The sequence below is a fragment of the Petromyzon marinus genome, chromosome 15 (genome assembly GCF_048934315.1).
Source record: "Petromyzon marinus isolate PM22_M1 ecotype Great Lakes invasive population chromosome 15, UKy_Petmar_22M1.pri1.0, whole genome shotgun sequence".
In the NCBI taxonomy this organism is placed as follows: domain Eukaryota; kingdom Metazoa; phylum Chordata; class Hyperoartia; order Petromyzontiformes; family Petromyzontidae; genus Petromyzon; species Petromyzon marinus.
Window position 1 is genome coordinate 16000161 of NC_133681.1, and position 118484 is coordinate 16118644.

The 118484-nt window shown below is 45.2% G+C and overlaps 2 protein-coding genes across 3 annotated transcripts; both read right to left on the reverse strand.

Annotated features, from left to right (window-relative positions):
- Nucleotides 1-528: 528 nt before the first annotated feature.
- Nucleotides 529-37785, reverse strand: LOC116942726 (microtubule-actin cross-linking factor 1-like). The gene is made up of 22 exons (XM_076067330.1): nucleotides 37216-37785; nucleotides 36531-36636; nucleotides 34414-34565; nucleotides 32558-32924; nucleotides 31176-31304; nucleotides 29393-29470; nucleotides 25371-25532; nucleotides 24482-24583; nucleotides 23965-24060; nucleotides 23265-23390; nucleotides 22211-22363; nucleotides 21464-21618; nucleotides 19358-19484; nucleotides 14909-15167; nucleotides 13111-13271; nucleotides 9168-9271; nucleotides 8509-8647; nucleotides 6756-6949; nucleotides 5207-5369; nucleotides 4288-4371; nucleotides 4009-4113; nucleotides 529-2981 (listed from the first exon to the last, which is right to left on the reverse strand). The coding sequence occupies exons 1-22, from the start codon at nucleotides 37362-37364 to the stop codon at nucleotides 2772-2774; spliced, it is 3321 nt and encodes a 1106-aa protein (XP_075923445.1). The 5' UTR covers nucleotides 37365-37785; the 3' UTR covers nucleotides 529-2771.
- Nucleotides 37786-53512: 15727 nt separating this feature from the next.
- LOC116942727 (uncharacterized) lies at nucleotides 53513-100777 on the reverse strand. Of its 2 annotated transcripts, none has more exons than XM_032955014.2 (16): nucleotides 100221-100777; nucleotides 98315-98525; nucleotides 96083-96211; nucleotides 91773-91850; nucleotides 87379-87540; nucleotides 86321-86425; nucleotides 83631-83726; nucleotides 72471-72584; nucleotides 70123-70275; nucleotides 67846-68003; nucleotides 66848-66974; nucleotides 64512-64695; nucleotides 63518-63564; nucleotides 61502-62815; nucleotides 55875-58871; nucleotides 53513-55439 (listed from the first exon to the last, which is right to left on the reverse strand). In XM_032955014.2, exons 1-16 carry the CDS (start codon nucleotides 100376-100378, stop codon nucleotides 54606-54608), a joined length of 6867 nt encoding a protein of 2288 aa, XP_032810905.1. In that variant the 5' UTR covers nucleotides 100379-100777; the 3' UTR covers nucleotides 53513-54605. The 2 variants fall into 2 exon arrangements, with proteins under 2 accessions (XP_032810905.1, XP_032810904.1); XM_032955013.2 differs by having other exon boundaries at nucleotides 63419-63564.
- Between the last annotated feature and the right edge of the window lie 17707 nt (nucleotides 100778-118484).

A 118484-nucleotide genomic window follows, 5' to 3' on the forward strand; every position in this document is an offset into this window, starting at 1 on the left:
TATACCGTATATATAAAAAAAAAATCATTTAGACTAAGCCAGTACAAATGAGGATCACGGTGCAAATGTTTTAGCCCCCCCCCCAGTTTGTGTCCGCTCGTTCCTTGCCTAGGTTGTCCTTGTGCTGCAGTCGCCTCTGTACACTTTGGTTTAATCTCACTACGATTCTTCCGATGTCGTCTTCCCTCTGCTAATTTTGTATCGCTCTCAACCCACACGGTATACCCGTTTTCTTGTACAGGGAACATTCGTTTTTCAGGTCCATACGGCGTACAGCCGTTTTCATTGGGCACATTTTTGTGTGTCTATTTGTGTTTCTCCCTTGTGATGGGACTTTGTAGGATGAAAGTTGATATTTATAAGGGCACGGGGTGACTAATAAGGTTTGAATTGGTCTATGGTGAGGTAGTGCACTGGTAAGGAGTTGATAGGTATGATTGTGGGGTTCATAAATTCTGAAATTAGAAATGATACATTTATTCGCGAATAATTTTGCTGATTGTACTCTCCGTATGTAATAAAACGACGTTTTTAATTGTTGCATGACTTTATTCAAACATGTAACAATACACCATATTATCAAAACTGCATGCAATATTTCAAAGCTGCTCCCAATTCATGTGACTGATACAAAAAACAAGTTGAATTTCATGCATTACTAAAGATTACAAAATGATTTCTATAAGCAGATTGTGATAATAAAACAAACTTGTTCTCGAGTAAATGTGTATAAAACATTTTGACCACATGTTGATAATTATACATAAGTCCATGTAGTTTATATTGGAGATTAAAGCAATGAAACGCCTACAGTACATATATTTATCTTGGAAACAAATCTCTTTCGGGCAGTGCTATAGGATAATTGCTTTCGGAAACATTGTTAAAGTTCAATCTGCTTAAAAATCAAATAAAGTCACGTCTTTAACCATGACTTGAAATGGGTCAGTATTTTTTTTATATTTCCCTTATAGAGACGATAATATTGCCCATCATTACGTAATGATTTGTTGTGGTTAATAAAACATGTGCATTTATCGCCAACACCCATAACTTTGGTATATACAGCACAATACAAATTCTGCCAGGTCACGTGCAGTCCAGTTTCACTTGTTCGTTATGTAAAAATTTACAGCCCCGTGTCAGTCCACTGCTGGATCAAGCACATTTCAGCAAAGTTAGTCGGTGCAGATTAGTGAAAGCAGGGGCCCAGGAAAACTTCAGATATCACTGGCTGGTGATGTAAGCTGTGGCCTCGATTCACACTCAGGTATCTGTGTTCAAATAAGCGAACCACTATATCCAGCACGTTCCCAAATATATTTCGAATATAATTCCTTATTTTGTCAAGAAAAGCATCACTGAATACTAAGTGAAGGTGCTACTTGGAGTATCTGCCCTCTATTTTGCTTGAGAATTTTACAATGTTGGCTGCCAGCAGAAAATACATGCACAAAGGGATAAAACCACTGCTGACAGAAAGATCTCCACTAGACAGAGCTATAGAGACCCCTATATAGAGTATCTGACCTACTCTATCACGCTGGCCAGATGTATTTCAAGTAGGGAGTACCAACACTTCACCCCACCATACGCGACCGGCCGATCGTCACCCTGGTGAACCCATTCATGTTGCTGGGTGCACAGAGGCAAAACTTGCAAATAATTTTAACTGCCACACCTGGTGATAGAATCAAGCCGGTGACCTCTGGATTACAAATCCAGTGTGCTAACCATGACACCATGGTAGCATTCATTTTTATTTTATACTCACGTGACTTTACCGAATAAAACCAAAGAGTAAGCATTCAAAACGTAGAGCAACAACGTATTTAATATACTCCCCCCATACAGTATGTTCTATAGATGGCAAAATGTCAATAAAATAAACGCTCTCCGAGTCTGTTGCTAGAATGTAAATGAGCTCTGATAAAGCACCATAGCTCTGTGAAAAATGTACGCAAAACCTGTTTACCTCATAGAGCAAAAAATACAAAGTCACGAGCCACGCCAACAAACTGTTGCTTTAAGTAGACAGCAGATCGACTGAGGTCTGCATTTGTCTCCACTAACCTAGTTATCGTTGCCTTCAAAATAATAATGATACCAATCTCATTTCATCGTAAGTTGCCGTTTAAATTAGAAATGGAACTACATAGTGAGTACGTCTAAAATTTCTGGTCTTTAAAAGAATATGTATCATTAGAAATGCTGATATAAAACACAAATGTATATTTTTTTAACCTACATCCTTCCAGTGAGAATTCTGACAACTTAAATCTCCCTGACCAATTTTTGCCCAGTATTTCAGGTGCCCATCCAGTATTTCTAAAAAGCATAATCAGAAAAGCTATATCTTTTTTATTCATGTAATGCATGATGGCTCATTACAAAAATATTAGTCAGAGTAAAAAGTATATATTAGTTGTTATTGATTTCAGTCAGGAAAATGACCCCAAGAGATTTCACAAGTCTACACTTTGATATAACAAAAAAAACGTGATACTGTAATTCATTGGCAGTGGTGCATAAGCACAATTAACAACTCAACGCATTCATCAATAACACCACCCTAAAGATAAAACTACATATAATAGGTGATATCTCGGGCAATAGCCATTTCCCAATATGTCACCTATAATATATTTTTTGGCTTTTATGGTAGCATTCTTGACAAGTGTGTTGAGTTTTGTCACTTACACTTTGATAGGTCATTGCCCCTGCCTCTATTGAGTTTATAAATTGTGGCTTTTCTCTCTCTCTCCCTCTCTCTAATTATTGGACTTCGACTGCCAGTTCATGAGCTGGTCGTATTTCTCGCGCGTGATGAAGCCCTTGGCGTAGGCCTGGAACAGGGGCATCTCCTCGCCGTCCACCAGGATGCGCACGCGCCGCTCCGTGCGGTGCCACGACTCGATGCAGGCGATGTACTCGGTGATGCGGCGCATCAAGTTGTGCAGGCACGTCTGCATGTCGATTTGCTGCGGGCACAAAAGAGCGCGGGGAATTAGCTATTCGGGGGGGCGGCTCAATGGCTGGCATACGACGGCAGCCCGTGGCATGTATGTGTCTATGTATGTGGGGAGCGGTAGTGTTTCAGCTAGCGCGCCACGGTACTAATCTGGCGACAGAATTCGATTCCCGTTCACGGGCCAACACCATTGAGAATTATCTGAACCGGTCCTGGGCCTCCCCTAGGTCAACTCAGCTTCAAATTAGTACCTGGTGCGGTGTGTAAACATCGTCACTGGGGAGACAAAGGCAGTCGGGCATGGTACTGGCCACTCGCCCCCCACCCTCGTGTGCCGTGTTGGCCTTCATTGGCGCTACTCGCTAACAGCACTTGCCCCAACAGTCTGTTAAGGCGCCGAGACGCGTCAATCGAAAGGTTATGAGCCTGTGAATGATAACGCGAATACTAATATCAATTAGTTAAAAATATATATAAGGAAATCAATGCCTTCACAATCCACTGTATTTAAGAACTGAAGTTTGCGCGATTTGCCAAAATGATGCCGGACTATATTTATGATCCTTACGATCCAGTGTAAAATGCAAAAGGCTCGCACAGCCAAACTAAAGCGAGATGAGTGGCATAAATATCCCAAGCCTTCCTGCATTGTCACCTTTTTGTTAATAACATCTGGTATTGAAGCATGTCAAATATACGCATTGAGAACTGCACTGACACCAGAGATGGACTCACTGACACTATACCAAAGGTTTTTATGAATGAACAAGAAGATAAAGGTCCACTCAGGGCCAAGATGTGGCTTTTGATTTTGTTTTAGGAACAACAAATCACACAGCTGATACTTAATAGAATAACGGTACAGAAATGTTATCTTCATAAGGTTTAGTATTCTATGGTCTTGACACCTCCACCGTGGCAAACGCTGGCATCTTTTCTTGTCTCCGGCCGGCGTTTCCACCCTGCGGAGGCATCTTGCAGTGCTACTGTCGCCAAGTTCTCTGCTGCATCTTAAAAGTGTTTTCTCGAATACCCACCTCCTGACAGAAGTCGTCCAAGGCACCACGAATTTCATAGTCGGGGAGAACCGCGTGGAACTTCCTGATGAGATCTCTGTACTGCAGCAACAGCGGCTCGTAATGCTGAAGCACAGATAGAGAAGAGCGTGTGACGTTACCCCGCGGAGATGCAGTATATTTTTAAAAGGCATTTCCAATTAGTGGTGGCGATTAAAACTGTTGCGTGTGTACATATCAACAGCGAGTGACGATGCGGTTTCACTAACGTACATGGTCAATAATCGTGAAGTGTTATACCTTCATTGCATCAGTGAAATTGTCGCAGCACAACTTATAGTCCTTTACTTTCTGTTCATCTTTTCCGAGTTTATCTTGGAGTTTCTGCAAAAGTAATTAACAATTCATATGCACACCTGTTTCCAAAACTTTTAAACAACACAAATACAAAGATGCCTTTCAATACATACCTTCACATTAGTCATCAACATCATTAGCAGCAGCTGATGATGATGAGACATTTATGTAACTTACAGATGTTTGGATATTCTTCCCATTGATCATCTTTTTCTAACCATGGTTATTACTAAACTTAGTTTCATATTTTTTAACATAGTCTGAGACGTTTGTCTGTGAAGTTGTGAATTAACAATATTGGTGGACAGTATAAATGAATCCTATTTATTGCTTAATTTAGCTCCCTCATGTAGGAAATTACTGGTTAATAACAAACGAGAATAATGATGTTTGTAAACACTGTTGGGTAAGTCTCCACGCCAATACAGCCAGCGCATCTCAGGAACGTGAGGGATGCCACAAATGAGGGGGAGCCCTTCACCCAGCAATGGCTGCTGATGATGTTTATTAACTCTCTCCCATTCCGATGACGTACGTGTGCATGTAACATCATCGGAACGGAAGCGTAATAAAAAAAAAAAACTTTATCGGTACTGAGGCGCCCACAAGGCCATGCAGAAGGCCGCGTGGCACAGTTTGGCTGCAGTTACCATACAGTGCGGTCGCGTCGCTAGAGTTCTCTGCGGCGGGAACAATGTCTTTCAAAAAAACAACGGCGCTACGCCTCTCTAAATACAATGTAAGGCTGAACAGCTTGCGTGTTCCGAGACTCAGCGGTGAACGGGACACCCACCCTACAAACTTGCAGATGTCTCGGAACGGAAGAGGGTTAAACAGCCAGAGTTACAATGTGCTCCCTGACCTTGAGCTGTGCGATGATGGACTTAATCTCCTCGTGGTCGTCGCCCTTGATGGCCTGTGCCCTCTGCAGCTGGCGGGTAGCGTCTCCGTACCACTCGGTGAGAAAGCGATGCTGCACCTTGTAGTCCTCCAGAATTTTCTGCACGTTTCCCAGACTCTGCAGCCTGCCCATTGACATCCGCACATCATCAGCATTACATCGTTTTGCTGCACCACCGTCTGTACCCACCTGGGGAAAATCCACCCTGTCAAAATGTCAAATTCAGCAGCAAAGCTCAGAGCTTAGTTCTGCACACAAGTGGTTTAAGACTACAGTTTTGGGAAGAAAAATGATCAGCAGTTTAAGAAAAGGTTTTGCTTCGAATAAATTACAGCAGTGTCAAATTAGTTGGGAGTGGTCGCGCAGTGGCAATCCGAGTTTGAGTCCTGGCCACAGCTAATTTATATTTATAGAGCGCCTTCATTCAAGGCGTTCGACATTGCTTACAAAACTGTGACAGAATCGAATGTCAATGACAGGAGCGTACGGAAAGGATTGATGAATGGGTGACAGTGACAGAGGGTACTTAGGGATCACGAAAGGGTATGGGTGGGACGGGAAGGAGTAGAGGGGTGAGGAAAGAGGAAAGAGGAAGATCATGGACATGAGAGACGAGGTGAGGCTTTAAGAGAGGAAAGGAAGGTTAAGGAGGGGGACTGCTTAATGTACAGGGGACGAATGTATGTTGAACTTCTTTCGCACAGTACGTAGCCAACCATGCTAATTGAAGTGTGGGGAAAGAACACGTCTTTTTAAAACGTAGGCTTTCGCAACAAATATTATCCATAAGAGGTTTTTGAGTTAGATCACGTAAATATAAATGTGGATATCCATTGTAATTACTCTGGTTTGTATCCATTGTAATGTATATGGATACATTAACCCCGCCCCCTCCACTGTCTTTCACACCTGATTGGCTCACAAGTTACAACATCACATTTATCCCTATTATTAAGACCGAAACAGGAGGAATTTCTCCACAACTCTGGCTGTCGCCTGATGATGTGAGTGGTAATTCCTGGCAAAACGTCGTACATTAATTATAAATGATATCGGTGTACTGTCCAACACACCGGTGTGCTGTACAAGTAATTAACTCATGTGTTTTGTTTACATGACAAACCCACAGCTGTCAATCCATGCAGTTCACCCGTATTCTTGAACAGGGAAATTGAGTTTTAAAGTCCGTACGGGCTACAGCCGTTTCAATACGGGCAAAAAAAAGTATATTTGTTTGTGTTTCTCCCTTGTGATGTGACTTTGTAGGATGAACGTTGAGATAAGGGCACGGGGTGACCAATAATTCTTAATTGGTCTGTAATAAGGTAGGCACTGATAAGGGGTTGACAGGTATGCAAACCTTATTAAATAACTGTGTCAGGTGGTGACGGGTTTAAAGACACATTTATGTTTACGCAATCCAACCCCCAAAAAACCTCTGTTTATGGACAACAAATGTCGGAAGAAAACCTGGACACCTGTTCTGGACCGTCATCACGGGCCACGTTACCGAGTGTTGATGTGAGTCTGCATGTTCTTCCAGCGCTCGATGAGCCCCGTCCCCTTGTCGGTGTAGATGTCCACGTCAGGGTACTGCAGGTTGTATATCTTGTACAGCTCCGCGTTGGCCAGCTGGGCCTTTTGGACCTCGTCCTGCATCCTGAGCACCAGCCGCTGCTTCTGCTGGATCTCCAACAGCCATTGCTGGTCACGGCAGAGGACAGGCTCTGGCGTTAGGTTGCATCATCGAAACTACGCACACTCAGAACCTACGTGCATTAAAGGATTAGTGTTAATTGGGGCTCGAGAATATAGCAGCAGCGCTACTGTTTCGTGACCTACATTGCAGTGAGCTGGCCTTCTTACACACCCGTATTTATGTTCATCGGCCGTCGTCTGGTCACTGCTGGGTGAATGTGTCCCTGTGCTGTTGGGGTTCAAGTGTGTCTGTTTGGGCAGTTGTTTTGACTTATAATTCACTGCACGAGTTGTGGGTTGATGAGTGGAACAAATGTTATCTTAAATTTTGATTTAAAGCTTTCGTGACTGCAGTAATTCATATTCTTAGCTCTTTCGGTAAAGTCACGTTGAAGGGAAACAAAATAATAATATTTATAAAACAATAAAAATTCTCACGACGTTTCGACCATAACACAAACGGTCGTCATCAGGTGTGTCGGTTTGCATTAATTTATTTCCAAACGGTGTATTTATTTATTTAAAAAAAAACGTCAGCGCCACGCGCAGCGATTTGGCAGTTTATTTAGAAAGACGAGTCCATCTATGTATACAAGCACAGAGACAATTTCAACGGAGAAGATGGATTCTGGCTTAGCAATCATTGGAAAGATTTGATAAACCATTTCAGGTCTTAATTGATTGTTCACGCTTACAGTGGCTTTCAGACAGCATACATTAATTTTTCGTCTCCCCCCTCCTCTTTTCAGAACATAGATGGACTAGTTCTTCTAAATAAACTGCCAAATCGCTGCGCGTGGCGCTGACGTTTTTTTCATATAAATAAATGCACCGTTTGAAAATAAATAAATTAATGCAAACCGACACACCTGATGACGACCGTTTGTGTTATGGTCGAAACGTCGTCATAATTTTTATTGTTTTATATATATTTTATTATTTTATTGTTTCCCTTCAACGTGACTTTTACCGAAAGAGCTAAGAATATAAATGTTATCTTACAGAGTATCTGACTGATATGGGTACCCCTATCTCAGTGTTCTTCGGGGCTATGGGTGGGACCTGGTATTTACTACATTTAAGGTAGAAAAATCATAAAAATTTGCGTGAATATGTTAGTTAAAATCATAAAGGTGAAGGAATACCATGCAAATGTGACCTGAACTTTGATTATGTACAATGAGAATGGTGGATCTGTCATTCTGAAAAGTTGGCATTCACAGAATAAAACACTCAGAAAGAGTACTTATACTCTCAACAAACGATACAAAAAAAATTTCTGCTGAACTAGCCATGGGGTAGCACTCGCCCTGAGCCAATGGAGGAAATTCCACATTACTATGGCGAGTATTTACACAGGGAAAACACTGTTCGACTTCTGCCACAAAGTGGCACTAAATGTATCGAGCTTGTAGGGATGAAGGGACTGCATCAACCCTGACCTGGAATCGCAAGCAGCGCACTCTACCTCTGGTACTATTTATTCCGTATTCGGTCAGTTCCTCCGAACGTCAAAGCGTGCGGTGCGTGGCCGTACGAATGGCTAAGAGCAGTGGATCCCTTACCTTGAGCTGCATGATGTGAGCATTGACTCCCTCTGGGCTGCTAAGCACCAGGTCTCCCTTGGCCAGGTTCTGTTCATACACCTTAATGTTGGACTCAACCTCCAGGACCCCTCGCACCATCATGTCGATGACCTTGTAGCTGTGCGGGACAACACGCTGGGTTACGCAATGACAATATAGGAAAGAGTTCACTGTCGACAATGTAGTTTCAACCCGTAGACCCTGCAGGTATTGCAGGAGGTGGAATGTAGGTGGGGGAAGATATAACCAAATCACCATGAATTTGCCCGATCTCGTCAAACAGCTCGGAAGCTAAACAAAGTTGAGCTCGTACAGTGTTCGTTTGGAAGACTGCCTGGAAATGCCGGGTGTTTTAGGCTTGGGCTGTTAGGTGGCCAGTAGATGCCAGCACAGTACTTAAATTATTGAATCTACCTGTGTGGAGCCTCGATAGCAATCCAAGCGTATACTCCAGTTTCCTCGCACAAGCCAAATGCTAATTTAATGGGATTAGCCGAACGTCACTCTACGGGACGCTTTTGAAGACGTGCCCTGGGACTCGGTTAAGGCAGGTAAATAAGGACAACGCGAAGGAATTAAGGATGTCCAATACAGATGCACGTTGCTGGGAAACTGACACGTACAATGGTAACACTTACTGGTCCAGGCACTTGACAGAAAGACCCTGGAGAGTCTTGAGTTTCCCCGCAGTGTTAGGGGACAGTCCTTGGCTCGAGACTGATTCTAGCTTGTGTCTAACATTCTGCAGAGGCGTGTGGGCGCAAACAAAAAGAGCACATTTGTAAACGGTGAGTTTTTCTGTGCCAACCACAATACTCAAGATGACAATAGATTGTACACATTTGATATATAACACTACGAATGGTTTAATGGCATAGAATAAATGATACAGATATACACTATTTTATTTTACACTTGTGTCCCTCTTTACTGTTATTTGCATTTGGTTAGCATAATTGTGCACATATTTTCGTTTGTTGATTTTTATCTTTAAAAAAAATGTAATCCACCTTTTCTACCTTCAGTCAATCGTTCCTGTAGTTAATTCCCCTTGCTTGTATTGATGACTATGCTGTCAGCAAATGTATCACTTCATCTCCAATCTCATTTTAGAAAGAAAAAAATATTCCAATGTGGCTGTAATTAGCCTTGGTGAGAGTGTACCTCCTTGGCCGACTCCTGTTCTGATTTGCACTTTGTTCCTTTCTGCATGCAATCTCAGTGCAGCCATCCCATCCTTATGTACGTACGTTGAACTTCTTTAGCAACTTACGTAGCCAACCGTGCTAATCGGAGGCGCAGAGGAAGGACATAAAACTAAACACAAAAAGCAGTTCTCAATAAATTAGTTTTCAATTTTTTTATTAAAAGTGCGTGGCTTCCTAATAATGGTACTCATCCTTTCTATTCCGTTTTCATTATTATTATCATATACACATTTTATCATGGTCTTGGTATGTGAGAGCCTGGATGACTGCATCAGTTTAAAAAGGATATATATGACTATACAAAAAAGATGAGGTCATGTTGTGACTTTTGAATGAAGCACTGGATGTATTATTTCCCGATGCTAAATTTAGGAGAGCTCTGTGATGCGTCTTATTTTAACATTTGCGAGAAAAGCTCAAAGCATAATCCCCGCGCATGCCCATTTTTCCCATCGCGTGCGGTGGCCGTGCCTGCACACCTCGAGATACTGACAACACCCTGCTATTTCGTTTCAAGTGATCTCAGCAGGGTGAGCATTCACATACTAACCACACGTCCGAGCCAACCAATACCCATATAAGGACAATTCAAGGGCAGTTGCTCACGGCTGTTGTCCTTTTTAATTGATCCTGTAGTCGGAAAATGGATTGTCGGCTTATCAACTTAAACGTGTTGATATTTTCAGGCGAACAAACACTACCGCTGTGTCGTGCTGTACAGTGTAAATTGTATCCTGTATGTCGTGGTGTAAGTTTCCAAGGCTACAAAGAGTTAACCCAAGAGCAACACTTAATAACCGTATGTTTTTATCTATTTCTTATTGGTTGTAATATTGTATTCGTTATTGATACATTGAAGGAAACGTGGAGGTAAAAAAAACTATTTGGTAAAAGCGGAAAGATGCTGTCATTGTGTAACAGTTATCAAGCTGGACTTTCAGTCCCGATCCAGGTCACTTGCTTCAATCTCTCAGTGCGGCAGCTGAAACAACGTCTCAAGTTTTTCAGATACCCCACCCCTAACCACACGTAGCAGTATAACTGGGTTCACCGCAGTAAGTCAATCGTAAGGTTGTATTGTGGTAAAATATTGGGAACTCCCACAGCTTCCTAGACATCTGGCGAACATGGAAGAGTAGGCCATACATACCCTCTAGTGGGGCTCTCTAAAGCCCTTCCACCAGTAGTAGTGTGAAGAAATAATTTTATGACTGTACCTTTATCTCTTTTCGCTGTTTTTAAATAATCGAAATGTGTCCTTTAAAGCACTGTAAAGTTGAAGTGATAGTCATAGGCAAGGCGGCCTGGTGACTCATACTTTCAATTAATTACACGTTTGCCTCAGCACTGCAATGGCGTTATATGTTTTGCGACACTTTAACCAGTGGATATTGGCAGTGGTGAAAGTGGTGGATGCAGGTTGCTGATGGTAGTGATTGCTCCATCCGGGGACGGTATGTCTGATACATATCCTAGCCTGTGTATCTGAATTTTTACCTGAATGCTGCATCAAATTTTCTCGAAATTTAATTTTGCTCTGAATATGTTACAGGAAATGTTTTATTTTATTTTGGCTTCCTCTGCAGCACTTTTTTTAAATTTAAATTAACTCTTTCCATTTTGGTGACTGAAGTCACCCTTGAAAATGAGACCCATCCCGGTCTCTTAAGTTCTAACCCTAGTTCAACAAAATAAACTAAACTACTTTGCTCATGGTGAAGACTGAGTGATACACCGATGACGATTCGATTTTCAACCAAGTTGAGATCGCAAAGTGAGACACACACCACACAATATAGAAGCGTGAAAGATGGGCGACGTGGTGTGCCTTTCGCTTGGCGTGTGTGCAAGTACTGCCATAAAGACGCGCGTCATTCCTCCGTGGGTGTTGAGTTGCAAGTTACAAGACTGACTCACTAGGTGACTGGTCGTACTAGACGAGGCAGGTGAGTGACATTATACAGTTGCCTGGCGGTTGTAAAGGCACACCCATGCACACGCCACCGCCCTTTGAAATATGGCCTGCTTCCAATTCAAGTGAATTTAAAAGAGGCCCATATTGTATCAGCTGCACGCGTCAGTTTGTAAACAAAAAGAAAAACGCTTAAGTTTCGATCATCTAAATCAGCCTTCACAGATGTTTCACTTCAGGGAGCTCAATAGGCTCCGCATTATTAATTAAACAAAGGAAAAAAAGCCATACCCAGTCAGGCTTTGTCCACGACACATTATGTACAGTATGTGACACATTAGCATATGCGCAGTTGTCGAGAACAGGTAAAAATGCCTGGTGGTCGTGACTTTTCACTATGGTTACAATTATACTTTTACTCATATGGCTGCAGTTTAAAAAAAAAAAACTTTTGCCTGTCCTCTCCATCTTCAACAACACTCCCTCCAATTCCTGCACGAACATATTTAATGCAATTATTTACTTTGTCGTGAAATACGAATGCAGGCAAGGGTGAGACGGCATCCATCTGTGAAATAAAACCCGTTGGCACCACAAGGAGACATCAAGCAGTGAACAGAGAGCTGCTGCTGTCGCTGCAGGTGACGGTAACGTTGACAATGACGACGTCACATGCAGGCCAAAATTTGGTAACGATGAAGATGATGATTTACTCTGCAGGCAAACGCATATTGATGATGTATATCATGTCGGTGACATACTATTGCACTAAGATGCTTTATAATTGAGCCAAATGCCCGAAGAGAACCCATGAAGACGTTTAGCTTATTATGGCTCCCCTTAAGAAGTGTAAGGGTAACGCTCATCAAGGGGTGCCCAACATGGTCATCCAGAACAGACCATACAACACATAACGTCGCAATGCCCGATCCAAAAACACGAAGGAGACATCACTTCGATACACTCCGCTGCTCCTGACACGGTTATCTGGCTTGACCACCTGAGTGTGAAATTATAGTTGTTGCTCTGCATCTGCATCAGCCGTATGGAAGAAGGGTTCCCTGAATAACCATTTCTCTTAAGAAACCTTTTGTAGTGGCCCACCGGCGACTTATACAGCACTTGGCCTAGGCATGGCCTTTTAGTGGGCGCCACGGTGGCTAGATGTCGTGGGTTCAATCCCAACCCTGTACTCCAGGTGCTAGCGTGGATTTGTCTCCGGGTCCTCCGGTTTTTCCCTTCCACATTTAGAAACGTGTGCTTAGAATATTTGGCTGCTGTAAATTTCCACGTGATAAAGCCGCTTCATTGATCTATTATTTGTGGTCAGGTCGCTTATGAAGAATAGCTATACAGCTCAGTGGGCCTTACCTGGTAAAACAGAAATAGTTTTAGTTTAGTTCATCTCCTTGTGAAAGGCACGCTGCCGAGCAGCAGCTGTGGGGTGCTGCGTGGCCGCACCTTGACCCGGTCCAGCCGATCCTCGCTGTCCTCCAGGGGCTCGGGCTGCTTGAGTGGCGTGCGGATGATACGGACCAGGATGCTCTCAATCCCGTCCAGATGCGAGGTGACGCTCTGCTGCCCGTCGTTGCTGTCCAGGGTGCTGTTCGAGCCACTCTGACCTGTTTACGTAAAACATTAGCAAGCTGCAGCGTGTACACAATTCTCTGGCATGTGTCGTGACGGTTACTGCAAGATCCAACCATGTCCGTCCAGTGCTCGCCGAACTGCGTTGACTTCCTATTGCCGAACAAATACATTATAAGGTCACACTCATTACACACTAAATGTTTGCCACAAATTAACCACAATATCTCACTGATCTCGTCAAGGAGCATAAACCATCACGTGAACTCTGGTCAACCTCATAGCGGCTTTTGGCGAACCATCGAACAAACACGGTCACTGCATCATGCTCATTCAGTTGCGCTTCTACGGCTGTCTGGAATGCTCTTCCTTCCGATATTAGAAAGCCACCGGAGCGATGCATTTTTTAAATCTAGATTGAAGACTAATTTCGCAAGAAATGTTTTACGTCTTTAGTTTGTTGTCCTTCCCCCACACCTTCGATTAGCATGGTTGGCTACGCACAGCACGAAATAAGTTCAACAAACATACAGGGGACAGCACCCAAAGGGGTGGAAACATGGCCGCATGATGGAAACATGGAGCAAATTGGCGACGAGCCGGAAGAAAAAAAAACTCTTACATGCAGCAGCAGCAAGACCGCAAAGCGGAAAGACACCAAATACAACACTCATATCGCCACACCGTGCGTCGTCCATTCAAAATCACACGTCCCATCATATAGCTTGCTCGTCCCTTAAGGCAAGCGACCTCTGTGTTATAAGAGGCGTTAAGCTTAATTCTAGAGCACTGCACACAGTTTGCTGAAAGGTGTTACAGTCGCCACACTATGCCCCTGCAGCCAGTGAACTGCCTGTTGACTTACAAGCTGTGTACTCAATTTAGTCCGTGGTGGTCAAAGTCAATATTAGTGAGTAAACCTGCCTGAGGTGGTAAATGCCTTGACCAGAGATTAAATGCAGTGTCTTTGAATTATACATCTAATATTCTAGCGTGTATATATTTTTTGTAGTAGCCTGAACAAGTGTACATTCTAACGTAATTCGAGATGTAAATGGTACGTATACCTCCTTTTAACATAGAGGAGAGAAGTCTGATAGGAACAATTTATAGGATGTGAATTGGTATATTGTCAGACAGTAAGGCATGCTGAAGATACTCTACAAGGAGAGAGACCAAGAGGCATAATAAACTAAAATATTTAATTTTTATTTTACCAGGTAAGACCCACTGAGCTATATAACTCTTTTTCAGAACAAACCTGGCCACCAATGATAGCTCAACGAAGTGGCTTATCATCACGTGGACATGTTTTACAGCCAAATGCTCTAAACGAACATGCAAGCTCCACGTGCAAAGGCCTCAGGGTTGGGATCGAACCCACGACCTCCTGCATACCAGGCGAAGTAGTTAACATCTCGCCACCGTGGCGCTCTGATCACTTTGCCTCGACAACTGAGACACAACGATTAGAGAGGGTGAAAGGAAAACTTGAATTCAAGAGCCAGCCCTCAGGCAGAGAACGTTCATGGGACAATGAACGCCGATTAACATTCCACTGCATTTGACCAAGTGGTGAGCACGTGTGGAGAAGGAACGGACGGACATTCTATATCAAAACCGATCTGGTGTCGAGCCTCGCCGAGGGAGTGACAGAATTGCCGGGGCGCACCTGGCTGCGTGTTGGTCATGTTTGTCTCGGTCCTCTTGATGGTTCCGTCCACCACCGTGTCCTGACCGCTGCTTCCGCCGGCGCCGGCGCCGCCACCAGCACCTCCTTGCTGCACGATCTTGGCGCAGTTCGAGTACTCGCGCTTGAGCCTCGCCAGGTCGTCCACGCTGAACTGCTGCGAGTCCTCGCTCAGCTTGAGGAACTCGTCGTAGTTGATCTCGAGCGTGTGCAGCAGGCGCATGTACTCCTCGCGGGAGCCCTGCACGCGCGGTGCAAAGCGACGTGGCCGTGTGAGTTCCGGCCGCCCACGGGCGCGATCGTTCCTCGGTATGCATACCTGTCAACCCATACGGTTTATTTATATTCTTGTACAGGGGAATCGAGTTTTCAGGCCCATACGGCGTACAGCTGTTTCAATACGGACAAAAAAGAAAATGTCTTTCTTTGTGTTTTGCCCTTGTGATGGGACATTGTAGGATGAACGTTGAGCTCTATAAGGGCACGGGGTGACCAATAAGGTCTGAATTGGTCTGTAATAAGGTAGGCACTGAAAAGGGGTTGACAGGAATGGTATGTATCTGCTCGAGTGGTTTGTTCTGACTGGATGCAACGCACTGGTGGGTGTTCGCTTATAAAGATTAATTCCAGATGTTCGCAATCCACAAGTTCAACGAACGCACATACATACACATGTACGTACACAATTCCAGATTATTTGTAATCCTGAATGGATTCGCAATCCATAATTAATTGCGAAGTGGCTTATTGTCACGTGGAAATGTATTGCAGCCAAATATTCTGAACGCGTGATGTTGATTCTAAATACGGAGGGAAAAACCGAAGGACTCGGAGAAAAATGCACACGACCACGGGGAGAACATGCGAGCTCCCCATATCCAGGCATCAGGGTCGGTATCGGACCCACAACCTCCTACATATCAGGTGAGGAAGTTAACATCTCGCCACCGTGGCACTCTGATCGCTTTGTCTCAGTTGTCGAGACAAAACGATGAGAGGGTTGAAAGGAAACTTGAACTCACGATCCATAATGGATTGCGAATATTATGCTGTGTCAGTAATGGGGTTTTTTGACCATACTGCTCCACACCCTTCACGTCCCTTCTTTATGTCCCTATTAATCCAAAACACAGAGCATACCTTTGTGCCTGTACCTCACATTTTATGGCACCTCTTGCTCCCACATGTTTCCACTGTATTTGTCGATGTGTGTGTATTTACGTTACTGTTAAGACTAAATATAGAGCTTACTTTCACCTGTACTTAACCTTTTCACATTACATTTGCACCGTGTGTTTAACTTCCGACCTGTTAAATACCTCATTTTGTCAAGTTGTGCAATATTCCTCAAGCAGCCTGTACGCATTCTCTGCAATATTGTTTTTGCATTTTGTTGTTGTAGTTGTTGTTGCTGTGCTCATAGAGCATGGATCGCCCTTGCAAAAGAGCCAGACCGGTTTGAGAAATCACTCACCACTGATGTGAGCTATGGCTGGAAATCGACCTCAGGTGGCTGGGTTCACAGTGCAATGCGCTAACTCACTGTGCCACCGCTTCACCCGCGTGATTAAGACTGCTTTTTGTGAGAGCAGATAATATATGTCCCATCACGCCCGCTCCGGTCAAACGCTGCCCATCTTCTTGCTACCCCTCCTCCACCCTGCGCCAAATCTTGCTTTAGCTCCTTCTCTCTGCTTGCCACCTTACACTGGAACAAACTCCCTCGACACATCAGACTCTCCCCCCTCGCTTTCCTCCTTTCGCACTGCTCTCAGGTCGTCCCATCTCTTTTCTCTACTCGCCTTTTCCCTTCTTCTTCCGCCACCCCGACCAGCACCACCTAACGCACCAAACGCCTCCTGAGCCGCAGCCTCCACCAAGCTCCCTCCACCCTAGTCACTACCCCATCCCCTTATCTTTACATTGTGCCGTAGTCGATAAGCATTGTCAAGCGCCTTGGTGAAAGGAGCTTTATAAATAAATAAAAATAGAATAGAATAGAATCAGTTTATTCGGAATAATGTATGAGCATGTGATATGATCTGCTATCGGCTGCTTTTCCCAATTGTATCAAGGAAAAAATAGGTCTCTGCAATCCATATAACTCAAACAACAATTATTGCCGAACTGAAAAAAATTATAATACATTTTAATCCTTTAACCCAGAGTAAGGTAACAAAACAAAGTGGCAGCAAGTGGAACGGTCAGTGGCTGGAAGGGTAGCAAATGAAAGCGTTTACATTTTGAGGTGTAATTTCACAGTCCATGCAAAATCATCCCATCGCTCAACAGTGGACAATGTTCAGATCATCCACGCACAATTTATTATTAATGAAGGCCAGGCATCTGTGTAGCACAATAGTTCACCTGATTGCCATGGCCATTTGACGCCAATTATTTCATGTCTGCCCCAAGGCAGAGGCATTGTTTAATTGTTACTTGCAGCCCAAGGGATTAGGGATTTTTTCGTGTGCAAAATCCCCCATAATATGCCGACCCTAATCCATAAGTCCTACCTGTCATTTACAACACCATAGTACACATTCCATAACAACTAGCCTTGAATTTAGAAATATACCACTTGGTGTATACCATTCATATCTAGTAATATGTTAAATATATTTCCTTTTCAGACTTTAAACCTAAAATTACATTAATTAAACTGCACATGACAAAGTGCCACGTCTCATGTTAGCTTTGTCTTGTTTCAATGTCCGCACAATGCATGAAAGCATTGAACGTCATGACCTGACTTCCGTTTTCAGTCATATCGTTGCGTTGGCACTGAAAAGGATGTGATTAATTTGACCAAAGGAGTAATAAATATTCCATCATTGCAATTATCCTACATTTAACTGCAAGTAACTTTCTGGAGAATATATCAGGATAATTGACACTTTTGTCAAAACCACAGCTGGGACAAAGGACTTCCACCCCCCCCCCCCCCACCATGTCGTTTTCGGTCACGCAAGTCGTTTTTACCATACTTCACCGCACTGGTCATTGTGGGTTGGCAAGTGAACGGAGTGGGACAGGGCAAGCACCGTTTCAGATTAATCTCCCCACTGACGTCAGCCATAGCCAGGAATATAACTCAGGTCACCTGGTTTTGTAGCGCAGTCCGCCAAAACCTCAGCTGTAATACCAATCAATCAATATATTAATACATATTTATGACAAAAGGTAGTTGTTGGAGGGTTCATATGCAACTTAAAAGTATACGCTGGCAGGACTGCTTTACACACGCTCCTTTTCCACTCTCACTTCAAAAGTTTAATGCCAGCCCCGAGCAGTGACACGTTCCTGTGATGTGACTGCTGGTGGTGGTGGAGGTTAAAAACAAAAGAACGATGATAACACGACATGAAGCACGAGACACGCCGATCGAAGGCATTTCGAGAACCGTGCAATCACCGTCGAAGCTTGCCTCAACCCGAAAGCAACAGAACTTGGAAAGGCTTGTGCTGCATGTGCGTATGTATGAACTTCTTTCGCACCATACGTAGCCAACCGTGCTAATCGGAGGTGTGCGGGGAAGGACAACGGGATAGCCCTCCTCCTAGTGTTACTGAAGGACTGCTTATTAATCTCACAACCGGATGTGGACTGCCACGATGAGAATACATTTCGGGGACATTACATGTATTATTATCGCAGAGAACCCGTTGCTCTGTAATGGAAAATAAAGAGACAGCTGTCATTTTCATACTCTTCTCACGGTCCAGTACTCGGAGAGCTAAAAGTAATCTGATTTTTTTTATGTTTTAATAAAATGCCAAGATAATGTATTGTGACATTTTCTTATACTCCCTCGAATTTAAAGAATATTCCGGTGAAAAGAATTACATTAATCGGAGCACAAACTCAAAAGTTAGAGCAAATTAAATTAACTGTGTCAGTCTTCTGTGTTCGTTACTCCCTCTATCTATGTTGTGCCTTGCAAACATATTCCACCGTTTCAATTAAATTCAATGTTTAATTGTTACACGAAAAATGCCGTGTGTGTAGCCAGTTACCCAGCTAGTTTTGGTGGCAGTGGCCCACAGCGGCCACTAACAACAGAGTTACTGTCGGAGTGGAGAGGAGCCCAGCCAGCAGATGATAGGACAATCGTCTGAGTCCATAATTGGTAATAAGTAATGGCAAAGCAGTTATAAGTGACCCACAGAATTGTGCGCAGTTGCGTATACAAGGGATGATGCCTGGTGGTCAAGACTAACAATGGAGCGGCAGTCAGAGGAGAGAAACACGCCCAAGAGGACGACCACCATGGAGCGGGAGCGATGAAATCAGCCCATTGTATAATTGCTTAGTGGATTTCTGCATGGCGAGACTGTGAGAGATAGTGATGGCCTGGGGAGCACATTCATCCAGCAGTGGATTGAGAGCATCCTTGACGACAACTGTGATAACTCGAAGCCACATGTGTACCTTGTTTGCAGACCAAGTCCTCACTCGCTCCATGTCCCGAAGCAGGCACTGCCAGATGATCAAGCATTTCATGTTGGTGATGACGTGCTGCCACAGGGAGAAGTTGTCTTGATACACCTGGTCAATGCTGCATGGATGGAGAGACAAGATACCAATTTAATTTAAGATAAACCTTTGCTTAACTGGTCTGTAAAACAGAATCACAATTTAGATGTTTTTATATGCCTTGATATTACATGTACATTGCTAATAGGTACATACATTAAACTTATTTCGCACCATACATACAGTGAGGGAAAAAAGTATTTGATCCCCTGCTGATTTTGTACGTTTACCCACTGACAAAGATATGATCAGTGTATAATTTTAATGGTAGGTTTATTTGAACAGTGAGAGACAGAATAACAACAAAAAAATCCAGAAAAACGCATGTAAAAAATTTTAAAATTGATTTGCATTTTAATGAGGGAAATAAATATTTGACCCCCTCTCAATCAGAAAGATTTCTGGCCTCCAGGTGTCTTTATACAGGTAACGAGCTGAGATTAGGAGCACTCTTAAAGGGAGTGCTCCTAATCTGTTCAAATAAACCTACCATTAAAATTATAGACTGATAATTTCTTTGTCAGTGGGCAAACGTACAAAATCAGCAGGGGATCAAATACTTTTTTCCCTCACTGCAGCTAACCGTGCTAAGCGGAAGAGTCACCATATTAAAATACCTCCATTATACATTTACTACTTGAACTTAATATCATATTTTTAATACATTTGATTGTTAGCAAGTAGGTAAGAAAACAAAAACCAGCACGTTGAGTTTCAGTTTATTTCATTTGTTACACAGATCATCCCGTTAAGCCAGTTGCCCGGCTAAATTTCCAGCGAGATCCGTGGTGGTGCCGGTGCGCGAGCACAGCAACAACAAAAAGACTAAAAACGTTGACATCGCAGAGAAAGGCTACAGAAGGGTTCTGAAGGAATATTGCACAACTAACGAGAAATATTTTCGTGGCATCCTTATCAAAGTGAGTGGTGGGTGGTGTGGATGAAGCAGGTCCCACCAGTCCCAAAGAGAAAAGCTGCTCAACGCTGTGCGAGACGGAGCGATGGCATCAGCTGTGTGCAGGCGCTTGATCGATTGGCCTAGCGGTATAGCACGACCGCCGCTTGTTGCAGAGGGTCAGGGGTTCAAATCTAGCGGCCGCGCTGGTTAATGCCACTGCAGCAACCGTAAGACCTTCTACTTCTCATTGAACGTAAAAAAATCCCGCGACGTCCTTCGCAAGAGCAGGCTATTGTATGCCAGCCTCACTTGTCCAAATTCTAAAATATACCACAAATTTCTCAATGGAGATTATACATAGAAAGTGACACCCCCCCACCCCCAACACCTACTGGCAATTCAGAGCTGGCGATCATTGGCACCAGTTTCTGGCTGTCTCTCAGCTTGTCTGTGGTTTTCATCCTAAAGGGCTAGACCGACTGAATGGACCCCACTCGCAAAAAAACAACCCTTCTAAGGTTCTGATGTTATTTCGCATGACTGTGAGAGATGCCACGATGGACTTGGGAAGGCCTTGATCAAGCAGTGGATGGGTAATGGTTGACAAGGAAGATGATGATCCATAATACATGAGTTTGTTTGTTCGGTTAGATCGCGTAATATAAATGTCATTAAACTTGTGGCCACCCAACACAGCAAGGTTTATCACGTAAAGAAAAAGTGCCCAGTTAGTTACTGCTTCAGCACATTAGTGTGTTGGAGAGTAAACCCGCAGCATTTACAATTTGAGTACTGTTATGTTTCGCCAGTGATTACAACCAGATTCATCAGGCGATTAGGCAGAATTGTGAAGAAGTTCTCCTGTTTCGGTGTTAAATATCGCAATGGTGATGTTATCACTGTGAGCCTATCACAGTGACAAACGTTACTAATTAGCTGTGTCGGGTGGTGACGAATTTAACGACACATTCATATTTACGCGAATCTAATCCAAGAAACCTTTATTGTGGATAATATTGGTCACAAAAGCCTATGTGTTAAACTCAAGATGATGACAATAATACTGATGTGTCAAAGAGCGTGCAGGCTGTGCTCATGCTTGCCAGCCAGCGATGTCCATGGCCTCCTTGTTGAGCGGTGACACAAGCAGGCACACAGACGGAGCGGTGATCTCTCCACCGCCCGGAGCCACGACCCTCCAGCGTGTACGGTGGGAGTTGTTCTTCAAGAGGCACTGGTCGTTGGGATAGACCGTCACCTGTCCCAGGGCGAGGACAAGCCAAGTCACACCCTGCTGCTACTGCCAAGTGCGGTAAGTTGGCAATCATAGCGCCATACCTTGCCATTCAAGAGCCGGGATATTTAGTTGATTAAATTGATTGACGATTAATTGCAGTCAACTACTTTTCCTATAGTCGATAAAATGAGTCCCTTTGAAAAGTGTGGCCGCCTCCACATCCTGCCTCCCTTATGCAGGAAACCCCTTACAAGCCACGCACAGTGTGACATGGCTGACGATGATGCCGACGACATCACCATGCCTCGCAAATCACCTCCCGTCAAGCAGACTAAGCAGGCAACGAGTTGTGAACAAAAAAAGGAAAGGTAAGCAAAATCACTCAGAGTAAGTAAATAAATGCAAATGAAGTATATAAGTTCAAATTGCATTAGTACATCAATTTCCAAGCTTAGGGAAAGGCAGCAAAACAACAGCAAAAACAGTCCCAGGCCATACCAAGACAACACACAGTCCCTTGCTGGCTACGTGATACGCGTCCGGTGCGTGCTCGCACCCCAACGCTCTTAACAATCCAACCGTGCACGAGACCCTCCCCTCCCACCCCACTTGCCTGCTCGGTTTTGTACTCGCACAGGGCTGTGAGTGGAATGAGCGCCTGGACCGGATTCTGCGGGTCCCTGGGCTTCAACTGCACCACCGTCTTAGCTCGATTCATCAGGTTCATCACGGTCCTGTTGTAATCTGCCAATGCGTCTCTCTCGGCCTGTCATAGGGGCACAACGCACAAAGAGAGCCAAGTTCACGGAGGCATGCCTGGCAGCGTGAGTTAAAGGCGGAGGTGACATGTAATTTTTGGATCCTGTGTGGCTTTGGCGTGGAGACAAAGGGACAGGTAGTTTTTCTTTCTTTTTTCCAGTAGCACATTGCATCCAATTATAAAGACCAAGTGAGATCATAATAAGTATGGGTGTTCATACCATAACAAATGAACATCGTGTCCATGGGTATCACTTTACATGCCAGCATTCCAAGCGAATGATAAAGGCAGCATTATGCTACAAAATCCATTTTTGTTGTTGAATTTTTTTAATATGTAAATTAAAATCCTCATCTGAGCATTTAAGTTCGGTGCACAAGCTATGTTGTCTGTGGTGCTATAGAAATTGTATAATAAAATTGTATATTCCAAGTCTCTATCAATGGGATTCCAATAAGAATATAGAGACAAATACTTGGATTATTAAAATAAAAGTGTTCGTATAAGTTGAGTAAATTGCTTTGTTTTTAATAGGGAATTATTTACATTTAGCAGCCACTCCTGCCGTCATGTGATGTTTAAACGTCATTAACAATTTGTTTATGATTATAGCCCTCTATGATTGGACAGGATCTGTCACGTATAAGTTATTTCAAATTAAAACGTATCCACTGCATAAAAAATGTATTTAGATAGATAACTATATAGGGCTTAGATAATTTGATCCTGTTTGCGAGTAGGCTAGGTGTTTTTTTGGAACAACAAATACATTTTCATTCATCCTATTGACTTACCAAATGACTTTTACTTGAATAAAAAGTGAATTATAAGCCAGGTGTCTGAAGTAAACAAATAGGTCATTAATGTCTGCAAAGAGACATTACAATCTCTGTACAGCAATACTCACCATAGCAGACTTCAGAAGAATATCAAGTTTGTCCAGGTTTGTAGACTTGTCACACACATATTTCATTTTTATTGCTTCTTGCTGGCCCATCAAGTATTTATCAACCTCCTGGGCATCTTTAAAAAACTAAACAATAAAACACAAACACGCCAATTGAATTCCAACAAGACATACTTTGGCGTCTTGTATTCTGAAATGTTAAGCACATTGTCTACACTCGTGATGCATTGTTGTTGTCGAAGCATTATGGATAAAACATATATAACTAGAACTCTGATCTGTGTCTTGTCTTATAAATAAAGATATGTTTAGTCCATGGGCCTCTTGGCTTGCAAGAATAGGGCACCATAGTTAAAATGTAGTGCTCTTACCATTAACAATTGGTAAGCTGGCAGCATTTGTTTAACAAGCCTGACTGTTGACGAGACCCAGGCGGTTGAAACTGGTCCACAGTGTTTCCTTAATAAAACGCGTCTAAATAATATTGATCTGGAAATCAAATAGGCAATCGACTAAATGTATATTTACATGTATGTGAAGACAGAACAGAGGCCTGGTACAAGTTGCTTAAATAAACATGGCGTAGGCCCGTGTAAGGTGAGAGCAATTTCAATTTGTGGAATTTGTAGGAGTGGTTGCTCAAAGCTGTTTGTGACCATAAACAAACTCAAGTAAAGGTGTGGCTGATGTGGAAACATACCTGAAAGTAGTTTGTGTTTTCTCTCAGGTGTATATCAATGCAGCGGACAAGTTGTAACATCCAGCTCCACTGTGTCTGCAGCGTTTGCATGTACGCCTTTCAGATATACAAAATCAGCATGTTAGCATCGTTCCGCCAGGCAGTACGAATTGTCAATTAACGTGAGGGTGGTGTTACAACAAAATACGGGAGAATTCTTCTCATCCGCGACCCTATGACCCATGACTCCCATTCAGCGTTGAAGCAGCCGGGTCTGCGAAAGATCCTGTTACCCGTGACGATATTCTTCCTATTATCCGCAATTGGCTTCCAATTTAACTGAAAATATTTCACGACATAAGGAGTTCATCGGTAAATGTATCCTATCACCTACGATTGTACGCAATTTTTGCCCGCGGATGAACGGAGTAAATTTTTGCGCAGTAACACTGTGGATAATAGGATCCATTATGTTCCTTCCCACAAATCACCGCGGATAAGAGGATTATTTTTGTTGTTGTCAGTCCCCAGGGGTCACCTCGATGGTCTCGGCTGCCGGGTGGTCTTTCAGGAGTTGCTCGCCAAGTTTCTGGATGTGGTCAATATCGGCCTCCTTCCTCTCCAAGTCCTTTTGCAGCTCCTACAGGAGGGACACAACATCCTGATCAGCCAGCCTCATCCCACTGCTGGATGAGGGTCTCCCAATGGTGTGCGTCAGATGACCTGTTCCAAAATAATTGTGATGTCCACCAGTGATCCAGCAATTTTGAGCACAGATAATTGGATTGTGCTGAGATTATCGTGTGTGTGTGGGAGTGCGAGCATGTCACCACCACTTAGTGGCAAATGGCGGCTGTTGTTGTCGTGTTGCATACCCACCTGCAGGGCGATGAGGTGACCTACGCAGAGTGAGTCGCTGAGCTACAGTGCGTGTGTGAATGTGCGTGCCTTTCCCTTGCGGGGTGCGGTGTGATGCAGTGGTCAGCGCACCGCGCTACAAACTCGACGACCAGAGCTCGACTTCCGCTTACGTCAGTTGTGATTATCTGAACAAGTCTTGGGCCTCCCCTTGGCCGGCTCAGCCTTAACTAAGTACCCGGTGCAGTGTGTAAACATCACCACTGGGGGGAAGAGGCAGCTGGACGTCGTTCTCGCAGCACCACTCCCTCGTGCACCGTGCTGGCCTTCATAGGTTGCTTGAAAATCATGCTTGCCCCGACAGTCTGTGGCTATACCAGGCTATACGGGTGATCTTTGCCTTTGTCTTTTGATCCCATTGCAAGCGCCGGCTCTCTTTGGACCGCTCACATGTAAAACTACTCAATAACAGAGTCGGCCAAACATCTCAAATGCGAAAACGCTCCTGGAAAAAAAAAGTCCCGAGAATCTCCACTCTTTGCGTGAACCCCGACCCCAGGTTTGCTCACCGCGTGCGCGTCCCGTTTGGCCGACATGTTGGTGTTGCGGTCGCTCCAGTCGAAGACGAGCTCCTTCTCCTCACGCAGGTTCAGCCACTTGAGCTCCTCGGTAGCCTGCATCATGAAGCTGCGTAGATCCTTCATGTGCTGGATGTGTCTTCCAGAGGATTCCTGTTTCACACAATCATCATCATCCTCAAAGGCCCACTGAGCTATGTAGCTCTTTTTCTGAGGCGACCTCGCCATCATAAATGATGGCTCAAAGAAGCGGCTTTATCACACGGAAATTCATAGCAGCCAAATACTCTGAGTCATGTTGACTCTAAATGTGGAGGGGAAAACCGGAGGACCCTGATAAAAATATTTAAAAAACTCAAAATATACAGCAGACGTCAGGGTAGGGATCGAAACCACAACCTCCTGCATACCAGGCGAGGGAGTTAACATCTCCCCACCGCTGCGCCATCATAGGAAGTCCTTCATCCAGCAGTGGGTTGACAAATGGTAACACCTAATTTAATGATTATAAGATAATCCACTTTATATATACAGTATATGCAATGACCTGTGCACCACAGACATGCGCTATGAAAAATATAAAATCAAATAACATGTCCCCGTACATTTACAGTGAGGGAAAAACAGTATTTGATCCCCTGCTGATTTTGTACGTTTGCCCTCTGACAAAGAAATGATCAGTCTATAATTTTAATGGTAGGTTTATTTGAACAGTGAGAGACAGAATAACAACATAAATTCCAGAAAAACGCATGTCAAAAATGTTATAAATGGATTTGCATTTTAATGAGGGAAATAAGTATTTGATCCCTCTGCAAAACATGCCTTAGTACTTGGTGGCAAAACCCTTGTTGGCAATCACAGAGGTTAGACGTTTCTTGTAGTTGGCCACCAGGTTTGCACAAGTCACTATGGTTTCGAGGCTGACGTTTGGCAACTCGAATCTTCAGCTCCCTCCACAGATTTTCTATGGGATTAAGGTCTGGAGACTGGCTAGGCCACTCCAGGATCTTAATGTGCTTCTTCTTGAGCCACTCCTTTGTTGCCTTGGCCGTGTGTTTTGGGTCATTGTCATGCTGGAATACCCATCCACGACCCATTTTCAATGCCCTGGCTGAGGGAAGGAGGTTCTCACCCAAGATCTGACGGTACATGGCCCCGTCCATTGCCCCTTTGATGCGGTGGAGTTGTCCTGTCCCCTTAGCAGAAAAACACCCCCAAAGCATAATGTTTCCACCTCCGTGTTTGACGGTGGGGATGGTGTTCTTGGGGTCATAGGCAGCATTCCTCCTCCTCCAAACACGGCAAGTTGAGGTGATGCCAAAGAGCTCCATTTTGGTCTCATCTGACCTCAACACTTTCACCCAGTTGTCCTCTGAATCATTCAGATGTTTATTGGCAAACTTCAGACAGGTATGTATACGTGCTTTCTTGAGCAGGGGCATCTTGTGGGCGCTGCAGGATTTCAGTCCTTCACGGCGTAGTGTGTTACCAATTGTTTATTGGTGACTATGGTCCCAGCTGCCTTGAGACCATTGACAAGATCCTCCCGTGTAGTTCTGGGCTAATTCCTCACCGTTCTCATGATCATTGCAACTCCACGAGGTGAGATATTTCATGGAGCCCCAGGCCGAGGGAGATTGACAGTTCTTTTGTGTTTCTTCCGTTTGCAAATAATCGCACCAACTGTTGTCATCTTCTCACCAAGCTGCTTGGCAATGGTCTTGTAGCCCATTCCAGCCTTGTGTAGGTCTACAATCTTGTCCCTGACATCCTTGGAGAGCTCTTTGGTCTTGGCCATGGTGGAGAGTTTGGAATCTGATTGATTGATTGCTTCTGTGGACAGGTGTCTTTTATACAAGTAACAAGCTGAGATTAGAAGCACTCCCTTTAAGAGTGTGTTCCTAATCTCAGCTCGTTACCTGTATAAAAGACACCTGGGAGCAAGAAATCTTTCTGATTGAGAGGGGGTCAAATACTTATTTCCCTCATTAAAATGCAAATCAATTTATACAATTTTTGACATGCGTTTTTCTGGATTTTTCTTGTTGTTATTCTGTCTCTCACTGTTCAAAAAAACCTACCATTAAAATTATACACTGATCATTTCTTTGTCAGTGGGCAAACGTACAAAATCAGCAGGGGATCAAATACTTTTTTTCCCTCACTGTATGCGCTGTGCAGTACTAGGCTTTCGTCATTGTGATCATCAACCATGATCAATCCACTGCTAGGTGAAGGCCAACCCCCAAGCGATCTTCATCCATCGCGATCCTGCGATGGAACAATTTGTCGAGCAACCCACACATGACCTGGATTCAACGCTCCCTCTCCGTGGTTTTACATCCCCTTGGATGCGTTACCTCCCAAGAGGAAGGGGAGAGTAAAGTACAGCCAGCTGTCCTTTGCCATTGCTGAGAAACGTTTGCCGGTAGAGAAGGCTTGTTGTGTTTATTTGTTGAACGTGTTCATGGTTCAGGATTTAACGTACTCAACAACAGAACTGTAGAGAAATAATGTAAGTATGTACACATTTTTAGCAGATATTTTACCTGTAGTATTTAAAATTAGGACCAGATTGTAGTGTATTATTTTAATGGTATTTTATTTACTTTCCATTAAATAAAATAAAAATGTAAGCTGCATACCTATGAAAGCTGAATAACACTCTTTGTTTCTATCGGTAAAGTCACGTAGAAAGAAAATAAATTAAATAATAGAATACGACGTTTCGATTGCAACACAAGCAGTCGTCATCAGGTAGAACTTTGCTAAATTTGAGAGAGACAAAACACAGACACGGGGACACAAACAGACACACAAGCAGAAAGAGACAACACAGAGACACACAGAGAGACACACAACATGGACACACAGAGACCCAACGTCTCTGTGCCGAGGCCTTAAATAGAGATAGAGGGGGCGTGGGGCAGAGAGAGAGGTGGATCTGCTGGAGCAGATAAATTAGCATGTATTGCAATGAGAGAGCTGTGTGGAGGGCCGTGTGGACAGCCAGGGGAGAGAAAGACCCAGCATTTAATTTATTTTCTTTCTACGTGACCTTACCGAAAGAACCAAAGAGTTACTCCTGCAGTCACAAAAGCTTCAAATCAAGTCTAAATAACACTATTAACACTCATTATGTCTTATTATTGCTATTCCGTTGCAATAAGGGTTATTATACGCTAAAAATAGCATTCATTGGCTTTGTCAGACACTTAGGCACAATTTTGTTTAAATGTCCACTAAACTAAAACTTACTGCCAACACGAGCAGTTATAAATTACATCACTCTTTTAAGCTGACAATTACCAATAGTTTCCCACAATTATTGATCAACAAATCATCGGCCTTGGTCAACCCACTGCCGGATGAGGGCATCGCTAAGCCACCGCCATCTCTCAGGATCCTAGAATGTAACCATCCACCCGATACCTGACCTACACACGAGGCGACTCCGTCACTCCATCTCCTCGGAAGATGTCTTCTGGATGCATTCCATTTCATGGTTTACTGGACTTTCTTACCCACCCCTACTGAACATCTGTCAAAAAAGCTTTATAGCCCATCTGATTTATCCATGATAAATAAAGATTCCGATTCTGGCTGACATTCTGTCATTACTCTTGACCGTCTCACATCATCGCTTGCAGCGACTTTTCCTGACCAAGCCCACTTGCCTTCTTAACAGTTTGAACGTTTTCTAATCCATGCGTTCATCTTTCTGCCTCTTAAATTTCAATCACGATCTGCATCTCCCCATTCCTTGTTCATGCACTCTTCAGTTTTTGTTCCCATTGGCCATGTATTTTTGTTCGGCATATACATCATTCCTGTTATTAAAATAGTAACCTCCTGTTGTGTTATTTTAGGCATTGACAATGACTCAAAAGTAGCAGTTGCTTTAAATTGCATAACCACAAAAAATCAGCCCATAAAAAAGCAAGAACAGCATTAGCTCGCGAGACAATAAGTAAGTTGAGTACAAAGGGCAAGGTATAAATGTGACTTACCAGCAAGTTGTGGTATTTTGAGTTGAGCTTCAGCAAAAGGTCACAATATTCATCCCTCATTTCTGGTGGCATGTTAGACTGAAATAATAAATCAGACACAGAAATTAAAGGTTGTAAATCATTCCAGCAAAGGACTTCAAAGGGGGTGTTTGTTAATTTTAAAATGACCATTGTAAGGTTTTAGGCTGATTTTATGTATTATCTAGTTTGTAAAAACCGCAATAAAGTATTGATGTTACATAAGGAGTGATTTCATTTTGGATGATTCTTATAAATTGTATTAATGTAACAGCCGTTACAGACTGGAGGATGCCAGTCACATTTCTAGAACATGCTATGAACAACAATGTGTTCATTCTCTGCGGTTGCAATGCGTGCCAGCCCTAACAAAGTTGCGCTCGTGCATGCCCTGGGTTAGAATAGCCCTTGTTCTTGTAGCAATGCACAAATAATACCACGAACTAAAATGCACGTCAAAAAGAAGGAATTCATTGGGACAGGTGTTTGAAGCGCAATCGAGCTATTGTAGTGAAGAGAAGTAGGAGACTGGTTACGCACTTGTTTCTTCCTTAACCCACAGCCACACTCGTTCCTAAAACCAACCCCCGACACGCGTCTCACAGCCCCTTTTAAACGCTCCATCTCCGACCTCGTTCCCAATACACATCTCCGTCTGGCACGCCGAGTCCGTGTGACCCCCGTCTATTACCCGTGCGTGTGGTTGGTGTGTGCTATGCTGAGTGCGGACATTTCATGTCTGCGTGGTGTAAGTGCGTGAGGATGGCTCGCAGATCCCCTACATCAGTACTAAATACAAATGTAAGCATGGACATAGATGAAGGGTTTATAGTTTTATGTACATAATTATGTATGCCAAAAAAAATCATACGGCTTTGCAGTTTATTGTTAAAATATTTGGACTTTGGAGCATAAAGACCGCTGAGATGCAAACGCTGCAGACACAAGCATTTGTTTTCTGAATGCATTTTCAAAGTGTGAATTTCTGTCCACATCGGTAATGACATTGCACTGCGAGGTCAGCTCTGTGAATGGGCATGGAACTAAAGTAAATTTACAATGATGTGCATTACAAGAGTGGCATGAAAAATATCGTTGACTAGAATTCATAATGTATTACAGAGCGCCGCGCAACAATGTCAAGATTAGCTCTAGCGCGTTCTAGCTCTTCACTTGACTCTACGTATAATGGTGTCCCATAGCCTTCCCCATGTACCGTGTACAAATATATGTAACACTGTAATTATTGCATTCACAACAAAAATCCTTAATGTGAAGCATATGTCAAGATGCTAGTTTAAACCCTTGCCGCAGATGGCAGCTCATAAGATTAGAATGAATTAAGGATGTTAACTATTTAACTATGAAGTTACATATTTACATTATGGATTAAGGTATATCAGTGAATATAAAAGGCGTAGGTTCCAGCAAGTTCTTGATTGTGCCATTGCTGGCAGAAGGGCCTCCACTTGAGGGACCAATTGAGAGGCACCTCTTGATTGTAAGTTGGCGTAATTTGACATGCAACATTCTGGTCACTTGTAATACTGAACCAATTGATTGGAAGACGTTTTTCAAGCATTTTCTTTTGGTTTAGGAGCATCCTAAGAATAGCGAGAAAAACACCTCTAGCCATGCCATACGGCTATTTTTTTCTGTTTATGGCAATCTACTTAATGATTAACCCCGTTATTTGCAAAGTGTGTATGACAACAACAAAAACTCATGAGCCATTACTTCCTTAGATAATGACTTAGGAAATTACCTCCAGCTCGTTTGCCCTGTCCACCTGGCTTCCCAAGCCAGCAATAGCAGTCTGCATGGTCTGGAAGTTTTTCTGCTGCGACTCAACGCTGTTCATATCGCTAGCGCACACCATGCGGCTCAAGTGGTCCTGAAAGCATCGCACAGCATTCAATGTCAACCACAACGCATTGTACAGACTGTCAGATGTATGTACATATGATGAACTTGTTCCGCACTGTACATAACCAACCATGCTAATCGGAGGTGCGGGGGGGGGACAAAATGCTAAACACAAAAGGAAGTTCTCAATAAATTTGTTTTAAATCTAGATTTAAAAGTGCATAGCTCCAGTGGCTTCCAAATATCGGAAGAGCATTCCAGACAGCCGCAGAAGCGCATCTGAAAACGCACGATGCTGTGGCCGTCTTTGTTTGACGGATGGCTAAAAGATGCCGCTGCTGTGATGATGACCGGAGTTCGCGTGAAGGTTTATGCTCCTTGACGAGAAAATCAAATCCCCAATTGCCTGCACTTATACTTTCAGTGCACAAGCTGCTCGTTGATGGGAGGCTGTGATTGCAACACTCTTAACAGCAAAAAAGCCCTTGGCTTCTATCCCGCCCGCGCAGCAAATGACACCAAAAGAAAAATGCGACACATTTGACACTCGCGGACACGTGTGCGCTAGCTGCACCCCCCCCAGCCTCCACACATTGCGATCGCATATAGGGTGTAGAGAGCGAGCTAGGTCCGGACATGTAGGTATAACAACGCTCGGCATTTATCTTATGCAATGCACTCTGCAAACAAAAATTAATTGTCTCTTGACATTGTTGAAAGCGCCTACGAAGTACACATATTATGCATACAGCAATGCATTCCAAGGCAGTGTACAGTACTTCTGCGATAAACAAATATAAAGTGAGTAATGTACAAAAGCATATTTGTGTGTTAGTAATGTACAGCCCTTGGGTCACCCCCATCACATTGGTCAAAGGGGCTGTTTGACTATACTTCACCAGAATGGTCAGTACAAGTTGGTAAAGGGGGTGCCCGGGTCCTGCTACATCGAGATGTTTGGCCAATTTAATTAATGAGCGTTTGGCACGTGGTAGGAAACCGGAGTATTCGGAGAAAATCCACACATACGATGGACCGACGCTCAGCTCCACACAAATAGATTAAATCTATTGCTATATTGACTTCTCCTGGCCCCCTCGTTGACCTGGTATTCCCAGACGGCCCTCCTATCCAAACACTCACCAGGATCAACTGTGAATAATTCTCAAAAAAATCCGCCAAGATCTGGCTAATTTCCGAGTGCTCCGATTGGCGTGCGATGTTGATGACGGCGGGTGAGTTGTGTGGGTTTTTTTTTCAGTCTGTTTAAATGGAACCAACCTCCTTGCTGTTCACCCAGCTGAGGAGGTCCTTAATGGAGCGGAGGTGACCCGCAGCCTCCTGGCTGGAGACCGCGCTCACGCCGTTGTAATGCTTGCCCTTGCCAGACGCTTGGCTCAGACCCAGGTTCTGAAATTGCTCCTGCACGACTTGGCTGTTACGCACGACCACGTGCTCCTCGCAGCCAGAAAACTGATGCTGCTGCCCGCCCAGCCCTGGCTGCACATTGCACTGGGGGCACGTGAAGGACTGCTGGCCTGATAAATTCTGCTGAAACGTGCTCGTTTGCGCCCCGCCGTCAGGGAACTGATTGAGCGAGGCCCGGTACTGCCTCATCACCTGGAGCTCGTCCTGCAGCTGCACGAGCCTGGAATTCCAAAAGAGAGAGGAGCGATGCTTGTCAAGCAGCAGCAGCACGAGCAAATCATTGTACAACTGCAGTGCATAGCTATTGTCGGTTGTGCTCAGAATCAAAATATTTATTCATACTGGAGGAATCCATAAGGGATGAAGATATTTGATCACAGATGTCCAGTAGGTCAGAACTTTACAACAACACGGTAGGATAAATTTCGATTTAAAGCTTTCGTGACTGCAGGGATTCATATTCTTGGTTCTTTCGGTAAAGTCACGTAGAAGGGAAATAATAAAATAATAAAAATAAAACTATTAATTTTCTTGCTGTGGTTTTCACACCTGATGATGATTGCTTGTGTTGCAATCGAAACGTCGTGATAATTTTATTGTTTAATATTTTTTATTATTTTATTGTTTCCCTTCTACGTGACTTTACCAAAAGAACCAAGAATATGAATCCCTGCAGTCATGAAAGCTTTAAATCAAAATTAAACAGGAGGCAGTTGAGGGGTGAAGTATAACAATCGTGAGGCGTAAAATGCACATGCAGCAATCACGAAAACAAATTTACGATGTCAATTATTTACATCACCTAATCATTTGCTGTTGGCAGGGCAATAAAAGATGCACTGTATGGGAGTGAAATTAGTGGACATCAATTACAGTTTGCTTGTGTTCTCACTGTTATGAAACTGATTATAATTTACAGCCTTTCGTCAATCCACTGCTGGATGAAGACCTACCGACACCACCTCCATCATGGAAGTTGTTTGATCGTATTCTACCACTCTAGTTTAAGTGGTAGTTGATCTCATCTGGCTTGCAAGTACGATATTTAAAATACACATAATTTATAGTTCCAGACCACTCAGCGAATTTATTCAACACAAGTGCCTGGGGAAATTGATTTTGATTCCATATACACGCGTGCAGTGAATAGTTGTGGTGCACAAACCATTCCATACATTTTAATCGTTAAACAATTCACGGCTAATTTGTCAATCCACTGCTGGATGAATGGCTCCGCAGTTTTTTGACCTCCGCATTCTTTGGGGCAGTGCTGATTGGTCAAGAGCCTCAGAGACCATTGTAGATAAATACGCCAGCCACGACCGAGAATCAATCTTATGTCACCAGGTTCACAGCACAAGTGTGCTGACCACTGCGCCCCCTGTTCCACCCCCAATAGAACCATACAAACCGAGAGTAATCCATCATCACAGGAGCGAACTGCGCGTTAGATAAAGGCAGGCATCGTCTTAAACGTACAGTCCACTAAATTGCCTGCATAATAATAACCCAAGCTGTCGCGCAGACCGTTATATAATTGGTCGTCCAATTATATATAGAAATGGTAATTTCCTTTCTATTTAATTCGCCCCAGAGCCTTGCCCTCGAGCAGACACCACTCGTCGTTAAAAAATTAAAATAATAACGTCACCGAGTTGGCAGTGTCTCAGGCATGCCAGGCTGGTGGCGTAAGGCCGCGCTGCGTGTACCTGTTGTACAGGGCGTTGGAGTCAGGGTTCCGCGTATCGTAGAGCTGGATCTTTTCCGAGAGCCACTTGAGCTGGCGCCGTGCCTGCATCAGGTATTCGTCAGTCTCGGCGATGTGCCATGGCTGGTGACCTGTGTCCAAGCGCCGCAGATCCTGTCGGGGGAAAATTTACATTTTTGTGAGACCACAGTATCCTGGTCCCTTGAGTTCTCACCCGGTTAAACCGTAAAATGACAAGTCAAGGTGAATTCAATGAATGAGAAGCTTATGTATGTTGAACTTCTTTCGCACCGTACGTAGCCAACCGCACGTTGGTTTTACGTTAGCTTTTTGTTTATCACAGTTGTCTAGCGCAGGGCCCAAAGGCCCTAAAATGCCAAGCGGCACAGAAACGAAGAGCGCTATGAAGGTCGCAACAGATAAAGAGTGAATGCGTTTATTGAAGCGAGCAAGGTTATTACAGGGTCTTGGGGGAACACCTTAGACAACGGGAGGGAATTCAAAGTTGAGCAGTGCGAGGGAAGAAGCGGAGAGAAGTGTTTTAATCTGCAGTGTGGCGACTGTGAACAACAACCGTGAATGAGAGGAACAAAGTCAGTCTGGCAGATCGTGCCCCGAATATGGGAGCAGGAATCAATGAGTGAAGTTCACGGGCATAGCAGCCATGGTCAGAGTGATAGAAGAGTTATAAGGGAGGTGACTGACCACTGATGAGTGAGTGACTGGAGTGAATCGGCAAATGCTGGTTCATCAGTCAACCCAATTACAAACGTTAACAAATTAAGTATATAATATGAATTAAATACTCTGCCTATGACTGTCTCTATCTCTATAAAATAAGTGACCGTTTCTCCACAGCGTCTTGAGATGGGATCAAATTTAGACATTATATAAATCCTATTTGTATTGGATTGTTAAAAAAATACAATTACTTATGGTGAACACATTATGAATCATTACAAAATACGATCGCAATGTGTGCTAAAGCCACACGAATGTGTTACGTCATATATTGCAACAGAGATGTTTCCCATGCACAAAAACGCCCAATATCAAAAGTTTATCTATTTTGAGTCAATGCCATGTTAAGAATGGAAAAAAAAGATTCACAAAGAGTGACGACCTTGTTTTCACACCCACAATGTGAGCGAGGAAGTACTGTACTATGAAAGGGCAGCAAAACCACAGGTACTGCATCACGTACGTATGTACGTTGAACTTCTTTCGCACCGAAGGTAGCCAACGGTGCTAATCGGAGGTGCTCGGGGAAGGACAACAATCTAAACACAGTTCCTTTATTCAAAACCAGGTGAGAGCCCTAGAAGACTGTCTCTTCGTGTATGGGAGCTTGGGTCCCGTAATAAATACAACACGGTTGTGACAGGAAGTCAAGACAGGTATGTAAGGACGAAATATTAGACGCTAACATCCGCGTTATCCAAAGGGTAAAGGTCAGTGCCAGATGAAGCTAATGCGGGACCTGTAGCATATTTTATAAAAGGGCCCTAAATAAAAAAAACACACATAAATATTAAAACACGTACATTTTTAACTTGCACAGTAAAGTCATTGTAATTTTTCATTGGCTATACAGCCAGATAATACAAATCGCTAACCTTCGTTAATAAAAGTTGAAGACGGTATAGTACTATAGTAATAGAGCAAGTGCAGAATCACTGAACCGGAGTTGATAGATTGAAAGCATTTAGCGCGGGGCCCTTGCAAGTGCGGGGCCCGTAGCATATGCAGATACTTTTGCTCTTGGGATAATCCGGCTTCTAGTAAAGGTCACGTTCACGATTATCTCTGTTGTGATGACGCCCAACAGTCATACATATGAAGGTGTATGCATGATCACAGAGATGAAAAAAACAAATCAACACATTAATCCGTATCGGGAAAATACATAGCGTGACCACAGGCCCATGCTGCTGCATGACGCGATTCGTCCATGTGTACTGTTCACATGCCCCCCCTTCCCCCCTCCAAATGTGTTGATTTATGATGGCACTGTACACAGCACGCACGACTACTACTACAACATCGACGTGATTCGTTAGCACAGGGAAGGGCAGGTGCGGGCTTGAAAGATGCCAATCGTCACGTGCGGGAGCTTACAGCCTGCAGGTTGGTGTCAAGCTTCTTCAGCAGCTCCTCAAACTTGGAGAATTCCATTTGAAAGTTGACGGGGAGACCGGAACCCTTGGGGAGGCTTCCTTTGGACCTGCGCAGAAATGGACCCCACCGCATCATTACGCGGCTACGACTTTGACATTCGCGCGTGCAGAGGGCTCGCTAAATGTTTCATGAACTTCTTTCGCACCGTACGTAGCCAACCGTGCTGATTGGATGTATGGGGGGGGGGGGGGAGTACGCTCTCCAGAAAAAATATAGCAGCTTTAAATGTGTCAAACTTCCTTCGTGCTCAGCGTGTTGACTTAAGTTTTGGTAGTTGAGGAAGGAACTAAAAGTGGTTGCGCGGATACTGTACAAGTGTAATGTTTCAAATAAACATATATGAATAATGTATGAGCAAAACTATTCTTGATGAGCATATGTTATACCTTGGCTTCTTAACTAATTAATTATATCAAGCGGCACAATTAAACGTCGCGTTAAGCGCAACCTCAAAAAAACACAGCGCCGCGCGCACTCACTACGATTCTCGGCGCGATGCAAATCCGCGAAAGCTTCTTGCGAAAAAAAACAACAACAACAAACACACAAATCACAAAGCCACTGCCGCCAACTGATCCAACTCAAAACTGCCATGAACACCATCGCCAGCCGTCAACATCCACACCTGACGTTGGCGGTGTCCGTGCTGCTGCTGTAGTTGGCCAAGTGGTAGCTGCCGCCGCCGCCGCCGGAGTAGCGAGGGAAGTCTCCGTCGTAGGCGCCGAATTGGTTCCCTTGAGGCGGCAGCCCCATCTCCACGGGGTGCTGTTGCATGAGGGCGGTCGTTCGAGAGAAACACTCTGCTCGAGCAGGACGGATCGCAGCGGTAGGGCCTGCCGGGTGACTTAACAGGGGAGGTGGGCGGCGGCGGTGGTGGTGGTTGGGGACGTCACGAACGTTGATGATCTGCGGTGGTGGTGATGATGATGGTGGTGATTAATAACAACAGAAACGGCAGAGTCGGGCTGCTGCTGTTGCTGCTGCGGGTGCAGGAAGAGGCTCGCGTCGTCAAGCCCGAGACACAGGGAAGGGGTAGGGCGAGGTGGTGGCCCCTGAAAGTTCGCAGACAACCTGACACCCACCGGCCATAGCCTTTCACGCGTCAAACTCCACCCCAGCCACTGGTGGTGGGTCACAAAGCCACCTCCCTCCCTCCGCCCGCCCGCCACGGCGGACGGGTGAGTGGGTGGGTGATGGGTGGCACGAACCGTCCCGACAAGTTCTCTCCTGCCGCCTCGAGGCACCCCCCCACCCGACCCGTCTCTCTCTCTCCTTGCACGCTCCGCCTTGACCGCCCCCCACACACAGACACAGGGCGGCCGGCCGGCGAACCGGGCTCGTTGTTTGAAGCCACTTTCAACAATGTTTTGAATTGCAGTGGGAAATGTTTATCGCGGCTGTACACGATACGAGAGGTGGCGGCTGCAAAGGGACATTGATGTTTGGTGTAGGTTTGAGGCTCACTTTGTCGGTGCTAAAAAAAATTGCCAACAACATTTTGTGTTGGCTGCTGCCAAGTCAACCACAGATTCCTTTGTGTTCACGTCATGGTTCACTCGCCTCTCGCCACCTCGGGCGAGGCGCGGATCATGGGCCAATGGAATAATATTCTGCGAATGGCATAATGAGACCTTAAAAACACAGCCCCGTAAATTGCACATAGTCATGTACTTACGTGCAATTAGGTGATGGCGCATACCAAAGGCAATTACATCGTGGCGGAGTTTGTTAACGCAGCGGTCCGCGCACTCTATGATCAACCCGACGACCTGAGTTGAATTCCTGACCATGGCTAAAATCGGTGGCGTGTAACACGTAAACCATGGGTCTCTCACCAACCCGCACTCACAAACGTGGTGAACTTTGGCAAAACAAAGCTCATGACCTACATATTGTGGAGCAGTCTTTCATTCAACAGTGGATGGACACATTAAGGGCTGTGTCAAAGTGTTATAAGCCTTCTTTTCCTAAATGAGAACACTTAAAAGCCTCTGCCTAAACAAGTACGCTCACACTCTTTGTATTGACAATGTAACTACAGTACATGCGTGTGTATGTTGTAGTGGGGAGCGGTGGTGTAGTGGTGAGCGCTACGCTGCGCTACGAACCTGGCCACCCCGGTTCGATTCCCGCTCACGGCCACCCCGGTTCGATTCCCGCTCACGGCCAACACCCAGTGACGAGTATCTGAACCGGTCCTGAGCCTCCCCTAGGTCGACTCAGCCTGAAATGAGTACCTGATGCGGTGTGTACAACATCGCCACTAGGGAGACAAAGGCGGCTGCGCGTGGTGTTGGCCACCCACCCCCTCGTGTGCCGTGCCGGCCTTCACAGATGCTCGCTAACAGCACTTGCCCCTACAGTCTGTTAAGGCTATACGGTAAATCTTTGTCTTTTTGATGCTTGTGCAAAGAATGCCAGTGATAACAAACGAGTGTTTTTGAGGACGCTGGGCCTGGACTTCGCAACAACTATGGGACGGTGACGTGGCATCGTGGTGAGAGCACTATGCTTTGAACTTGACGATATTCCTGGCCACGGCTAACATCAGTGGCGAGTGATGTTGTAAACAGCCTCGGAAACCCCTCCACCACCCAGCACCAACCATGGCGTGATCACAACTAAATCCGGCAGTGGATTTACAAAGAGCTGTAAAATATTAATATGCTATCATCAGTTACACATACACTGCTTTCTATACATTCGCACGGTAGTTTGGTCTGCTTACCACCCCATCCAGTCTGTGCAAGCTGGCCAAAGTTGATCTTTCTTCATTGTAAAGGTGATAGACACATTTGCACCCTTGCAATTGCTTTGCTGACGCCACTCTTTCGCTTTGAGATGCGCTTCTGCGGCGATCTGGAACGCTCTTCCTTCCGATATTAGGAAGACAAGTTAACTCCATCGCCTGGTATACAGGAGGTCGTGAGTTTGACCACAATTCCGACCCTGAACCCTGTTGTATATTTGGAGTTTGTGTCTCTCCCCCCCCACCCCCCCACCAACGTGGTTGCGTGGATTCCTACACATTTAGAAACATACTCTTAGAATATTTGGCTGCTTTTAGTTTCCATGTGATAAGCCACTTCGTTAAGCTATCAGTTGTGGCGAGGTCGCCTCTGAAAAAATAGCAATATAGATAAGTGGGAATTACCTGGTAAAAAATGAAAATTTCTACTGTCGATTTGAAATGGGGTTATTCGTTGCAAGAAGCATTCGTTATCTGCTTTAAGTTTATGCTATGTTTTTTGCAGCGCCATCTGTCGACATTGTGCAAATATTCGACTTTTTTGCCGTTTCAGTGCTTGATCCCGCGATGCCCCATTGCCAAATCTATTCCGTTCACGTCTCTGTGACCACCACGGAGGAATAAACCGAAATCCATTTCCACAGTGCTGCCTCTTTAAACGTGAAGACATGTAAACCGGTCATGTTCACCTCCATCTTTCGCTGCGTGCGGTACGCGTGCAAGATCGTGTGCTGACACGGTCGTGGCATGGAATACGGAGGATGAAAGCTTTCAAACGAAGCATATCAGGCATGAGGAAGGACGTCGCAGCTTATTGTGCTTGACCTGACTTCACTTGCGATGTTCGCGAGCGACCACGTGTTATGTTCCGCACTGAATTCCTCTGTAAAACAACTAAAGCCGCATTTCAATAGGCGCAGTCCATTTATGTTATTACAACGCTAAATGTATCTACTCACTACGTAATTGTTGCACATCAAGAGTGGTAAAAAGCCTCGCAAAAGAGACCCGTGAATCGTGTACTTTAGTAACAGCATGAGTTAAAAAAGGAGGAACGTCTACTGTCGTGTCCCTTGGGCTATGTAACTTGTGAGGTTTGTCTGCCTCTAACCTCCATCATGCATCATACGATAGGTGTGCCTCTCTCCTAAAAAAAGACACCTTACGCTTACATATTTGGTAACTTACTGGTTTTACACTTTCAATGTTGAATATGCTCTCACGTATATTACTGTTTCTGCCTATATTGCCAATATACCACCAATATACCCGTGTCGTAAATACTTTATACTACCACAACAAATTGTTATTATTAACTATTTCAAGATTGGTGAGAATTCTGAGACAGCATTTATTAGAAAGTCTGACAGTTAATTCAACAAACTGGTGAATCCATGAAATCGAGTTGAGCTTGAGCAAGAACGCGTGTCTTTAGCAAATTAAATGTGTTATCCAAAAGCATATTTTACCTACCGCGTCACATGGATGAGACACTGGGACAATTGCAAAGCACATTAAAGAAAAGATGAAAAGTACACCAAGAAGTGTAGGGAGATCATGCTGGAAATTCCACTAAGAGAGAGGAACGCGTGATCATATTCTCAGCAACCTTTTGGCTGGCCATCGAACAAATACGGTGACTGCATCGCGCGCTTTCTGCGTTCGTCTGGAACGCTCTTCCTTCCGGAAGCTACTGGGAGCTTATCCACTTTTAATTTACATCGAAAACTAATTAATTTAGAACTGCTTTTTGCGTTTAGTTTGTTGTCCTCCCCCCGCACTTCCGATTGGCGCGGTTGGCTACGTGCGGTGCAAAAGAAGTTCAACATACACACATGCAACAAACGCAAATTGAACACATTTTTTTTTTAGAAAGACGCAAGTAAGACAAGATGTCGTTATTAGGTGAGACAATGGCTCATTTACGAGACTAGCGATGGAATGGCAGCAAAAGGAGTGAACGCACGCAAGCAGAGATGGAGAGATAGGCCGTAGTAAGTAGCTCACGCGCACGAGCGAGACGGATTGTGGCATCGTGGTTCCGTGGGGGGTGCACGGATCTACGTTGAACTTCTTTACCACCGTACGTAGAGGGGGAAAGGACAACAAACTAAAACACAAAAATCAGTTCTAAAGAAATGAGTTTATCAATCTAGTGATAGTGATACAACGTGGGCGATGATGGTATGTTAATGTAAAGGTCTCTTGTCATTCACAGTCGTCCCGACAGTCTAATAATAGAGTCGTTTGAAGCAAAGCTTTTTTTTTACGTCAAAGGTAAAATTGCAGCGCTGCAATTGCTTGTTCACTGAACGTGGAAGGCCCTCCAGTAGAGGGAGATATACAGAACCCCTATATTGATCGCACCTTCGATTAGCACGTTGGCTGCGTACGATGCAAAATAAGTTCAACACGCTTGGCAAGATGTCTTGGAATGGGTGGGGAGTACCCACAGTTTACCCCACCACACGCGAACTGCCGATCGACTAACCACGGTGTTCCCATGTATACTGCCGGGTGGTGGGTAGACGCGGGGGGTATTTAAACCTCTGATTTTCACGTCCGGTGTTGTCCTCTACAGCAACTCATGGACAGCCCTACAAATGTCGGCTGATTAAAACACGGCTTACGTCTTGTCCCTCTTGGTATCACAGCGCCCGCTCCCGCACGGGAACATCCCTGCTGCTTTTGTGCTCACTGTTCCAAGACTTTACACATTCTCGTCTGTTCCGATGTATTGTTTGCCTCGCGTGCCAAGATGTATCTTCCCCCCCCCCCCCCCATATAAAACAGATAACAGAGCTGAAAGAATGAACCGTGACTGAGTGAAATACTTTCGTTGTATATCTATATATTTTAATTGTATTTCTAGACAGGATTAAAACTTTAAACAGCGTTAAGAGTGAAACAATGAGGTACTGTGAGTTCTTGTAAACTTATGGCAACTATGACCAAATTGGCAATACATAGCAAAACACAACAGCGTGACTTAAAAAAAAACATCTTGAATGTAAACGTCGTTGCAAATGGTAAAACTGCATCGAGTCTTTAAGTTCAACTCGGAGGGGTTTTTTTTGTTATCCACATAAAAGCATTCCAGAGCGGTGAGGTAGGGCCACTCCCAGGGCAAAGGAAAGTGCGTCCCTGCCCTGCTGTGGTGGGCCCTGTCTCACCAAGGGAGGGATGGATGGTTGGATGGGAAGGGCGGATAGGTGGGTGGTTGTGAGGAGTGGGTGGGTGGGCCGGGCCAGCCTAAGCAGGGCTGGGTCTGTGGTTTTCCAGTCACCACACCTTTTTTTTTACCTTGGTGACGCTTATGTCACCGTAAACCATTAGGTGGCAGGGAGATGGGGGAGTGGTGTAGGCTGCATTCTACCACCAAAAGCACGACCATTTTAGGAAGCCATTTGCGCAACGTGCTCGTAATGGACGATTATCGGTGCATTTGTTCAAACGTATAAAACGCCTCAAACCCAGCCACCTTGATTCCCGGTCACGGTTATCGTCAGTGGTGAACGATATCCAAACGGCTCCTCGGAAAGGCATTTATTCACTGATCCGTACTGACCAGCGCGGTTGAAGTATGGTCAAAACAACCCCCTATAATTCATTAAATCTAAGTTAAGCAGGCCTGACCCTGGCAAGTGCATGGATGTGTGACCGCCATGCAGGGCTACGTGGTGAGCAGCAGAGGGCAGTGCTGCAAAGTCCGTTGCTCTGGTTAGCATGCTTGGCCACGTACGGTGCGAAAGAAGTTCATCAAACATACATGCACTGAACCGTTGTGCTTTCCCCTCTAAGCTCCTTCACCAACCCACACTGACCAGCAATGTGAAGTATGGTCACATAACCGCCACGACCGGCACGATGCAGCCCGGCAACTCAGCCAGCAGTTGATTGACAAAAGGCTGTGCGTGTACATATACAATACAATAAGTAGCATTTGTGAAAAGGTTATTCAGGATTTTTTTTGTAAAACGCTGAGCACTTGATGCTCATGATACAGCGATGACGTAAGGATTAAAATATTGGAGTGTTCTTTCAATTGGCAGCTAATTGTTTTCACGTGCTTAGAGATGGAGTGATGAATTCATTTTGAAGCTGCGAGGTGCCTTGTCACATTGCACATGCCTTTCAACCCCTAATCAGCGTCTACCTTATTACAGACCAATTCAGACCTAATTGGTCACCCCGTGCGCTTATAAATCTCCACGCTCATCCTGCAAAGTCCCACCACAAGGGAGAAACACAAATAGAACATTTGTTTTTGGCCGTATTGAAACGGCTGTATGCCGCATTGGACCTGAAAACTCACTCTCCCTGTACAAGAATACGGGTTAAACCGTATGGGTTGACAGCTGTGCAATGCAGGAGGGAAAGAAATGCCAATCGCTTGAGGTAGGCCTTCATCCAGCAGTGGATTTAACAAAGCTGATGATCAATGATGGCAATTTGTATACACAATGAGCAGTGCGAAATCCAAAGCAATGATAGGTGAGGTTTTACGCAGAGGCTTTCGCGACCAACGTTACGAACCATAATTTATTGTTGGGTCAAATGTGTGCGAGGAGAATACTGATGTGTGCTGTGCACCCTCCTCCACCTGACACACGTGTTAGGTGTTGTGGATCTCTCTCCAGAAAGGGTAAAACCTATTCTTACTTTTCATATTTTGATACTTGCAAAAAAGGTTCCATGATATGGCTGCTCATCCCAAGCAAATATATTGTTTGATAGTGCATTGTCTTTGTACTGTTCGGCATTTGGCGTTCTCTGGTCTTGCACCGGTGAGACTAGGCCACAGATGTAATCGATGTCAGGGGAAGGATTCCCACCAAAAGGAAGGGGGAGTGGGATGGTGGCAATCGAAGGGGGAGGAGCAGGTGAGGAGATAAAAGAGAGAACGGGCGGGAAAAAGAGGGAGAATTTGGGGGGAACCAGATCGAGAAGGCTGGGCACGAGTGTGGACTGGGGGAAGCACCAAAAAGACGAACCCCCTGCAATTTTGTGTCGGCTATCCTTTACATCTGGAGGCAGCGGATTGGGATCGACAATGGCTACAAGGAAGAACCTTCGCGTAAGAGAGTCAACAGAAGGGAAGCAGGGGCCGGGGATCATCCACGTCCAGGGCAACAAGGAGGCCTGCTACCAGCAGCAGTAGCAGGGGGCCCAGACCTCACGGAGGACCCCATGGAGGACCGCATGGCCCGCGTGGAGAGGGCACTCCAGGAGCTACTGCGTCGGCTCCTTATGGGGGGTCCGCCAGCACCGGGACCCCCTCTCGCACTCGTACTACGAGAGGAGGTGCCACGGGACCCGGAGGCCGACCAGCCAGTCGGGCATGAGCCGCAACCAGCCTTTGTCACGCCAGCCGCCGCCGCCGCCGCTCCCGCCAAAGCTGCCAAGTGGCAGGACGGGGGCGCCGGCTGGGGCCTGTCGAGAAATTCGTGGCCGAGGGAGGTGATTGGGAGGCGTTCGTCCGCCGATTTGAGGCTGCCTTCCACGCTCTCGAATGGTCGGACAAAGAGGCACTACAAGCGTTGCCATCCGTTCTAGATGAGGATACGCTCACCTCTTACACTTCCCTTCCCTCACGCAGCAAGACCACGCTACAGGCGGCCTACGAGGCTTTGGGGGAGATCTACTGCCCAGCTGAGGGCGCCTTTAGACGGTTCCAGGACCACCAGCGGGGGATAAGAGAGTCCCCTTTAGCCTTCAGGGGTGCGCTGCTCGTGTTGGTGAGGAGGGCTTTCTCTCGCCTGGCTGACGAGGCGCTCGAGAACCTCGTGGTCGAGCACCTCAATGCTATGCTTGCCGCGCCGACGTTGTAATGCTGGTGGTGACGCCGGAGGAACGTACCTCGCTGTGGGCTGCCCGGATCCTAACAAGCCCATGAACAGGTCATGAGCCGGGCACTACCCGTGGGCCAGGTGGCTGGCGTGGGGGAGCAGCCAGGCCTTTACTGTGGCACTACCGGGACCAGCGACGCCAATTTCCGAACATGCACCGTCACCGCAGGCTGCCTACATGGCAGCTGGGAACGGACCTCCAGCGTCTGAGCCTGAGTCATCGCTGTGGGAGGTCTAAGTAGCGATCCGGGGGCTGGCGGAGCAGCCACCTCTACCATTGTGGTCGAGAGGGGCATGTGGCGAGGGGGTGCCGCACGGAGCCGGAGACAGCCAACTCCACCTGGAACCCGCCGGGGCTGAACGCCAACAGGAACCAGGCGAGTGACGCCGTCCCATCCGGGCTCCACTGTCCTGGTCGGGGGACGGGGATTACGACGGGGCCGGGGATCGCGACGGGGCCGGGGATCGCGACGGGGCCGGGGATTGCAACGGGGCCAGGGACTGTGATGGGGCCGGGGACTGCGACGGGGCCGGGGACTGCAACGGGGCCGGGGATCGCGACGGGGCCGGGGATTGCAACGGGGCCGGGGACTGCGACGGGGCTGGGGACCGCGACGGGGCCGGGCACCGCAACGGGGCCGGGGACCGCGACAGAGCCGGGGACTGTGACAGGGCCGGGGCCGGGGACCGCGACGGGGCCTGGGACCGCGACGGGGCCGGGGATTGCGACAGCGCTGGGGACCGCGACAGGGCTGGGGCCGGGGACCGCGACGGGGCCGGGGACTGCGACGGGGCCGGGGACCGCGACGGGGACTGGGACGGGAATCGAGTCACGGGCGGACGTGACGTCAAAGACGGAAGTGGCGTCATGGTCGGAAGTGGCGTCGCGATCAGGGGTGACGTCAAGGCTGTAAGTGGCCTCTCAGCAGGAAGTGACGTTGTGGCCGGGGATGGCGTCGCGGTCGGGGGTGACGTCACGGCCGGGAGTGACATCGCCGCGCGGGATGACATCGCTATTTACCTGCAAAGCCGGCGAGTTGTGAGGGGCAATGACCCCGGGGCTGAGGCAGCACTTTCAATCGCCGGTGCGCCATAGAGCAGTCTCGCGCACCGCCTCACCCTCGCAATGCGGCGGAGCGAGACAGGACCGGGAGGGCCACATCATAAAGGGGCCCCACGCCCCCACGACAAAGGAAGGGGAGGGGGAGGGCTCACGGGAAAGCCCACCTCCCAATCCCCCCCCCCGCCACTACAATGGGGGGCTGCGTCACACCACATGGGGGCCTATCCCATGTCACAAAGGGGGGGCACTTCACACCACATGGGGAGCCCAGCCCGCACCCCAGTGGGGAGCCCACCCCACGTAACAAGGGCGCATTCACCCTCCTGCGACACACCCCAAAGGAGGGAACACTATCTTCGGCCCGTTCACATCCATCCCTCGTCACCTCGCCACCTCGCCATACACCGCATGATAGTGAGCCGCTGCCTGGTCCGTGGCCGGACTCAGCCACACAATGGAGGAGGCTGGCAAGGCGGGTGGTAGCGGCCACGTCGGGAACCTCTGTTCTGGTCGGTGCAATCGCGGGAGTGTCGGCACGCATCTTGGTTGACACGGGGACATCGGCCACGATCATCTCGAGCACCATACACACGATACTGCCGGATAAAAACCGGCCTTTGGTTTTCCTGGGCCAGGTTGATACAGATTGGGCAGCTTTCGGTAGCAGGACCCATCCGTGTCTCCGCAACGCTGCCCGTACCCTGCCTGTTGGGGACGGACTTTCTGAGGCGAATGCCTATGAAAATCGATCTGGCCAATGGGCGGGTGGAAGTCCAGGGAACACATCTCCATTTCCTAAAGGCGGAGGGGGCCGGCCGGGGGGTACCCGATGTGCAGGCTCTGGTCATTGAGTCTGTCTCCATTGCCCCGGCAGCCCAGATGCTGATACCGCTGCGATATCGATCCTCCCTCGTGACAGCCCGGCCAGACTCACTTATCCTGGTGTCTCTGGCGTCAGCCGCCACGGATCACCATGCACTGGTGGGGGCCGAAACTATTGTCCAGGGGAACCAGCATCTGTTCATTCAAGTGCTGAACACCTCGAACAGAGCAGCGATGGTGCAGGCGGGAACGGTTCTGGCCCACGTTAGTCCCTTGTCACTAGGAGCCCCCGGGACTGGGCCAGAGCTTGTGCGAAGCATCAGCCAGTCCGAGGACAGAGGGAATGACTCGTGGATGGACCAGCTGGCGGGGCTTGAGCTGGATTTGCCGCCCAAACAGAAGCACCAGCTGCACTCATTATTGCAGGAGTTCTCTGACATCTGCAGCTGGGGACCGTTCGACCTAGGACGCACACATCTGTTGCAGCACCACATTAACACCCCTGTGCCAAAACACATATAGAATGAGCCCAATGAAAAAAGGGCACATTCAACAAGCGGTACAGGAGATGCTGCAGGCTGACATCATTTCCCCATCCTCGAGTCCCTGGATGGCACCGGTGGTCCTAGTCAAGAAGTCAGATGGGTCACTGAGATTCTGCGTGGACTTCCGACGCTTCAATGCCGTCACGCTTGCCGACGCATATCCCCTATCACGTATCGACGACTCACTTGATGCACTGGCAGGAGCAAACATTTTCAGTACACTGGATTTATTGTCCGGATTCTGGCAGGTCCCACTAGACGCGGACTCCCGGGCTAAAACAGCATTCCGGACACCGCAGGGCCTGCTCGCGTTCAACTGCCTGCATATGGGCCTCCAAACTGCACCGGCGACATTCCAACGCTTAATGGAGTTGGCCTTTGCAGGCCTCCAATGGGATACGTGCCTAATATACCTGGACGACGTCATTGTCTTGAGCCGATCATTCGATTAACACATTTGCCGATTGCGTCAGGTATTCCTGCGGTTCCGGAACGTGAACTTGAAGCTCGAGCCGTCGAAGTGCCACCTTATGCAGTCATCGGTATGCTACTTGGGCCACGTTGTCAGTGAGTCTGGAGTGGCTAAAGACCCAGAAAAGACGGCCTGCATGAGGGCCTGGGCTATTCCCACAACGGTTCCAGAGGTACGCAGGTTTGTGGGCTTCGTGTCCTACTACCGCTGGTTCGTATCCAAATTCGCAACCATTGCAAAGCCCTTGCACGTGTTGACGGTGAAGAACCAGAGGTTTTATTGGGGACCTCTGGAGGAGGCATTCCAGCAGCTGCACTCGCATCTGACAGATGCACCACCATTGGCTTTTCCGGATTTTGGCCTCCCCTTTATCCTGGACACGGACGCCAGTGATGTGGGCATCAGCAGTGTCTTGTCACAAATCCAGCAGGGTCGGAAGGTGGTTATCGCCTATGGTAGTCGCGTGCTGTCATCAGCGGAGCAGCGCTACTGCGTCACATGTAGGGTGCTCTTGGCGGTCGTCCACTTCGTGCAGCAATTTCGACCCTACCTGTATGGTTGCAAATTTACGGTCCGCACTGACCACGCGGCTTTGCAGTATTTGCTCTGCATCGACTAGCCTTTGGGCCAGCTGACCAGGTGCATAGAGCACCTGCAAGAGTACAGGTACCAAGTGGTGCATCGCAAGGGGACAAGACACGCCAACGCGGACGCATTGTTCTGGCTGGCGCCCTAGAACCCTTGTGCATGCACCACAGGCACGGCACGCTGCAAAAAAGTTAAGGCCGGAGGGAACGGTCATCGCTCCCGTACACACGGCAGAGGGCGCACAGGGTGAGGTCCAGCTGACCGACCACGACCTGGGGCTAACTTTGGACGATTGGAGATGTCTACAGCAGGAGGAGGCCCCCCTGCGAGCGCTACGCGCCTCAGCGGAGGCAGGGGGGAGGAGTACGTCATATGGGAGGACCTCCTCATGCAATTGGATCTGGCAGGACATTAGCGATGCCTGGTGGTTCGGGAGTCGCTGTGTCGACAATTGGTCATGGACGTGCACTGCTGCCAGCTGCTACACTATCCACATTACAGGGTCGGTATTTCTAGCCAGGCATTACTGCTGACCTGCACCGATGGGTCGCTACCTGCATCGAATGCGCGCGGCGGAAGCCACCACCCCGGGTAACCCAGGCGCCCCTACAGCCCATCACGGTGACCAGGGTCAACGAACTGGTTGCGTTGGACATCCTGGGACCACTGCCGGTCACGCCACGGGGAAATGAATACCTGTTGGTTGGAGTCGAGTACTGCACAAGGTGGCCGATGGCATGGACCCTCCCAGACCAAACGGCACAGACCATTACCCAGGGGCGGAGCCAGGGGGGTGACAGGGTAGACAATTGTCACCCCCGAAAAAAAATAAAAAATCGAAAATCTGAAACAATCTGCGTATAAGTGTACGACACCCGGTCTGGCGGACTCCGTGCAACTGCATTGTCAGAGTGTGTCGCCAACCGATGGCGTCTAGTTCAACTGCCTGACTCTCTAATCATTCTTGAAATAAAAATTTGTTGAATGTTACCCCGGGCTGAAAATCTTGGCTCCGCCCCTGCCATCACCGATGCCTTTGTGGGGGGCTATGTTCTTGATAAGGAGGCACCGGAGCGGTTGCGCACGGATCAAGGCAGGAATTTCTCCTCACAACTATTAAAAGACGTCTGCTCCATCCTGGGCACTGAAAAGGTCTGAACATCTTCGTATCATGCGCAGGCCGATGGGATGGTGGAGCGGCTGAACCGCACCATAGCGGCCATGCTCTCCCAAGTGGTGGACGAAAACCACTCCGACTGGGACCTCCACATCCCGTCAGTCTTAGCGGCGTACAGGGTGGCCCCGCACGCAGCGACGGGGTTCTCGCCGTTTTTCCTGATGTACGGATGAGATCCCGTTCCGCCTATTGAGGTGCAGCTGACGGACATTTCCGCGAGAGCCGACGCGTGGCCAAAGGCACTTAAAGGCCTCCCTCATTTATTTAAGGGAGGCCTGCCAAGCAGCCGAGGCCGCATCAGCCACCAGCCAAGGGAGCAATGTACGGATATGGGAGAGGACAGTGACAGTCAGGCCCTTTAAAATTGGGGCCAAACATGGCTACATTGTGCTCAGGTGCCGGTCGGCCTCTCATCGAAACTGCACCGACCCTAGAAAGGGCCGGTCAAGGTCGTTAAAGCACTCAGACCTCAGTGCGTCCAGGTCCAACTGGGTAAGCGACAATGGTTTTTGCACCCCACCCGCCTTAAGCCATATGTCTCTCCACCTCCATCACCGCCATCATCACCGTCATCGTCACCGCCATCATCATCACCCCTACCCGGGCCAAGGTCGCTGGCCACCACTTGCCGACCTGCAGGGGGTTCGGTGCCCTGTGTTCCCTTGTCACCTACAGCACCCCATGTGAGGCCTGACAGAGAGGCGGCACGACCGGGGGTTGCAGGGGCTGGAGAGGCTGCAGCACCGGACAAGGCAACACCGGCGCCACCGAACCGGGGACCGTGACGAGAGGGTCTCTGGTGAAGGGAGCCACCACGGCCATCTGCGGCCTGTGGATGTCCGGGCTGTTACGGGGCTCTGGCTGGAGACCCGGGCAGACCGTTCATTTGATGTTGTTGTGTTATATTAAATTGTATGGTTGCGGGGGGGGGGGGGTTAAGGCCTGTCGTCACTGTAAGTCGGGGGGGGGGGGCTCATGGGGAGACTAAAATGGTCAATGGGCAGAACCGAGGACTTTTTTTTTCTATGGGGAGTAGGGGTGATGTAAGGGATTCAAGGGGAAGGATTCCCACCAAAAGGAAGGGGGGAGTGGGACGGTGACAGTGGAAGGGGGAGGAGCAGGTGAGGAGATAAAAGAGAGAACGGGTGGGAAAAAAAGGGATAATTGACGGGAACCGGATCCAGAAGGCTGGGGACGAGTATGGACTGGGGGAAGCAATAAAAGACGAACCCTGGCTCTCCTTTACACAGAGAAGGGTGTCTCTGGTGTAGGTAAATGCGTTTCAAAGACAATGAATATATTATCAGAGGGTGTTTGTTTACATGTACACCACAAGTACGTGTGGTTAATGCAGACTTTATTCCTTGCAAAAGGTATCTATTTAGTGTTTTAACATCTTAACACCTATAATAATAAAGGTTTTTGGGTTAGATCGCGTAAATATGTCGTTAAAACCCACCACCACCCGACACAGCCAACTAGTAAGTTTTGTAACGTAAACAGAATATGCCAATTCGTCACTAGTACAGCACACCGGTGTGTTGGAGAGCCAAGCCACGACATTTACAAACTGAGCACGGCGTTTCGCCAGTAATTACAACTAGCTTCATCAGGCGATAGCCAGATTTGTAGAGAAGTCTTACTGTTTCGTTCCTGATATAGAGGCTCAGATGTGTTGACCACTCTTCTGCGCTCTTGCACAATGTGGTGGGGGGGGGGGTTACTGTTTTCACGACATATTTACACAATCTAACCCAAAAACCTCTTATGGATGATATTGGTCGCGAAAGCCTACGTGTTAAGCTGATCTTAACACCTGTTTTATTTTCCAAAAAGGGTAAACTCTATTCTTATTTTTTCATAACTGCATATATATTTGACTGTGGAGGAAGGAGGTATGACTGGGATTGGCATGTTACTCATGTCGCAATCTGTTCCAAACATCAATAATGAATCGGGCATGGTGAGGTTTGCAAATGTTCATTAACATGAAATGTGGATTTTATTGTCACTCACCATAGCAGGACATGTAAGTCAACTTTATCATCGTAAGTGCTTAGTTCAAACAGTCACACCAATGTATAATTTACAGATTAGGGCCATTGTGGGAATTTTAAAGCATTAACAAAGGAATGTCATGGTCAACTAACCTTGAATCTATATTAGCCATCCTTTAACCTAAATTTACGTGTTTTGATTTAGAAAATGTGGTCTGCTGAAATGCTGTGTTTAAAAACATAAATGTTGGGATGGAGAGGTGGCACACTGGTGAGCACGCTGCATTAATGACTCCAATGACTTGAGTTTAATTCCCAGTCAGAGCTAACAATCAGTGGCGAGTGACGTATGAAGCGGCCCAACCTGACCCTCCCCCCCCAAATCCATTGTTGTAATGTCATACTTCAAATATGTTCCCACCTATCACAGCAACCTGCCATGACCAGTGTGGTGAAGTATGGTAAATTAACCTCCATGGCCAAGGGCAACCTGCGGCTCTTTAAGGACTGCTTCATGACGTCATTTATTAAGTGACCACCGTCTCGGATTCACCCACAGTGCATTTCGGCTCTTGATAGTTTGAGGAGAGGGGGGGTTACCGAATTCTAAAATAAATATCTTCTTGTTTTGGTTCTCGACCCCCTGTCCATTGCTTCCTTGACATGGAAGGGCCTTCATCCAGGAGTGAATTAGCAAAGGATTGAACGTTTAATTGTTTTTATTTGGGTGTGACAGAGAAGATTATATTACCCTAAACTTTAATCGCAGTGCCAATTTGTTCGAGCAAATGCATTGTGGAAATGCCTTTGCACTCTGGTGCCACCTATTGAAACGAGCCTTGCTAAAGCATAGGCTCACATGAAATAAAATACAGGGTGCTTAAATAAATTTTAGCACTTAGGAGAATTTGCAACAATACCACAAGAAATGTGCCTCCGGGCTCTGGAGGTCACCTGGAGAAGATTCCAGGCATGTGTTGTTAGTGTATTATCCATTCTTTTTCCATTAAAAAACGATAGTCCCATGTAAGTGTTAACATTTGTTTAGCACCCTGTACAGCAATGTGCACCAATGTTGCACCCCCTTTGTGAATCCACTTCGGGACAAAGGCCTCTTACTGAGTCAGTCATGATATTTGACGATACTTCACCACTCTAGTCAATGACCATACTTTATGACGGGGTGGTGGCACTGGTTATTGTTGTAAGTGTGCTAACAGTGGGGGTTAAAGATCCCCTGATGTCGTTTGAAACGAGAGATAGATTGTGTACTATACTATCATCATGGTCCATTTGGAATTCTATACAATACAATCCTGATGCTAGATAAATTTAACACAAGATCTGTGTAACACATTCCAGGTACTTGGGATTATACATAGCAACTATCGTCCCCTAATGGCAAATTCATGTCCCAAGTCACTCTTAGAAATGAGACTATTCTGGTTTCTTAAGTTCTCACCAGGTTAAAAAAATAAACTGAGTCCATATGTGTAATCCTCAAGATCTGTTGGCGAAAGTATTTATATACGTTGTAATTGCACAACTGTATTATTACGGGTGGCACAAGCAGTATTGCAATGATTATTACAGGTAGTATAACGAATTGTATGATACGAAAAAAGACATGGCACGGAACATATAAACCATGGACACCAGATTCCAATTTTATAGAGGAGTATCTTTATTAGTAACTATGAGCATAGACATGCCTTCTGAAAAGAGAAAAGCAACACCAAAAATGCAGCTGGGTTTACATGCATATTATGTTTTTTTGTTTATATATTTGTATAATTTAGTATTTAAAAGGTCAAGTGCTCTTGTACATATTTTTTGGTACATGCAAAGAATTAAGGAAAAGTTGTGTTAATACAGACGTGACTTATAAATGACTCTTTGGCAAATATAACAGTGTCAAGGAGGACAACATTAGCAGGCTGGTTCCGAAGGTCTTGTTGTTGCAAAAGGTGACTTATTCATCGATTGTACCGCCACTGCTGGTTTTATGGGTATACAACCGAGCTATAGGTCAAGAAAAATAGCATCAAAGTCCAACCATAACGAACTCGCAAATCCAAAATCTAGAGGGAAACTATAAGTTGTATAATGTTATACTTTCTCATTATTTATGGAAATCGCTGTAGGCACCTGCGGTGCCTAATACAAGCAAGTTCGCTCAAACATAGCCTTAAAATAATTAATGATTAGACATTGGTAGACTATTTTAAATATTTACAACAAATAAGTAAACCTTTAAAATTGGGTTAAACATAGAACGTGTGTATTTATAATGGCTTAAAAAGTCCACATTCTATGCAAGTTCTAGTTTATACGTGGCAGCCAGGAGGAGCCCTTTCCTCTTAGAATAAGTAAATAATGAACGTTTAAAAACATTCTATAAAATTAACGAATGCTTTGTGGCTTACGTGCCCATTGATGCTGCAACCAAAAATCACAAAAAAATGCTTTAATGAAAAATTCTAATACATTTCTCTCTCGCTCTGTTTTCATATGTATCCAGAGCCACATCTAGACACGTTTGCAGCTGGCGCAAGGTGCCATCTCAGAATCATATTTATTTATACTGGAGGAATCCGATGAGCCATGAAGCTCTTTTTCACAGATGTCCAGTCGTTGTTCATCTACCCCCCCCCCCCCAAAGCTGCTGCAGCAACAATGAGACGCTGCCACCGCTTGCTTCGTATCCAACAATTGGGTTTTAAACACACGGGCACCGCCAGCTCCCACCCTCGCTACGGCACCGAAGACACGATCTTGCGATACAAACTGTTGACGTCCCGGTATATCTTCACCCTCCCGTGAGCGAACTGCAGGTCCGCCGGCTCTGCCCTGCTGCCCGATTTCGGGATGAGGGGCAGCAGCAGGAGATCGCCCGCGGGGTCCGGGACGCAGCGGTGCTGCAGCTGCGTGTACGTGAGGTTCTCGTCGGTGTTGGGGTCAAAGAAGCCCTTGTTGTCGTCGCTCAGGTCGGCCAGGGTGCACGTGATGCCCCTGTCGATGAGGCCCCTGGCGTACGCCACCTCGAGCGGCAGGCGGTGGCTGAACGTGGGGTCGATGATTCCACCGGTGGCCACCTGCGCCTCCAGCAGGCGCAGGCCGTGCACCCTCACGATCATCCCGCGCTGCATGGCCTGGAAGAGCGAGAGGCGCTCTCCGGTGATTGGGTCCTTGTAGCCCGTGACAGCCTGCTCGGCCGACAGCAGCTTCTCGTAGAACTCCGGGCCAATGACCCCGTGGCGCATCGCCTCGTCCACGCTCAGCTTGCGCCGCGTCTCGGGCTCGATGATGAAGCCCGTGGCGGCCTGAGCTTCGAGCAGCTGGAGGCCCGAACCGGGCCGGATGATCTGCCGCCGGATGGCATTGTAGATGGACACCCTCTCCCTGACCGACTCGATGTAGAGGCCGCCGATGACCTTGTTGCCCTGCAGGTACGGCGCCAGCCGCCTCGAGGCCTCCTGGACTGTCACGGCCCCGCTCTTGATTTGCGTCGCCGTTTTGTGATCGATCACCTTCGACGAGATCAGCTCATTGAGCGTCACTGGCGCACGCAGGCCTTGCAGAGTGACCTGAAAAGAGGAGAGAGATACCCCCGCAGGTATTCAATGCTGCACATACGAAGAGCACCCGTTGGAGAACCTGTTTAAGTGGCATGGCACACGATAGGGCGTTGTAGCCAGCACCGTGCCTGGCCACCTTTGTCTCCCTCATTTAAGTCTGAGTTGACCTTGGGGAGACCCAGGACTGCTCAGATATAATTGCGATTAATGCTTCCATGGCCAGGAACTCAACACTCTGCCACTATTCTCTGCACACATTCACACACGGAAATACACCAAAAACATAACTGCAGTATGTGCACAAGTATTTGCTAATAAGATCTTGCACACTTCTAAAGCATTACCAATGTGTGAAGCTGCTGTCGGCCAATGTGCACACAGAAATTGCCCTAAAACACAACACAGCAGAACAATACGTGAGTAGTAAATTAATAAATACGCTACCTCCTGTGGTTTTGTTTCGCGAGATGTCCTTTCAAGCGTGCCTGTGGACGTTGTCGAGAATGCAGGAGCGTGACAATCCCACGTGCTGCATTCATTGTCCCGGTGCCTGGCAGAGTGATCTTCAAGTGACGCAGCCTGCACGGGAGGGATCGCATAACTGGTGTTGACATCCATCGTGCTGTTGAGTCCCACTCCAGGAGTAAATGTTGATGAATGACCGGATGCAGCTGAATTTAGAAAACAAGGGTCATACTCATCTCTGTATATTCGCTCATTTGCCGGTGGTATTTGCAGGCGAGCGGAACTGGTTTCACTGACGGTCTGCAACAGTAGCTCCAGCTCGCTCTTCATGCACTTAATCTTATCGTCGAGTGAGCTGTCCCCTTGAAACATGCTGGTTTTTTTCCTGCTTTGATGAACCAAAGTATTTTTCGTGGGCCTATCCGTAAAATAACTTCCGTCTTGCCCAATGGCCTCTGCTCCCTTCTTTGTTTTCTCCGCCCTGTAGTTTTTATCATATTCACCAACGGAGCCATGATTCATTCTTGCAGAAGGCAGCTGAGGGAAGTATAATCCCTTGGATGCCATTTTGGAATTATTAAATAATATCACCTTACTGGGTTGGCTCTCTGTCGCGGGATGCAGCTGATGTAGCCCCGCCGTGGTGAACACATGAGGGAGTCGGCAACTGTTGCGCGACAGTGGGACAAGATTATCGCTGGCCAATGTCACTTCCGCGTCTTTCATTTCCTCGCTTGCTTCACTCGAGCTCTGAACCCAATCATGTTCAACTACCGCTTGCCTTTTATTGATATCCGCAGCAACAGATGGCTCTTGCAGTATTTGCCGAGCAACCCCAGTCACACCAAACCCCCCATAGTACTCGTCCCTGTATTTCAGCCCTGAAAAATCAACGTCGGTTGCCATGCCGTAATGTTCACCCTGACCTGACCTCACATACATTCTCGGGCGTTCAACGTATCGTAGACTTTGGCCAGGATCGTAGGCGGTTTCCTCCAAGAATAGTTTGTTTTCTGTTACTGATATCCGTTGCTCAGGGATTGCTTCATGGAGGTCATGAGAGTCAGTGGAAGAATCTACATCGGTAGATGTCTGTGCATTGTTCATGATGTCCATTTTTATTTCAAATGCATTCAGCTCCCTGTTATTAAATGCATTTTCCTGGTTTTCGCCACCCTGCGACAGTGATTTGCTGAAGTAGTATCTCTCTGTCTCCACACTGTCAACTACAACCTCGACATCTCTTTCCTGGGAAGGACGCTCCTGAATATTTGTTTCACCGATGATGTCTGCGTCAATGTCATCCGATTCATTATGACTGCCAACGCCATTTTCATTCAGGTCAACGTCTAACTTGGCTTCAGGAATTCTTTGAACGGAAAGTTCCTCTCCCAACATATCAGACCCATTAACTGCACGAGCATAGGTAACATTGACCCCCTCAGCCACTTGACCAGGAATCACCATTTCATTTGGACCGCTTCTTGCGACAGACATTTCACAGTCGGATGTTTCTGAACCCACGGTGGGTTTCCATATATATTCCTCCACGTATTGGCTTGAGGCGCCCTCCTCAAGAAATGGGTTCGAGATGTCACCTTCTGGACTTGTGTTTGAGAAATTCCCTTCCACAGTTGGTGTTGAACCGCCCTTCACAAATTGGTTTGAGGTGTCTTCCGAGGATGAATCTGAGGTGTTGTCATCCACGCTTGCATCAAAATCGGTACTATTTAGTGTCGATTTAACGATGTCACCCTCAGTAGTTGGTATTGTGCTGTTGTTTTCTACATCTTGGTTTGACAATGAGATAATTTCTTCCTCTGTTCGTCTCGATAATCTTTCTTCAAACAAGATGTTTGTGACATTCTCTTCCACAGTTACGCTTGGTTCACAGGTATTTGCTTCTGGCGTTAAGCTTGATTCTGACAGAATTTCACCCTGGTCAGCAAGTGAAATTACTTCATCGACTGGTGTTTTTGTAATATTTCCATCCGTAGTTGATGCTGAGATGCTATCGTCCAGAGGGGATTCATCACTGCTATCTTCTTCATTGGGATTTAATCCATAATCAGAAGAGGTTGTTGGTTCCTCGAAATTGTCTTCAATACTTTGGATAGGTTTTAAAATACTCTCATTTCCAGTTAATGTTGGGTTGACTCCTTCAAATGTTGGTATTGAGGTGTTGTCTTCAATTGATATTGCAGTAACAGTTTCACTTACATCCAAGTTTGTTTCTACTTCCACTGCATTTGAAACATCTTCTTCAAGATCCAATTTTGATATATCCTCTATGCTAAACTCCACAGTTGAATTACAAACGCTGGCATTTAGCGCTGACATTGAGATGGGCTCTTCATCCCTTGTTACCGGAATATCTTCCTCCAAGCTTGACTTTGAGATGATATCTTCCGCAACCAATGTTAAGGAAATATCACCCCCTGAACCTGGCTTCTCAATATCCTCGTGCACAGTTACCTTTGAGATAAGACCATCCAAAGTTGACGCTTCTGAATCATGTTCTTCTGAATTATTTTCAAGAGTGCTCTCCTCCACAGTCTGGCTTGAGCAAGATTGTTCTACCTGTAGTTCGTATCTACGTTCCTCAAAGGCCGGAACGTAGATATTCTCTTCCTGAGTTGTTTCTGTTAACTGCTCACCTTGGCTCGGTTGTGAGATGTCACCACAATGAAAAGCATGGCTCCGTTGCTTAATAACTAAATCGGATGTTTCACTATTTGCATCAGCCTCTTCAAGATTGTTGTCAGCAATCTGATGATGATTCACCACTGTATGAATGTCATCTTGCTTTTTAAAACTTCCAGTGTCCACATTGTTTTCATGGGGTATGAATTTGGTATTAAAAGCATGGCCAGGTGTAGAGCTTTCAGGATCATCTTTGGACGATAATTCTTGTTCATCTTCAAGGACTTGAGTTGGTATTGCTCTTGCCCATTTGGTGACTCCATACCGAGTTTCCTGCGTAAAAATACAACAATTATATAATTAGTTTTCACCAATACAATTTTCCAATCACAAGTAATGGACCTACAATTGGCGCACGCTGGCAGGCTGCAGATGCTGAATGACTTGCGGAGGCTGTGGAGGCAGGTGCATGCGGACACGGAGGCTGCGCTGCTCTGGCACATGCTGTGAGAAGTCACCACCGTGCACACGTGGACACTCACAGTGATGCGTAAATACAAAGATCCCCCGTATAGTCTTTAACAGACTTGGGGCAAGTGCTGTTAGGGAGCACCTATGAAGGCCAGCACGGCACACGAGGGGTGGGTGGCCAGCACCACGCCCGGCCGTCTTTATCTCCCCAGGAGCAATGTTTACACATCGCACCAGGTACTATTTTTCTAGGCTGAGTCGACCTAGGGGAGGCCCAGGACCGGTTCAGATAATTGTCACCGGTGTTGGCCGTGAGCGGGAATCGAACCCGGGTCGCCGGGTCCATAGCACACCACGCTGACCGCTGCGCAAACATGCAAACACACACACAGAAGACAGTTAACACCTTGTAATGATTACACTAAATTGCATCATCTCAAAGTTAGTTTGACTTTGACCCCCTTCTTTGCAAGAGCATTAATATTTACTTATCGAGCTTGAGGATGCAGCCCTGCAGTTTCTTGCTCGCACCGTTCATAGCGGAAGAGCCTCTGCTCGAGGGAGCTGTAAAGACGCCCTCTGGAAGGCACTTTGGCCGACTTCCATCCTCATCAGACGTCTAGGAAGAGGTTTAAGTACCCACATTTTAACCCACCACACGCTTTTCAAAAATAAGTGAATACCTCAATGAGCATTGTCTGGTAGGATGGGGATGGTTTAGTTTTATCTGTCTGTGTTTGGGCGATTTGTTTACCTTTCTTGTACTTGGCACTCCTATCATCATGGTATTGTATTGTTTGTTCATGTCCCTTACCCGCCCCGACTAGATATCTGTAAAAAAGAGCTTCATAGCTCACCGGATGCCTCCAGTATAAATAAATATTCTGATTCTGAGTCAACTAACTGCGGTGTACCCATTTAGAGACTGATGGTTGGACAAGAGGCGAGGGGCCGGGATTTTGTCAGAAACTTGGCGATTCTTTCAACTACCATGCCATGAGATCGAACCGGTGACCTCTGGATTGAAATTCCAGGGTATTAACCACTACATCATGGGAGGATCCATTTATTTATTGCGGTCTATTAAAGTTTGTATTGTAAAGTACAACCGCTGCACTTCTGTGCAATGTGAATTTTAGTTATATCTCGAAAACAATTTCACCTCTTCTTGAACACATCAAATGGTTTGTACACAGCACAACTAAAATAGCTTTGCGCAATTTACACTTCAGGCATGTTTCATATACGCCGTTACAGGCGTGCGCGCTTGCAGAATCGACTTTAATATAATCATCTCCACACAATGCCCAGCGTGGCGAGCAAGCAACAACAAAGGGGAAGAGAAAAGGAAAATGTCAATGGAAATAAATAACAAAGCATTCGTAGTACATTAAGGAAATGTTTGCAGACCCATAAAATGGAATGGCTAAGAAAGCCTTTAGTTTCTGCGAGCCACAGACTGTCCACGCACGCTTCACCACACATTTCAGTTTTCGCAGAATCACGAAAGGCCGAGGGAAGAATCTGCGCCGCTTGAAATGAATTGTCTGGCATTTACAGTGAAGAAATAATACAAAATGATCAGGCAACAACCACAACAATGATGCACGAACGGTCACTAAAGTTGACAGTGTGTGTAAATATAGGAATGTGCTTTTATATAGAAATTCCGAACCCTTTTTCAACCATCGAACAAAGACGGTCACTGCATTGTGCGCTTTCAGACGCGCTTCTGTGGCCGTCTGGAATGCTCTACCTTCCATTATTACGAAGCCACTGGAGCTATGCACTTTTAAATTTAGATTGAAAATGCATTCTTTTTCATTGCTTTTTGTGTTTATTTTCTTGTCCTTCTCCCGCACCTCCGATTAGCACGGTTGGATACGTGCGGTGCGAAAGAAGTTCAACATACATACAACAACAAACCATTAACAGTCCCTAAAGCTGACAATGTGTGTAAATATAGAAAAAAAGCGCTTTACATATATATGTAAAAACACACAAAAAACGGAAGAGAAAAAAATATTGTAGCCTTAGATGAAAGGCAGCAAAAAGGAGCATTGTGTCAAGTGACCCCAGGGGCCCAAGATGAGCAGCCCAATGCGACAAAGTAATGCAGCGGCGAGCTGTACGCTTCAGAAAGACATTGCGTGCACTCCAAGGACAATCCCTGGCGTCAGCACCACTAACGGTGTTATTGTTAAATGAAGTATGCAATGAAATGGATAAGGCATTTTTAGATTTCAATAAAGCTTTTCTAATTACATTTTTGGTGAATACATTTACAAAAAAAATCTATTCTCTTCTAAAAAAATGTAAACCTCATTTATGGAGAGAAAGAAAAAAATGCAACTGAATGTTTGAACAGAATCATACAAAACAGGTCTTGCCTCATATATGGAAAATCAATCCAAACGTAATTTTCCTTCCCAAGGAATTCCTCCCTTCCATAAATGAGCAATGCAACGATCAAGACAAAAAATAAAAAATACCTGCTGCTGGCTTTGACTTGCAGAGCTGCCCCTCTGCATTTCCAGCATCTGCGCCCTGAGCGTCTGCAGTTCAGCTTCCACCTTCTCCTTCTTGAGCGTGACGTCCCTGACCTCCGCCCGGAGCTCCTCCTTCTCCCCGGCGAGCTGCAGCTGCTGGCCCCGCATCTCCTGCAGCAGGGCCCTGAACCCAGCCAGCTCCCGCTCGGCGCCCTCCCTCTGCGCCGCCGTCTCCTCCAGCACCGCGCGCTGCCGCTCCATCTCTTGCTCCGCACACTCCCGCAGGTGCAGGGCCCGCGTCTCCGCCTCGCCCCGCTGCTGAGCCGCCCTCTCCGCCTCGTGCCGCAGAGACTCCGCCTCAGCCTGGGCCCGGGCCCTCGCCGCCGCCTCTCCCTCCGCCAGAGCCTTCAGCCGGTGCACCTCGTCCAGCTGCCGCTGGTACCGGGCCGTCTGTCGGTCCGCTTCCACCTTGGCCTCGTCCACCTGCGACATGATGCTGTTCACATTCTCCAGGCGCACCTGCGCCGCCCTGACACCTCGACTGGACAAATCGCCGGCGGCACTCTCTTCCCGGTGCTGCCAACTCATTTGCTTGATTTCCATGGCCTCCTTCCTGAGCCTGGAGAGCCGATGGGCTTCTTTCTCCGCTTGCTGCTTGAGACCCAGCGCCTCCTCCGCTTTCAGTCTCAGCTTCTCCACCTCGCTCATCGCCGACTGGTACAACGCTGCCGCTTCCTTCTCCGCTCGGGCCAGAGTGAGCACTTTCTCCTCCGCCCCGCGCTTCTCCTGCATGGCACGCTCAGCCAGCGTCCTCTGGTGCACTGCCTCCTCCTCAGCGCGCCGCTTCAACCTCTCCGTCTCCACGGCGACTCTTCTCAGCTGACTCATCTCCTCCTCCATGTTTGCTTTGTCCCCAAACAGCTTAGCCATCTCGGCTTTCAGCTTCTCGATGTGGGCCGTGATCTCTGCGTTCTTGTTGCTTTCCTCCTGGATCTGCGCTGCACTCTTCGTTACGACCGTGCTGCTGCTGCTGCTGTGGAGCTCCTGGGTCATTGTTATCACTTGCTGCTCCTCTGTGACCGTTTTTGCTTGGACGTGACACCGCTCATATCCTGGCTTGTCCGTCGGTGTGCCGCTGGTGTCTCCGCCACGTTGGGATGCTGTTAGTTGGGTTACAGCTGGTCGAGCCTGCTCTTGGCTCACCTCAACAGAGATTACTACATCTTCCTGAAGTGCACTGGCTAAAGACTTTTGGGGTGTGATGTCAACTACATCTTCCTTTGTTACATCATGGTTCTCATCATTTCCTGTAAGACTCTGCAAATACAAACAGGAAAATGCAGTTAGCAAAATTATTATTAGCAGCCAATATAATGGCATGTTAGTTGTGATGTAATATATAGCCATGAGGAATAGCGAATCAAATACATGTAAATATATTAACATAAAATAAAGAAGACTAATATATGACATTACTGTACGCCACAGTTAGCCAATCGACAGGTTGCGTGCGATGGGGTAAAGTGTGGCACTCCCACCCCTTCCAGGATGTCTGGTCAATGTGGAAGAGTAGGCCAAGGTACCCCCGAGATAGGCTCTCTACAGCTCTCTACAGCTCTCTACAGCTCCTCTCGTCAAAGTCCTCCTGCCAGCAGTGGCGGGAGCTGTCAACACAATTGACTAGATTGTCACGATAAATACACAAATTCATCTTTTAAATGTTCATTGACTTTGCAGATGGTCAACTGCTAATCACAGCGCAACTTCCCCCTTCACGATTTTTGCCGCACCTCCGACGAGCACGGCTGGCTACGCACGGTGCGAAAGAAAGTTCAACGCACGTGCGTACACAACAACAACACACGGTGACATTTAAAACAAACACTCGGGGGGGGGGGGGTTGCCGGAAAGATGGCTTGCCGCGGCTTGTGAGGCCCCGCGGCGCATTGGGTCGCCTTCTCCTCCGTCGTGGGGCAGAGGGTGAGGAGAGACGCCGTCTCCCCGCAGCTCCACGCTCACCTCAGAGGGCTTCTTCGCCCTCGGCCGGACAGGAGGGGGCATATAGGCTGTCGCAGAACCGTGCGGAAAATAAATGTCCATTGCAGCAGTGGGGCGGGGGGGGGGGGGGCAAAAAAATATCAACGTGATCTTCATACGAGCGAGAAATCAATTAAAAAAAAAAGTATGTATATATTTGTATTGTAGGAGCACAAACTTCAGCACGAGGTGGGAGGAGGAGTACAGAAAGTGCCATTCCCAACATTACGCATCTGGGTTTAAAGCAGGGGAGAAAGTGGGCTCCCCCCTGAGTGAGAAATCACTTTGAAAATTTCTTTGTGTGGCCACGTTATCGATTAACTCATTCATAATGAGGTTTTTGGGGGTTATTTTTAGGAGGGGGGAGGAGGGTGGGGGTTCCGATCCTGTGGGTATATCGTGTGAATAAGGGCTATGCACCATCCATCAGCCTACACAGCCAAACAAATCAAGTTTGACACCCTGATGTTTTTTCAGCAAACCGGTTCCATTGAAAAGCAAGTATAACTCGACAATTATGCACTGTACGAATTTTCTATTGACATTAGAACCAGCATCATCATCAGGTTTAGCAAAAGTTCATGTCTCCAGTGAACCACACTTCAGTACCCGGGTCATTAGGTAGGTGCCGTGATGTCAGCCATGCAGGTGAACCGGAATTAACAATTAAACTTCATTACAGATTGATTGGTTACAATTTGCATGGTTAAATTGCTTAACAATACCCCAACTTGCTGCCCCACAACCCAAACTGGACATCGGTGAACAAAGAGCTTCATTGCTCATCGATTCCTCCTGCAGTCTAAATAAAGATTCTGATCAAGATTCTGATTATGAACAAGGTGGAACTACTGGTGGCAAAAATAGGCCGAAAACTCTAATTGATATTATACTCACACCCCAAAAAGCTAATAGCGAATCATAATATTGGTCGTGAATGCCTACGTGTGAACAGAAACGAATCGATTTGCTGTACCTTGCCCGATGGCCTTGAGGAGGTTCTTGTAGTGCTGCTGCGTGGCCCACACGTTGGCCTCCATGTGAGCGTAGTTCTCGTCGCCCAGGATCTCGCAAGTGCTCTGGGTGTCCTGGAACTCCTCGTAGTGCTCTTGCAGGTTGCTCATCACGCTCATGTGCTCCTCCTCCTTCATCCTCTTGAACTGGGAGAGGGGGGGTGGAGGGACCGTCCGTCAGCGTTTGCCAACTCCTCGAAGCGGAGAGGGCACCGAGCAAACCTCGGAGAGTCACTGGATGTCGCCAAATGAACCATCCAAGGCCATCAATAGTGTCACGAGACAACCAGCCATGAAACGCACAGAGGATTCACAATGCAAACCTGCAATCACTGCTGCAGCTGTAAAACGTCTTCGCACCAGACATTCGCCCAATGTGAGGCTTTGTCTAAGTGTTGACGCTTGGGAAAACCCCAATAAGTCGGCAGATATAGCCACAAAATGTCTAAGCTCGCAACACTGCAGTTCACATGTTGTAAATACTGGGGAGATGAAGATACGCCTCCCACCCCAGCCATCCGGTGAATTATCGTTTTGGGCTTACATTTCAAATCAAGAATCTCCTCGTTTTTTTCTCTCTCTCATATTTTGCCATTTTGTTGGTATTGTTTTCTTTTTAGTCACGTTTTGGCCAATGCATGAGCCTAAATGTAAAATGAGCATACCATTTACAGGTGATTGGCATCCACTTACAATAGTTAATTAAGTGCAGAAAATACAACAACAAAAATTATTGAGTGCATGCAATAACTCTATAGTCAATGACAATGTTTAGTTCCAATGGGGACCGGTATTCTGCTCTCTTCTGCAACTGAAGGCATTAAGTGACAGGGAAATAATGTGTTCTTATAAGATTAGAGCACAATGATAAAGCATCCGAGACGCATCGTTTTAACAGCATAAGATATTTCACCACTTGATGTCCCCAGCACTTCCAACCCAATAAAACCTTCCGCCTACGTCACCAGGTTTGGTTGAACTTCAGAATCAGAATATTTGTTGATACTGGAGGAATCTTATGAGCTTTGAAGCTCTATGTCCAGCCGTACTGGGTCAGAATGTTACAACAACAATAGAAAAACACGATAGGAGTGAATAGTATAGGAAAGGTAAACAAATCACTAAAAATATACAAATCAAACGAAACTTTTATTTTATCAGGTATAGCCTACTTGGTCTCCCTACAACCCTGTCCCTTCATAGCAAAACATAAAACAATCAACCTGATGGAAATATTGAGCAGAAACTCTCGGGAGATTCCCAGCACACATTGCTATTATATATTTTTTTCTTTAGTTCTTTCGGTAAAGTCACGTAGAATGAGAATAAAATAATAAATTGATAAAATAAAATAACACAATAATATTCTCACGACGTGACTTTACCGAAAGAACCAAAGAAGATGAATCATTGCAGTCACGAAAGCTTTAAATCGAAATTAAATTTTTTAATTATAATTTTCAAATTATTATACATTTTACAAATGATAATCCACTTCACTGAGCTATCATTTGGGGCCAGGCAGCTTCTGAAAGAGCTATGTAGCTCAGAGGGCCTTACCTGGTAGAATTAAAAAAAAAGTTTAGTTTATCCTTTCATCGCAGAACCACTCCAAAGTGTCTACACATCACACATCATCACACCACACTAAAATATTAAGCAACACGTAATCACTTATTTCTCATCTTCTCATGAGCATTATAATAAACATACCCATCGCACCATCATCACAGCACACTCGTATTTTGAATTATGCAAGCATCGAACCATTTTTTCCACACATCCTCTTCTCATAAGCCTTGTTCATTTTGAAAGAAAAAAAATACAGCAAAGGAGAGCAGCTGCGAAGATCGAGCTAAGCTCCCAAGTGCATGCCGCGGAATGGAAAAAAGATTGACAATCGCTGGCCTAGACGGTATGCGACGAACACGCATACGCGTGGATTCCTGCGGTTGCCTTTTCCGCGGTCGCCTGGCCGAGCGTAGGTGAACCGGCGGGGAATATTGGCGGGGAGCGGTGGTGCAGCGGTTAGCGCGCTACGCTATGAACCCGGCGGCTCGACTTCGATTCCCGCTCATGGCCAACATCGGTGACGAATATCTGAACCGATCTTCAGCCTCCCCTAGGTCGACTCCGACTCAAATGAGTACTTGGTGCGGTTTGTGAAGATCGCCACTCGCGCGTGGTGCTGGCCACCCCACCGCCACATGTACCATTCCGGCCTTCATAGGTGATCACTAATAACACTTGCTCCAACAATCTGTTTCGGCTATATGGGGGGATCTTGGTATTTACGCACCACTGTGAGTGTCCACGTGTGCACGGTGGTGACCTCCTCTCGCAGCGTGTGCCAGAGCAGCGCAGCCTCCATGTCCGCATGCACCTGCCTCCACAGCCTCCGTACGTCGTTCAGCATCTCCTGAAGCCTGCCAGCGTAAGGCAAACGCAAGGACAGCCCGCACATGTATGTTGGTATGTATGTTGAACCTCTTTCGCACCGTACGTAGTCAACCGTGCCAATCAGAGGTGCGGGGAAGGACAACAAGCTATGTCAGGTCCACACTCCCCACGCCAATGATGCGGACATTTTCTTGAGGTTTGTAATGATTTACTCGTGACCCCTGACCACACGTAAATATGTGCTTATGTTGAACTTCTTTCGCACCGTTACGTAGCCAACCGTGAGAGTCGGAGGTGCGGGGGAAGAACAACAAACGTAACACAAAAAGCAGTTCCAAAGAAATTAGTTTTCAATCTAGATGATTTAAAAGTGCACAGCTCCACTGGCTTCCTAATGTCGGAAGGAATAGCGTTCCAGACGGCTGCAGGAGTGCATCTGAAAGCGAGCAACGCGCAGCCTATAACAGCTTGCTGTGGAAGGTGGTCACGCATCCAAGCACTACCGAGGTTCAACCATGAAACGGGGGGGTGTGTGTGGTGGAGGCGGGGGGGGGGGGGGGTAGCGGTTAGCGCTATGCTGCACTACGAACCCAGCGCCCCGTGTTCAATTCCCGCTCACGGCCAACACCAGTGACGATTATCTGAACCAGGTACTCAAAATGTGTAAACATCGTCACGAGGGAGACAAAGGCGGCCGGGCGTGGTGCTGGCCACCCACCCCTTCGTGTGTTGTGCCGGCCTTCGTCGGTGCTTGCTAACAGCACTTGCCCCAACAGTCTGTTACAGGCTATACGTGGGATCTTTGTCTTTGGGGGGGCGGGGGGCTATGTGGCAGTGGCCAAGGACAACAACAACAACACAACCAGACAGCACATCGACCGGAGCGTCCTCGACTACCTCTCCGAGGCAGCGATAGCCTCCCCGTTTGGAGGCAGGATGATGTAGCATACGGAGGGTACAGTGGCTTGCGTTCCGCCCGGCAGGAACACGCGCCAGCACACTCGCCGTGAGTTGTCCTGGAGGAAGTAGGCCTGGTCCTTCTGGCACACGCACACCTGAGTGGGCAAGAACAAGCCTCGTTCATGAGGAGACTCATTTTTTTAAGGGAAACATTTTTTTTATGGGGAAAAAGAAAAGATTGCTGCCACTTTGGCCGACGTTGCAGTTTTGCCACAAGAGGTTAATAATTCTGCGATTATTTGCCAATGCTTCACAAGCTTCATCTAAATGTTGATTAATGTGCTGGATTCGAAGACCTCAATGCGAGCCAAGGAAGGTGATGTTTCACCTGTGCTGTGCTGCAGAGGCTGCGCACAAACGATGACAAATGCCAATAAATGTGATTGTCTGCGCAGGCATCAGATGCGAGTGTACGTCATTACAGCCGACTGTGCGCACTACAAGGTCTCTTCCTTTCACGTCAATGACGTGTCCCACTGACTTCTATACGGACTTAATGTCAAACAGTGTCATCCTGATTCTTATCTGAAATGCAGGAAACAAACTTTGCTAAAATTGGAAAGACAAAAAACAACCTTGCAACATTTTTATATCTGTTTACATAGAGCAGGTCTTACAAACACAGTACATTAAATAAGCATTGATCCATGAATTCTCATAAACCTGATATTATCATATACTGTACAGCTATGAATTGAATTATGTATTGTATGCTATTTTTGATGTATTTTACTTTCTTTTTATACGTTTAAATATTTCATCAGGATAATCCCTTGAGATGGAACATCTCATTTGCAAGGGTGGGTCATGGTCTCAATTCACATCTTACATTGCAAACACATCATGACTTAAATACCAATATTTTGAATCTGTAACGTATCCATAATTAAAAACAAATATTTTCTGTGGAATGTCATTGATTAATTAGTCCTAGGCCTATGGTTACACTTAAACGTTTACTTAGCAAATTGCATGAATAAACTCATGTTAAAAGCGAAGCTCCAAAGCTGGTTTTAATTAAAATAAAAATCCCTGAAGGTTTGTATGTTTTCCCAGAGAAGTAAACAGCAATATGGCAAACTTTAAAGGTGTTAACCCAAAGGAACACTGGCGTGAAATCAATGCTACTGTAAAGCAACGTGTTAGTTTTAAAATTGGCATTGAGTGTGCAAGATTCCTCAATGAAGGGAATGAACGGATGATTAAAATATACTTGGGCAACATAACCAAAGATAATAAACGTAGGTGTGACGCTGAAGGTGGTCGCTTATTCTAACGGGTGTTGCAGTTGCATTTACCGTCAATAATTTTTTATGATGATTTTCAGTTTCGATGTAAAGCTTTCGTGACTGCAGGGATTCATATTCTTGGTTCTTTCGGTAAAGTCACCACGTAGAAGGGAAACGTCGTGAGAATTGTATTGTTTTTATTTTATTTTATTGTTTCCCTTCTACGTGACTTTACCGAAAGAACCAAGAATATGATTTTTAGTTTGTTTCTCTCACAAGGCAAGCAGGCAAAGTTTGTCGAGGCCCACTGATCCTGTAGAATTTTACTGCGGAAGGAGTTTTACAGTTTCTCCACGACACATCCCCTTATTTTTGGCAATATACTTCAAAAGAATAATTTTGAGAAATAAAACGTCACTTGATTACCTTAGCTTTACAATAATTACGTCTTTATAACACAAGTTCTCTGTATGCGAGTGCTCTCAATGGAAACGTGTTTGTTTAACAACAAAAATGCCTGTATGCTGCATGTAGATCTATAACTATGGGACTACTGATGTGGTACCGTGTGCATAGCACTGGTAGCCAAAAAAAAAACAGTCGCTCACGATCATAAAATATTACATGGATCAGAAAGTGAAATAAGCCCATTGTAATAAAACACACACGACAAAAAATTGAGAAGCAGTACGTACAAAGATGCCTCATCTAGCCTTGAACAGACTGTTAGGGAAAGTTAGCGAGCACCTATAAAGGCCGACAGGGCACACAAAGGGGTGGGGTGGCCAGCACCGTGCCCGGCCAACTTAGTCTCCCCGGTGCTGATGTTCACACACCGCTCAGAGGTACTCATTTAAGGCGGAGTCGACCAAAGAGAGGCCCACGACCGGTTAAGATATCCGCCACCAATGTTGGCTGTGAACGCGTTCGTAGCGCGGCGCCCCAACCGGAGCGCGAGCACCAGACGGGCCCGGCGGTGGCTCACCCCGTCCTGCTTGTAATCGCAGATGGCCTTGATGGGCAAGGGGGCAGCGACAGCGTGGTCGGGGCGCCGTGGCTTGAGCTGCACGATCTGCGTGGACTTGCGGGAGAGGTTTCCCACGGCCACCTCCACCTCCTCCAGCCGCTCCAGGATTACCTGCAAGGGCCCTCGATTAAAAGTGCAGTATCGGCAAGGGGGTTTCGGAAAGGCACCGTTTATATTTTTGACGAAAAATGCAGAGAGCACAAACAATAAGGGGCACACGTCCTTCCGAGTGAGTGATCAACGTGCAACCCACATGCATGAGCACAACGATTCCCCCGGGGGTGTGATCTAGAGAGAGGCAGGATAGATGGGCAGAAAGAGGGAGAATAATAGGAGAGATCACGTGAGGAGTGTATAGGATTATAGGGGCAAGGCTTTTTTTTAAACACTTTCCAATAAAGATTGAAAGCATACAATGCGCTAGCTCTGTCCGCGTCTTCCTTTATGTCCGTCTATAGAGAGGGGTGGGTGGGTCTCGTAAAGCTGATACAATCTTAATGAAACTTTAGTAAAAAATGTAGTTGTTGTGAGGGAATTACCCACGAGAAAACTGAGCAATATGACAACAGGTTTCTCCAAATCTTGACGAAAAAAACCTGTGATATTAAAAAAGATTATTTGGCCGAGGATGATGGCGTCACACGCCATGCATAAAAGTAAGTGAGCTAAGGCAGGCCACATTGGTATGGGGGATGAGAGCCAGTGGTCGAGACTAACAACTGAGTTGTAGCCAAAAGGAGGGAACACGCCCGGATTGACGTTCGCCACGCAGATGGAGCAGTGAGACAAGCTTGTGTGCAAGAGCTCGCGAGACATGCTGCTTCCTGTACGTACGTTGAACTTCTTTCGCACCATATGTAGCCAACCGTGTTAATCGGAGGTACAGGGGGGAGGTCAATAAACCAAGCATCAAAATGAGTTCTAAAGAAATGAGTTTGTCAATGGAGATGATTTAAAAGTGCATCGCTCCAGTGGCATCCTAATATCCGAAGGAAGAGCGTTCCAGACGGCCGCAGAAGCACATCTGATGAGGCCCGGGTTGCCACGGCCTTCATCTACTAGTGCATAGATCATGGCTGATGATGATAATGAGAATGAGCAAACCCCCCAAACCGCCGCCCTCTCTTAAATTCGCGTTTATCAGGAGCCAGAGCGCCACGAGCAGTGAACAACTATTTCAAATAGGCGTCACTCGAACAGCACTTGCCAAAAAAGCAGGCCAGGGGCGTCACAGGCATTACACAAGCAGGGGCGCATTGCACACAGAAGGAATCAGCGGGCGCACATTTTAATGCGGGTTGAAGTGTGCGTGCGTGCGGGCAGGCGTTTATCCCAGCCGTGCGTGGAAATCCCCGCCGGCCTGTGCGTGTGCGCACGGCATAGAATACACGCGAGTTTGCCAAAAAAAATTGCGGCACATCGTCACCTCGCCCCCCCCTCCTCCTCCTCGCCCACCCCGTACCTCCTCGGCAGACGTGCCTCAGGAAATGTGTACGTCTGGCTTTTATTTCTCGGAGCTATTGTGTTCGTAACATCACGTGAAAATTAATCGGGAAATAATACCTCTGCGGCAGCTTTTTTTATTTTCCGAAAAACACCCCGCGAGGCATCCACTCGACCATCTTAAAAAACGAAAAACATCTCTGCACAGGATCATGTCACCTTTTACGACAGATTCCACATCTTGGCAACATTTTAGACGCCTCTTCATTGCATATTGAAGAAGAAGCGGAGGTGGAGGGGAGAGCGATCGATAGAATGAACCAAGGCCGTAACCATGGAGTCAACATTGGGGGGGACCAAATCTTCCAGGGGGTCTGGAGGTCCCAACCCAGAAAAAAATCTAAATTTGTAAACGAATTTCCTGCCTAAAATATAAACAAATTCACTAACACATAGGATGGATGTTTTATTTATTTTTTACAACCATAACCACAATCATATAAACAGAAATCTATTTATAGCAATATATTGGGGGGGGGGGGGATGTGTCCCCCCCCCCCCAATATATATTATAATTACGGCCTTGGAATGAACCCAACCACCTAAGTTCAATTCCCGGCCGTGATGAACATCGGCAGCAGCAAGCGATATCTGAACTAATCGTGGGTCTTCTCCCTTCACCAAGCACACGCTGACCAGCACGGTGAAGTACGGTTCAATAAACCCACACAGCATTTGGAGGCCTTCATCCAGCAGTGGATTGAAAGAAGGCTGAATATCATTGACGTTATTTTAATAGCAGCCACCCCAACGACTCCATCCAAGGGAGTCTCAGTGGGTCTTGCGTAACGTAATGGGCGTACCTTCGAAGTTTTCTTGACGTCTCTGTAATCGGCGAGCGAGTTGGCACGTTGCTTCTGCATCAGACCGTGCAGCTCCAGAAGCTGACGTTCGGCATCCTGCGCGTCTCTGAAAAACTGAAATTCGAACAGGTTTCATTGAGAGCGCATCGGGGTTTTTTTTTTTATTCCTCAATGATATTGCTCGTTAAAAAAATATATGAAAGATGCATTTGACTAATATCGTTCCATTGCAGGATAAATAATACTGTCTGTTGTGGAACAGGGGATTGCGCACAATTATTAAACTTGGTGGCATGAGTTTAATTCCCAGATGAAGCTAATATCTGCTTCGAATGGTATCGGCACTGGTCTTGGGCCTCCCCCTCCCCAACCTGCATTAACTAGCATGGTGAAGTATGGCCAAATAATCCCCACGACTCAAAGGTGTGAAGAGGCCTTCATCCAGCAGCGGCTTGATAAATGACTGAAAATTATTTCATTATAAAGTATTACTCTATATATTTATTGTTTCCCTTCAACGTGACTTTACCGAAAGAACCAAGAATATGAATCACTGCAGTCACGAAAGCTTTAAATCAAAATTTAAGTATTACTCTGTTTACTATAATGTGGAGGCATGTACTTATTTGCCCACCCCCAAAGTAATTCAATAAATGATTAGAGTTCGTGGTAATTTGTTACTCATGATGTCCTGCCTTGTTTTTGCCACTGTATTTACTCCATTTGTGTACATGTAATATTCGCACGTGCAGTTCATATAATTCGTTACGAAAAATAACGATTGATTTTCTCGCATACACAATTCGATGCGTGCATCGGGAGCGGAAGCGTCGATTTTAACCAACGTCTTCGTTTATCCGCCGTCATAACACATCGACCGCTGCGCTTCGATCAACGCGCGACGAATTTTTGAAATGCCATTTCTCCGAAGCACGTGAAGAGTACATCGGAGCCCATTGGTGACCCGTGGCTGAGTCCTTCACGTGGGACTGTGCCCCGGGCTGCTTAGTTCCACACGATATATGCGGGGCAGTGTGGTTGATTCAAAACAACTGAACAGGCCAAGACAGTTTGTGTCGGGGGTGGGGGTCGATACTGACAATTTGAACCCTTCATCTGTCCCGCCAGCATCTGTAGCTTTTTTTATTCTTGTTATCAAAGTCGGTGCAAAATGGAGATTTAAATCTTTGTTATCATAATTCAGACTTAGGCCCATTGTGTGAAAGATTCAAAGCCAAGATACCAATGTTCTAATGCCATCTGTAATAACATTGAGAACGAATGATACTCATATAGGTATTCGAGATGGCTTCCGTATGAAAACACTATGGATATCTAAATACAATTTTGGATATTTCACGGATTTTACATTTTGTAACGAATGTAATATATACATGTAACAATGAACCCGTCTAAAAATTCGACGAATTGTCACGATTTTTGGTCACTATTAAATGTATGAATTTATCATTGTGCTTATCTAATTTTTACTGTGTCATTGTTTCTCGTTTTTTTTCTGTCTCACTTGTATAGCTTTGTTCACTCCATTGGCCTACAAGCACCACTGCCAAAATCATCGGTACGAATTGTAAATGCCGTTCTTGCACGGCACAATTCAACGCGTGCATCGTGAGTGCAATAATAGGTTTTAATCAATGAGCAGATGCATTGTTTTGTGCCTAGCTGCATAATCCACGATGTTTTGCAAAATCCCTATCAGATTTCCAGCGGAACTGTGCCTCCCTTCAGAGCCTCAAGCAGTCTGTCACATTCTGCAGACGGCAGCTGCCATTGATCCATGCATTGTGCTTATCGACTAAAGCACCTTTGCAATTTTATATTCTTGTCATTGTTATTATTATTGTGCGCGTTTACCCAGTAAAGCCTCAAGATTGTTTTGGGAGGGTCCTGCTGTGTGTTCACAGTACGGCAGGGAGCTATGTTGTTATGTAGGATCCCAAATGAGGAATTTGCAAGTATTTTTTTCTTAAGTACAGTAGAACTCCTCTTAACGATGGCAATTGCTTCCACGAAGCCGGTCGTTAAGCGATTTGGTCATGAAACGAGTATGAGAAATACGCGGTAAAAGCTTAATTCGTTCCGAAAGCATGCACAGTTACCCCTTCTTAACCAAAAAAACGTACGTAATAATATTTAACGGATATTAATACAACATTAGACACATAATATAAAATAAACATGGTTAATTGATGGATGAACGAATATTTACTGTACCTATAACAGCCCATTGTTAACTGGGGAATTGTCGGTAAGCGAACACATTGGGCTCTATGGAGGCCACCAGGGGTGGTCGTTAAGAGGGGTTCTACACTACTATACACTACACTACTATACACTACACTGCTATACACTACACTACCATACACTACACTGCTATACACTACACTGCGATACACTACACTGCGATACACTACACTACTATACACTACACTGCGATACACTACACTGCGATACACTACACTATTATACACTACACTACTATACACTACACTACTATACACTACACTACTATACACTACACTGCTATACACTACACTGCTATACACTACACTACCATACACTACACTGCTATACACTACACTGCTATACACTACACTACTATACACTACACTACTATACACTACACTGCTATACACTACACTGCTATACACTACACTGCTATACACTATACTACTATACACTACACTGCGATACACTACACTGCGATACACTACTATACACTACACTATTATACACTACACTACTATACACTACACTGCTATACACTACACTACTATACACTACACTATTATACACTACACTGCTATACACTACACTACTATACACTACACTGCTATACACTACACTACTATACACTACACTGCTATACACTACACTGCTATACACTACACTGCTATACACTACACTACTATACACTACACTGCTATACACTACACTACTATACACTACACTATTATACACTACACTGCTATACACTACACTACTATACACTACACTGCTATACACTACTATACACTACACTACTATACACTACACTACTATACACTACACTGCGATACACTACACTGCTATACACTACACTGCTATACACTACACTACTATACACTACACTACTATACACTACACTACTAAATTTTGATTTAAAGCTTTCGTGACTGCAGTAATTCATATTCTTAGTTTTTTCGGTAAAGTCACGTTGAAGAGAAACAACAAAATAACAAAATATATATAAAACAATAAAAAAAAATTCTCACGACGTTTCGACCATAACTCAAACGGTCATCATCAGGTGTGTCGGTTTGCATAAATTTATTTTGAAAACGGCATATTTATTTATTTATATAAAAATAACGTTTGCGTCACGCGCAACGGTTGGCTGTTTGCCAGGACTAGTCCATCTATTTTTTGAAAAGAGGAGGGGGGAGACGAAATTTGTTTTTATGTATGCTGTCTGAAAGCCACTGTAAGCGTGAACAATCAATCAAGAACTGAAATGATTTATCAAATCTTTCCAATGATTGCTAAGATAGAATCCATCTTCTCGGTTGAAATTGTCTCTGTGTTTGTATATGTGGATAGCCTCATGAACGAATCTCTCATGGAAGCCAGATGGCTTACAAAGAACCTCCGTCTTGGAAAAGTCAATGGCATGTGAGCCTACTGAATTAGAACAATGATCTGCTACGGCCGAGGTGTTGGTCCTACCGTGTTTAAGGTCTGCTTTATGTTCACGAATGCGGTCCGAGATATGGCGTTTGGTTTCTCCAATGTAACTACTACCACAGAGGCAACTTAGTTTGTAGACACCAGGGTATTGTATGTCCGGAATCACATCTTTTACAGACGGAACCAGATCACGGATTTTATGTAATGTGTTGAAACGGACCTGGATCTTGTGTTTATTCAAGATTTTGGAGATCTTTTTTGTGATCCCAGCAATGTAGGGTAAAGTGATGGTTTTGAAAGGCTCCTCAAGAGGGTTCTTCTTCATGGTTTGAGTGATAGCTTTGCGGATTGTATAGTCGGAGTAACCATTAGCCCTAAGAGCTTGGTGTACGTGCTTGAGTTCACTGCTTATGTGTTCCTGGTCGGATATGCATTGGGCTCTATGATACAGAGTCTTGATGAGAGAATTCTTCTGTGATGGATGGTGGTGGGAATCCGGTTTCAGATAAGCATCCGTATGGGTAGCTTTCCTGTAGACAGAGTGGCTCATTGAACCATCAGGTCTCTTTTTAATTAGGACATCTAAAAAAGGTATCTTGCCATCTATTTCGACTTCCATGGTAAATCTGATGGCTGGGTGTATGGAATTGATGTGGTCGAAGAATTGGTCTAGAGCAGGCCGGCCATGTGGCAAGATGACAAAAGTGTCATCCACGTACCTCTTCCATAAGGTTGGGCGCAGAGTAGCAGTCTGGATGGCGTCAGTCTCAAATTTCTCCATGAAAATGTTAGCTATAACTGGAGAAAGGGGGGAGCCCATTGGGGTGCCCTCAGTTTGTTTGTAGAAAGTTCCATTCCAAGTGAAGTATGTATTGGTTAAACAGTGTCTCACCAGGGGGGGTACCTCAGTGTTTAGTCCTTGATGAACCAAGTCTTCAATGATTGCAATGGTGTCAGGTACAGGAACCTTGGTGAATAAGGAAACTACATCAAAACTGACAAGCAGGTCGTCTGGGGACAGGGAAATACCCTTGATTGTTGATACCAGGTGAGTAGAATTTTGTACCGCAGAGGTGGTCTTTCCAGTGAAAGGACGCAGGATTTCAGACAAAAAACGAGCTAGTTTGTAGGTGGGGGAGCTGATAGTAGAGACTATGGGACGAAGAGGTGTATCAACTTTATGTATTTTTGGTAAGCCGTATAATCTTGGTGGCCTGGCAGCAGAAGGTTTCAACGAAAACTGTTTAGATTGATCAATTAATGCGGTTGAATCAGAAATTATTTTGTTGGTTTGTGTGACGAGGCTGTTGGTGGGATCTCTTTTTATTTTTGTATAACTACCATCGTCGAGTAATTCTTTAATTTTGTTGTTGTATTCTATTTTATCCATGATGACAGTAGCATTGCCTTTGTCAGCTGAGAGAACTACAATATCATTCCTCTTTTTTAATTTATATAATTCAAAACGCTCATCTTTGCTGAGGTTGCTAGCTGGCATCTTAGCGTTTTTGAGGGTTGCAGCGATTTCAGATCTTGCTACGTCTGCAGCGATGTGACCCAGGCCCCTGAGAGCAACGTCTACTTGGGCAATTATATCATTAACTGGTATGTGTTTAGGTGTGACTGCAAACCTTCTGCTGCCAGGCCACCAAGATTATACGGCTTACCAAAAATACATAAAGTTGATACACCTCTTCGTCCCATAGTCTCTACTATCAGCTCCCCCACCTACAAACTAGCTCGTTTTTTGTCTGAAATCCTACGTCCTTTCACTGGAAAGACCACCTCTGCGGTACAAAATTCTACTCACCTGGTATCAACAATCAAGGGTATTTCCCTGTCCCCAGACGACCTGCTTGTCAGTTTTGATGTAGTTTCCTTATTCACCAAGGTTCCTGTACCTGACACCATTGCAATCATTGAAGACTTGGTTCATCAAGGACTAAACACTGAGGTACCCCCCCTGGTGAGACACTGTTTAACCAATACATACTTCACTTGGAATGGAACTTTCTACAAACAAACTGAGGGCACCCCAATGGGCTCCCCCCTTTCTCCAGTTATAGCTAACATTTTCATGGAGAAATTTGAGACTGACGCCATCCAGACTGCTACTCTGCGCCCAACCTTATGGAAGAGGTACGTGGATGACACTTTTGTCATCTTGCCACATGGCCGGCCTGCTCTAGACCAATTCTTCGACCACATCAATTCCATACACCCAGCCATCAGATTTACCATGGAAGTCGAAATAGATGGCAAGATACCTTTTTTAGATGTCCTAATTAAAAAGAGACCTGATGGTTCAATGAGCCACTCTGTCTACAGGAAAGCTACCCATATGGATGCTTATCTGAAACCGGATTCCCACCACCATCCATCACAGAAGAATTCTCTCATCAAGACTCTGTATCATAGAGCCCAATGCATATCCGACCAGGAACACATAAGCAGTGAACTCAAGCACGTACACCAAGCTCTTAGGGCTAATGGTTACTCCGACTATACAATCCGCAAAGCTATCACTCAAACCATGAAGAAGAACCCTCTTGAGGAGCCTTTCAAAACCATCACTTTACCCTACATTGCTGGGATCACAAAAAAGATCTCCAAAATCTTGAATAAACACAAGATCCAGGTCCGTTTCAACACATTACATAAAATCCGTGATCTGGTTCCGTCTGTAAAAGATGTGATTCCGGACATACAATACCCTGGTGTCTACAAACTAAGTTGCCTCTGTGGTAGTAGTTACATTGTAGAAACCAAACGCCATATCTCGGACCGCATTCGTGAACATAAAGCAGACCTTAAACACGGTAGGACCAACACCTCGGCCGTAGCAGATCATTGTTCTAATTCAGTAGGCTCACATGCCATTGACTTTTCCAAGACGGAGGTTCTTTGTAAGCCATCTGGCTTCCATGAGAGATTCGTTCATGAGGCTATCCACATATACAAACACAGAGACAATTTCAACCGAGAAGATGGATTCTATCTTAGCAATCATTGGAAAGATTTGATAAATCATTTCAGTTCTTGATTGATTGTTCACGCTTACAGTGGCTTTCAGACAGCATACATAAAAACAAATTTCGTCTCCCCCCTCCTCTTTTCAAAAAATAGATGGACTAGTCCTGGCAAACAGCCAACCGTTGCGCGTGACGCAAACGTTATTTTTATATAAATAAATAAATATGCCGTTTTCAAAATAAATTTATGCAAACCGACACACCTGATGATGACCGTTTGAGTTATGGTCGAAACGTCGTGAGAATTTTTTTATTGTTTTATATATATTTTGTTATTTTGTTGTTTCTCTTCAACGTGACTTTACCGAAAAAACTAAGAATACTACACTACTATACACTACACTACTATACTCTTTGGTTCTATTCGGTAAAGTCACATAGGTAAAAAATAAAACAACAAAAATCACGACGTTTCGGCCACAACACAAGCGGCCTTCATCAGGTGAAGGGATCAGGCTGTCTCGAGGACAGCGCTGGAGTGAAACACAGCCACGCACAGACCGCGACCTTTAAGCTGTTTGCGAGGAAACAAGGTGCCTTGACAAAGGAATAAGCATAAAAACTAGCATTTAATTGGCCGACTTAGCATAGAGGTGGTGTACATGCGGGTGCACATGCCGGTTGGCGCGGGGGGGGGGAGGGGGATTTTACCTATTGATGGTGTGAAAAGGGAATTTAAGAGCTGCGAAAGTTTGGGGTACCACTACTTGAAAAATATACTGTACCATTGAAAATTAGTTTAATGTTTGGTTCGATTTAGAACATCTTTCAAATGGTTGCTTAATTTGAAACCATCTTCTCGGTTGAAATAAAAACCAACAAGATCATCACAAGTTCGACCTCGCTAATCGACCCAACTAAACGTCCCTCACTAAAACCTTCTGCTGCAAGACCCCTGGATTCTATGGTCTTCCCAAGATTCATAAAGAAGGCACACCCCACTACGACCCACCGTATCCACGATCAACTCCCCTACCTATAGACTGGCCCGTTTTCTGTCAGATACCTTGCTGCCTTTCACTGGCAAGACCGCCTCAGCAGTACTTAACTCAGCCCAATTGGTCTCTATGGCCAAAGACGTTGTACTGTCCCCTGACGATATCCTTGTCAGCTTCGATGTGGTCTCTTTGTTCACCAAGGTCCCAGTGCCTGATACCATTGAAATAATTGAAAATTTGGTCCAACATGGACTAGACCCCAATATACCTGTGCTGGTTAGGCACTGCCTCAACAATACCTACTTTACTTGGAATGGCTCCTTCTACAAACAAAATGAGGGTACCCCCATGGGATCCCCCTTGTCACCAGTGATAGCCAATATTTTCATGGAGAAATTTGAATCAGACGTCATCCAGACTTCCACCCTCAGACTTTTCCTGTGGAAGAGATATGTGGATGACACTTTCGTCATTTGGCCACATGGCCTCCCAGCTCTGAACCTTTTCCTACACCACATCAATTCCAGACATCCCGCCATCAAATTCATCATGGAGGTGGAGAAAGATGGCAAGCTACCATTCTTGGATGTTCTGTTTGAGAGGAGACCTGATGGCTCATTGGGGCATTCTGTCTACAGGAAACCCACCCACACGGATTCCTACTTGAAGCCTGATTCCCACCACCACCCAGCCCAGAATAATTCTCTCATCAAAACTTTATACCATAGGGCTCATTGCATTTCGGACCAACACCACCTGACCAGTGAATTCAAACATGTACACCTGGCCCTCAAAAGGAATGGATACTCTGACCGTACCATCCGCCAAGCTGTTTCTCCCTCCATACAGAAACAACCACTGGATACTCCGGTCAAAACCATCACACTACCATATATAGCAGGCGTTACTAAAAGGATTTCCAAAATTCTAAACAAACACAAGATCCAGGTCCGGTTCAATACAGTACACAAAATTCGTGATCTGATCCCATCCGTGAAGGATGTCATTCCTGACTTACAGTACCCCGGGGTTTACAAATTGAGTTGTACCTGCGGTGATTGCTATATCGGGGAGACAAAGCGACATGTCTCTGACCGAATTCGCGAGCACAAATCAGATTTGAAACACGGCAAAACGAATTCTTCTGCCGTAGCTGATCATTGTTACAACGCTGTGGGTGATCACGATATAATTTTCTCCGATACCAAGGTTCTTTGCAAACCCACGGGTTTTTATCAGAGATTTGTTCACGAGGCAATTCAGATCTACAAGCACAAACACAATTTCAACCGAGAAGATGGTTTCAAATTAAGCAACCATTGGAAAGATGTTCTAAATCGAACCAAACATTAAACTAATTTTCAATGGTACAGTATATTTTTCAAGTAGTGGTACCCCAAACTTTCGCACCTCTTAAATTCCCTTTTCACACCATCAATAGGTAAACTCCCCCTCACCCCCCCGCGCCAACCGGCATGTGCACCTGGATGTACACCACCTCTATGCTAAGTTGGCCAATCAAATGCTAATTTTTATGCTAATTCCTTTGTCAAGGCACCTTGTTTCCTCGCACACAGCTTAAAGTTCGCGGTCTGAGTGTGGCTGTGTTTCACTCCAGCGCTGTCCTCGAGACAGCCTGATCCCTTCACCTGATGAAGGCCGCTTGTGTTGTGGCCGAAACGTCGTGATTATTGTTGTTTTATTTTTTACCTACGTGACTTTACCGAATAGAACCAAAGAGTATGGATCCTTGCAGTCACGAAAGCTTTAAATCTAGAATACACCACTATACACTACACTACTATACACTACTATACACTACACTACTATACACTACTATACACTACACTACTATACACTACACTACTATACACTACACTGCTATACACTACACTGCTATACACTACACTGTTATACACTACACTACTATACACTACTATACACTACTATACACTACACTACTATACACTACACTACTATACACTACATATTGGGCTCTATGGAGGCATGTCATTGAGCTATTAGTCGTGAACAGGGGTGGTCGTTAAGAGGGGTTCTACTGTAATCATTTTACTTTACAAATCGTCATTCATGAAACTTGCATCTCTAAATGCTGCACATCACAAAATGCTTAAGGTCACAAAATGCTTGACAACATCGAACGAGGCACAAGAACGCCACAGGGAATCAAACATGAGTATGAGCATAATGCCATGTTTGGCCAATGCTTATTACATTACACGTATTTTTTGAACTGGTACTAAGCTCTTTATATGAATAAATAAGGGAGCAATTGTGTCACGTTGCCCGTGAGCAGTTCCAACATCTGGCCGTCGTGGTGAGATATTGACTACCTCGCTTGGCATACAGGATGTCGTGGGTTCAATCCTGACCCTGACGCCTGTATATTTGGGGTTTTCCTGTTCTCCCCGTGGTGGCGTAGATTTTTCTCGAGTCCTTCGGGTTTTCCCTCCACATTTACGAAACATATGTTTAGAGTATTTGGGTGCTATACATTTCCATGTGATAAGCCACTTCGTTGAACTATCTTTTCTGGCGAGGTCGCATCTTAAAAAGAGCTATATAGATCAGTGGGCCTTACCTGGTAGAATAAAAAAAGTTTAAATAGTTGAACATTAGGCAAACTTGAAAAAGCATCCTAATAATTATATATACATGGGGTGTCATTTTGAGGGCATTTCTCTTATGTTATAAAAAGATGCGACATAAATACAATTGCCGTAGCTTTGACACACGCTATCCCAACGTCTGAGAGACACTATAGTATTTCATGAGCATTTCCTTTGTCATTCGGAAATGTGGACAGTTTATTGCCATCTGAATTATGGCCGTAATTCGCTGACTTTCGATGTCAACGTACGCAGCCTTTTCACGCTTCTATGAATAATCGATAGCTGTTGCGGAGAAACGATGATGACGGCCCGGTGAGTGTAAAACGGTGGAACAAAACCGTGAATGGGTACGACTCACGAGAACAATCCTGGTTGCAGGGTACTTCCTGCAACGTCGGGCAGACGTGGACATTATTTAGCGTGTGTATATCTCTCTGTGAGTGACTCTACACAGACACGGACCGAGTCTTGCATTGCATATTTAGTCTGGTGCTTTCTCTTGGAGCCGTGATTATACTTTGCGATTACAAAAATTGTTGGTAAACTAAACTTAAACTAAACAAGTTTTATTTTAGCAGGTAAGGCCTACTGAACTGTATAGCTCTATTTTTGAAAAGCGTCCTGACCACAAATGATAGCTCAGTGAAGAAGTGGCTTATCACGTGGAAATTTATTGCAGCCAAATACTCGGAATGCACATTGATTCGAAACGTGGTTGCGAAAAACTGGAGGAAATTCCACTTGATCACGGGGAAAGAGAGAACACACAAACCCAAAACATACAACAGGCGTCGTCTGGGTCGGGATAGAATCGACGCCCTCTTGCGTAAGAGGAAACACACATGGGAGTGCCCTGGTGCAAGGCGCCACCTGAAAGTAAGCGGTGTTCTCCAGGAGATGCTTCCCCACGCAGAGGCACAGCTGCAGCACCCAGCCCCACTGCACCTGCAGCACCGCCAGGAGGGCCTGGTAGGGCACAGGCCAAGCGGGTCACACAATGGTAGCGTGCACAATCCTCACACGACGACACAACACAACTCCACGCAATAGCAGCTGACATGTGTATCACAGAGGGGGTTTGCCCGACAGGAGGCAGACGACTTCACAGCCCACTCACTGCGGCACAGTTTTTGTGTGGAACTCCATGCCCTAAATTCACGCAAAGCAGCGTTGATGCACTCACGTCGGCCTCTCGGTGACGGGTTAAGCCTTAAGGTAAAACGGCAGTGCACATTGACGCAACTATTGTACGCATGTGCGTTGAACTTCTTTCGCGCTGCATGTAGCCCATCTGTGCTAATCGGAGGTGTGTGTGAGGACAACAAACGAAACACACGCAAAAAAACAGTTCTAAAAAAATGTGTTTTCAATCTAGATTTGAAAGTGTATAAGCTCCAGTGGCTTCGAAATATCGGACTCCATGTTGGGTTATCCGACTGCCGGCGGACCGAGCTGTAGGCAGATACGTTAAAAAGTTTTGGATATGTGAAAATCGATTAAAAATGCTTGTTAAACCACGCACAAGTAGGTTACTGGACAGAAATAAATAGCAAACTGCTTTCAATGCAAGAAACTGCTCCTTTATACTTTAGAAGTGAGTGAATGTACGCGAGATTAAGGACACACGACTGTGCATGGAAAGGTCAGAGTTGTGAACGTATTTATATGAAATGACAGTTGCACCGTCCACAAATACTGTACTGGGTGTGCCAGATAATTGTTCAGAGCGTATATGTGACATTTGGATATATGATGTTGTACTGTGGTCGTGGAGGATTACACGTCAATCCTGCAAATTTAATTCCAAACGATCAATCCCAGCCTGGAGGTACTCATATTGTACACCACTAACACTGTTATGGAGATGAGTTGTGGTATAGTGGTTAGCACCATGCTTTGTGAACCGCGAGATCCAAGTGGACTTCTCATCCATGATTAATGTTAGTAGCGAGGTACATCTAAACCGATTCTGGGTTGTCCCTCCGCTAATCCAGGGTGGCGAGATGTTAACTATCTCGCTCGGTATACAGGAGGTCGTAGGTTTGATCCTGACCCTGACGCCTGCTGCTGTATATTTGTAGTTTGCGTGTCTCTTTCCCCATGGTCGAGTGGATTTTTCTCCGGGTCCTACGGTTCTTCCCTCCGCATTTAGAATCAACCTGCATATAGAGTATTTGGCTGGTGTAAATTTCCACGTGATAAACCACTTTGTTTAGCTATCATTTGTGGCCAGGTTGCTTCTGAAAAAGAGCTACTGTACATAGCTCATTGGGCCTTACCTGGATAAATAAAAAAATTTAGTTTAAAAATTTGAATTTATATTTTTGGTTCTTTAGGTAAAGTCACGTAGAAGGGAAATAATAAAATAATAAAAAATAAAACATAATAAAATAAGATTATCACGACGTTTCGGCCACAACGCAAGCAGCCATCCTCAGGTGAAGAACAGAGCTGTCGGAAAGACTGCGTCCTAATGAACACTGCTAAGCTTGGTAGCGTATTTTAAGCTGGGTGGGTGGAGGAGAGAGCCTTGACAAAGGAGTTTACATATCAACAGAAGAATTTAGCATATTGATGACAAATGCAGATATGGGGTTAGTCACTCCTTTTAGAATGTGTAGGTGGTGGTGGGGGGGGGTCTCAAAGTCATATTAAGCTCGTGTATTATGTAGGTTTTTATTTTATTATGTTTTACTATTATTTTATTATTTCCCTTCTACGTGACTTTACCGAAAGAACCAATAATATGAATCCCTGCAGTCACGAAAGCTTTAAATCGAAAAAGTTTGAATTTAATCCCCACTGACCAACATGGTGATGTATAACCAAACAACCGCCATGACTGACACAGAGTGGGGCAAGCCTTCATCTATTCACGGATATACAAAGATCTGTCATTATTAATACTCCTGTACCCTATCCTAAGGGGGGTTGTGTTAATGTGTTGCAGTTCATTAAACGAATGATGCAGGGAGATACTTCATTGTGGTATCGTCACCAATAATTTTGTTGCATGTTGCTATCTCATACCTGTCAACCCCTTATCAGTGTCTACCTTGTTACAGACCAATTCAGACCTTATTGGTCACCCCGTGTCCTTATAAATATCAACGTTCATCCTACAAAGTCCCATTGCAAGGGAGAAACACAAACAAATATATATTTTTTGCCCGTATTGAAACGGCTGTACGCCATATGGACCTGAAAACTCAAGTTGTTGTAAAGTTGACACCCAACCTTGAAATTTTGCTCTCATAGTATCCTGCAACCTCATTTCAGGTCTACCTCTTAATCGCCAACCTCTGAGTGTCACTCCAACGATCCTGCCTTACCCACCCCACCTATCCTGATTGCATCCATGATACGTTCTTGCCAAGTTCCATTCCAAAATTCCACGCTGTCGTGAAAGTCCTCGTGTCCCCTTGATGCAGCTGTGTCCAATGGTCATCGGTTCACTTTTCCAGTTGCACTTTCTCCGCATCATTAACACCTCCGATGAGCACGAGTGGCTACGTACGGTGCGAGAGAAGTTCAACATACATACACGCATCATAGCTCACCTCGATGGTCTTCCCAGCTGGGTGGCCCTGCTGAAGCCAGTGCTCTCCGTGCTTGTGGATTTGATTCAACGTCAGTTCCATTTTCTCCAAGTCCTTCATCAGCACCTTCGTCCGAGAAACATTAAAGTTGCATGAGCCTAAATGCCCCACTTTCTGAGGATGTATACTGCGGCAGCGGTTGACGATTACAGCCGTCAATAAGCCTGCAGGAGGAGCAGCCACATTTGGTTGTGCACAGTTTTCAGTTCTGTTGGCCGGATATCCCCATTGTTACAAAATAATAATTTGACTTTTTCCCATTCAGATTTAGCTTACAAAAACATTGTCAATAAAAAATAAACATATCGTTCATTTACAATTTCTATGCGAGGCACTGCGCGTAGGTTTTTTGTTGTATAGCCCTCTGATGATGTTTTTTTTCAGGTTGTACCACTTGCCATTTGGCATACTGTCTGACGTTTAGCTCTGTAGGAACGGAAGAAGCTCCTGGCACATGGAGCGAAACGTCGGAGACTGCGCCGGGCACAGTTGGTTGTGCTACAGGAAGAAAACACGTGGGAGAGCCGAGGCAAAGCTGTGCTTCATAAGCAGTGCATCCCACCATCAGGGCGATGTACATTTTAACCCCTTTAGAAAGGCAGTCTGTTCTCCTATAATGCAGTAGCTGTGTTCCCGAAGAACACCGCGTGGAATAATCTCGTTATAATAAACAATCGAGGGTCAAGCACAGCCCGCGATAACACGTGAGATGCATACGCAGCCTGAACAAAGACTGAGGCGCGCATGGGTAGCATCTAGAAGCATTCAGCAGCATCCCACCTTGTGCGATGCTACGCCGAGTCAAACGCACAATCCACTCATTCATCCTCGCGCGAAGTAGTTCCGTTCACTCAATCGCGTTATACCATTTCGAAACCGTGTTTTATGCATATATAAAATGTGTTCCCTAATACATTTATGCGTTATATACAATTGGCGTTCATGAAAACACTCGTTTTTAGAGAACAGACTGCAAATGCATCTCTCTACTTCCCCACGTGTCCCCCCGTGTCACTGACAGCGTGGGCATCTCTCTTGGCGCCCATGTCGGGGTTTTGGTCGCTCCAGTCGAACGACAGCTCCGCCTCCTCCTGTTCGTTGAGACGCATCAACTGCTCCGTGGCGTGCGTGACCAGTACCCTCAAACACTCCAGATTCTGGAGCCGCCGCTCGGACGAGACCTGGCAAGTTACAGAGAGAGAGAGAGTGGGCAACGTCGCGCAGTCTGGCTGCTGGTGGCGGAGATTGTGACTTTTGTGGGTATCTCCAAAAGTGGGCAAAAAGGTACAGCTGTTGCACAAAGGATTCATCACGCGAACTCCGGTCATCCTCCGGTCATCCTCGCAGCAGCACATTTTTACTTGCCATTGAACAAAGACAGTCACCGCATCGCGGGCTTTCGGGTTCGCTTCTGCGGCCGTCTGGAACGCTCTTCCTTCCAATATTAGGAAGCCACTGGAGCTATGCACTTTTAAATCATCTCGATTGACAAAACTAATTTCTTTATAACTGCTTTGTGTCCTTCCACCATACCTCCGATTACCACAGTTGGCTACGTACGGTGCGAAATAAGTTCAACATACATACATAGAAAGTCACGGGGGTTGTTTCGCCATACTTCACCACACCGCTCAGTGCAGGGGGCGGTGGCCAGGACAGGTTCGGATATCCCGAGTCACTGTTATTAGCTAGCCACGGTTGGGCATCTAACTCTGGCGGCTGGGTTCACAGCGAAGCGCACTCATCACTGTAACACCACCCCACCACAACAGTTATTAAGACACTTCAAGTGTGTCAGCTGTATCAGTAACGACGTGGCTGTCGAACGTGCCATGCATTGGAACACGCTTGAAGCGCGTGACACGATGAACAACACCCACGACTTGAGCCCGTTTCACACACACACAAAAACATTTATTAGCCAGACGGTTTAGGTCATGTGGATAGAAGGGATCCGTACGTAAATGTTGTGGGTGTAATGCCAGGTTAGCGGGACAGTTCTAAAGCAATGGCAACGTGAAGACTGGTTTAAGAAAAAAGACACTGCACCCACCCACAGAGTAATCTAAGTGGGAGGGCCATTTAAAATTCCACGCGCCAGGTGTGCCAAACAACTACCCGTCTGCTGTAATTGAAAGGCAGTCAGATCAAAAGGTATTGGCCAGAGCCCCATGGGATGCAGCTGCCTAACAAAACTAACAACATACAACAAAAAACACCGTCTCACTTTTTTTAACTGTGCTCGTTCGCTCCATCATGCCACTAGCACAAACTGTGCGAGAGGTTACCGTTCATCACAGAAGCAACAATAACATGGATAGAGTGGAATGCAGCAAACATAACTACCCCACCGGCTGATGCCGGAATAGTCTGCGAGACAAGATTCTCACCACAAAAAATGACGAAACCCGCCACCAATGAATCAGGATTCCTGCGTAAATGCCTTGCATTACAGTCTTATCGGTACACGTTTGTACACACCGCGCTTGCGCACACACACACAACACACAAGCACACAGCGGATATCCAGCGTGCGTGTGAAAGCAAGTTGCAATGCTTGAGTAAGCCCGGGAAAATTATGGTGACGCATATTTGAAGGAAGGCTGCTTTAAATAGGAATCATTGTATGAAATATTCGTATAAATAATAATGACAACGATTCTTTAGGAGATATCTATCCAGGATTGTTTTGTGTTTTACTTGTACTTGCACATGCTTGTGTGTTATTATTGTATAAAGTGTTTGGTCAGTCCACTACTAAATGAAGGCCACCCTGTTGGCCTTGCAGGCTGTTTGACCATACCTCACCACGCTGGTCAATGTGGGTTCGTGAAAGGGGTGGGTGGAGCAAAGACGGGTACGGATATCACTCGGTACTAATTTTAGCCATGGCCATGAATCAAACTCGGGTCACTAGGCTAATAGCTCTACTGTTGTGATAAACAAGCCTACCGATGATCCCCCCACTGCTTATACAGTAGTGCATGCTGTGTTATATTACGAAACTGATTGTCTACTTGGGAATTTAACAGCCGTTGGTGACACGAATGCATTCCCATACACAATTTAAACAATGAAGAAGATCGAGTCTCAACACATACACGCACACACAATCCGATGCACGTTAAACTGCACTGCATTGCGACCTTAAAAAAAGTATCTATATCAACAGAGGCATCATTCCACGCCGAATATATTTAGACACGTGCACGTGAACGTAGTGCTAACGTGTTCCGACTTGACCCTCATCCTAATCCTGTTTGCACTGCCCATGCAGTCAGTAACGCAACGGTGGTCAAACTGGAAACTTGCGAAATGCGGTCAAAAATGCCACAGAATGCAACATTGCAAGGTCACGACAACCCAAGGCCGTAATTATAATATATATTGGGGGGACACATCCCCCCCAATGTTAAAATATGCTCAAAATGTCCCTCCCAATATATTGCTATAAAATAGATTTCTGTTTATATGATTGTGGTTATGGTTGTACTTTATTAATCCATAATCTCTGCCATTACATACAATGAAACAAGAAAAGGTAAAAAGAAAAAAACAGAGCAATGTAATACAATACACTATTAGACATTATTGTAAAAAATAAATATAAAGTCCATCTTATGTGTTAGTGATTTTTTTATATTTTAGACAGGAAATTCGTTTTCAAATTTAGATTTTTTTTCTGGGGGGGGGGGCACCGAGACCCCCTGGAAGATTTGGTCGCTCCCAATGTTGACTCCATGCGACAACCCATGGTTATGCCGATGCCCTGTGTTCAAAGCGGATGTTAATCTACTCGAGAGGGTTTCCAAGTTGATATCAATATGCTACTCTTGAAAGGGTCGCACTGATCTCATAAGAATAAATGCTACATTTTGGATTATATAAGGTCATAAGCACAGCTGACTATCCAGTTCATTTAAACAAAAACAGCCTTAACTTAATCCGTAGGGATAAACTGATGCATAGATTAATATTTGATTCTTAACTCACGATGCAAGCTGCACACCACGCGTGCAAATTATCATGACGTTTCGATGTGTATGCTGTAAGTTGCAAGTAATGGTTTCACAGGACCCGGACACCAGGACTGCTACAGCCACCGCAATATCAATAAAATGTATTGAATCGCATCAAGTCTTTTACATCACAACTGGGCTGAATCATTAGCTCCCTCACTTTTTAATGAAGAAGCCTAGCGCAGGTGTGGTCCGGCAGCCAAAGTAATGAGAAGAGCCATTTTTTTCGAATGCACATGATGGATAGGAAGAGACCGGTTTGGTCCATTATAAATCAATAATTGTCACGATGCAGTGGTCCTTAAAGGGCCGCATGCTCCTCCGGAGCCGTAGGTTGCCGACCGCTGTCCTAGCAGATTGATACAACTGGCACGGTAATTTAGTGCAGCCCCGGTTTACATTGGGGGATGCGTTCCTGAAAGGTGCGACGACGAATATTGAAATGTCAATCGAAGCGATTGACCGGGTAGTGGTAGTAGTCGGTGATGGTAGTAGTGATGGTAGTAGTGGGTGGTGAGTGGGTGGATGGTGGTGGTGGAGGCGAAGGCTAAGAGGCGACGGATTACGAGAAAGGATGGACGATGCCGTGAGCAACAAAAATGTGTGGGGGGTTGAAGCAACGCGAATGGGGTAGCGGTCTTAATAAAGTTACGACTTCATAGACGCAATCTGACTTATATACCTTGGGGGGTGGGGGCAAGGATTCGCTTTGTACCTCACATTAGGATCGCGGGTGCATATAATTAGTTATTTTGACATCTTAATTGTGTAATGACAGTCAAGTCAACCTACGGTGTGAGTGGACTAGTGGCCACGGGAGGTAATGACAGGGGAGTCAGCCTGCAGTGCGAATGGACTAGTGGCCACGGGAGGTAATGACAGGGTCGTCAGCCTGCAGTGCGAATGGACTAGTGGCCACGGGAGGTAATGACAGGGTAGTCAGCCTGCAGTGCGAATGGGCTGGTGGCCACGGGAATGATCGAGAATAGGACCGTGGCCAGGTGATGTAAGAGGGCAGTCGAGTCTGCTTGTAGAAGGAGCCGTCTACAACCAGCAAGAAGGTTCGGGAATGGGGGCGTGTCCACGGACCGTATATAAGGGAAATGCGTGGGAGACTCAGGGCTTTTTGCAGTGTGGTCTCCGCCTGTCCGAGTGTGAGCACGTGTCTCCTTAATAAAGAAAACCTCCCCAAGACAATTGCGTCAGAGTCATATTTACAATTGTACTGAACTGAAAATAAATTAATAAATGTGCCCCAAACTCCGCCCATGGATGACGTATTGTGAAATGACGTAAAAGGGAGTGACGTAAATCGGGGTATTACTATACCGTAATGTTAGACATGTTCAATACCACAATGTGTTTTCAGAGTTTATTGTTAAGCAGAGACTTACGAGCAGAATCTGGTAGTGTTGGTACAGCACGCCAAGGTGTTCACCATAGTGCATCTTGTGGTATTGCGAGATATCATTCTGGTGATAAAAAAACAATTATTACATGTTAACAACATGAAAGGATACATTTTGATTTAAAGCTTTCGTGACTGCAGTAATTCATATTCTTAGCTCTTTCGGTAAAGTCACGCTGAAGGGAAACAATAAAATAATAAAATATATATAAAACAATAAAAATTCTCACGACGTTTCGACCATAACATATGATGACGACCATTTGTGTTATGGTCGAAACGTCGTGAGAATTTTTATTGTTTTATATATATTTTATTATTGTATTGTTTCCCTTCAACGTGACTTTACCGAAAGAGCTAAGAATAACATGAAAGGATATTTCTTACTTAGCCCTTCTAAAACGGCAATTGCATTGCCCATCACAAATAATCATAATATACGGCCCTAAAATTCCATAAGTCTCAGGAAGGCTTTCCTGAGTGAAGTTGTTATGTCGTTATTAAAAGGTAAATGTAGATGTTCGCCCCGTTTTCAATTCACAGCTGGATGAAGGCCTCCCCCACACTGTATCGGTCAAGGGGACTGATTGGTGCGCCGCGGTGGCGAGATGTTAACTCCCTTGCCTGGTATGCAGGTGGACATGGGTTCGTTCCCAACTCTGATGCCTGTATATTTGGAATTTGAATGTTTCCCATCGTAGTTGCATGGATTTGTCTCCGTGTCCTCCAATTTTTCCCTCCACATTTAGAATCAACGTGCACTTAAGCTAAAGACTCGCAACGTGCGAGTCTTTGGCTGCTATACATTTCCACATAAGCCACTTCGTTAAAATATCATTTGTGGCCATGGATTCTGAAAAAAAGCTATATAGCTCAGCGGGCTTTACCTGGTAAACCAAAACATAGTTTAAATAGTTTTTTTGTTCATGACATTGATCAGCTAGAGTTGGTGAAGGGGGGGAGAACCAGGAGCGAATCAGATATCACTCGCCACTGATGTTAGCCATGGCTAGGAATCGAACTAAGGTCGCCGGGTTCATCGTGCAGTGAGCTAACCACTGCACAATCATTATACCCATTTGTACACAGCCATCGTATCATTGAGTAAATCATTATAATACATACTAACTAGTTTGGACATTTAGCAGATGGCAATGCACAATATATGTTTCTTAACATTCACATTAAATCTATACACATTTCATCCTATTTTAAATGTCAATAAACACACATTTTCAGATGATGCAAATATATAGGGAAACAATAAAATTGTCAACAATAATGAAATTAATATAGCCAAATATTAAGGGCAATGTACAGAATTTGGCTATACATTGCTTATTAAGGAAATGTCATTCCATACAAAGTGGATTTAGGAATATGCTGTATCATCATAGTGTTCATCATTTATCAGATAAGCAATGATAGCTCTAATGCATTTGACTTTTAAAGCTGGAAAATTAGCTTTTGCCAACCTTTGGAGGTTAAAATGTCTCACATTGATATGCCACTATCATGCAGGCCTGAAAAAGTTGAAAGCTCTAATTGAGCAAACATTTAAGGCCGGGGTTCTAGATCTTATACGTAATAGGGCTTCTACTAGATGCATTGCTCAAGCATTTCCTGAGGCGTACAAATCCCCCCTTTTCGAAAACATTAGCGGAATGAAGCATCGTACCCAAGTTGAATGTGTTTCATACTGGAGGTTCCTTTATTCAGAAAAAAATGTGAGTTACGCTCACTTTATTTCTTTCAGCACAGTGAAAGCTGTACAGACCTCCGACGTGTTTCCAGGCACGTACCGCATGTTGTTTGACATGATGCCCGACGTTTCACTCCACATGCTGGGAGCTTCTTCACGACATGAAACGTCGGACATCGCACCAAACGACAGTATGATCCGAAAGCGCATCGGAGAGCTATACATACGTGCTAGAGTAAAAGAGTAAAAGAGTAAAATAGGATTCGTTCATCACGTGCATTTTTCGATAGCACGTGTCATGATCAATGGGGCTTTGCACGTAACCGTAAAAAGTGCATCCGAATACGGATGCGCTTTTTCACTAAGGAAGCTGTGATCTTGCCCGAACAACACGCACACATGTTTGTGTTATCAGAGCATTAAACTATTTCAGGCTTTGCGCTGCCAAACGTATTTTTTTCTCCACCGACAACAATATTTTGGCCTGGGGCGTGAATGCAACATTGTCAAAGTTAAGCCATGCAATGCAAATCCCCTCTGTCTCAACATCCTACGCCCTGCACCCACCGCATAGCTGAGCCAGGACTTTGAGAAGGGTGATTTGGGGTAGAGCTTACATAAAAAAAAATCACCGCAGTAACTACGAGGTTGCAACAAAAACATAGGGATGTTTTGTCGTGTAAGCCAGCATTGAGTAAGAGGTTGGTCAGCAAGTGCAAGTTGGTGAAGTGGGGAGTGGCAGTATAGCGGTTAGCGTGTTGCGCTATGAACCCGGCAACCCGGGTTTGATTCCCATTCACGGCCAACACCATTGACGATTATCTGAACTGGGCCTCTCCTAGGTCGACTCAGCCTGGTGAAGTGTGTAAACATCGCCACTCGGAAGAAAAAGGCTGCCGAGCGTGGTGCTGGCCACCCAACTCCCTCGCGTGCCGTGCTGGCCTTCATAGGTGCTTGCTAACAGCACTTGGCCCGATAGTCTGATAAGGCTATACAGACGATATTTGCCTTTGTTTTCGATGAAGTGGGGGATACAAGACTGGTTCAGATGTCACTCGCCACTGACGTTAGCCTTGGCTGGAAATCATACTCAGGTTGGCTGGGTCCATAGTGCCGTGCTCAAACCACTACACCACTGTTCCCGCAGCTGAAGCACGACTTTGGGAGATCCATTTGGGGTATAGCTTAAATTAAAGCTATCACTGCATAAACAGTAGGGAGAGGCTAATAACGAACAAAGGGATGCAGCTACATACAACTGCCGATCGTGTTTCATCCAGAGTGGAGAGGTCAGTTGGCACCATAAGAAAGACAACACCAACAGCATACACGTCCACAACACATCACACATTCATCGCCATCAACCTCCTCATCATTGTCATCAGTTTAAGTCTTCGTCATCCTAACGTTTGGCATGTTCTGCCAACCTCCCCTTTCCCTCACTCTCTTCATAATGCTATGACGGTGACCATTCTCTGATGTCATCCATCCGCATTCCACATTCTTTGTGCCCCATCTCATGGTTTTCTGCACCACAGATTATTCCTGCCGTTGTGTTACGTAACCTCCCTCCGCTTGAGCCTCTCAGCACATGTTCTACGAATTCCATTTTGGTTAATGCCGATAATAAGTGGCAATCCTCTTTTTAAAACCTCGTCATTATTAATGTCATCCTTCCAACACCACAAATTAAAGCTGTTTAAACTCTCGCGATATGACGGTCAACAATATTATCATCATCATATTATTTATCATTCACGACCACAGAGTGAAGTGAGTTCGCAACATCTCAGCATCCTGTTCTTAGCTGTTACACGCGCAGACAACGTGGAGTCAAGATTTGCATTAGGCCAGTGTTCTTTGATAATTTTCAGAGGAGTGGCCTATTTCGCCAAAAAGACATCATTAGTGCGAGAGCCGTCGAACATTTGAAACCATTGTGAGGTTTGACAGCAGCACGATGATGGGGGGCGGGGGGTGTTATCACGTATCGTGTATTGTCGGGGGCCGCACTAAAGGCCACCGGGGGCCGCCAGTGGCCCACGGGCCTTGCAATGAAGAGCACTGCATTTTAGGGGGCCGATTGAAACACCTGTGCACCTCAATACCGTACTGCTTATGAGCACGGGGTGCCTTCCTTTCCGAGTGGGGCAGTTCGTGAATGGCTACAGGTGTAGAGGCGGTTGACGGGTGCATTTTGATAATTGGGAATTAGCCGTGGGTGGCGAAACTGAATGGGGACATGTAACGACAGAGCAGGGCGTGGTTGAGGGGGTCTTCTCGTGCTGGGGCCGTCGGTGCCGTGGCCGGGTATTACAGCGGTTGAAATAAAGAAGCTATCTTCTGCAATCTCGACTTGGTTTGAAGTCCTTTAATATTTCAAGGCACTTCTCAAAGAGCTCTTTACATATCCCACACCACCCGATTAGCACGGTGTGAAAGAAGTTCAACACCGCGGGAGCTGGAATCGCAAAAGCCGGGAAAGCTGAGCCCTGGGCACCCTTACAAATGCGATGTTTCATGTCAAGGTGAAAAACATTTTTCTTGCGAAATTTGTTTTTAAATAAATATACACACACACAAACAAAACTTGCCTCGTACTTCTTGGCCTCGTCCAGCTTGCTTTTGAAGTTGCTGATGGCGGCGTGCTGAGCGGTTTGCTTCTGCAGGTGCAGGTCAACTTCTCGCATGTCCTTGCCCCAACCTGCGTGGTCCACCTTGGCCTGCGGGAGACGCTTTCAATTATTGACAGCTATTGTCCCTAACCACCCCCCCCATCTTCCTCCAACCCCACCCCAGGGTACAAGGCAGCCCGTGGCACTCACACCGGGGCTGAAACACAAAAGGAGCTGCAGCCGCCGCATGTCCATCGTGCGACACTGCCCAGCATTGTGGCAACAAGCAGCTTTTGTTTACCTGCAAATGGTTTTCCAGGAGACACAAAAAAATCTGATTACCGATCGGCATGCATTGTGTGTGCGTTGATGAGATGACACGAGGTGCCAAATGGTACTTCGAGATATTTCCAATGGATATTTCGATTACTAATAATGCTCATTTGTAACACGTACAATTTTCACTTGCCTGAAGGCAGTGACCCCACCAACTAACTGGGCTTTTGGTCAAACACAAGTACAGCTCCTATTGAGCATTTGCAAAGTCTACATCTCTTGTTTGACCATACTTCACCCTGCCGGTCAGTGTGGGTTAGTGAGGGGGTAGAGGGTCCATGACTGCTTCAGATATAAGTCACCACTGATGTTAGCCGTGGCTGGGAATTGAACGAAGGTTTGCTGGGTTATAGTGCAGCTTATCACTGCAGCCACCACTTCCCCCACACATCTATGATACAAGGAGATGGTTTAACACAGCAGGTATGCCTTATTTTTCGCATTTCTAAAGTGTAAAGTGACATTTCTATGATCTTACAAAAAATGTGTGGAATTTTCAGATTTTTTTTTATTCTGTGAACATTTCCTAGCCTTTTGTGAGGTTTGCATGCAATGGGTAATGCAAGTTAAACATTGTTTTGTAATCATAACAGTGCCGGCTCAGTGCTCGGACTCCTGCATCACCTGGCCAGTGCGTGTGTGTATGTTTTTGTGTGCATGTTTGTGCTTGTGAGTGGAGCGGTAGTGTTGTGGTTATAACGCTGTGCCACGAACCTGGCGACCCGAGTTCAATTACCACTCACGGCCAACACTAGCGATGATTATATGAACTGGTCCTAGGCCTCCCCTAGGTCGACTCAGCCTCAAAATTAGTACCGTACCTGGTGAAGTGTTTAAACATCGCCACTCGGAAGACAAAGGTTGCCGGGCGTGGTGCTGGCTACCCACCCCTCGTGTGGTCTACCGGCCTTCATAGGTGCTCACTAACAGCACTTTCCCCAACAATATGTTACAGGCTAAATGGGAGATCTTCGCCTTTTAATAATAACATTTGAATGCGAAGTTGTCCATTTTTGTGTTTCCTTTTAATTTATTGTGAGCACTTCTTTTCATCATTTTTATAACAAATCAATCACACCCCTTTGTCAATCCATCGCTGGCTGACGAAAGTCAAAAAGCCGTACTGGCCAGCCAATGTCTGGCCAGTACGGCTTGGTAAAGGAAGGGTACGGGTCCGGCTTAGATATCGCTCAACACTGATGTTAACCATCGCCAAGAGTTAAACTCAGTTGGCCGAGTTCATAACTAAAACACACAAACCATTGCACTGCCACTGATCTTCATGCCAACTTGCTACTGAGCACAATTGTCTTAACAATTAAATTCAGTACCGCTGCATAGGTTTTTTTTTGCAGTCGTGAAGTGTAGCTCTCTGATGATTTGTTTTCAGGTTGCACCGCCAGTTGTCCAGTACGTTGCCCGACGTTTCGCTCTACAAAGCTCCTGCCCAACAACACACGGTAACAACCCTGACAGCACATCATCAAAGAGCCATTTAAATGAGTTAATTCTCACATAGCCCTGTACTGATAGACTGCCTCCCACCAATATTATCCACAGTAAATATTTTTTTGGGGTTTGATGGCGTAAATATAAATGTGTCGTTAGACCCACCCCCACCCGACACAGCCAATTAGTAAGGAGCCAATTAGAAAGGTTTGTCAATTTAAATAAAATGTACCAATTAGATACTACTTCAGCACACCGGTGTGTTGTTGGAGCGTAAACCCACACCATTGACGATTCGAGTACTGTGACGTTTCGCTGATGATTACAACAACCGGCTTCACCAGGCGAATAGCCAGAATTGTGAAGAAGTTCTCCTGTTTTGGTCTAACACCCACCCCACCACCCACCCACCACGTTTCCACTCACCTGCTGCGAGTGCACCCATTCCTGAAGTTCTTGCACGAAGTGCAGGCATGCCAGCTCATCTGAGTCCATGGTGCCCACGGGAGAGCTCAGCGTTCGATGGACCCGGAGCAAGGGGGCGTAGGCCCGGCGCTCGTGGGAGCCCGAGTCAGAGCTGCCCACCTCCGAGCAGGAGTCGCTCAGAATGCGGATCTTCCTGGCGGAGCTGGCACGCCTGCGTTACGCATTGAGCGGGACATATCGGAATGAACAATCCGATTGCGTGTTCGTCACTCCCCGTCAGCTCTTATCACCGTGCGGTATTTCGCGCGCAGGCACGGAGGCATCCTGGCTGATCTCAAAATAGCGCGCATCAAGTTCTGCTGCAAAGAGTTCTAGAGATTCCTGGTTGTATGATAGCGTGAAGGTGACAATTCTGTGAAACGCCAAGTCTTCCAATGCAATGTACCGCCTGTGTTTACGACACTTTCATTTGTTGATGTCTTTAAATTGGATGAACAATACATTTTTGCCATTCACCTAATAATCGGAATAAACTGAATAAAAAAAGATGTACTTAAACAGTGAGAGCCATAAATGTATCAATGTGTTTTGTGGAGCAGTGGTGCGGTGAATAGAGCGCTGTGCTTTGAACCGAGGGACCTCAGATCAATTTTCAGCCACAGCTAGCATCAGTGGCGAGCGATATCTGTAACTGGTCCTGGGTACCCCATTCACCATGTGGTACTGACCAATGTGTCGAGGTATGATAAAAACAGCCGCCCTGTATGTGTATGTATGGGGAAGCCGTTAATCAGCGGTGGGTTAACAAAAAAAGGATGTAGGTGAGTATATAATAATTATTTACATCTGTTCTTGGCAGTAGTTTGTGAACAATTAAACAGTCATTAGACGTGACATTTCCGTTAATCACGGTGTGGTGACAGGGCCGTGAGTATTGAGTCATTTATTTTGAGTCAATGAACTTGCACATCTCTTTGTGAGATATACCATCACTTGTTAAAAGTATTGTTTTTCAGTATTAGATTAATTGATTTACAACATATTAATAATCAGTCTCCGAAGAGGACGCAATTAAAGCGTATCAAAACAAGTCTTACGTTTGACCCCTTAACATTTAAGACGCTCAGAATTGCCCAACCTACCACGATTAAAATGAACTTATCAAATATATGAAGAATGTACCAGTTTACAGTATAAGTGGACTTATATTCATCTATTTATCGGTATAAATAAACAGCGCACGTATTACTCTCCCAAGCTCAAGATGTACAATGTTAAACAAAACTAAAAGCTATAGCAATCACAAAACACTGCAAACACGTCTTAAAGTCTACTTTAAGACGTTGCGCACGCAAAATGTGAAGGCGCTGGGAATTCTCACGAGACCTCGCGATGCAATGAAGGCGCTTCAAAAAAGAGAATGTTAAAGAGTGGTGTACGTCCAATTAACATTCAGTATTCATTGACACTTTTCTCGGACAAGTCCCGTCTTGCTTTGGCAAACATACAACTTGTTCGCCTTCGATAAAACATCACAGCATCTACGGGCAACTTGCATGGATACATTTCAACCTGAAAGTCGCGAGCACAATCTACAGTACACCTTAAAAATATATATAACAATCAAGAACATTTCGAGTCGTGCAATATACCTCTGATCGTATCAGATTATATTACATTGAAATATTAAACGATAAGTCAACTAATATAGCACCACTTAAAACTTGCAAACTGCTGAGTAAAACAAAAACAAACCTCAATTGTGTTATTTTAAAGGAACACCGTTCCCTTACGCTTGACTACACAAATTCCCACTACAGCACTCGTATAAACTTCCTAATCAATGATGAGCCATTTTTTGAGCACAGAAGTAATAACCCACGCGCACGTCGCAGACGATGCTGACCTGTCGCTCCTCCGAACGCAGCTGTTATAGCCGCCGTTAACTGAAGGGGTCGAGCGAGGTCTGTCCCTTCTGCTACCGCCGTGGCTCGACGATTCACCATCGTCCCTCCCGCGAGCCCTGGGACGCTCCACTGAGCTGCATTTGTACGATCCTTCCATCTTTAAGGCTTCGTCATCGCACAACACCGCGCGTGGGCAAGTCGTGAGCGCAACCCAACCACACTGTCTGACAGCATTCTTAGTGGCTTGCCAGAAAGCCAACAGACCGGTTTCTATTTTTTTTTACCACCAAATCGTGATCCACGCTGTTCCCATCGTGAAGACAATCGCCACTATTTAGGCACTACCGCTCCTGGCGGTGTAGGGGTTTTGCCTGCGCACAAAAACGCACGCGTGCATGTCGACACATGACATGAGCACCAACTCGCTCTGCCCTGCCTGTGAGAGGCAGACCACTGGAACCCACCCGCACGTACACACGCACCCACAATTCATTCATGCATGATTCACAAACACACTGGTGTGCTGTACTCAAACTCGCGACGAGGCTTAACAGGCAGATGGTCCGTGATCAAATTGCGACAACGCGCGCACAAAAAAGACACGTGACAGCTTATTAAACGCAACCACTTTTTTTTTTTAACACGCGATGACATACTGCGACACAACAGAAATGTGCCATCTTCAATATTAAATGAGTTACAACAACAAAAAACCCTTTCAAAAGTAGTCAGTCAACCATGCGGCTCATGCTAAGGCAGATATTAATTTGATTAGATAGGAGCATTGTTTTATTGATTTCTACAGTAAAAAATATATAATCATGATGATGTGCTTTACCGCTGTTTAACATTTTTGTGTGCAATTGTGTTGACATTTCTGGGAATATATCAATACCTTCAAATCAAATGGGATCATGTGTTCTAGATTTAATTACTCAATTAAATACCTTACGTAAAAAAAACCTTACAAAATAAAAAAAACATTGCACGTACACACCTACCCCACATCCATAAACACAACAGGAAATAATCTGCCAAAGAGTTCATGGGCATCCAAAAAAATACACACTACCCCCCCTCTCCACCGCTACATTAATTCAATGCATGAAAAGAAGTTGCACATAATAGCATTTATTTTGTCAAGTGATTATGTGTGCATACCCACAGCATTGTAAAAGTGCAGCGGAAGAGATGATAGCATCAGCAGTTGCGGAATGTTGTTGACCTTTTGGCTGACCCTAAGAGCCTGGACTTACTATCTGCACAAATATAATACGCAAGCATTTTAGTTGAGCAAAACACAATTTGCCGAATAATTAACATTGCACAGCGTGGCCCAGATGTCTTGTGACCTCCAATGAATTGACACCTAACATGTTTTTTTCGTTTGCGTATTTATTTATGTTTTCAATAGACCTTACTTTCCAAAACATTAAGTTTTAGAGCATTCAATTGGGGTCACAAGACATCTGGACCGCCTTGTATAGGTTAATTTGTATTGCTTTTTATTTACAGGCATTATTGAGAGTGACTGGTATACTTTAAAAGATTTATTTCATCATATTTTATTACTATCAATTTAAATATATAAATACAGGAACAAATCCCTCGAGAAGTAAATTGATAAAATGCCAGTTATCACTTTAAAGATCGCAATGGCTGACACCATGACGGGCGGCGAACTGAGAGTGAGGCACATCACGAAAAAGGAAAAACAAACCGGAGGACAGGCGACGTGAAACCGCACAATGTGCGTCGCAGAGAGGAAATGAAAATGCCCAGCATGGCTGTAAAAAACTTTTAGAAAAAATAAATGCGACAGACATTAAAACGCGCAACTGTATTGTTTTTTTTTACTCAAAATGTAATCCCAAGCAAATTGGAGCATCAATGCAGCGGAGAGGAATTTGACGATTGATAAATCGCAAACCGTTCATCCCACAAAAGTAGCGTAATAAAAATCACAAGAAGAGGCGGATATACAGAGTAAATGTTATGGTGGATGAACAACAGCTGGAGCAAGTCAGCCAATGTAAGCCTCTGTGAATTATTATGACGCAAGATGGCAGCTGCTCGAAGCATATTAGGGCCAGGATAGTCTTGGTAAAAGTTGTATTCGACAATATAACATTGCTGCTGGTGATATTAATGACTCACGAAGACCACTGGGGGGGGGGGGGGTACGTGCCCCCCCCCCCTCCCAATGATCCGATCGAAATCCCTCATTTCGATCCAATCATTGGGGTTTATTAGTAATAAATCGGCATTTTGGGACACCCACTGCCACTGTGTAGCATATTATTACGTGCCAGGAACTCTATGAGATGATAGAACAATAGTCTTATTCGGCAATAAGTAACGACAAAGCAGTTATAAGTGACTCACAGAATTGTGCACAGTTGCGTATACAGTACACGACTTCCCTGATGGCCGATTACACATGGTTCGAATTCGACCCCCGATCGATGACTGCGCCATCGCCGCACAAGCGTCGAATAAAAAGCAAGGGACAAGTCCTTGCTTACTAACAACTCCTCAATCATTTTCCATTGCTGGATGGGCTGCCCCCCGCTACCTGAAAATCCTGGCTCCGCCATTGACAAAGACCCGTGTACGCAGGGTAAACTTGTACTCTGAGAAAATAAGACTTGAGGTTGGAAAGTCTCGATATGTGGATATGCATAGCGTCGAAGTGAGTACAGTAGTTTGATGGAGAGAAATAATACATAAGGAGGTTCCAGAGCAGGTCCTGCAGGAGAGAAGTCTCATTATCACAGTCCAGAAAACACGCAGGATATGAATCGGGCACACCCACCGAGAGCTTGATGAAGGACATTCTACAACGATGTTGGGAGAGAGATCAAGAGGCAGACAAATGCTACCTGATGACCTGAAGGAAGGGTAACATGAAACGGGAAATTGAGCCAACGCCTGCCATTGGGCTTAGGATTATAGGGAGAAACAAAGAGCAAGATGGAGCCATAAAACACGTAGATAAAGTAATAAAAATGTGTGGAAGAATTATATGCCGCAAACAAATCATATACCCAAGAACATTAATAATGTCTCGCATCTGAAGTGCTAACCACTTCCCTTCGCAGCATGAAAACCCTAAAAGCTCCCAAACACCGAAGCATGATCAGCTAGTGGATCAAAATTAGCGGGCCTGGTAATTAAATGTCTACAAATTCTTCTATTCAAACAGGGAGGCAACACACACATGAAGAGTCACAGACTAATTCACCTCTTATGAAACAGATATAAATTGCATAACCAGCTAGTGGATCAAAATTTGTGGGGCTGATTATATGATGCAATTTCTACACAGAACTCAAACACCTCAATCAAAGCATCCGTTATAAATAATTATTCTATTCAAACAGGGAGGCAAAGCATGAATGAAGAATCACAGATTAATTAGCCTCTTATCAAAGAGATGTAAATTGTCCCCGTGGAGATCATAGGGAAATTATAATGGTCAATGTATCGAGCTGGTTTAGACTTGGGTTTCTAATATCAACCACATAGGTACTATTTTTCGATTTAAAGCTTTCGTGATTGCAGGGATTCACATTCTTGGTCTTTCGGTAAAGTCACCAAGTAGAAGGGAAATAATATAAATAAATCAATAAAATTCTCACAATAATACAAATAAAACAATAAAATTATTTGTATTCTTTTATTATTTCCCTTCTACGTGACTTTACCGAAAGAACCGAGAATACACATAGGTACTATCGATCAGATCGTAGAACATACAAAGGAACATGAAATATTGTTATGTTCAGCTTTTGTAGACTATTGATAAGCATTTGATCGTGTATACAATAAATAAATGAGCAAGCAGTTAATACATCTCCTTCCCATAAATGTCCCTCCACATAAATAATTCAGGGGACGACCATCGTGAATATGAAACGATGAGATCAGCTCATACTCCTGGTCGGAGCAGTGATGGATTGCAAGATTACTTGATTGTGAGGGAAGTTGACCTGGGGAAACCTTCATTCAACAGTGGAGAGAACCATCGCTAATGATGACGGTGGTTTATATAAAATGTACATTTAATCAAATTAAATGCAACTCGTGGTTACTCGTTCTTCAAAAGTTATATCGATACGCGACTACATGGCACAAATACAGTACGCAACTTCTGTGTCATATTAAGTGAAGATATAGCGTTACTAAACAAGGAGAAAACAAAGCAACATAAAGTTTCCAACGTAATTAATGCATTTACACGAGACAATATTTATTCAGATTTCGTAACCAACCACAGATCCAGCAACGTCATAATCAACCAAAGATATATAGTACATCACAACAAAGTAACCCTTGCCTGTTTACAAACATCGAATACAAAATCTTTTAATTACAGTGGTGTTTCCATATTTTTAGATCCCCAGTAAATCATTGTCAATCGAGATAAAGTCTAGTTGTTATTTTCAAATGAATGGTGCAATGCCACTTCACTGAAGTCACATTTATTTTGCCAAAAGTTGCTTTTTGTAACTGTGCACACTTTATATCACGTTTATTAAATGTCTCCAGGTTTATAGATGGTTATTGCCTTGACTTGCAGCACACACTTGCACAGCTTTCAAATTGTGAGCTTATTGATATTGCAGTTAAATTTAATCAGCCCTCGTTATCTTGACTGAAGGGAGCCCAGCAAATGTGGAAACTCCCCAAAATGTACAGAACACGAGAAATGAAGCCAGGATCCTCTAAGTGGGTTGGCCAAGCTGCCGTTTGTTCAAGCCAACTTGCGCACACAACTACCTCCAGGCTTCTACTCAGAGTGCGGATAGACATGCCGGAGGAGTAATATGTGTTACGAAACAACACGGTCTGAGTTGTGTGCCAACTTCAGACGTCTTGAAAGAGGTGGGAGTACACAGACTTTATCCGACTAGATGCAGCCTGCCAAACGACTGCCATACATTGCACAAACTAATAATGTGTGCGTGTTAGGGACATTCCGTGAAAGAGCTTTTTCATTACAGTGCTAACGTTTAATTTTTTACAGGCCAAGTAAATCATGGGTATTTTTTAAGCATGATGAAATGCCTCCTTATAGTCACATGTATTGCATCTCAAGTCTAAATGACAGCCGCCTGCGTCTCTTTATAGTACCATATTAGCTGCGTTATAAGACACTTCGGAAAGTAAAATGTACCCAAAACGTGTAAACGTGAATAAAGTTTTACACATCCGGTCACACACATAAACCAACCAGATAAAAAGACGCATCCCCAACGTTTGCTGTGAAACAGAGGGTAAAAGAGCATTTTATAATCATGTGAATAGCGTATATCTTTGCAAAAACGTAAAATTTCACAAATGTGTGTAGTTCCCACGTGTTCTACCAAGACACACAGCAAATCCATGGTTGTAATTTTAAAGACTTTTATACATTTTAAAGTACACAAAGTGAAGGGTAAATGCATGGCTTGAAAATAATGTCAAGATCCGTACACTCTGAAAAAAGCCAGGGATATGTTGACAAGAAGAACCCACGGCATTGTAATGCAATGTTTTGTGATGCCGCAGCAGGGAAGCCGTTCTGCCAATGCCGTGGCCGTGACACCGCCACCTCCGAGCGACGGGGCCGATGCTGCTCTTCCCTCACCACCCCCCACATGAACACACACACACCCCCACATAAAGCCCCGAGGGGAGGTCACCTGGCCGACAGGTTTTCACCCAGAAGCACTCTCATGGGACTAATCTTCACGGTTTCCTACGGCCAGGGAATTGGGCAATCTCCCCCGAGGCTAACATGCACCGCGGCACCTTGACTTGGGTTGTAATTACATGGTCACGACGGGGCTGCTCAGCCACCGCGGGTAGAAAACACACACGACACACACGGGTCAGCAGGCAGGTAGGGGGGCGGAGCCACGAACGGTGGGAAAACAGGGCCGGCCCTCTGATTGGTAGGACAAATGTGCTTGTGCACATCATCCCTTTTGATGTAGAAAGTAAAGTGCGGACGTCTGAGAGAGCATTGGTCCGGGTAGAGTAGCGGGAAATCCGAGCCACCTGATTGGCCGGGAAGGCCAGCGGATCAGCGCCGAATTATCTTTGATGTAGTGAACAATAAAAGGCGAGATAAGGGAGTCGTGTTCTTCTCAAGTCAGGGATTGGAGTAGTCACCTTGCCGGCCACTGGATCGTCCGTGAGACGAGTCTCTGCGCAGCCAGGCCCCGCTCCCAGAGAGAACTTCGTGCAGCCTCACCTCTCCACGGCTTCCCACACATCCAAGCCGAACCGTGAGTATGCCGGAGAGATGGGATTTAGCGTAAGATCCTAGGGAGTTTAATTCCAAGTAGACGAGGTAGTTTGGGTTTAGACCATCGGGAGATAGGTTAGACCTGCCCTGCTTACTCAGACTGATTCGGGTAAAAGTAGCTCGCAGAGACGCCGGGAATAAATTGTTAGTGATCAATAACAGCCTCGTGTGGTGTCTACGAGTGTGTGAGGAAAGTGCGGGGTGGTGTGTGTGTGCTCGCCGTAACGCGTGTACGCGTGACGTCCCTGCCCTCTGACCCCCGACCCCCCCCGTCCCGCGCGTGCGATTGGTGTGTCGCTGTAAAACCGACTCCGAATCCCCACCCCGCAGCCCTTTAAACAATCTCCATTGCCCGCCCTCGGCAGCAACGCGTGTGCGAAGGACGTCATTGTCCTCTGACCCCTGACCCCCCCCGTTCAGCACGTGTGAGTGGTGCACGGGGTTGTGTGAGCGGAGACGTCGCGTTTGAGTGGCTGCGAAGCGACGGATTAATTCCAGGCAGTCGTGTGCCAGCCCCGAGCTATGCCGCACAAACAGGACCCGCGGACCCGAGGGGCTGCGGCACACGGAGAGGAGCCAGAGAGCAGCAGCCCTCTCCCCGCGAACGAGGAGTTGAGTAGCGACGGTTCTCACACGAGCGAGGAATCCGGAGCCCGCAGCCCTCCCGAGATCAGCCCTCCCCCGGGGCACAGCTTCTGTCATTTCATGTAAGAATTATCAGAAGACAAAATGTATTTCCCATAGAAGATTAATTAACATTCAAAAGCACTGCAGATGCTCGTGGCTGCACAGGTGTGTATTCCACAGTGCAGGACAAGGCCTTCCCACCTGTCTGTGCCTGTGTTGTTACCGGTTGTTCCAAGTATTTGAGAACATGTTGAAACAAATATCTCATATTCTTAGTTTTTTCGGTAAAGTCACGTTGAAAAGAAACAACAAAATAACAAAATATATATAAAACAATAAAAAATTCTCACGACGTTTCGACCATAACTCAAACGGTCATCATCAGGTGTGTCGGTTTGCATAAATTTATTTTTAAAACGGCACATTTATTTATTTATAAAAAAAAACGTTGGCGTCACGCGCAGCGATTGGCAGTTTGCCCAGGACTAGTCCATCTATTTTTTTTTTTAAAAGAGGAGGGGGGAGACGAAATTTTTTATAATGTATGCTGTCTGAAAGCCACTGTAAGCGTGAACAATCAATCAAGAACTTAAATGATGTATCAAATCTTTCCAATGATTGCTAAGATAGAATCCATCTTCTCGGTTGAAATTGTCTCTGTGCTTGTATATGTGGATAAGCATCCGTATGGGTAGCTGAGAGCTACCCATACGGATGCTTATCTGAAACCGGATTCCCACCACCATCCATCACAGAAGAATTCTCTCATCAAGACTCTGTATCATAGAGCCCAATGCATATCCGACCAGGAACACATAAGCAGTGAACTCAAGCACGTACACCAAGCTCTTAGGGCTAATGGTTACTCCGACTATACAATCCGCAAAGCTATCACTCAAACCATGAAGAAGAACCCTCTTGAGGAGCCTTTCAAAACCATCACTTTACCCTACATTGCTGGGATCACAAAAAAGATCTCCAAAATCTTGAATAAACACAAGATCCAGGTCCGTTTCAACACATTACATAAAATCCGTGATCTGGTTCCGTCTGTAAAAGATGTGATTCCGGACATACAATACCCTGGTGTCTACAAACTAAGTTGCCTCTGTGGTAGTAGTTACATTGGAGAAACCAAACGCCATGTCTTGGACCGCATTCGTGAACATAAAGCAGACCTTAAACACGGTAGGACCAACACCTCGGCCGTAGCAGATCATTTTTCTAATTCAGTAGGCTCACATGCCATTGACTTTTCCAAGACGGAGGTTCTTTGTAAGCCATCTGGCTTCCATGAGAGATTCGTTCATGAGGCTATCCACATATACAAGCACAGAGACAATTTCAACCGAGAAGATGGATTCTTCTTCTTTGGTTCTTTCGGTAAAGTCACGTAGAATGTCTGATTTTTTCCGAGATAAGAGCGAAGCTAGTTCTAGCTAGAATTCGTTTTGCATTGAGAGAAGTTGCAACAGCAGAGGTTAGTGTAAATGCGGTTGGTATTACCTTAGAGTCGCGGCATCTCTTCAGAAAGGTGAGAGACTCGATTAGTTGAGCCTTCTTATCCCGAAGTCTGTTGAATGATCTTAAGGATGTGTGGAATCCCTCCCCGTAGAGGCGGTTAAATTTCGAGGCGGTTAAATTTCGATTTAAAGTCACGTAGAATTCTACGTGACTTTACCGAAAGAACCAAAGAAGATGAATCATTGCAGTCACGAAAGCTTTAAATCGAAAGATGGATTCTATCTTAGCAATCATTGGAAAGATTTGATAAATCATTTCAGTTCTTGATTGATTGTTCACGCTTACAGTGGCTTTCAGACAGCATACATTATAAAAAAATTTCGTCTCCCCCCTCCTCTTTTAAAAAAAAAAATAGATGGACTAGTCCTGGGCAAACTGCCAATCGCTGCGCGTGACGCCAACGTTTTTTTTTATAAATAAATAAATGTGCCGTTTTAAAAATAAATTTATGCAAACCGACACACCTGATGATGACCGTTTGAGTTATGGTCGAAACGTCGTGAGAATTTTTTATTGTTTTATATATATTTTGTTGTTTCTCTTCAACGTGACTTTACCGAAAAAACTAAGAATATGAATTACTGCAGTCACGAAAGCTTTAAATCAAAATACAAATATCTCAGTTGCATGATACATGCACTCCAATATCAGACATTCATGCATGTATAAATGTAACCAAGAATAATAATAAAGGTTTTTGGGTTAGATCGCGTTTATTTATAAATGTGTCGTAACCCTCCACCACCCGATATGGCCAATCAGCAAAAAAAGTGTCACGTTGACAAAAAGACAAATAATTCACTACTTTAGCCCACCGGTGTGTTGAAGAGTGAATCCACATTTACAGTTTGAGTACGACGTTTCGCTGGTAAATACATCCAGCATCATTGGGCAATTCGCCAGAATGGTAAAGCCCTCGCTTGCTCCCGGTTTTATATAGAGCAGCAGGGTGACATCATCACTTAACTTATATCAGGTGCAGTGATTAGAGGCGGGGGGGGGGGGGTATTGTAATTATATAATCGATTAGTAATCAGTCATTGGTTATGATCAGCAAAGATGAGCATTTTGAATAATATAAATTAAAAAAGAGGGATGATATTGTAGTCCTCTCAGCTGACAAGGGCAATGCTACTGTCATTATGGATAAAATAGAATACAACAACAAAATTAAAGAATTACTCGACGATGGTAGTTATACAAAAATAAAAAGAGATCCCACCAACAGCCTCGTCACACAAACCAACAAATTAATTTCTGATTCAACCGCATTAATTGATCAATCTAAACAGTTTTCGTTGAAACCTTCTGCTGCCAGGCCACCAAGATTATACGGCTTACCAAAAATACATAAAGTAGATACACCCCTTCGTCCCATCGTCTCTACTATCAACTCCCCCACCTACAAACTAGCTCGTTTTTTGTCTGAAATCCTGCGTCCTTTCACTGGAAAAAACACCTCTGCGGTACAAAATTCTACTCACCTGGTATCGACAATCAAGGGTATTTCCCTGTCCCCAGACGACCTGCTTGTCAGTTTTGATGTAGTTTCCTTATTCACCAAGGTTCCTGTACCTGACACCATTGCAATCATTGAAGACTTGGTTCATCTAGGACTAAACACTGAGGTACCCCCCCTGGTTAGACACTGTTTAACCAATACATACTTCACTTGGAATGGAACTTTCTACAAACAAACTGAGGGCACCCCAATGGGCTCCCCCCTATCTCCGGTTATAGCTAACATTTTCATGGAGAAATTTGAGACTGACGCCATCCAGACAGCCACTCTGCGCCCAACCTTATGGAAGAGGTACGTGGATGACACTTTTGTCATCTGGCCACATGGCCGGCCTGCTCTAGACCAATTCTTCGACCACATCAATTCCATACACCCAGCCATCAGATTTACCATGGAAGTCGAAATAGATGGCAAGCTACCTTTTTTGGATGTCCTAATTAAAAAGAGACCTGATGGTTCAATGAGCCACTCTGTCTACAGGAAAGCTACCCATACGGATGCTTATCTGAAACCGGATTCCCACCACCATCCATCACAGAAGAATTATCTCATCAAGACTCTGTATCATAGAGCCCAATGCATATCCGACCAGGAACACATAGGCAGTGAACTCAAGCACGTACACCAAGCTCTTAAGGATAATGGTTACTCCGACTATACAATCCGCAAAGCTATCACTCAAACCATGAAGAAGGACCCTCTTGAGGAGCCTTTCAAAACCATCACTTTACCCTACATTGCGGGGATCACAAAAAAGATCTCCAAAATCTTGAATAAACACAAGATCCAGGTCCGTTTCAACACATTACATAAAATCCGTGATCTGGTTCCATCTGTAAAAGATGTGATTCCGGACATACAATACCCTGGTGTCTACAAACTAAGTTGCCTCTGTGGTAGTAGTTACATTGGAGAAACCAAACGCCATGTCTCGGACCGCATTCGTGAACACAAAGCAGACCTTAAACACGGTAGGACCAACACCTCGGCCGTGGCAGATCATTGTTATAATTCAGTAGGCTCACATGCCATTGACTTTTCCAAGACAGAGGTTCTTTGTAAGCCATCTGGCTACCATGAGAGATTCGTTCATGAGGCTATCCACATATACAAGCACAGAGACAATTTCAACCGAGAAGATGGATTCTATCTTAGCAATCATTGGAAAGATTTGATAAACCATTTCAGGTCTTAATTGATTGTTCACGCTTACAGTGGCTTTCAGACAGCATACATAAAAAAAATTCGTCTCCCCCCTCCTCTTTTCAGAATATAGATGGACTAGTCCTAAATAAACTGCCAAATCGCTGCGCGTGGCGCTAACGTTTTTTTATAAATAAATAAATACACCGTTTAAAAATAAATTTATGCAAACCAACACACCTGAAGACGACCGTTTGTGTTATGGTCGAAACGTCGTGAGAATTTGTATTGTTTTATATATATATAATTATTTTGTTGTTTCCCTTCAACGTGACTTTACCGAAATAACTAAGAATATGAATTACTGCAGTCACGAAAGCTTTAAATCAAAATGTAACCAATATATTTGCAAGTATATTTCTGCAATGTAAATGGAATTAATAAACCAAACGTAATTGACCACAACTAAGTACATTCACGGAGCAGCAGTAGCTGTGTGGTTGCTTTATGAATCTTGAGACCTGAGTTAAAATTTTGTCCATGGCGAACGTCAATCGTGAATGGTATCTGAACATGTTCTGGGCCATTCTCCTAGCCATTCAGGACTGACCAGCACGGTGAACAATAGTCAAACAACCCCCATGACCAACATAGCATGGTGGGGGGGAGATGATTATCCAGCAGTGGACTGAAAAAGTGCGGTAAATTATTATTATACACTTATGATTGCCATGTACTTCTTTTTTTCACAACTCACAATATCATATTCATACATGAGGCTGTTTTGTCCTCACGTGCGTAAACTTAAATCGTGGACTGTCAATACAAACCTATGCATTGGTGGGATATTTGCACGCAACAAAAAGACAAACATATATAGATTTTATGGCTTTTATGCTGAACACACACCAGAAAATCTTGGTCACACAATGGAGTTGTCCTGAAGGCGCCCCCTCCTCGCCCCCCCCCCCCCCGTGGACTTTGTGCCACATTAAACGCAATGTACTGTACTTGCCACGATGTGCCGCTAATGAAAAGACGAGTTGGTATTCACTGACCTTCACAGTAGCCAAGGCCATCTCGCCATCCAGAGCCATAATGGTTTACTCTACGGTTGCCACCTGTCCTGATTTTCCAGGATAGTCCCCTTATTAAGGGAGCTCGTCATGAGTAATCTTCTTAGGACATTGAAGGTCCCGGTTTTTGTTGCGTAAGAATACACCACTCTAGAAAGCACAATTGCGTCCACTTCTTCCCCTTTCCTGGTTTTGTGAGATATTTTTCTTTTCGTGATGTGTCCCAGTTTTTGTTGTACCAGAGGTTCGCAACACAAGGTCATTGAGTGTGGCTCTCCCCAGAGCTGCGTTCTCCTTTTCACAAAACACGTCGAAGAGGGCCCTTAGATGCAACAATCCTCGACGGTAGAGAATGAATGTTTCACCTATTTATCTTGGCATACTTACAGCTGTGAATGCTGCCACGGTGTCATGGTTCAGCTCACTGGAATTGTAATTCAGAGGTTGCCCGTTCGATCTCCCGGGCACAACAGTTGAAACTGTGGGAATTTTTGTTTAAACTCCTCCATTTCTGTCCACCCAGTAGTATAAAGAGTTTTTTCTTGTTGTGGTTGTCCCACCTGATGACGATTGCTTGTGTTGCGATCGAAACGTCGTGATCTATTATTTTTCTACCTACGTGACTTTACCGACAGAACCAAAGAGTATAGATACAGCAGTTAGTTGATTTGTAGGTTGCGTGTGGTCGGGTGAAGTATTGCTACTCCCACGTCGTCAAAGATGTCTCGCCAACGTGGAAGAGTAGGCCAAATACCCTTTGAGAGGGGTTCCCTCGAGTAGAGGCCCCTCTGCCAGCAGGGGTATGAACAAGCACTTGCAGGGCTACACCTTTACCTGTTTACACTCACAGTTTTATTTGAAATAATAAGGGTTTGTATGACAATGTAAGGCAAACATGGCTCAATTCTTACGACGAGTCATAGGTCACAACCTGCTGCTCTATTGCGTATTTTATTCTTTAAATGTGTGCTGAAAATTTCAGCCTACATTGAGTGTAATTAAATTTTATAATGCGTGAAAGTTATTTTATAATGTGTGAAAGTGTCGAAGACACACGAGCACAAATGTACTAATACATTTCCCTGTTTAAAAAAATGGTTGCAAAGTGACTCATTATTGTAATAAAAGCCAGTGTTGAATATATATGTACAAAATTACGTACGAAATCCTTAACAGGCGATAAAACATAATTGGTGTTAACAGCTAAACTTTTATCAAACCGCTAAATAAAGCATGAAATAACAGCAGTTTCAGTGTCTGTTAGTTATTGGAGCTCATGGAAGAAAAAAAAGAACACAGGAGAAAATGCATAGCTGCCTGCATTGTGTTTGAGTTCAGTACAACACTATATGCAATCCAGAGGTCACCGGTTAAGTTGAAAAGGGCAGGTTTCTTAAAATCCTCCCCATCTCTCTCTAGCCAGCACCATAAATAAGTATAACACAGTCGATCATGTGTAGTCGGGTAAAGTGTGGGTACTCTTACATTTCCAAGTCATCTGGCGAGCGTTGAAGAATAGGCCAAATATCCTCTAGAACTGCCTTTGCCACCAGTAGTGGCATGAACAAGCAATTGATAGGCTGCACCATTACCTACGTTCACGAATGCTTTATGCTGTAACGTGTATCATATACTGCATTTTTGCCGTGCTGTAATAATCCATCGTAAAATCATCAAGTTTGTGACCTGTCTGTCAAACGTTTGGGCTCTCCCATCGTATGTGGGCTTTTTACAGACACTCCGGGTTATCTTCAACTCACATAAAAAAAGATATCTGAAATGGCAAAAGCCTTAACCCGGCCCAAGCAAGACCGCCTTGACAAAAAAGACTATGGACTCAATGATGATTTGTTCGGAAAACAAAACATTCTTACGATGCAATCATTTTTTCATGAGATTTTATGCTAGGTTTAATTGATGCAGTAAAATATGACAGCTTGGCACACGCGGTCCAATAGACTGCAATGTGTACATGGTGTACCATGGCCTACCAAGAGGGGGAGCTATGGTGGCAGATGTCTGGGGCAGAGTGACCTCGACTCAATTGCGATGTTGGTTTGCAAAAAAGAAAATAAATAACTGAATAAGTTAGGGAATGTTCCCGACTACCAATGAGCAAATGAATAAGACTCTTCGTCTCGTTTGGCAAGACATTAAATACTATTCGTGCCTGCTAAGTGTGCATATCAGTAAATTGTACCTTTTATGAGTAAATGATCATGCCTACTGATGTTACCAATGCTGCTAGGAGTGAATTATTGAATGAATGCACGAACTTGCATGCCCAGCCAATGAATGCCATCAATCAGTGAGTAAACGAATGTCCATCCCACAGATGACCCGATCCTGGACTGCTTAAATAACCTTGTACATGGCACGTCCTTCTAAACCAGTGGTTCTTCTCCTGGGGTGCACGCACCCCCTGGGGGTGCGAGATGCCCTTTCTGGGGGTGCGAGACATGATCAGATTTTTTTAAAGGTAAATGATCGAAACACAAATTAAGCACGGGCACGTAAGTACTACTTTGTTTAATCAAACCTCTGTGTATTTATTAACATTATTTATATTTTTACGATTGAGAACCAAAGGGGTGCAAGGCTGCAGTAAAGATGAAGAACCGCTGTTTTAATAAACCAAGCCGCCGACACGTAAATACCGTCAGAGGTCTACAGGAGGCAACTTTTGTAGGCACTGAGAAGCCTATACCCTGATAATTAAGCCTATTATATAATGACGTCAACCACCCACACATTACCATACAGGTGGATGGGCAGGGAGTGAGAGTATTGGAAGGGAAGGGAGATACAGCTTGATGGTTATGTGGGACGATGTGTGCGATGGTGCTTATGAATTACGATGACTGTCACTTATGGTGACGGGTTCATAATGTGCCTGGTAGTGAATGTGAGTAATGAGTATTTGGTGTTATTGTGCTAATGATGATGAGAGAGGATGGTGATGATGAGATGATGTGTGTAATGGAATTAAAGACTGGTGATGGGGTTTATTATATGTGAGATGATATTGGTATTAATTTAGTGTGATGGTGCGAATTGGTGTGGTGAGTGGTGAAGATTACTCATTGGTTCTTTCGGTAAAGTCACGTATGTAGAAATACAATAAAATTATATTAAAACAAAACAATCACGACGTTTCGATCACAACGCAAGCGATCTTCATCAGGTGTCAAGAACAAATCATGGAGGTGAATACAACAAGGAGATGAGAGACGAGAATTCAACAAACCTGAGAAACATTATGTGAAGCAGGTGTCGGCCAACAACACAGTTAGACACTTCCTGGCGGACCACGAATTTCAGAAGAGTGTTAAATTTCGTGTTCAACTTCTGGATTGCACTTACCAGCATAGAGTGAACAAATACGAGGCACAAAGTCAGCAGAAATACATATACAGGCCCACCAAGAGGCAAGGAAGGAGGAAAGACGGACATAGAAGCAAGGAGAGAGAGAGAGGGGGCTGGAGGGATGCACCGAAGCCTTAAATAGGAAATAAAGTTGGGGAGAGGGGGCCGTAGAGAGAGGGTGTGGTAGAAGAACTGCTGCTGCTGCAATGAGCACATCATGCACATCAACAGAAGCGGGGGGGGGGGAGCAAGCTTGGGGTACACATTTAGGACGGAATTGCAAAGGTAACTTCCCCGTAGAAGTGTGTTAATAAAGAATTAAAGCTTTCGTGACTGCATAAAATTACTCATTGGTTCTTTCGGTAAAGTCACGTATGTATAAATACAATAAAATTATATTAAAACAAAACAATCACGACGTTTCGATCACAACGCAAGCGATCTTCATCAGGTGTCAAGAACAAATCATGGAGGTAAATACAACAAGGAGATGAGAGACGAGAATTCAACAAACCTGAGAAACATTATGTGAAGCACAACCTATCCGGCCAACAACACAGTTAGACACTTCCTGGCGGACCACGAATTTCAGAAGTGTTAAATTTCGTAGCAGACTTTGTACCTCGTATTTGTTCACTCTATGCTGGTAAGTGCAATCCAGAAGTTTAACACGAAATTTAACACTCTTCTGAAATTCGTGATCCGCCAGGAAGTGTCTAACTGTGTTGTTGGCCTGACTGGATGTGCTTAACATGTTTCTCAGGTTTGTTGAATTCTCGTCTCTCATCTCCTTGTTGTATTTACCTCCATGATTTGTTCTTGACACCTGATGAAGATCGCTTGTGTTGTGATCGAAACGTCGTGATTGTTTTGTTTTAATATAATTTTATTGTATTTCTACATACGTGACTTTACCGAAAGAACCAATGAGTAATTTTATGCAGTCACGAAAGCTTTAATTCTTTATTATTGAGTGGTGAAGATGTTCATAATGGGTGGGATGCGTGGCGATTTGTGGTTACAGTGTTAACGAGTGTCATCAGTTGCGACGTCACTGAAGGGAGTGATGGGTAGTGGTGATTACGTTGAGTGATAATTGTGTTGTTGTGTTTAATGGATGGTGATGGGATAACGCGGGTTGAGTGGTGATGTGGTATAAGGATGGCGCTGCTAATTCGTGGAGATGCGGTGATGGGTGGTGACGATATTGAATTGATAGGTCTGATGTGTGTGATGCTTATGCGTGTTAGATGAATAATGGATGCTGATGGTAGTGATGCAGCGATAGGTGGTGATTGATAGCATTAATGCGTGTGATGTTTCTATGGTGATTTAGTGATAGATGCTGATGTAGTAATCGGTGGTGTTAATGGTTATTTGCGACGTTGATGAGTGTGATCAGTGAGTTTATTTTAATAAGTGGGATGAGTGATTCGATTATGGTTGATGTGGATGCTATGGTGGCGATGGCATGGGTTAAATGGGTGTGATGCAATAATGGATTCTAATCGTGTGTGCGAGATAATGATAGGATTTTAGATAGTAATGTGGTGATGAGCTGATCGGTGGTTATGTGGTTGTGTGCTTATGTGATATAATGTCTGTTCATGTAATACGTTAATATATTGTTTATTGTTGGAGGCGAGTGTTGATGTAGTTATGTATGATGACATGTCCACAGGTGTTGATGCGGTTGATGGGTGATGATGTGGGGGTCAATGGTGATATTTTCATGGTGTAATTAGTGGTACAGTAAAGTCAAATGGTGCTGATGGGTGTTATGATGGGTGATGTTGATGGGTGTTATGATGGTTGATAATAATGGGCATGATGGGCGACATTGATGCGTGTGATAGGTGATGATGGGTAAGATTTGATGAATAATTAGATTGTGATGTCGGGAAATTTTGTTGATATCCGGTGATGTTGCTATTGTTGGTCACGCTGTTGAGCATGATGTTGATTGATATGATGGTTGCTTATAGCTCGTGATGTAGTGGATGGGCATGTAGCTGATGTTTCGTGTAGTTTCTGATGTCTAGTAATATAGTGATGTCGCTGATGTCTAGTGATGTTATGGTTTGTAGTGCAGTGATGGCTGGTAATGTAGTGATGTTCCTAGTATAGTAATGCAGTTATAAGCATTGATGTTCATTGCATCTCGTAATGCGCAGTGACATTCCTAGTGTATGGTGATGTAGTGATGTTACTGGAATCTTGTGTAGCCAGAAGCAGGATCTTTATTCATCCTGGTGAAATCCGATGAGGAATTAAGCTCTTTTTACACACATGTCCAGCAGCGACGATGGCTCATGATGTTGCTACTTGGTAATTGTATTTGCTGTAAGGGGGCGATATCCACCAACGCGTGTGGGGACGCCCTAATGCGGGGGACGCGCCGGAGCGATGTGCAGTGGTGTGGTGATGGGAGATGGATGGCGGGTGGATGTGGTGAGGAGGTGTGGATGCTGGGTGGATGGGGGGGCAGTGTGAATGGTGGGTGGATGGGGGGACAGTGTGGATGGTGGATGGATGGGGGGTGTGGATGGTGGGTGGATGGGGGGAGGAGGTGTGGTTTGTGAGTGGATGGGGGGGCAGTGTGAATGGTGGGTGGATCGGGGGAGGAGGTGTGGATGGTGGGTGGATGGGGGGAGGAGGTGTGGTTTGTGAGTGGATGGGGGGGCAGTGTGAATGGTGAGTGGATGTGGGG

Bases quoted from the DNA above. Each gene is read 5' to 3' on its own strand.
- LOC116942726 (XM_076067330.1), bottom strand. From the start codon at position 37,364: ATGCAACAGCACCCCGTGGAGATGGGGCTGCCGCCTCAAGGGAACCAA. The intron at 23,391-23,964 runs GTATGTTTCCAC...TTTATTGTTTAG, and splicing joins AAAACACAAACTACTTTCAG to TTTTTTAAAGATGCCCAGGA. The intron at 2,982-4,008 runs GTGGGTATTCGA...TTGTGCCCGCAG, and splicing joins TGGACGACTTCTGTCAGGAG to CAAATCGACATGCAGACGTG.
- LOC116942727 (XM_032955013.2), bottom strand. From the start codon at position 100,378: ATGGAAGGATCGTACAAATGCAGCTCAGTGGAGCGTCCCAGGGCTCGC. The intron at 70,276-72,470 runs GTACGCCCATTA...GGGCCCTTGCAG, and splicing joins ACGTCAAGAAAACTTCGAAG to GTAATCCTGGAGCGGCTGGA. The intron at 55,440-55,874 runs GTAGCGTATTTA...TCCTCTTTTCAG, and splicing joins GCGAAACAAAACCACAGGAG to GTCACTCTGCAAGGCCTGCG.